General features: G+C 46.4%; 1 protein-coding gene and 1 long non-coding RNA gene across 2 annotated transcripts; both read left to right on the top strand.

The window, feature by feature from the left end:
- Nucleotides 1–23,777: 23,777 nt before the first annotated feature.
- On the top strand, nucleotides 23,778–30,038 carry BMP2 (bone morphogenetic protein 2). The gene is made up of 3 exons (XM_006136012.4): nucleotides 23,778–24,445; nucleotides 25,179–25,516; nucleotides 28,380–30,038. Exons 2-3 carry the CDS (start codon nucleotides 25,186–25,188, stop codon nucleotides 29,216–29,218), a joined length of 1,170 nt encoding a protein of 389 aa, XP_006136074.1. The 5' UTR covers nucleotides 23,778–24,445; nucleotides 25,179–25,185; the 3' UTR covers nucleotides 29,219–30,038.
- A 10,827-nt stretch (nucleotides 30,039–40,865) lies between these two features.
- Nucleotides 40,866–108,863, top strand: LOC142827698 (uncharacterized). Its single transcript, XR_012902413.1, has 4 exons — nucleotides 40,866–41,003; nucleotides 48,762–48,822; nucleotides 106,829–106,928; nucleotides 108,725–108,863. It is a non-coding gene; the product is annotated as an uncharacterized LOC142827698 (long non-coding RNA).
- Nucleotides 108,864–144,179: the final 35,316 nt, after the last annotated feature.

The following is a 144,179-nucleotide window of genomic DNA, read 5'->3' as shown; positions in this document are numbered from 1 at the left end:
CTGTCATGGGGGACGGCCACCGTGGTGGAGAGAGAAAGAGAGATGTTCAAATACATAATAGATTTTTCCATCAGCTCTGTCTTCTGTAATGCAGGAAATTGCAGCGATTCCACACGTTCTGAGGAAGAGCTCCCAGGTCTCGCATTTGTATTGGGTTTCTACATCAGTACAGATTTCCTGTCCTGCTTACGTGTCGGTGATGGCATTTACAGAAGCAGGCTAGAGCATTATCACATGCCTCTCTATAGCTCTGTCCACAGCACACATGTATACCTCTCTTTGGCTGCCTGATGGCCCAGAGAATGGCTTGACACATGGAGTTTGAGCTATGTGTCAAGGTTTTCCTGAATCACGGCTTCTTCTTATACATGTAAGGGTACGTCAACACTGCCCGGCTATTTCGAAATAAGCTATTCTGGAATAGTTATTCCAAAATATCTTATATGGAAATAGCACGTCTACACTGCAGAGAAGCCTCAAAATTAGTCCGAGGCAGGCTTCCCTAATGTAGATGTGCTATCTCGGTTTAAAGCCCCAGGAGGCACCGGGGAGGAATAACTTAGAATGGCCCTGGTGAGGGACTATTTCGAAAAAGCAGAAGTAGAGCATCTACACACGCCTTATTTTGAAATAGTTATTTTGGAATAGGCGTTATTCCTCATAGAAAGAGGTTTGCAGGTTTCAGAATAAGCCATCTGTTATTTTGAAATAACGGAATGGCTGTGTAGATGCTTGCATTGTTATTCTGAAATAATGGTGCAGTGTAGATGCACCTCAACATTCTTGTGGGATAACAACTTGCAAGTTTCACATTGACTTCACTAGGGATTTCCTGCGTTCCTACTCCACGGATAGATTTACTGTGTTAGTGAAGAGCAGAGTCACAAATCCAAGAGTCGTACTAGTTATGACATTCTGAGAGAATTGTAGGCCGACCCTCTGGAAACCACAGAGTGGCTAGTATCTGACTTTCTACCATGGCTTTTAAAGAGGTATAAAAAAAAATCTGTTTGGTGTACAGCATACCTGTGATAGTTCACAGTTCTCCTGTTCCTAGACAGCGTCACTGCTATTTTGGAGTTGAAGTTCATGGGCCAAATCCTCAGCTGGTATCGATTGGCACAGTTGCATTCAAATCAATGGAGCTCCGCTGATTTACACCCACCAGTGCTCCAGCCCCTGCATTATACTACAAGGAACGACAGTTCCATGAGGACAATGGTACAGGGGTTGACGAGGCTGGATCATGTTCACTACATCCACCAAAACAGCTGGAAAAGCTGATACGTAGCAACAGAAATCTCTAGTGCAACAATAATGGACTGTTTGTGGCGTGATGGCACCTGCTTACAAACGTGAAAAAAGGTAGGGCCGTGCTATAGCAATGGCAGGTCTTGTTACTTGAGATTCAGATCTTTACACCCAATGGCAAAACAATTAGACTCCCATAGGGGTTCTATTTACCCAACCAAATTGGGAGATAATAGAAAAGGAAAGGCAGTACTGGAGATAGCACCTCACATTCTTCTAGTTCAGGCTATCTGGGGTGAAGAAAGGGCTGATTATCCACTAGGTTACATTTTAACCATTCAATAGTCGGGAGGTTTGAGTGTGTGATGAAGGCATTGGAGTTGGACTCTGGAGACATGGTTCAGTTCTCAGCAGAGCAGTATCTTTCCTTGGGTAAGCCATTTAATCTCTCTGCGTCTCCGTTCCCATCCTCCGGTTCTCTCCCCTTTTGTTCCGTCTCTGTCTCTTACTGCGTGTTTCAGCAATGCTAGGACAGCAGTGGGGTCTGTCTGGTGAGCGAGACCCACTTGGGGCAACAGCAATACCAACCATGGTTTGTACCTTTCCCATGTTGCTTTCAGAGCAAGACTTTTTGTTCTACATTGGGCTGCCAGGGTACCTTCTTGTAGTCTTCTCTAACTCGTTATCCATTAGGCAAGATTGTGTTCACCAGTCCGTGCTCAGAGTTTGAGAGCCGGGCACAAGAGAGTGATAAAAAATGCCACTGATTTGTTTCGGTGTGCACGCACCTGGCCTGATCCAGGAACAATAAATACATACATAAATAGATAAATTCAATATTTATTTGTATTACCATAGAGTTATTGAAGAGATGATCACAACTTACTTATACTTTCAGTTCAGCCTCTCTTGGACCAAAGCTGGAACTTGATGACCTCTTAAGGCCCCTTCCAGTTCTAGTGTTCTATGATGCATTTTATGGAATCCAAAGTCTCCTAGTTTATTGCAAGGGAACCCAGATTATGCTCTTGGGGTGTTGGGAGAAAGGACCAAACTGACAGGATAATATTACCTGCCTTGGTAGAAGATTGCACACCCAAGGCCTGGTCTATTACTGCCTTATGCTGTAAGCATCAGCTGTCCTAGAACTTGGAGATGGTAAAGGCTGAGGTTGTGGACACCACAAGCGCAAACTTAGGCCAGATATCTGCTGCGGCTTCTATGAAGTTAGGCACTGCAACACTCCCTCCATGAGGGCCTAACTGGCAGCTCTCCACAAGCCACTGACTGGCCAATAATAAATAAACCAGGAACCTGGGTGAGCAGTGATGTCAACCTGTGGAACTCGTTGCCAGAGGATGTGATGAAGACCAGGACTTTAACAAGGTTCAAAAAAGAGCTAGATAGATTCATGGAAGTTAGGTCTATCAATGGCTATTTACCAGGATGGGTAGGAATGGTGTCCCTAGCCTCTGTTTGTCTGGAAATGGGTGATAAGAGAGGATTACCCATTGTGTTCCCTTTGTCTGGGGCATCTGGCATTGGCCACTGTCGGTAGACAGGATACTGAGCTAGATGGACCTTTGGTCTGACCCAACGGCTCTTATGTTCTTATGCAGTATGGCTACTTGCTTCTGTTCCAGGCCATCCTTTCCTGGGAACCTTAGACTCAGGCTCCTGGCCCCAGTTTTTCCCTGACTCAGCTACTTGCCTCCTGTCTGTAATCTAGTGCCAGACCCTGACTTCCTGGTCTCCTGTCCTGGCTGCTCCTGGACCCAAACTCTACTACATATCTCCTGACTGCAAATTGGTAATTGGCCAGCCCTGAGTTTCCTTAGTTTCTGGGTCACAAGGTTTAACAGGGTTAGGATTAGGGTTAGAGTTAGTGTGACAGAGGCTGCATTCTCGGCCCTTGGGAGAGAAGACCAGGGGTATGTCTACACTACCCTCCTAGTTCGAACTAGCGGGGGTAATGTAGGCATACCGCACTTGCAAATGAAGCCCGGGATTTGAATTTCCCGGGCTTCATTTGCATAAGCCGGGTGCCACCATTTTTAAATCCCTGCTCGTTCGAACCCCGTGCCGCGTGGCTACACGGGGCACGAACTAGGTAGTTCGAACTAGCGGGGTAGTGTAGACATACCCAAGGGGAAATACTTTATTGTGGTTCCTGGCTCATTGGCCTACAGGATCTGGTAGGTACAGTTGCCAGGTGTCAGAGAGGGGACTGATGGCAGGAACAGAAGAAAGAGCACTAACCTGCCAGTACAGAAGAAAACAAGGGATAGAAATTGTGAATTTTTGTTCTAGAAGCTATGTCATTCTGGCCAGAGTATTTGTGTCCATGTGCACTCACTTGCTATAAACCAGTGAATGCACTCCTGTCGACATAGTACTATCCACACTGGCAGGAAGATCGGTTCTCTGTATTGCTTAGGGGTGTGAATTTTTTACACCCTCTGAGCAATATAGTTATACTGATCTAATTTCCTAGTGTTGACCTGTCTTCTGAGTATGTTTCTCGGACCTGGTGAAGAGTTTGGTGTATATGGAAAAGCGTGTCTACCTTGCCAACAGACGTTGGCCCCGTAAAAGAGATTCCCTCGTTCACTTTGTCTCCACTCAGACCAATTGACATTTTGCATGTGTGGTCTTTAGCCAGAGGAGACTGATTGGTTATTTATTATTTTACACGCACGACAATAAATAACCACAGTGTAAGTCTAATCAGGGAAAGCATTTTAGAAATGTGAGATTTTTTTTCATCATTTTGAAAAACCTGGTCTCACTTTCCCCCTCCCTTTTTCAGCATGTGTGGGGTGGAGAGAGAGGTCAAAGGGGGGCAGACATGTACATAGCTTAAAAATAGCCTGCTTTCCACTCGCCACACTTGTCTACCCACTTGATCTCTGTGAGAAGTAGGGCCTTGGAGTAGTGTTTGAAAGAATGACCCAGCTACTTGGAAAAAAGCACAGGATTGAGCCCATAGGCCAGGGTATATCTTCAGCCTTAGGTCCATGGCTTTTTGAAAAGTCCTTCAAGCCAGTGTTTTCCCAAATTTTGTCCTCTGATTTACGTACAGCTTTTCAGAGTGCTTTTGTTGGTCATTTGGAACATTTTTAATTATCCCTAAAAGATCATAATCCGCTTCAAGGAAACAACCTGAAGAAGGAACATACGGATTAAAGCATCTATAGCTGTTGGAGTTCTGTGACATGGTACTTCCTGCTGTTTTAGTGGGGTAAAAGAGCATTTTAATAGCTCACAGACATTTACAAATGTGAGCTTTTTTTTTATACCTATATAGCACATGGCACTGTTTGCCAGCTGGCCTTGACTGATAGCAAATTGCCTGATCTACTGCATCATAAAGCTGCCTGATTCTAATGGGCTATTTAGCCTTTCCTGCTATTACCCCATTGTTTGTTTAAAATAGCAATATTAAAAATTCCTTTGTTGCTAGCAGGGATGATTAGGCGGCTGTTGTAAAGGTCTAGTTGGCAATCTCGAGGGGCGTCAAAATCTATTTACATCTCCTAACACAACCGGGATATTTTCTTTCCTAATTTACTGCTAACATGAAAGAGGTTCATTTACACCTGACAAGCCAGCAGCCTCTACATCCAAAAGCTACTTTAGAAAAGCTGAAAGGTGTGACCCAAAGCCCATTAAAGTCAAAGGGAGCCTTCCCTTGGCTTCAGTGGTCTTTGGATCAGGCTCCAAAACTAAATATTTCAGAAACTGAAACCTATATGTTCATCTCTCTGCTCTCTGTAAACTCTCTGCTCATCTGAGGAAGTGTGTTTTACCCATGAAAGCTCATGATACTGTATCTATATTTGTAAAAGTCTCAGAAGGGTAGCCGTGTTAGTCTGTAACTGAAAAAACTTAAAAAACATGGAGTGGTCCTGCAGCACATTAGAGACTAACCAAAAAAAAAAAAGTCTCTAAGGAGCTGCTGGACCATTTGTTGTTTTTTAAGTTTTTCTTATATATATATGTTTGTTAGTCTCTAAACCCTGGTCTACACTAGGGACTCCCCTTATTTCGAAATAACAAGTGGAGCGTCCACACTGCCAACCCCCCTATTTCGAAATAATGGGCTGGTTATTTTGAAATCTGTACCCCTGCTTTCCTTGCGGAATAACACTTATGCTCCACCGCTGCTATTTCAAAATAACTACTCCCCAGAGTCATTCAAAGTCATTTCTCCCCAGTACTTCCTGGGACTCTAAATCTGAGGTAGTGTATCCACACTAGGAAAGCCTGCCTCAGACTAATTTTGAGGCTTCCCTGTAGTGTGGGCACGCTATTTTGTAATTATTGTTTTGGGAGCTGTTATTTCAAAATAAGTTATTTTGAAATAATTTCCTTCTGGAGACATGCCGTAAGGTGCTACAGGACTACTCATTGTTTTTAAAGTTACAGCCTAACGTGGCTACCTCTCTGAGACTTGGAAACCTATATGGTTGGGACGGAAAACAAAGAATGGTATTTTCTACAACTGTTTGCGTTCCTGTGGCAATTTGTACATACCGTGTTACCAGCAGAGTGGATGGGCTAGACAGCTTTATACATTAGTACAATTTCCCACATGAGCTGTAGGTCTGAACATGTAAATAAAGTTTTCAGTTCTCGCCTTTTGTTCTCACTATGGGGACATTAACTCAAACAACAACTTTTTGTAGCTGGCCTTCTTTCACAGGCCTTCTGTGCAGTTCCTAAGGTTGACCACAATGTGTCGGGGGTGCGCTGTGGGTAAAAATCATACCCACACAGTGGACCAACACAAAGCTCATGTACAACTTAAGTCGTATTTTGAGGGTTTTTGTGCAACATACATGACACACACAAATTACACTGGCCCTCTGCCCAGGAGTGAATGTCACTGCTATCATTTACAGGTTTGTTAAAAGTGGGACATATATTTTGCTTAGAAATCTTCACCACAATCTGGTGCAGAAGAATTTTGTGCTTAGTAGCTTTCTGCTGAGAACGAAACTGCGTGTATGTCCCTGTGTTTGTAAGGCGTGATGGTGTATGGTACCAGGCACTAACATAGATGGTTTTACTGACATTCACTTAGCGGGGCTGCACTACTGTGAGTGATACGTTTCATCCTGACCTAGGGATAATGAACTCTTCATATTTCCACATCCCAACTTCTATTTGGTTTCTACCACATTGCGATAGGGTATATAAACCCCATCCTGCCACAGTCATTAAGGGTCAAGACAAAAACATGAAGAATGCCACAGAAAACTTTCCGCAAAAATTACAAGCCAAAAAAGACCCCCACCGGAACAAAATTTATTTTCATTGCTATCTTTTAATCTCACTGGGAAAGAAAAAATCCCCACCAACTGTTGCAATGAATTGCATTTGATTGGGCAACATGGAATTTCTACTTTCCATGAATATGATGACTGTGGCCTGGAAGCTCCAAACACTTATGCACGAGCGTCACATTTATGACCTCTATGGGACTCTTCTTGTCAGTAAACTTAAGCATGTGAGTGAGTGTTCGCAGGATCAGAATCTGTGGTTTGTATTCTGGATGGCTTGTTTGTAGATGAATTTGACTAGGAATTGTGGGGTATCAGGCTCATACCTGATGCAGGCTCCTGACATCTTTGGGGAAGGAGGGTGAAGAATAATATTTGGTGGGCTGTTTTGTTTTTGTTTTTAAAAGTGACTGTTGGAAATCGACTCAGAGGTTTGGAATGTTAACCCCAGTCCCCACGGAGACAGATCAGGGAGCAAAGAGTAGGTGAGAAGGTCAAAGATGCAAAATAAATGGAATTTATTCCATGGTTCCACAGCTTGTTTGTTTATTTAGTGTTTTGATTTATTTAAAATGAGTTTGTCCCATGGCCGAGGAAAGGAATGAATTCAATGTTTGTCATATCCACCCACCACACATGTGGGTATACTGAGTCTGTCGGTGTGAAAATGTATCTTTTATATATAAAAGGCAAATATCAAACACCCCCATAGTAACACTATTCGAACTGCACCATTAAAATTAGAAAAGTTGAAGGTACCAATCGGAATGTTAACTGAAATACACTGCACAGTCTGTGTGTTTTATGTGGTGTAATGTCTTAAGATCCTGATTCCTGAACAAACTTGAGGATATGCTTGACTTTAGGACTATTTTCTGTATGTGCTAAAATTAGTACCTGTAGAAAGGTAAATGGACAAGTCACTTTCTGCAAGAGTGGAAACTCAAGTAGTTAAATACTACAATCCACTCAAATACTCATTTAAGAAGGAATGCAGGTAACGTTTCTATCCTTCAGTGCAACAGGAACTGGTTAAAGTTGTTGTAGGAGGTGTAATATTTTTTGTTTCCTGACACCGTAACCCTGAAATTCCACAGTCATTATTTGCTTTTAATTTTCCAGAGGTTTTATATTTTAAGGGGAGAGGGAAGGGCATAAATGCTCTCTTGCAAAACTGATAGACGCCAAAGCCCATCTACTAAGTGGGTGATGCTACTGAACTTTTCAAAGTTATACTCTCTTTTAAGGCTTCAAAGGGGTAGCTGAGTTAGTCTGTAACTGGAAAAACAACGAATAGTCTTACAGCATCTTAGAGACTAACGAAATATATAGATGGTATGATGAGCTTTCATGGGCACAACCCACTTCTTCGGGTGAATGGAGTTATTAAAAGTCCAGTTTCTAAATAAATAGGATATGTGAAGAGAGAAGGAAAAAGAAGGAAAAAAAGAGAAAAAGGGGGAAAGAAATAGTCAGTTAGAGTGTCTGTGCTACATGAAGCTGATAGAGAAGATACTAAGTGTTCTTAAGTACCCAGTGTTTGGGTTTTTTTATGTCATTTGGCTGTGAAATTTAGCAAATCATCGAGTATTCATATCTCTGTTATAGGAATCAAACTTGTAAATGAAGTTAAGTTCTAAGGCTTCCCTGTGGCGTGGCTTGTAGAATTGTCTTGAAACACACAGTGACTTTGAGATCCATTAATGAGTTCCCCGGGCAAGTTAAAATGTCCCCAACGGGTTTCTGCGTGTTGCTTTTTTGGATATCTGATTTGTGCCCATTCATTCTTTCTCATAGAGACAGTCCAGTTTGGCCAATGAGCCTCTGATGTGGTGGTTTACATGGTTAGGTCCTGTGATGATATCGCCTGCCTAGATGTGTGGACAGAGTTGTCCCTGGGGATGATTGCAAGGGTTGGTTACTGGATGGGTATGATGTGGATGTGCTGCGTGGTTAATAGAAAGAATTTGTTTGAGGTTAGGGGCTTGTCTGTAGGCAAGGATTGGCCTGTCCCCCAAGGTCTGTGAGAGTGAGGGGTCGTTTTCCAAGATGGGTTGTAGATTTTTGATAAAGTACTGGAAGGGTTGAAGTTGGGGTCTGTAGACTATGACAAGTGAATGTGTCAGCTCTCCCTATTCTTTTGGCCTTGGATCTACAGTCTTCACAAGAGGAAGATTCCGGTGACAGCCTGGCTGCCAATTTTGGGGCAGTCCGTGCCAAACAGATCCCAGGAAAATGAAAAACCTGGTGGGCTGACTGCTCTTCACAGCTGCCAGAAGAAGAGGGAAAACTCAGAAGGAGGTTCTCATGGATTATCCATCTGAAGTGCTGAGGAAGATGGAGAGAAGAGCAAGGAAGACAAAAAGCAGAGGGATGCTGAGGAAGGACAGAGGAGAGAGCTGTAGAGGGAAGGAGAACACTTATGTCTATTTGTTGCTATGCTTGAGATTTAGCTGGTTTAACTGACAAAGACCTGGTGTGCCAGCAGCCCTTCACAGCCCTGAACGATGTCTGTTTGCTGCAGGAGCGTATTAGACTGTTACTCCAATATGGGGAAGACACATGCAGAGAAAATCAAACACTGGCCTGGTTAGCTCCTCATTATTGCTCTGATGAACCACGGCAGTGTTCTCTCAAGAGGTGGGGTTGGGCTTAGTCTATAATCCTAGTTTACCACGCTGAACTAGGCACATTAAAGACTTGAACCTGGATAGGGCTTCTTTTTAAATTGCCCATCTTCCAGGAGCATTTCTGCATTGCTCATCTTCCAAGCGATCCTGAATAGAAATAAAACAGTCAGGGTGGAACGAGGTGTACAGATAGTTCGGATTAGGAAGCCTAATCTGAACTATCTAGTCCGTGCCGCGTGTAGCCGCGCGGCACGGGGTTCGCACTAGCCGGCTTTTAAAAATGGCGGCGCCGGCTTTATGCTAATGAAGCCCAGGAAATTCAAATCCCGGGTTTCATTAGTAAGTTCGGTATGCATACATTACCCCCCTAGTTCGAACTAGGGGGGTAGTGTAGACATACCCTCAGAGGATGAAGGACTTGGAGCCAACAAATAACTCCAGACCAGGTAGACTACCTTGAAAATCTCCCACAATCATCTAGGCCAGCAGCACAGTAGCAGCCTATGTGTAGGAGATCTGCACGGATTCTTTCAAGGTATGTCTACGCTGCACGGCTATTTGGAAATAAGCTATTCCAGAATAATTATTCCAAAACAGCTCATTTCCAAATAGCACATCTACACGGCAGGGAAGCCTCAAAATTAGTCCAAGGCAGGCTTCCCTAATGTAGACGTACTATCTCAATTTAGAGCCCCAGGAGGCACAAGGGAGGAATAACTAACTTAGCATGGCTCTGATGAGGGGCTATTTCGAAATAGCAGAAGTGGAGCGTCTACACAAGCCTTATTTCGACCTGAGGAAGTGGGTCTGGCCCACGAAAGCTCATCACCTATTAAACCATCTTGTTAGTCTTTAAAGTGCTACATAGTTTTTCCTTTTGTTTCAGCAAGATCAGACTAACACGGCAACTTCTCTATTACTATTTCGGAACAGGCATTATTCCTCATGCAACCAGGTTTATGGATTTTGGAATAAGCCATCCTCTGCTGTAAGATGCTTATATTCCTGCTAGACCTTAAAAGCTACAATACTGTGATCAGCCACTCACCCAATGGTTAGAGCCATATTCTCAGAGGTATTTAGGAACCTAAAGAGGCAGAAAGGAACTGGCTGGGATTTTTCAGAGATGCCCATTTGCATCTTTAGATAACTTTGTTATCAAAAGTGCAACCACTCACTCCTTTTCAGCATTACAAAGAAGCTACAATAGGAAAAGTTGGCTCATATACTCTCTTTTGGAGCATAACTGTGGATGTTTTCTCCAACTCGGATTGTTTAGTGTAGGTGTAACCCACACCCAGCAGCCTAGTATCAGGAACATGGTCCAGGTTCCCTGGTTCCCAGTTCCTTGCCCTACCTTCTGGATGCTACTCTGTGACTGAGGCCCGATGCAGGAGGGAGAATCTGACAGTTAGGGTGTTTGCCTCAGCTTTGGGAGGGTGGCGTTCGTTTCCCTGCTGTGCCACAGGCTTCTTGTGTGACCTTGGTAGGCCCGGTATTTATTTCGGTGCCTAACTCCCATTGACTTAGTCTCTCTGTACCTCAGTTCCCCATCTGTGCCATGGGATAATAACCCTTCCCTACATCCCAGGAGGGCTGTGAGAATATATTTGTTAGACTCTAAGGGTGTGTCTAGACTACAGAGTTTTGTCGACAAAAGTGGACTTTTGTCGACAAAACTATACCTGCGTCTACACTACCGCTGAGTTCTGTTGACATAACGTCGACAGAACTCAGCAGTTTTGTCGACGCTGGTAAACCTCATTTTACGAGGCATAACGCCTTCTGTCGACAGAGTTCTGTCAACAGAAGGTGTTATTGCATGTAGGGTTGTGTCTAGACTACAGGGTTTTGTCGACAAAGCAGCTTGCTTTGTCGACAGAACTGAATGTAGTCTAGACACTCTTTGTCGACAGAAGCTTTGTTGACAGTATCTGTCGACAAAACCCTGTAGTCCAGACGTACCCTAAGGTGCCCCAGGACTGCTTGTGGTTGCTACATGATTGTGAAGGGCTTCAGTCCTACAGCAATGGGGGGTGCCATTTGAGTGCTGCTGTGTTACCCTCTTCCATTTCCAGGGTAGAGACCCCCCCCAGAAAGCCCAGGCAAGACCAGGGGCCCATCTATACAAACAGCAGATGCTCTAAGGCAGGCGTGGGGACCCTTTTTGAGTTGGGGGCTGCTGACCCACAGAAAAATCAGTCGGGCACTGCACAAAAGTGAGAAAACAAAAACAACCTCCCCCCAACCCTCATTGATGTGGCCCCGGATGGAGAACAAGATCCTCCCCACATTCCTCTCATGCACCAGAGCCTAGGCTAGTAGATTTTGTGTGCTCCAGGACTGTGGTGGGGCGATGGGGGGGAGGGGCTGGAGCACCAGCAGTGAGCTCCCCACTGTTGGAGAGGGGAGCCCTGAGCCTTGGGGGCCAGATCCAGGCAAGTTTGGGGTTCTGGCCCCTGAGCCGTAGGCTCCCCACCCCTGCCCTAAAGCCCCACTCCTATAACTGGCTCTGCATGGGCTGATCCTGGTACAGTCCCTACTGTTGTCAACAGGGCTCCGCACAGACCCCAAAGAGCACACACACTGATCTCCTTTCAGCAGCCAGGCCTCTCAAATGATCACTTAAAAGAGCCTTGTTAATTTGGGGTTTTTTTAACGAATGTGATGCGAGTTGACAAAGCAGGAGGCAGAGGAAGGATGTGCCGGGGCTAGGAGCTAGGCTTCCTGTGGGATTTTAGGCAAATCAGTTAGGGGCTAAATCTACAAAGGGACTTAATTGCTTCAATCCAACATGTAGGTGCTACTGACAGTGTTAGCTGCTCAGCTGCTGCCTTGCTCTGCGGGCCCCTAGGTGTCTGCGAGGAAAGTCCCCTCAGTGGCTTGCTCGTGTGTGTGATGTTGGGCATGTGCCAAATCACCTCAGTCCTGGGGCTGGGGCCAAGGTTCGTGCCTAAATCTTGGCAGGATTCTCTAATGACCCCCTGCCTATCTCAGGCCTTCCACAAAAGACAACCAGGGGGACCAGGATGGGAGTCAGGGGTGGGTGCCCATCCAGCCCAGGATGCAGCTGGGGCTCTCTCTTGGGGGTCAGACTCCTGCTCTCAGATCCCCACCATGCTGCCTGATTCACAGCAAGGACTTAAACGTACGTCTCCTACGTCCCAGGGGAGTGCCCCACCATGGGCGTTCCGGGGCGCTGTTGTACTGCGTAGGTACTGCCTGTGTCTGGGGGCCACGGGAGCTCGACAGGCTAGCTCAGTGGTCAGGGCCCTCACATGGGAGACCTCGGTTTGAGTCTCCGCCGTGGAGCTTTTTCTTTACACAGAGTGGAAAGCTTCCCCAGGAGATATGAAAAGAGACGGTGTCCGTGCTAGCCAAGAGTCTGGGGGTTGGGGCTGAAATGTGGAATTGAAGAGGCCAAAGTTCAAATCTCTGCTCTAAAGCAGACAGCACAGGGATTTGAAAGTCCCAGGTGAGGCCCTTGCCTCTGGGCTCCGGGCTAGACATGGCGCAGCTGGCTTAGTCCCCTAACACGGAGAAGATTAATCGGAGGTAGGTGCCTCGCTGCTTTTCAGCGGTGGGGCCTCTGCTGGCCACGTCCTACTGGCCAGCTTATGGACTCTCCCTATTGTGAATCCCGTCCCTGGGCCATGTCTCCCTCCGGCCCTCAGCGCTGCCTGGACCATGTCCCCCCAGCCCTCAGCACTGCCTGGACCATGTCCCCCCCGGCCCTCAGCACCGCCTGGACCATGTCCCCCCCGGCCCTCAGCACCGCCTGGACCATGTCTCCCTCCGGCCCTCAGCACTGCCTGGACCATGTCCCCCCCGGCCCTCAGCACTGCCTGGACCATGTCCCCCCCGGCCCTCAGCACCGCCTGGACCATGTCCCCCCCAGCCCTCAGCACTGCCTGGACCATGTCCCCCCCGGCCCTCAGCACCGCCTGGACCATGTCCCCCCGGCCCTCAGCGCTGCCTGGACCATGTCCCCCTGGCTCTGTACAGGCAGTCCCCGGGTTACATGGATCCGACTTACATCGGATCCCTACTTACAAACGGGGTGAGGCAACCCCGCACTAGCTGCTTCCCCCCAGCAGACCAGGGAGACGCGAAGCTAGCGCCCCCCCCCGTCCTCCCAGCAGACCAGGGAGACGCGAAGCTAGCGCCCCCCCCCCTGTCCTCCCAGCAGACCAGGGAGACTCGGAGCTAGCGCCCCCCCCCCCCCAGCAGACCAGGGAGACGCGAAGCTAGCGCCCCCCCCCAGCAGACCAGGGAGACGCGGAGCGGCTTTTCTCAGCAGACACCTCAGCTTGAGAATAAAGGACTGAGGGAAGTGAGGTGTGGGAGAATAAAACTGAGCTCTGGAGAAATGTTTGGCTAGAGTTTCCCCTACAATATGTACCAGTTCTGACTTACATACAGATTCAACTTAAGAACAAACCTACAGTCCCTATCTTGTACGTAACCCGGGGACTGCCTGTACTATAGCAATGTCCCCCAATCAGCTGTAGCTCAGCGGTTTCCAAACTTTTTTTTCTGATGACCCAGTTGAAGAAAATTGCTGATGCCCGCAACCCAGCATAATTTGACTAGGGCTCCATGGTGGGACTGAGGATGGAAGCTTTGAGGTGTAGGAGGGGGATCCGGCTTTTATAGGGGCAGGGTTGGGGCTTGCCTTTAGCGGCTTCGGTCAGCTGTGCAGCGGGGGGGCTCAGGCAGCTTCCTGCCTGTCCTGGCACCGCTTTCAGGTTTGCTTCTTACCACTTTGTTTCAGTTACTCTCCTGGTTCCCAGCTCTGCCTCATGCTGCCCCCAGAAGCAGCCAGCAGCAGGTTCTGAGCCAGTGGGTGTGCGGAGCTAGTGCTCGGGGCAGAGGCAGTGTGAGAAGCTCTGAGTGCTCCCCTATTACCTAGGGGCAGGGCCTGCTTCTGGCTGCTTCTGGGGTGCAGCACAGTCAGTGGTGCCAGGACAGGTGGGTAGCTACCTTAGCACCCCCCACTGGCCACCTGATCCCCCTGCAGCAACGGGACCCAGTGCCCCACATTCCACCCCCCAGTACCGGATCACGACTTGTCGTTTGCAAACCACTGCAGTAGGTGGAACTTTTCAAAGTCCCAGAGGGCCGAGTGATACAAGTCCCACTGAGAGGCAAAGGGACCCGTGCTCCTCCATCACTTAGTTTGAGCATCCCACCTTGTTCTCGTCTTATGGGAGCTGACAAAATAAAATTACCCACCAACAGTTGCGTGCAGAGCAACATAAAGATGATAGAATATGTAGGAAATAAGACAAACCACAGCTAAACCGTCTCTGAAAACCAGGCAGAGCTGGGAACCAGGAGAGTAACTGAAACAAAGTGGTAAGAAGCAAACCTGAAAACAGCTTTACTTCCAATGTAAAACAAATGCCAGGCATGAGTGTATGTGCACCGTACATGCCACAACACAGCCGCAAAACGGTGTTATTTTTTTCCCTGTGGTCCTGTCTAGTTCTAATAGGATATTTCTAGGCTAATAGGATATTTAAAAACTGGAATGATAATGAGCTGAGAATACATGACTCTGGACCAGAATATAAAATTGCAAGTGTTCATTATCCAGGGAGTATTAGCAAATAAGTGTGAGAGAACAAGAATGTCCGATGAGGCAATGGTTTTCATCTGACACTGAGCACAGAAAACCTTTTCATATGCTCTAAATCTGCAGCTACAATAAAGCCTCCAGAGAGCCAATCTGCTTAAACTGAACGTCATACTTGCCTTTATTTTGTTTTAATTGCAAAACGCTATCCAGTTTCGCCAATCAAATATGCGGCTTTTAAGGCAGGAGGCATAGCTCTATTTTTGCCTCCGTTTTATTTGACGTCAATATCTCTGCGGTGATGAAGTGATAAGCTACTGAAGTGGCATAGCTGTGACGCAGCCATCTCTTTTATGCAGGATCACGCCCACGCCTAATTTTTTAATGATTAAGATTTATATAATGGAAAATCCCTGCTTGTTCTTGATCTGGCTGTTTGAATCATCTGCCTCTCTGTAACAGGGTTGATCAAATGCCTGATGTTGCACCATAGCAATCAGTGGACATTTTGCCTTTGGCTAAAGTGACAGCAGGATACAGCTGAATAATAATGGGATAAAAAGTGAGTATTTGGCCTCCAAGTAATATCCATCTCCAGTATACTACTATCTGTTATCAGATCTCAAACCACTTTATAAAGGAGGTCAATATGATTATCCCTATTTTACAGACGTGGAAACTAAAGGACCAAGTGGTAAAGTGATTTGCTTCATGTCTTCTAACAGACCACTGGGAGTAGAAGGCAGGACTCCTAAATCCCAAGCTCATCTGCTATCCAGTGAGCCATACTGCCACCTATAACACATGATATTCATTAATTATTTAACAACTTGTTATGCCTAAAAAAATCAGCCAGGTCATGGCTCCGCTGTGCTAGGGGCTGTACAAATATACAACAGAGTCAACACACTTCTTTTTTTGCACATTTAAAAACTTGGTTAAAATTTATAATTTTGACATTGCAGAGGAAAACATATTGGGGAGGGGAGGAAAAGTTGATGAGAGGATGTTCATGGTTCCCCCTCCCCCTGCTGGCCATTTTGGTATGTGTGCATTTTGTTTTGTTTTCTCACCAGCACCTCCTAAGCATTCAATAGGTCTTAGTGTCAATGCTGCACAAATATGTCAGCTGATCGCTGTATTCTAGATCCTTTGCAGATGTAAGTCAATTGATAGCCATGGCACTTCCCTTGGATAGAGCAGTATGTGGCTCTGGAGACAGTGAGGCAATAAATCCATAGCACAAATATGGCCTTTAGTGTGATCAAGAGGTGACTGAATCTTGGGAAGTAGGGGGAGTGCTGCAATGTTCATTCCAATTGTTAATCAATTTGTGTTTGCTTTCCAGAACTGCGTGTTCAGTTGAATTTTGTGAGCACACATGGTTGCAGAAAACAAATGTCAAAGCCATGCATGTGAGTATTCCTGGAAACATAAGATTAGGACTGAAGACAGCAAGTTCTGGCCTTTACATCACTGAATATCTCAGTCTCTGAGGGTACGTCTACACTACAGCACTAATTCGAACTAACTTAGTTCGAATTAGTTAATTCGAACTAAGTTAATTCGAACTAACGCAGCTAGAACTAAAAACTAGTTCAAATTAGCATTTTGCTAATTCGAACTAGCATGTCCACATTAAGTGGACCCTGAACCAGGGTTAAGGATGGCCGGAAGCAGTGCCGGCAGGGCATCAGCGGAGGACTTAGAGCGTGGAGCTGCTGTCTCAGGCTAGCCGAGGGCTGTGCTTAAAGGGTCCCGACCCCCACCCCGGACAGACAGTTCTCAGGGTGCCCCGCTTGCAAAGCAGTCCTGGCTTGGATTGCCCGGAGTACCCACACTGGGCACATCACAGCACTCGGCCATCAGACCGGCTGCACTTGCCGCAGGCTGCCATCTAGGGAGAGGGGGCAATTGGGGGGCTGCAGGAGAGCTTCCACCCCCAGAAGCCCGCAGAGCCAGCCCAGTCCTCCCCATCGGGGGCTCGTACCCCATTCCTCCCTCACCTCCTTCCACTTACCCTTCCCTAGCCCCTCTTCTTGATGTACAAAATAAAGGACAATTGTGTTCAAAAATGAAATCTGTCTTTATTGAACAAAACTGGGGGAGACTGGGAAAAGGAGGTGGGAGAGGGGAAGAGAGAGGGTGGAAGATGGGAGGGCAACTAAAATGATCAGGGGTTTGGAACAGGTCCCATATGAAGAGAGGCTAAAGAGACTGGGACTGTTCAGCTTAGAAAAGAGGAGACTGAGGGGGGACAGGATAGAGGTCTCTAAAAGCAGGAGTTGGGTGGAGAGGGTGCATACAGAAAAGTTCTTCATTAGTTCCCATAAAGAAGGACTAGAGGACACCAAAGGAAAGGAATGGGTAGCAGGCTTCAGACTAGTAACAGAAAGTTGTTCTTCACAAAGCAAAGAGTCAACCTGTGGAACTCCTTTCTGCAGGAGGCTGTGAAGGCTAGAACTAGAATAGAGTTTAAAGGGAAGTGAGATCAAGTCATGGAGGTTGGGTCCATGGAGTGGTATTAGCCAGGGGGTAGGAGTGGTGTCCCTGCCCAAGGTTTGTGGAAGGCTGGAGAGGGATGGCACGAGACAAATGGCTTGGTCACTGTCGTCGGTCCATCCCCTCCAGGGTTCCTAGGGTTGGCCGCTGTCGGCAGACAGGCTACTGGGCTAGATGGACCTTTGGTCTGACCCAGTACGGCCATTGTAAGCTCAGGGCTCAGGGTCGGGGGTCTCAGTGGACCACCTTGATTTTCATACACACCTGCTCCTGGGTGGCCAGGCTGGCAGCTCTCCTACCCTAGCCGGCCACTTTCCTGTGCCTAGTGTGGAGGTCGTGGACGAGGTCCACGATGTCCGCACTAGCCCAGGCGGGTGCCCGCCTCTTGCGGTCCCAGGCAAGCTCCCGGGAGCCGCCAGCCTGGTCCCGGGAAGAGGGGGAGGGCTGGGAGGCATCGGGTGGGTGGCTCGATCCGTGCCAGGTTCAGGGTCTGCTGGCTGGGAGCTGGCAGGCTTGCACCTGGCACGGGCACTGTAGCCAGCCCGTGCCCCTTTAAGGGGTCCTGGGCCGGGAGGGGGGCAGACGAGTTTCCCTGGTGTTGGCCAGAGTGGCCATTAGGGAAACCTGGGGAGGGCTAGCCTCCCACTAGTTCGAATTAAGGGGCTACACAGCCCTTAATTCGAACTAGCTAGTTCGAACTAGGCTTAATCCTCGTGGAATGAGGATTACCTAGTTCGAACTAAGCGCTCCGTTAGTTCGAATTAAATTCGAACTAACGGAGCGCTAGTGTAGCGCCTATGAAAGTTAGTTCGAACTAACGTCCGTTAGTTCGAACTAACTTTGTCGTGTAGACATACCCTGAGTTACATTCTACTTTATTCAGTTTGCCATTTTGCAATACTCCACAATCACCAAACCATTTTCTCTAACGATGGCCTTTTCATGTGAAAGGTTTGTTTGCTCCATACAGAAGGCCTATGCTCGTTAAAGAGTTGTTCTTGTGTGTCTCACGGGTGCCTTTTGGTTACTTCCTTCTTGAAACATGCAGTTGAAAACAATACAAAGAACAGAGGTATCAACCCAGAAAAAAGAGAACCACGGATGGAGTCATACACAGTCACTCATTAATTGCGGCATGGTAGCCTGCTGTTGTGTTGATACACACTTTTTAATGTTGCATAGTCATAACCACCAGTATAGAGACGCAACACTGTAGAACACTCCTCACACAGTGCGACGACACTACAGTTTTGGCCAACTGCTCAGCTGGTACAATGAAGTTATGCCAGTTTGCACCAGCTGACGAGCTGAGCTACTGTAGATTTATTCATGTAGTTTAAAAACTGAATGAACCAGTGCTTTTTTTGTGACGGTACTGCCCGGTATACAGTACCGGCACCTCCAGTCAGAGCTTATCTGGAAAGAACGGAATGTACCGAGTGTACCGGCACTTCTGTATGCAAATGTCTGACAGTCGGCTGGGCTGCATGTCTTAAAGGGGCCGTGTCTCTTAAAAGAGCAATGTCGTCCCCACCCCGGCTTTTTTTTGGGGGGGAGGGAGGGTGTCAACAACTTTTCCCCTGGAGTACCGGCACCTATTTTTTTGAACAAAAAAAGCAGTGGAATGAACTATTAGCTCATCATATCGCCGGCATATTGGAAACTGTGAAACGCTATCCAGTTACCCCTGTACCGGCCCAGCCTTTGGGCAAGGTGAGCGAGGCAGTTGCCTTGGGCCCTGCACATTCAGAGTCCCCGCGCATTCAGGGCCCTGTGCTGACCAGCTCCCGGCCCTGCCCACCAAGACGCTCACTGGCTGCCCTGACTAGGAGCTGCGCAGCCGTGCAGCTCAGCCAAACACAGCCTGCTGCCTTGGGTCCCGTGAACTCTTTGGCTGGGCCTGCCGTTGTATTGATTGCAACTTCCGCTGGGCCCCTCATCTTTTCCTTTCCTGGTTCCTGGGGCTCCCATGCAGTGATCCATCCCTGCTCAAGGAAACTCGTAAGCACGGGCCTAATTTTAGGCAAGTGTGAAAGTCCCATTGATTTCCGATTCCCACTCCGATGTAGAAGTCATGTGATGGCATAAGGGGGACTAAGTAGTCAGGGCTAGATTTCATGTGGGAGCAATTGGGGGGGGGTAATAAGGAACTTCCCCTTCCACAGAACAAACAACTAGCAAGAGAGAGTCCCTGCTCCAAAGTCCCTTCAGGATCTGAAACAAAATACAGGACGATGTAGCACTTTAAAGACTAACAAGATGGTTTATAAGGTGATGAGCTTTCGTGGGCCAGACCCACTTCCTCAGATCAAATAGTGGAAGCAAATTGTCACAACCATATATACCAAAGGATACAATTAAAAAAAATGAACACATATGAAAAGGACAAATCACATTTCAGAACAGAAGAGGAATGGGGCAGGGGAGGGGAGGAGGTAAATGTCTAACCATCTTGTTAGTCTTTAAAGTGCTACATAGTCCTGTATTTTGTTTCAGCTACACCAGACTAACACGGCTACATTTCTATCACTATTCTTCAGGATCTGGGCTTTCCATTCTGAACATAAAAGAGGCAAAGGATGGAAGGGGAAACCTCTCTTCATTTACTCCAAAATATCCAAGGCTTTTATGGCCTTAACATCAGAAGGATCCGTGGGCCTATTTATATTTACAATCAGAATGGCAGCAAACCTCTTGATGTTAAATCAGATCAGAATTTATCCAGGCCTTTGGAAGAAATGTAGACGCATTTCTCCCTCAGACGGTTCCTCATCCTACTATAGTCACCATAGGTAGCATCCAGTACAACCCATGCTCCAGGCATAGAGATGAAATATTAAGGCAAGAAATGGCTTTTCCCTGGTGTGGTCCACTGCAGAATGAACTGGAAGGGCAATTAGCCACCAAAGTGCTCATTTAATGTCAGTGATGTGTAAACTCTATTGCCATTGTTAGTTTAGTGCTGATTTACACAACTGGAGTGCCCTGACGTCACACTGCTTGCACCTTAAATTCAGGCTAACGAGCTCCAGGAAGTCATAAAATTGAACCTGATCTGGGAGTTCCTAAGCTATCACCCTTTCTAAGGCTTGAATTTCAGCTTGGGCTATCACTCTTCTCCATAGGTGCAGGGTTTTGCACCTGGCTTCTCCATGCCCAGGGGCCGGCCCTGCTTCCCACCCACTGCCGGTTCTGCCACCCCCAGGGTCCCTCCCACCTGGCATCCCCGTGGGTTCTGCAGCTTGCCATTTCTGTGGTCCAGGCCACTGGCCCCAGAAAATCTGCTGCTGCTCAGCATCCCACTCCCAACCCAGGGCTCCGCAGCCACCTTTAGCTGTGGCTAGGTTGCCAACTCTCCTGGACCGGATACACTGGACACCATTTGTGGTAATAGCACCCAGGCTGTCCGTGAGAGTTGGCAATCCTCGGTGTGACCTCAGGCTGGAAAAGTGAGAGGTGTGAACAGGTGTGTGTGTGTGGGGGGTGCAGCTTAGCACCCCCACCTTAAAAATAGGTCCAGCACCACAGCTCCTCCCCACACCCACATCTCAGATTTGGCTTAAAGCCTTTCCAAAGCAACAAAACTAAAACAAAATAGGTCATTCTTTTGCCAGGGTAAGGGTGTCTCCGTGGGGAATTGCACCAGTGCGACGTCATTGAAATGATCACCTTAGATTATAGAGATGCAACTTTTCTACTAAACTGCAAAAAGAGCCAATCAAAATGGTGGAAATGACCAGGGAACTGTCTCCTGTTGCTTTAAATTCTCCACATGTTGCTTTACTCTGTCAGTACCATCAGCCCTTTGAAAAGGCCTTGCACCCCAGTGTGGTGCTCTGAGGAAGGAAAGTGACCAGGGATTCCAGGCCGTTCAAGTGAGAATCTGTGCTAGGATCTGGACAATTGATTCTTTGTGTCATCGTTTCTATTGCATTAGTGTCTACAGGCATCAACTCTGACCAGGGCCCTATGGTGCAAGGCACTGTATATATATAAAAAAAGGGACTGCAAGAAGGACAAAGAATGAGGGAAAGAAAGTTTTAATATCCCTATTCCACAGGGACCCGTGATGCAGAGGGATTAAGGCCCAGAAGATAGGAGCCTAAATTCTAGCCCACTGTCACACGAGGAGTTTGGGGCAGATACGGAAACTGAAGCCAGTGAGTTAACCATCTTCTTTCTGTTCATCCGAGACACATCACCCTTCCTGAATCCATCCACCTTGGCATCAGAGCCTGCTCCTTCATCCCTCTCATGCTCTAAACTCATCTCCGAAGAAAAGCTTCGGCAACCTGGAGGAGCTGAGGCTGCCAACTGCCACATCGAAGGCTTTGACACTGTCACACTCCAACACCTGCGATAGCATGGACTGGTGCCGGTCGCGAAGATGGGCAGGTAAGCTGCTAAGCCTACAGACTGGTGCCCTGCTTCTGCTGAGTGGGACACAGAAGAGAATTCAATGGTAAAGCCAGCCCCAAAAAGGGGTTTCAAATGGGGATTTGCACATCCAGAGAGCTCTGACACATTTCCACCACTGGAGGGCAGCCATATCTTAAAAACATCCAGGGACTCAGCAAAGCAGCGCTGAACTCCCAAGGAGGAGGGGGCTGAACCTAGAAAGTCAAATGCATTTAAAATGATGCTTCCCCAAGGATAAAAGGCATTTTCTCAGGAATCTGACACGTTTCTTTCAATTGGGGCAGCCCATGATGATTTCCAGCTCCCCATGCTACTTTTGGGCTGTGACATGGAAGGTGTGAGTGGCAAATGTTATAGCAGGGAGCTTCACATCCCTTCTGCCACTGCTTATCAAACTGGATGCTGGAGTTTAACAAAGAGGGGGTTATGTCACCCTGCGTCCCAAATCTCTGCTCATGCCTAAAGACGCAGTGTCATAAAAGTGGCCTTTCACACAGTGTCCTTTGAAGGAATAAAATAGTCAAGGTGCTTTTGGGAGAAAGAACAGATTTCTGGGGATGCTCCCCCTGCAAAAAAGAGCCACAATGAACTTGATAGAACCATATATGAGCTTAAAAGAACCCATATATTCTTGATTGTAAAGTCATGCCTCTGAGATCTTTTGAATATGAAAGGTTGTGTGGCTGAGAGATACCACAAGCAAGAGATATTAAGCTCCTTCATTTCTGGGGTGCAGATGGGTACTCAACCTAGTTTTTCTTGGTGGCGTGATAACAGCATTTAGTTTTCCTCTCCAAGAACTAAACACACCCACTGGAATCGAAACAGGTTTTTGTTTGTTTGTTTGTTTTTAAAAGAGAGAAATGAGTTTTTTGTGATCTGTGCAAAATTCAAACAATAGTTGAGGTTTGCTCTAGATTTGCCCAGGGCTATTATATTGCGTTGACCGTCCTAACGTTAGACAGAGTACACTTAGACACTGCAGGTTTAGATTAACCATTCTGTTGCTTTGTATAAGTCTTTGATCCATATCAGCTGCAATGGGCCTAAAACTATTTACACCCAGGACCTGGGTGTAATGTTGATGTCATTAATTGCAAATGCTTTGTGTGCCTCTGCTGAAAATCAGGTGTGTGGGGATTTTTAAAACTTTTTTTTCTACTGGCCTAGATTATTTGAAAACACTCCAATTCTTCCAAAACCTGCTTTGACCTTCACACCTTAGAAGTCAGCAAACACTGAAATCCCACAGCACGAAACTAATCCGATTTGTATAAGCAGCGCACGAGACTTATTTCACTCTTCTTTTACTGAGGGGTCATTGTTCAGTATCCATCTCTGACTTTCCTCTGCGTTTCCACGTGTAGGCGCAGACTCCAGCTAAAAAGTTCCTAAGTCCACAGTTTTAGCCCATGCCTGGTTTGATCCCAGGTCTCGTATTGTCTAAGGACGGCGAGACGACAAAAGTCCCAACAGGGCTCTAGCTCTTACGCCTCGGAAGAACCACAACAATCCTCGGGACTAGATTTTCTTATTACACGTGAAGCTAACACTAACAGCTACCGGCTGCCAGCCTGCTCCAACTGCTCCTGGAGCTTCCCCTCGTTGGCTCCTGATTTGCAAAAACCACGCTGCACATTGCATGTCGCCCATGGGCCTGACTAGCTCCCGTCCAGCCTGGCACGGCCCCAGGAGAGGCGATAGGAGACCGCGACAGGGGGACATGTCGATGGGAGGAGAAGCAGGTGGAGGGGGAAACCATGGATCATTCTTTTCCAGTGTGGGAACTGGGGACACCCCCCCTGGCCAAATTCACTACCCGGCTCCTGGATCGTCGCAGGTGATGGGAGTTGCCTGGGACACAGTCAACCTTCTGCCTCGGAGGGAAGGCACGTGGAGGGAGATGCGAGTGGCGCTGCTGTCCCTGCTTCCTCCCAGAGGTTCGGCCATCAAGCGAGGCGAGGGGGGAAGCAGGAGCCGCGCACACACTCCTCCGCGGCGGCGGCGTCGCCTTTAAAAGCAGCGAGCGCGGCTCGCGGCCGCTCTCCCGGCGGCGCGCTCGCTGATTGGCCAGGCGCCTCCAGCCCCCGGGGCCGTGACATCAGCAGCGCCACAAAAAGCCAAGGAGGCTTCCAAGGACCTCGAGCAAGTGGCACCAGAAGCGCGCGGGCCGGGCACCCCGCGGGAGGACGCAGCGGCCGGAGAAGGCAGCCCCCCCCCCTCCTCCCCCGTTGCAAAGCGCCTGCTGCTGCCGGGGCCGCAGGGAAGGAAGAGCCCGGGCGCTGCGGGACTAGCCTGGCTGCGGATGCTCGGGGCGTGTTTTTTCCACGGAGCGGCATAGAGCGCGCGCCCCCGCGCGGCGTGGCGAGGCCTCTCCCCCCAGGGATGTCTCCGCGGCGGGCGGCCGCCGCCGTCCGGGGAGCCGCGGCGGAGTGACAGCCCGGGAGGGATGCCGCAGCCAGGCGCCGCCCAGCGAGCCCCCCCTGCAAGGCACCGAGCCCCGGCGGGTCGCGGCCGGCCGGGTCCGCGCGGCATGAGTCCCCGGAGAAGCCATGGGCTGCGGCGGCGGGGCTAGAGCGCAGCCCGGGATCCGCGCAGCCGAGGGACTTGCCCTCTCGCTACTGAGCCTCGCCCGGAGAAGTAACTTCCCGAGCCCCGCACGCACCGGATACAAGCCCCCGCCCGGCTGGGCACCCCCTGGCTCTGCCCACTTCTATGTGGAGCCCGCGTCCATGGCCGGCCCCCAGCGCGCTGCTTAGGCGCTCGGCGGGCTCCTAAAGGTAAGAGCGCAGGGCGGCCGGGCGCACCTGTCCCGCGCCTCCCCTCCCCACGCGCCGTTCACACGGGCGGCTTCCTCCACTCCGCTTCGAACGCCGCGCGCATGGAACCTGTTCTGCGTGTGAACGCGCCACGGGATCCGCCCGGGGAGCGCGGGGAACCTCTTTCTAGAGGTGCGGTGCTGGCCGTCCTGGGAGCCCCCACCTCCTTTGTCTTGCACCCCCCCAACCACCCTAGGTGCTGGAAGTAGGGGTGCAGAGGGGTACTGCGGCACCCTGGCTTGGAGTGGCTGCCATTCTAGACGGGCTGTCCAGGTGGGTTCAACCGCCCCCAGCAAAAACTGCCCCAGCACCTCTGCCAGACACCCCCTGAAGCCAGCCAACACCTGGACAGCTGGGCATGGCACTCGGCTCCTACCTGGCCATGGAGCTGGCCAGCCCGGCTCCTGGCCGCTGACAAGCGGCCGTATCTCTGGCCACGCTATGGTCCGCTGCGGGCTAGGCTCTTCTGTGCAAGGGGGCTTTGGATCAGGCGTGCAATCCGGAGTCACTACGGGGGGAAGCGGCTCCAGGTGCAACAGAGCACGGGGTACAGCGGCTCGCTGCCAGATGAGGTTCCACGCCCCCTAGCCTCCCTCGGGGGGGGGGGGGGGAGCCGGATCGGGCCCCCCCCCCGCTCGGGATCGGGCCCCCGGGACGGGCTTGCCCTGATTTCCCACCCTCCCTGTCTGCGCAGGTTGACCATGGTGGCCGCCACCCGCTCCTTGCTGGCGCTGCTGCTCTACCAGGTGCTGCTGGGCGGCTCGGCCGGCCTCATCCCGGAGGTGGGCCGGCGGCGCTTCAGCGACTCGGGCCGCGCCGCCCCGCCGCCCTCGGAGGACCTGCTGAGCGAGTTCGAGCTGCGCCTGCTCAACATGTTCGGGCTGAAGCGGCGGCCGAGCCCCAGCAAGAGCGCCGTCATCCCGCCCTACATGCTGGACCTCTACCGCCTGCACGCGGGCCAGGCCGCCCTGGGCTCCCCGCTGGAGAGAGCCGCCAGCCGCGCCAACACGGTCCGCAGCTTCCACCACGAAGGTACGGCCGGGGGGCTGGCTCTGCGCTGCCCCCTGCAGGCTGCGCCCGCGGCTCTTGGGGAGCTCTCCCGGCGGGGTCCGCTTCCCCAGGAGGGGTCGGAGGATAGGTGGGCACGGGGGGAGTGTGTGAGAGCTGGCGTCGCTTCCTAGGGAGCCTAAGCGTGGGCTCCGTTGTTGTGGAGTAGTGGGTGTATGAACTAGTGTGGGGGCGAGCAGGGTGCGGGTGTGTACCATCAGCACTGGACCCAAAAGGGGGAGGAAGGATAGAAGCGGGGAGGGGGAAATCTTTCCAAATAGTTTGGAAACTTCTGTTTCATTTCTCTTGTGAGTTTCTCTGTCTTGTTTTACAAGCTGGGCATCAAAACAGGCTCCCTCCCCCCCCCCCCCCCCTCGAATGTCCCCAGGCATTTATTCTGAGCATCTCCTCCCTTTCTCTCTCCTCCTCACCTTCTTCATCCCATGTGGCATTTGCCCCTCTTGATTTTTACAGCTTGGGTTCCAATTAAGCATTCCCACCCAGGGCTTTCAAAGATAAAAGCTAAATACCAGAAAAGTCTCCTTAGTTTACAGTTGGTCTGGGTTAGTTTTGGGAAGGTTTCTAATCCCTGGGAGAGATCAATGCAACAATCAGTAGTATTGTTTGCACAATGACTTTCTTGTCTTGGATTTGAATCTAGGGCAGATTTAGTGTAGATCTAAAGGTAAGCCTTCAAAAACCAGGTTGATAAAAGCATTGCCACAGCTGGTCATTGGACTTCATGCGCACCTGAGCCTTCAGATAACATGGTCACCTCTTAATTAAGATGCTGAATGCACTTTAAAAGTAGATTAAAATGGGTACTCACAAGAGCTGGCGTGTCTGTGGCGTAAAGTAAAGCTATTGAGTTGTTCAAACTTTTAGTACCCATCATATTCTAGTTTTAAGTGTGCACATAAATCCATTTGTTGTGAGCTTTCCACGTTCTGTGAGTTTGAATCTAATGAACTACATCAGTACTATAAAGCTGGAACCCTACATATCAGTTAAAATGTAACTAGTTTTGGTAACTGACACATTTTGCTGCCTTTTTCGTGCTTGGTAAATGCATACAGAAATGATGATCTTGACCTTCTGGACATGATTTTTTTTTAAATTTATTTTTGCAGTTAATTGGTTTAGCAGTTATATGTCTAGGGACTAACTTAAATTTGCAGCTACTAACTGGGGTAGCTAATCTGATACAATAGACTTGTAGAGCGAGTAGTTTTCATGTTGCTCATCTGCTTGTCACAAATAAAAGTAATAACTTCTATCTATTAGTCTACAGTGGTGGTATGTTGTAGTCTCACTGTAAAATTAATGAAAACACAGACTCCACATGTTATAACATGGAGCTGTGATGAAAGAAATTTTATTAGGATTTAATTAAGTTGGTATACCAAGTGGCCTAGGATCAGTGGTTACACTGTTTGATGGGGCAGCTTTATGATAAGGAAAGATTCATGGTGAAATCTAACCTGTCACTGTGGTTTGTGCTTGTGTGTGAGAGAATTCTTCATAATGAATGGGAGAAAAATCCAGTGTATGGTTCATTCATGCTAAAACACTTTTGAATGAATGTAAAACTATACATGATGGAGGAAAGACTCTACAAATGTTGGAAAAATATTAGCACAGTTTTAGATCTGAAAATCAGTAGACTCTGCAATTTAAGCAATTGTGTAATAAATTTAAAGAAAATCTTAGCACTTGCCTCAACCATTGGTCAGTTCTAGCTACCTGGAAATCCTGTATGACTGATGACAAAAACAAGCGAGTCTATGTTTCCAGGTAGAGAATCATAATACAGCTGTATGTATTTATATATTTTGGGTGTGATTCAGAAACCCTTTTGAATAATGCTTACTCGTATAAGAAATTGAATTTAAGAATCAATTACTTGGTTAATCACTTGAGTGAGAATTACTCACCAGAGTAATGGTTTCATCTGATAATTCATTCACCTTATTTTCTAGCATATTTTACCACCAATATTCCAAAGCATGCTTTTGGAAAGGCTTATTTGGTAATACTCTTGTTCATAATTTATAGGGCTACAAATGGGGTTTGAAGCCACACACATTTTTAAAATAAAAAATAGACATTCATTTCAAGTATTCCAATATTTGTATTATTTGTGGATGGGGGAAAGAGGATACATTTTTAGAAAGCCATTTCTCATTTGTATTGTTTAAAATGAGCTCCATTTCATTGTCCTAGTCCTCCTCCTCCCCCCCCCCCCAAGTTTCAGCAGAAAAACAAACATGGAAATGCCATTTATGGAATTCGGAGTAAAAGTACCACTGTAGATATTGAGTTCATGCTCTCTAATTTGGACCCAAAAAGCCTATATATTAAAATTTGTAATTGTAAATAGTGCTGGACCAGAGAGGGTTAAGGGATTGACATAAGCCATATTTTTGGGGAACCCCCCTCCCCAAATGTAATCACTACCTTAAAACCTCAATCAGTTTTAATGATTCTGATTAGCACTGTAGTTAGTGGAGGTCTAAAGTTTTCTTGCAAATGTCCTTGAATTCCAAACTAATGTTTCACATTTCTTACCCATTATTATAACCACCTGGAATGCACAGTCTACGAGAATTGGATCAAAAGGCTTGACAATGAATGAAGTATTCTTAACTTTATGCTATACATGCTTGCATAAATAAACCGACACACCAGGGAAATGATGGGGGGAGATGGTAAAAGTTTCAAATCTCACATGTGGAGGTACACTGTGTTTAAAGTTTCCAGCAGAAAAGTAACTTGCGTTTTCACTGCTTGTCTGTTACTGATTGGTTTTTTTGTTTTGTTTTTTGTTTTCCCTCTTTGATGAAATTAGAAGCTTGGGAAGATCTGCCAGAAGCGAGTGGAAGAACAGCACGGCGTTTCTTCTTTAATTTAACTTCCGTCCCTAATGAGGAGTTTCTCACCTCCGCTGAACTTCAGATTTTTCGGGAGCAGGTGCAGGCAACCTTTGAGAACACTAGCAGCTACCATCACCGTATTAATATTTATGAAATTATAAAACCAGCCACTTCTAAGGATCCTGCAACAAGACTTTTGGACACCAGGTTGGTGCGTCAGAATGCAAGTAAATGGGAAAGCTTTGATGTAACACCAGCTGTAATGAGGTGGATTGCACATAGACAGCCTAATCATGGGTTTATAGTAGAGGTGGTTCACTTGGACAATGAGAGCAGTGTTTCTAAGAGGCACGTTAGGATTAGCAGGTCTTTGCATCAGGATGAAGACAGCTGGTCTCAGCTGAGGCCATTGTTAGTAACTTTTGGCCATGACGGCAAGGGACACCCTCTCCATAAAAGAGAGAAACGCCAAGCAAAGCACAAACAGCGCAAACGCCACAAATCCAGTTGCAAAAGACATCCATTATATGTGGACTTCAATGATGTGGGGTGGAATGACTGGATTGTTGCCCCTCCAGGATATGGTGCCTTTTACTGCCATGGGGAATGCCCTTTTCCACTGGCGGACCACCTAAACACAACAAACCATGCCATTGTTCAGACTTTGGTCAATTCCGTGAATTCCAAAATCCCTAAAGCTTGCTGCGTTCCGACAGAACTGAGTGCTATCTCTATGCTCTACCTTGATGAGAACGAAAAAGTTGTATTAAAGAACTATCAAGATATGGTTGTAGAGGGTTGTGGGTGCCGCTAACACAGCAAAATATATTAGACAAATACAAAAAAAAGCTGACACTTTAATATTTCCCAATGAAGACTTTATTTATGTAATTAAATGGAAAAAAATACACCTATTTTGAAAATATATTTATGTCCACAAAAAAGTTGGGAAAACAAATATTTTAATCAGAGAATTATTCCTTTAAAAGATTTTTAAATGTATTTTAGTTGTACATTTTATATGGGTTTAATCCCAGCACATGAAGTATAATGGTCAGATTCTTATTTTGTATTTATTTACTATTATAACCACTTTTTAGAAGAATAGATAATTTGTATTTATATGTAATCAAAAGAAAAAAATATAGGGTTTGTACATAATTTTCCCAAATTGTAGCTGTTTTAATTGTGTGTATTTAAATTGAAAAGAATACATGGAAGGTTACTATGGCAAAGTGCATAGTACATTTGCTTTCTGCTGTGCTACTGTTAAGGTCACAAGTTCAAGTCCAGAAAAAAGTGGATAATCCACTCTGCTGACTTTCAAGATTATTATATTGTACAATTCTCAGGAATGCTGCAGGGTGGGCTGTCCAATCCATGAGAACTGGCATCCTCTTTAGGTGGAACATTTGGATAAGAACCAAACATTGCTGATCTAGTATAAATACTGTGATTCCCAACTAATTTGCAGAGTGAATACAAGCAGGGCCAATAGAAATCTTTAGGAAAAAAGGCCGAACTCCTCTTAAACCTACAGAAAAGTGAATGTTTGTCATTCTTCTCCTTTACTAGTCTTCTCATTTAAATCCTTATCCTGGCCAAATATTAAATAATAAAATATGATTTCTTTATTTTTTGTGTGTGTGGCTATATATGCTAAAAAGGAGCAACACTTTTATTTCTACTGGCCCTTTTCTCTAAGAGTTGGGAATACAATTATTTTTTCTTCTCTCAAATGAGAGCTTATTTGTGTGGAATGCTATAGAAAAATAATCTCCAAACTTTGCCCTAAAGTACAGCAAACTATTATCTCTAGACTCTATCTACTTTTACCTGTTGGTTTTGCTGACTTGCAAAGTAGCTTTGTCTCCCTCTCCTCCCTCCCCCCAGGGTCTTGTTTTGAAAGCATTCCCCCACCAAATATTAAACCTCTTTTGGATAATAAATAGGGCTCTGGCATTTCATTCTGCAAAGTCCAATCTGCAAGAGTAAATGGTTGAATATCAAAGAAATTGTGTTTTCTGGGTTTCCTTCTTCAATTTTTTTTATGTATTTTTAAAAGGGCAACATCATGATTTGCAGTTAGTAATCAAGGCATTAATCACAGCTCTTACTTACACCAAGAGTCTTGTAACTGTTCAGTAACAGTTTGCAAGTAATTTGTAGATGGGATGAGGACACAGAAGCTGGGTTCCTTTTTGCATTGGAAAAGCTGCCAAGTAGGAGACTAAAAAGTACCTCAGGTTGGCTTCTTGGTGATGTACTGTAAATTGGACTGAATCCAAGTGCAGAATGAAATTAAATTTGCTTACAGGTGGTAAACTTGTTCCAACATTCAGAACTCTTAGTTCTAAAAAGCTGTAGAATTGGCCATAGAATAATGATTCTGTGATTTCCTCCAGGAACTAAAAGTTGCTTTGTTTGGATTTGAAAATGTAAATACACCAACCAAAACCTTTGCCAGAAGGTGGTACTTCTCTATCCAGGAACCCCTTGGCTCTGAACTGCCAGTCATTAACTTGCTTAATGTTTGGGGAAGTTTTGAGCTACTAATAAAAAACAGTATACTACATTGAATGTACTAATTGGGCTTGTTGGTCAAAAGATTCCCAACTAGATTATACCTTTAAGACCTTTTAAAGTATAATTCTTCTATCTCTGCCCCCAAATAAATCTGTAAATGCAACTGTTATTAGAGGTAACAGGAAAGAAAAATTAGTCATTACTGATTGGATTCTGCCCTTTTTTCTTTTGTGAGCCTAAAATGTTTGTTAGGCTCATCTGTGAACTTGTGGCAGGATAAGTTTTTGTGGGTTTTTTTTTTTTTTAATTGACAGACACTCACTCACTTTACTCTAGCAATATCATTTAAAGAGATCGTCCATTCTATAGCTTTGTTTATTTTGGAACACCTAACACTTATTTGTAATGGTGATTCAAGATTGTTGCCTGTGTTTTTGCTTGAGGGCCGGCCCCCTTGGTTTCTAAAGTATTTTGTGAAGATATGATTAGGCCATTTTAACAATGGCTTATTTTAACTTTCAGCTCCTTACTCCCTTAAACATACGCCCAGGGTGCGTCTAGACTGGCAAGATTTTGCGCAAAAGTGGCCGGTTTTGCGCAAAAACTTGCCAGCTGTCTACACTGGCTGCTTGAATTTGCGCAAGAGCACTGATTTTGTAATGTACAAAATCAGTGCTTCTTGCGCAAATACTTTCACGCTCCTGCTCGGGGGGGGAAAGCCCTCTTGTGCAAGAATACACAGTGTAGACAGGGAAGAACTGTTTTACGCAAAAAAGCCTCGATGGCTAAAATGACGATCGGGGCTTTCTTGCGCAAAAGCACATCTAGATTGGCACAGATGCTTTTGCGCAAAATCTAGCTGCGCTTTTGTGGAAATACTTTTAACGGAAAATTTTTTCCCGTTAAAAGTATTTCTGCAAAATCATGCCAGTCTAGACGCAGCCCCAGCATTTTGGTCTGTACTCTGGTATGTTGAACAGGTTCGTGGCCATTGGATCTGAAGGCTGTCAGTCACAGGAGCATGTGAACCTTACCAGATTGTCTGGGTGTTCACTAGTGAATCGTTGCAATGCCTAGTCTTCAGACACAGCAATCCTGGAGCCTTCTCCAACTCATGCTGCAGAAGCTGATTCTGAACTGCAGAGAAATTCAAGAGTCATGCCTTGGATTACACCACTTCTGTTAGCCTCATGGGTCGGGTCTGAAATCACTAGGAAAACTTCCATTGACTTCTACTAGGCTTTGAATTAGGCCCTGATTCAGACCCTAAATTCTTACATCTCCAGATTAAACGTCATGGCTCCTAACTCATTGTATACAACACTAATGTAAGAGGCTTGTGACTGTTTTACTTCTGCTCTAAGGCATCACAACACGTTGATGCTATTTTTTTTGTTTGTTTTTAATTGGATACAGCACTTGTCCATGCATGAGCAGTAGCTGGCTCGGGGCATGACACTACATTCCTTATAAATGCAAAACTCGCATTGAAGCCAATGGAAGATTTGCTTGACTAAGGACGTCCCCCTTTGTAAAATACACAGTGATATCCATGTGAAGCTGTAAGCCCGTTATGGCCCAGATCCTGCGAGAACTGCAGCTGCCTAACTTTATGCACATGAGTTGTTCTGTTGATTTCAAAGAGGCTGCTTGTGTGAGTCAAGTTAGGTGTGTCTGAGGAACTGGCTTTACAATATTTATATTTTTGAAAAGCGTGTAACCCCGTCAACCATCTCTCTAGGCTGAAAGTGCCATCAATCTGCATTGACAAGGATGATTTGGTCCCACCCACTGCTAAACTCTGGAAAATAGAGATCCAGTAGAGTTCCCACTGACAACTGCTAAATCAGTTTTCCTCCGTACTAAAATTATCACAATCCTTAGTGTGTTCTGTCTTTATAAGAAGATTCAGAAGTAGTCTTATTTTTTTTTTCTTAAGAAAAATCCAGACGATAGCAAAGCCATACCATTGCCCTTTCTGATTAGCCAGTGTTGGATGCAATTGTAAATGTTCATGAGGAAGCATATTGCTTGTTAACACACCTCTAATCTAGGCAGACAGGTGTTTGCAGTATTTGTACATTTCAAATAAGCATCTCTCCATCTATGGAGTTATCATCATCTCTGTCTAGCATCCTGATCCTCTCATGTGGCACTTTAATCCACTGGCTCTCCACCTATCCAGGCTCCTGGACCCCTTTCAGGTGTTTGCTTTGTCTTGCATACCTCAATGTTTCACCTCACTTAAAACTTACTTTGCTTACAAAATCAAACCTCATAATACAAAAAGGTGTCTCTGCACACTAGTAATGGCTCTCTCACTTTTTACCTTACAATTACAAAATTAAATATAAATATTGTACTTACGTATCCGTGTACACCACAGAGCAGTATAAACAAATCATTATCTGAATGAAATTTTAGTTTGTACTGACTTTGCTAGTGCTTTTTATGTAGCCTGTTAAGGAAAAACTAGGCAAATATCTAGATAAGTTCATATACCGCCCCCTGGAAGACCTCTGCCTACTCCCCAGGGATACACATATTCTTGGTTGAGTACCGCTGCCCTAGTGAACCTAAACATTTTGTATAAAATTCAGTCTGGTTCTGAGGTCAGCAACAGGTAAAAACATAATTTGGCAGGAGGATCCTCAGTTGATATAAATGGCTGTTTACAGTGAGGTCTTCACTGTAATGTTAAGCTTATGCCTACACAAAGTACTGTTTGTTTTCACTCCTCTTAAGCTTCTAGTGGACTTTCACTATTATGCAATCCATTTTTATGAGGCCTGGATATGAAAGCTACTTGCTTATTGTGTTCATGACCATGAAGTTGGACTTCATCTGGACTGCATTTACACTAGACCGGCTTTGCTACATCACTAGGGGTGAATAATTATTGAACTATTTTACTGTACAACTATTCCCAAATTGTTGATTTTTATTTGATTTCAGGAGGCAGCTAATTGCCATATGTGCAGCTTGATGTATAATGAAGATCAGGAAGCAAAATTTATGAAAAGCATTTGTATAGTAACTGCAGAGTTTCAAGAACTGTTTTATACTTCCTGACAGTGCAGGTCTGGCTTAATGGTTTGTTTTTATTGCTTAAGAGTGTAAACCTTTCTTCAGCTGATGTGTGGAAATTATATTCTCATCCTGCATTACGCATTTCTCATTGCTTATTACTCATTCACTGCTTTCCTTTCTGCCATCTGTACTCAGAGCTTTACTGTTTCAACGACATGCAAAATACGCCTGTCCTTTGTGCACAATAAGATACTTTTCCTTAGCACCCACCCACCTCTCAAAGAAAAGAAAAAAGCTTACTCTGTGTATATTTTTTCTCTGTTTTGGGTGGAGTCTGTCTTAGATTTTGGTTGCTAGATGGTTTCTGTAGCAACAAGCAGGGAGAAGCTCAAGTCTGAAAAGACATTTGTAAAAGATGCCATATCTTGTTTGAAGTATTATTTTATCTCATGATGTATATGGAATATGCCTTGTTTAAATATAAAGGCTACCTTTTGGTAGGACAGACTGCTGCTATAAGACCTTGATTTGTTGTGGTCTCCCACATAGAAGTGCATGAGAACCACAAGTCTTGTTCTCCATGGACTGAAGCTGCTTGAAATACCAATAAAAGCCAAAGGGTTTTACAGATGTATTTTTTTCAAAGAAGTAATAAATGGTCCTTACAGGCACAAATCACTTTGTTTGTTTTGTAGTTACACAGGGGGCAAAAAGGGACAAAATGCCGAAGGGTACAAGCCATTTGGAGTTCGTGTGTTGGAATTTTGGCTGTTTTTGACAAACAAAACCAGGTGTGATTTTTTTTTTTTAAAGACATACCCTGGGTTTTGATTACTGTATTTTAAGAACCTGATTTTAGTTGACTGTCTTTTTTTTTTTTTTTTTTTTTTTAAAGCACTCGTCTGTTTCCCTAAAATTCTAGAGGTTTAATAGAACTTAATTGTCACACATCTGTCATGTTTTCACTTAGGATGGGTCTACACAGCTAAACTTGAAATAAGCTATACAACATGAGCTATGCTAATTGTGTATCTTATTTCAAATTTGGGCATGGCTACATAGCACTTATTTTGAAACAGAGCACTCTTCCTCCATCTTCCCTTTGTAAAATCTTTGTAAAATGAGTTACAGGAGTTAGGGTTGCCAGGTGTCCAGTTTTGAACTGGACAGTCCAGTATTCTTTCTGTTCGGGGAAACAAATTGAGAAAGTAGAAGTATCTGGTATTTTCTAAATAAGATGTAATGTAGATTGTGATATAATGTCAAGTGTCTGGTATTTTTGTTAAAACCATCTGGCAACCCTAACAGGAGTTGGAGTAAGAAGTCCTTGAGCTGGATATTATTTCGACAATGTCAAAACAACTACTTGTGTGTAGATGTGCACTTTATTTTGAAATAACACTGCTGTGTAGACTTACCCTTAGGCTACATCTACACTGGCCACAATTTCCGGAAAAGCCATGCAAATCAGGTAAGTCAGGATAGGGAAATCCGCGGGGGATTTAAATATCCCCCGCGGATTTAAATAAACATGTCCGCCGCTTTTTTTCCGGCTTGGGGAAAAGCCGGGGAAAAAAGCGTCTAGACTGGCGCGATCCTCCGGAATAAAGCCCTTTTCCGGAGGATCTCTTATTCCTACTTCGAAGTAGGAATAAGAGATCCTCCGGAAAAGGGCTTTATTCCAGAGGATCGCGCCAGTCTAGACGCTTTTTTCCCCGGCTTTTCCCCAAGCCGGAAAAAAAGCGGCGGACATGTTTATTTAAATCCCCCGCGGATTTCCCTATCCTGACTTACCTGATTTGCATGGCTTTTCCGGAAATTGTGGCCAGTGTAGACGTAGCCTTAGTGTCTCAAGAGCATCTGGGGACTAAGTGTGATGGGAGAAATATTGTAGATTGGATCCTTCCCTCCCTTGTAGCGTTAACCCTTTGTTACTTGTATCTCTACTTTACCTGCAGCAACCACTGGTGGGTTTTGTCTATGCTGAAATCTAGTCAAACAGGTAGTGCAGTCTGTGTCTATTCCACACTGGTCAGCTGGATCCTAGAGCAGTAAGTAAACAGGTTGGTCCTGGTTCTGCAGCCAACTCGCTGCTCACTTTAGTAGGAATGTTGACTAATTAAGAATTCTGAGCAGGCCTATTACAAAACCTGTCTCCTTTCACGTATCATGTGCAACGCCAAGAGCCATCTTTGTAACTTGCTAGGAGTCTGAGGACCAAAGCTATTTTGCATATATATTTACATATTGCTCTGTATGTACCCAGCTGTGATAGGTGTCTGGACTTGTCTTGCCCTGGATGAACAGAGGTTAGAGAACTCCCGACAATTTATAGAAACAGAAAACCTGCAGTGCATCAATTTAGTCCTCAAACTGCATAGAGGGGAAGCCAGGGGCTCCACAGGCCCCATATTGAGTAGTCCTCCAATACAAGACATTAGCAGTTGGTGTAGAAACTGTATTTGATGTAGTGCCAATGTACTGGGTCAGGTCCCAAACTAGTGTAAATTGGCATCGTTCCCCTGACTCCATGCTGATTTTTGCTATACAATGAGCTTCTTACCCCTCTGTAACTTTTAACATGTGCATAGTGAGATTTTTTTTTTTGGGGGGGGGGGGGCGGTGGAGGAAGGGAACAAGGTAGTTGGAAATGCTTATAGCTTCTAACACCACTTCAGGTAGAAAGATCACCGCAGTAAACTGAGAAGCTTCCAAAAGTTCAGTTTCCCACAACAGTTGGACGATGCCAGTCTTACAATTTAATGAGGCCGTTAATCCCATTAGAGATTAAATTAAGAAGGTCTTTCTGGGAGATCACCAAGAACTCTCTGAACACTGTAATGCCGTTTGCATAGTAATTCTAAGGCCAGGGCCAGTTGACAGGTGATTCTTGAACGGCAGGATCTTGTTTCAATGCCCTTCATTAAACCAGAAAGCATTCAGCTCCAGCAGCCCTTAAAGAGAAAAACACAGAGGTTTAAAAATTATTATTGTGGAAGCAACCATGTAAATCAGCACTTGGAAATATTTGGCTGGGACCAGAGAGTGGGAAAATCAGCACAGAACCATTGAAACCTCCCTTTGAAGATCTGGTCTATGAGAACTTTGGAAGCCAGAAAGAGACTCATCTATAGTTAAAATAACTAGTGCCATAACACCAGTAGCGTGGCTGTGGCACAAACATTTTTTTTACGGTGCAGCCACCGGAGGGGCAAGTGTGCTATGGTGTAATGACTGTGTCACCGTAGGCTTCGAAAGCATCGCATGGCTGTGAGACGATGCAAATTGCTGTTTCCATATCAATAATAGCCATACAGGCCCGCTGAAGCTTAATTGCAAGGCCAAGCGGGGGCTGGGCAGCATATCTGGCTATGGCTGCACCAAGCATCCATGCTGAGCAAAATGCTTCTGCTCTTTACAGCCAGAAACAAAGCTTCATTTCATTATAACCTTGACTTTTGCATTTTTTCTCATGACTTATTGATAATTTCATATGAAACTTAATAGACCCAAGGAGTTACTGGCGTTTTAGGAATTAGGAAACAAGACAGGGTATGTATTATTTCTTATAAACATCAGCCCCATGGGTGGAAACATTTTAAAATAAACCATTCTATTTAAGGACTATTTGGATATCTTTTTCCTGCTTTTATTCTCCCCCACCCCCCTTCGTTTGCATGAAAAGACCCATTGGTTAAAAGCAGGGACTCCCTTGAAGAGCTCATCCACTCTTGCTCTCTTCTTCATCATGAGGAATTCTAACACTGCATCAGACATTAGCAAGCTAGTTTGCCAAACTGCTGCCATTGGTCCAGATCATAATTTATGCACGTACCTCTTATCCCAGAACTAGCTGTGTAAAGGGATCTCACTTGCAGTGACAATTGGGCCCAATAACTTCAGATGAGGAATAAGAAGGCACAGAAGGCTCCCTGATGAAGAGGGTCTGCCCTTATTGCTGCTGTTCGTTTCACAGATCATATAGGAATGACTAACTAGATTTTTTTGATACCGTATTCAATATACGAAGCAAGGGCAACTCACAATCGTATCATGAATCTTGCAGTAATTGGTGATTATATTAAAGCCCCTTGGGGTCAAATGATAAACATAAGACTCTCAGCTTTCATTTTTTTTATATACAAAAGCAACTTTCTAGTCTTCCTGACTGCAGAGATTAAAACTTGAAAATGTGACCCAAGTGTACCCTAGCGGCATGGAAAGCGGACTAAAAAAGGAAAAAAACCCTCCAACTGATTTAAATATAAAACATCTCTAGACTTAAAAATCACCTCATAACTTTTCAATGCTAAGGGTTGTCAATGGTGTACAGGGTAGATACTTTATATGAATCGGTTTATCCTGTTTTGAATGTTATTTTCCCTCAGATAGTCTGTGCTTATTTCTTGCAAGTGTTAATGTGTTAAAGTTCTGCTGGATAAGGCAATTTTTCAAGGCCTACTGAAATGAAAGTTTTCAGCTTTGAAAACAGGGCAGATCGCTTTTGCACCTGTTACTAAGTTACGCCCACTGAGGGTAGTTACGTGGCCCAAAAGGATGAGAAACGGTTTGTGCCCATTGAACTTTCTGCTTTTGAAAATAGGTTGTTCTCCTGACTGTGGACTGGCTGAGCTGCTGTCTCTGAAAGGCAGTTGTTTTGTCAGAGGAAACTCTACAGAAGCATAATATGTGGCTCTGGAGCGTCTCTGAGCCAGAGAGCCTAGTTGCTAGCCTGTGCATTAATAAAACACCTCAAAGCACTCAAGTAGGCTTATTTTTTTTGAAATAGTTCAACATGTATCAAAACGGAGAAACCAGCCCCCACCTAAAGTCTCTTCCTTCCTAAGCTTTAGCCCAGGGGTGGGGAACCTAAGGCCCGGGGGCCAGATACAACCCCTAGCTTGCATGATTTCGGCCCCCAAGGCTCAGGGTCCCTCCTCCAGCTTTGGGGAGCCTGTGCTGGTGCTCCAGTCCCTCCCCCCCCCCTGCTTCTCACTTGGGTGTGGCCCTCAGCTGATTTTTCTGCGGGTCGGTGGCCCCTGACCTGAAAAAGGTTCCCCACCCCTGCTTTAGTTACTGACCATCTTCAGCCAAGTCATTTATCTAGCAGCTGTGGAGGGCCCTCTCCAAGGTTCTTCCGTCTGAGGCTGGATTTCCAGCAGGAGCCTTCCTATTCCCTCTCCTGCTCTTTCAGTGCGCAAGCCTCTCCCACATGGCTCCCCCACCCCACCGTTACCCTGGTATCAGGGCTTTTTCAACCTCACTGCTAGCACAGGCACGCAGCCGGGCCCACTGCAGCCTCTGGCTTACTTTGAAGAAAACCTTCCAACCCATGGTCTCCCTTTTTCTGACAGAGCAGGCTTCCCTTTGGACACCCAGCATCCAGTCCCCCCGCCCCAACCACTCTCTTCCTATCTATCTCCTGATAAATGCCCCATAGTTCAGTCACTCAGAGAGGGTGGAGATCCCTGCGATCCCGTTAAAACTATTTTTTCCCCTCCCTCAGGCGGGGAGTGGGGCGGGGAGACTGAAACAGGAGGAGGCCAGCAGCCCGCGAAGCGTTCTGAGCACTGGACTAAACACGGTGCCAGGTGGGCGGTGGCTGCCACATTCGGACGCGCCCCGATCCAGTCGGTGCGCTCAGAGGCTGCTTAGCGAGTTTAGGTGCCAGCAGGAGTGCTGTGGATTCCAGCGGAGGCTAAAACGGGGACGTAAGAGCCTGAAGCTGAGACTTGGGAGCCTAAGTTTGAGGTTTAGGCACCTAAGCGCCTTTGCGGATTGGCAGCTCTTTGCCTTTGAGTGTCTTTATCCCTCCTCCAGCCCCATTCCCTAGCTACTTTATTCACTGCTCCATCCTGCCTCCTTGCAGGTAGCTCTGAGGTTCCTTATCTCCACTCATCTGCTCCTAGGGTTGCCAGGTGTCCGGGATTCACCCGGACAGCCCGGTATTTTTGCCTCATGTCCAGTAAAAAAATCCAGAGAATACTGGACACTTAAAATGTCCGGTATTTTCGGATTTTTTTCCCCCCTGCCAGGAGATGAAAATGCTGGGCACCTGGCAGCCCTACAAACACTCACAGCCCGGCCTTTCCCCCGAGCCTCCTCCTGGCTCCCAACAGCCCCCGACCCCAAACCCCATGCTGACCTGGTTCCGCAAGGCTGCTGAGCAAGGGGAAGCAATGCTTCCCCTGGGTCTTAGTGCTCAACTGCTCCCCTGTTCCTATCCCTGCACTCACTCTTAAAGGGGACATGCTATTTTATTTTAAGTTTTTTTGGCTCAACAACTTTGGTCCCCTCCTTTCCCCCCCCCCTTCAACAGAATTTTTTCCCAGTTTTTTTGGGGGGGTTGGGTGGGGGGAAGTTCAGTGTGTTTGTTTCAACCATCTGTCAACCCTATATGCTCCCTACCACATATCTGGCTCTATGAGTTGTCCTTTCCCTCCCTAACTTTTGATCAATGTTTATTGAACATGCTACAGGGGAGGGGGGGAGGAGAGGGGGCTGTAAGTTATTATTCAGTTGGGGAGGGGAGAGGGGGCTGTAAGTTATTATTCAGTTGGGGCGGAAGAGGGGGCTGTAAGTTATTATTCAGTTGGGGCGGAAGAGGGGGCTGTAAGTTATTATTCAGTTGGGGCGGAAGAGGGGGCTGTAAGTTGTTATTCAGTTGGGGCGGAAGAGGGGGCTGTAAGTTATTATTCAGTTGGGGGGAAGAGGGGGCTGTAAGTTATTATTCAGTTGGGGGGGGAAGAGGGGGCTGTAAGTTATTCAGTTTAGAGAGAACATTTCATTTGTAACAGTTACAACAGGAGCAATTTTTAAATTTGTGTTTATACAAACTGAAGGTAAGCAGTGACTGAGGCACAAGGAATCACAGGGACATTTAAGGAGACAGGCAGTCTGACCTGTGGCATAGCAGTGACCTGCCAGCTGAGCCTGATCTGGTAGCTTAAGTACCATTAGTCAGCACACCTGTGAAAGGGCCGGGGCTAACTCCAGTGAAAGAGCAGAGACCTCAGGCAGGAAGGAGACCTAGGAGAGCTGAGGTAAGGAGTCTGTCTGTCTCTTTAGGAAGAGGCTGGGAAAGCAGGCTAAAAAGGGTCATGGGGTAGCATTAGTTCCTGGAAAAGGGACCAGGCCAAGTGCAGGCCTGGCATTCTAGGGAAGAAGCATGAAGCAGGTGGGGACCAGAAACCTGGGAACCAGAGAGGAGGCTGTTAAACGCAGGTTGCTGAGAAACAGCACAGGGGGCTTGGTGGTAGGAAGTGGCCAGGAAAGCAGCAGGAGCAAGACCTAGCTGCATAACACAACGTTGCTAGGTCAGAACCTGGTGCAAGGTTTGGGCCTGGATTCCCTTGCTAGTCTCCATGAAGGAGTAGAGACGCTCCAACACAAGGACTATCCTGCCAGATGCTGCTGAGGACTGCCTAGAACAGGGATGGGAACCTGAAGGCCCGGGGGCCAGAGAGGACCCCTGCCTCACCTGGATCTGGGTCCTGAGGCTGAGGGCTCCCCCCTCCAACAGTGGGGAGGCCATGCTGGTGCTTTAGCCCTGCCCCACAACAGGGCTGGAGCACACAATCTAGCAGCCTGCAACCCCCCCAGGCTCTGGTGTGCAGGGGGAATGGGGGGAGTGTTTTTCTCCTTCTCAGTCAGGGGTTGTGGTGGTCTTGTGGCGTGTTTTTTTTTTTTCCACTTGTGTGCGGTACCTGACATTTTTCTGTGGGTTCTCGCTTGTGTATGGACCTTGACCCAAAAGAGGTGGGGACCCCGGCCTAGAAGATGGCTTGAGCGGTAGCCTGAGAGGGGTGATAGAAGCCCAAACAGCCCAGTAAGAGAGCCTTGTTGTCCATTCCTTTCCCTGGAAAGGATCCAGACTAGCTGTGACTTAGCTCCAGGGCCACTGCAGCACCAACGTGGCTGGGGAGAACACACCTGCAGTGCCGTGCTCTGACACCAGAGGGTGACTGCTACACAGTTCCTGCTGTGACTCCTGAAGGAGGCCTGAACCCCATAGGCTGTCAGCCAAGAGTTGCAGAACTGAGTGATTTGGAGGTGCCTCTTGTGTTGCCTAAAGTCAGAGCCTTCCCAGTGCCCGAGAGTGGGGGCTCAGCACATTCTGAACTTCAGGCCTCTCCTGCTGCATCCCCAAGAATGGCTGCAGGAGCTAGTTACCTTGAAATTTAGCCATGGATCTCTCTGTCTAGAAGAGGCAGTAGTTACCCTGGATACACGTGCATTAGCCCAAATTGCTTCAGCTCCATAAAGTTTAGAGAGCTTCACAGCAACAGTGAAATATGACCCAATTATATATAGGGATAGGCGTTCCTGCAGCTGATGATCTGTGCAAAATGCTTCTACTAATGCCTGGGAACCCTTCCCACAGCCACGTATTTAAGGGCTTGACTCTGCAAGGTGGCAGTACTGGCAGCTTTCACGCTGTGGTAACTAGTTTAGCTGTGGAAGAGACTTGGTCAGGATTAAGGGGGAAAGGAAAGATGGTTCCAGTGACTGAGCCGCTGGCCTGGGAATGTGGGGTCAGCCATAGACTCCCTGTGTGACCTTGGCAGGATAATTAGGCTGAGATTTCAAAGCTGTCTAAACAATTTGGACACCTGGTTCAGAGCCATTTTAATTAACTGGGAAGCTTTGGACAAGTCATAGCTTTAGTTGCTTTATGCCTCAGCTCCAAGTCTGTAAAACTGGGGAGTGGGGGGGGGATTCCCTATCTCAAAGGGACATTAAGAGGAAACATTAGTTAATGATTGTGAGGGGCCAAAGTGGCATAGGTGCTGATCACTTGAACCTCAGGTTAATGAGAATAAACTGTGTTCAGAATCTTGTATAACTAGCCCTATTTTAGGCCTAGGATAGATTATGTTCATGGCACACACTCAGAAGTTAAATACAAACAAATGTTCTTTATGAAAAGTTGCAGTGTAATACTACTTTCTTATTTAGCCCTGGTCTACACCTAAAATCTAGGTAAAACCAGACTTCTGGAACATAAAATAAAAAAGGTTGCAGAGGATTTTTTTTAATGTAAGGGCTGGCAGAAAGCCAGCTGCTGTAGAGAAGCACATGTTTTGGGCAGAGACATCCATTTGGTATGAAGTTATTAAAAGGGAAAATCTCTATCTTAGTATAGATAGAAAAGAAGTTGGTGATGTAGAGGTAGGAGCTAAACAGTCAAATGTAAGAGTCCCATGTAAAGCACACACGAAGGCAAGCCACTAAATATTGACAAATGTATGCATGCTTGTATACAAATGCTAGACATTTAAATCCTAAGAGATTAATGAGTGTACCTGGAATCAAATGAGGATGTTGATATAATATGTACTGTAAAATCCTGGTGGAATGAGGACAGTCAAGCAGATGTGGTAATACCAGGATATAAAATATGTTGGAATGACAGAGTAGTTTGTGCGGGTGGGGAGTGGCACTATATATGTTTTAAAAAAAGCAGAGTTAAGGTAAAAATCCTTTTATGACTCAAACAGAGTCTTTGGACAGAAATTCCATGTTGAATAAGAGTGTAGCAGTAGGCATAGACTTCTGACCAGGTCGGTGACAGTAACTGTGAAATGCTAAGGGTAGTTAGCAAAACTACAAAAGCAGAACACACAATAGAGAGATTTCAACTCTCCTCATACTGACTGGGTATGTGTCACCTCAGGGCATGATGCAGAGATAAAATTTCTAGACACCGTAAGTGACTGCTTCCTGAAGCTGCTAGTCTTAGACCTCGCAAAGGCAGAGGCAGCATGATGTAGTCCTAAATAGAGCACAGGAGCTGGTCTAAGCAGTAACTGGAACTGAATCACTCAGTGACCATAATGTAATTACATTTAGCATCTTTGTTGGGGGAGAGAGGAACATGAAACCTACCGCCAGCACATTTAATTTTAAAAAGGGATATTGCACAAGGAGGACCTTAAACAAAATTGGGAAAACTTGCAGCACCTTAGAGACTAACAAAAAATGTAGATGGTATCATGAGCTTTCGTGGGCACAACACCCTTCTTCAGAGGAGTGGAATTTAAGGGGTCCAAATAGCAGTGAAAGGGGATGGAGGCGGGAAAGGAGGAGAAAAAAAATGGAAAGAATAATTAGAGGGTTCTATCATGGAAATTCTAATTGACTTATTTTCCTATTTTTTCCTCATTTTCCCTCCCCATCCCCTCTCTATTTATTTGGAACTTGGGACCCCTTAAATTCCATTCATCTGAAGAAGTGGGTTGTGCCCACGAAAGCTCATGATACCATCTACATTTTTTTGTTAGTCTCTAAGGTGCTGCAAGACTTTTTTTTTTCTTTCAGTTTTTTTTTTCAGTTACAGACTAACACTGCTTCCTCTCTGAAACTTGTATATTGGAAAGAGCAGTCACAAGGGTAAAATGCCTGCAAGCAGTATGGAGATCACTTAAAACCACCATAACTGAGGCTCGGACTAAATGCGTTCCCCCAAATCAAAAAAGGTAGCTGGAGGACCAAAAGATTGCCTCCCTGGCTCTCTAGTGGAGTAATGCAGGCTACTGGAGGCAAAAAGGCATCCTTTATAATGTGGAAGCCCTAATGAGGAAAAACAGGGAGAAGCACATACTCTGGCAAGTAAAACAGAAGGCAGGCCAAGGAAGAGCATGAGAAGCAACTTGCTAAAGATGCTCAAACTAACAGTACATTTTTTAGAAGTACTTCTGAAGCAGGAAGCCTGCCGGAGAGGCAATGGGACTACTACACAATAAAGGTGTTAAAGGAACACTGATGGCTCACAAGGCCGTTGCAGGAAAGCTAAATGAATTCTCCACCATCCGTCCTTGCTGCAGAGGATGTGGGGGAAGTACCCACCTCAGAGCTGTTTTTTTTGTGGTGACAGATCTGAAGGGCTGTCTTGCATTGATGGGTCAGTAGAACAACCTGATAAGCTAAACAGTGGTAAGTCACCAGGAGGAGATGGGATTCACCTGAGAATTGGGAAGGAAGGAACTCAAATATGAAATTGGTTACATACCCCCCGCTAGGAGTTGTACAATCACAGAAGCCAGCCTCTGTAGCAGAGGATGGGAAGGTAGTTTACAACACCAGTTTTTTACAAAGGGCTATGGAGAAGATCCTGGCGATAGCAAGCCAGGGAGCCTAACAGCGGCACTGACCAAACTGGTAGAAACTAGAGTAAAGAACAGAATGATCAAATACATAGAGAAACATGATTTGCTGGGGAGGATTCAAGATGACTTTTGCAAAGGGAAGTCGTGCCTCACTGATCTATTAGAATGCTCAAGGGAGTCAGCAACTTTGAGGATGAGTCGGTGATAGTATATTTGGATTTTCAGAAACTCTTTAACAAGGTCGTGGTCATAGGGTCTTAAGGAAGCTTAGTAGCCATGGGATACAAGAGAAGATCTTCTCATTGATCAGTAATGGTTTGACCACTACTTCTTACCCTTTGCTACTTTTCAGTTTTAACAAGGGAAAGAAGTGAACAGTTGATCTAAAGATCTGTTTTGGCACCTGTTGAACATTCATTACTGATCTGGAAAAGGAAGCAAACAATGAACTGGCAAAGTCTGCAGATGATACAAAATCAAGAGAGTTAATCCAAAGCAGACTCGGAGGAATTACCCAATTTTGTGAGATGCTTTTGTGACTGGGCAACAAAATGGCAGGCAAAATTCAAAGCACAAAGTAATACACAGTGGAAAAATAATCCCAACTATACAAACTCAATGAAGGGATCTAAATTAGCTGTTGCCGCTCAAGAGAGATCTTGACATCATCATGGAATGGTATCTGAAAAAATTTTTTGGTACACCATTGTGGTAAAAAAGGCTAACAGTTTGTTGGCAACTTTTAGGAAAGGGATAGAAAGTAAGAGAGACTATCATGATGTTACTACATAAATCTATAGTACACCATATCTGGAATACTGTGTCCATTTCTGGTTATCCTATCTCAAAAGGCATATGAACTGAAAAAGGGAAGGGCAACAGAGACAATCCAGGATACGGAATGGCTTCTGTATAAGAAGAGACTAAAAAGATTAGGGCTGTTTAGCTTAGATGACTGTCTGTGTGGGATCTATAAATTATAGATGGCATGGGAAAAATGACTAAAGGAGTGTTGTCGATCCTTTTATAGAATACAAAAAAGTGAAATTAATAGGCATTAGGTTTCATACAAACAAGAGGAAGTAAGGTTTTTTTTTTAAAAAAAACAGCATGCAACTAACATGTGGAATTCATTGCCATGGGATTCTCTGGTGGCCAACAGGATAAGTTAATGAAGGACAGGTTCATTAATGGTGATTAGCTAGATCAAAATCAACCCCATGCATGGGGTGACCCTAACCCTTTGACTGCCAGAAGATGGGTTGGATCATTCCATAACTGGTCTGTGCACTCCTGATAAAGCTCTGGTATGGGCCACTGTAAGAGACAGAGTACTGGGCAAAATGAACCATGGTCTGACCCGGTGTGGCAGTTCTTCGGATATAGCTATGGTACAATGGGGCATGAAAAATTCATACTCCTGAGCTTCACAAATATACGGACATAATCCCTAGTGTAGGCACAGCTAGGTCAACAGAAGAATGCTTCTGTTAAGCCAGCTCGCGGTGTTTGGGGAGGTGGTGGTCCTAAAGTGATAGGAAAGCCCCTTCTGCTGTAGGCTCCATGTAGACTATAGGGTAATGTTGGCATCGCCACTATCCAATCTTGTAGTGTAATGCCCAGAACCCCAAAACAGAGACACAAAGCAGGCTGCTCCCTAAAACAGAGGCACGGTTGAGCTTATCTTACTCTTCAGCTGGCTGTTGATTGGCTGCTGCTGTCAGGCACTTTCCTACAAAGCTGGATAAACCCCTTAAAAGTGATAGTTTGCACTTCCAACCCAGTCCTCAATACACCAGGGCTGTGTCTAGACTGACAAGTTTTTCCACAAAAGCAGCTGCTTTTGTGGAAAAACTTGCCAGCTGTCTACACTGGCCGATTGAATTTCCGCAAGAACACTGACCTCCTACTGTCTGAAATCAGTGTTCTTGCGGAAATGCTATGCTGCTCCCGTTCGGGCAAAAGCCCTCTTGTGCAAATGCTTTTGTGCAAGAGGGCCAGTGTAGACATCGCGGTATTGTTTTGCGAAAATGGCGATCGGGACTTTCTTGTGCAAAACCGCGTCTAGATTGGCACGGACGCTTTTCTGCAAAAAGTGCTTTTGCGGAAAAGCGTCCATGCCAATCTAGATGCTCTTTTCCGCAAATGCTTTTAACGGAAAACTTTTCCGTTAAAAGCATTGGCGGAAAATCATGCCAGTCTAGACGTAGCCCAGGTCTTTAGATCAACTGTTACTCTTTGCTACGTTTTAGTTTTAACAAGGGAAAGAGGAGAAGAGTTTGGTCAGAGGGATTTTGCTTACCCATAGGCATAAGCCTGAATAGTGATGCTCAGTACACGACTGGGCTCACAGCGAGACACATACCACTGCAAAAATGCTCTGAACAAAATATTTATTAGCGGAAAATGCTCATTTAATTTAGATTTAATTTAAGTTCCATAATGTTCTACAATTTCTTACACTGAACATTAAACTTTTACAAGACAGCATGTCTACTTATTAACATGTCCATGTAGTGAGCTGTACTTCATAACAAGCCATACACCCTGTGCAACATAACTTCTGGCATGTCCTGTTGCCCAGGGTTACGTGCTCATGCAATGAAAGTCCCATAATGCACGTGGGCAAAGGGAAGGGTTAGAGGAGCCGAGGGAGCCTTAATGCCTGACTTCCCTGACTTTCTTGTGGGTTTTTAATTTACAATCTTAACATTCCATTAATAAGTGGTCCCCCCCCATTTCATTTCAAAGATTAAATACTGCTTCAGAACTGACTCTGTTATTCTCTTCAATTATATATCAGCTGGGAAGGAATGGCACCGATCCTACTGCCAAAGCTGGTAGTTCAGTGTCGAACAATCCTCAGTGTAGCACAGGGCTGGTACTCTGAACAGGACTTTGGTCAGAGAAGAGGGATGAAAGGCAGCATAGCCTATTAGCAAGAGCAGGGAATTGGAATGCAAAAGGCTGAGTTTGGGCAAGTCACTTTCCTGCGCTGTGCCTCAGTTTCCCCCCCCCCCCCCCCCCCCGCGTGTACAATGGGGAGAATGATACTGACCTCTTTGGTGTAAGGTTGGGAGATCTACAGATGAAAAGCATCTAACAACTGTCTGCCTCATTTCAACTTCCTGATGTCGATGGGTTTGATTGAGTTTTCACCCTTATTATTTATATGACAATCATACCTAGACTCTAGAGCATGGGTTCCCAAACTGGGGGCGTGAAGAAATTCCAGGGGGGACATGAGGTGACCCAGCCACACACACCCCCGTCACTCCCACCCCAAGTTTTGCTGCTGTTTTTTTGGGATGGGGGGGCGTGAGGGTTTCTCAAAAATCAGGCATGATGCCAAAAAGTTTGGGAACCACTGCTCTAGAGGGCCCACATAGGGCTTCACCATACAAACACAGTAAGAGGAGCAGTCCAGATCCTTAAATATATTTAGGCTTCTAACTTCTATTGAAATAAACAGTTTGGAGCTTAGGTATCTCAGAGGATCTAGACTCTGGCCCTTGCTCTAAAGAGCTTCCATCGTAGTCATGCTCCGAATAATCTCATTGACTTGGGTGGGATTACTTTAGAGTAAACTGCTTTTTAACCTGAGCAAGGTTGTCAAATATGGCCCCCAATTAATCCTTTGTGATACCCTTGTAGGTTTTACATGAATTAAGTCCATCCCTAATTTGTTTCCAGGGGACTAGAGATTTGTCTAGCGGATTCTTCCATCTCCATTGTCCAGTCTGCATTGGGAAAGGTAAGTTGAACTTCAGTGATCCTATCTTTTTCCATCCAACGTTTTACAGCATCATGTTCAAATCCCTGAGCCTTTCTTTATGCTTTCAACTGTTGCTCAGATATTATCTGTGAAAACTGAAACCCCTTGGCAATTTAAAATAAAGTTGGGACAGTGACTATCAAGATTTTTCTGATTGCTTTGGTTAAAATTTATTCCCCCAAAAGCAAAGATATTAAACATGTACATATGGTTATTCTGCAATATCTGCATAAAACTATTTTCCCTAGAGAAATGTCAGAGGAATTTCTATTAAATGGCCATTTAAGTATTTTCATCTGCATTCACACCTCTAAATTTGGTTGTTTGCTTCTGCCTGGTAAATATGTGGTTTACAAATCTGTGCAAACATATACTATAAAAGAATCCTGTCTAAATACTTTCAAATCCTTACAAAAAAGGATTAGGCTGACAAATATTTGCCTCCTAACTTTCCTGAAAAGATTTTATTCTTTTACTGGAAAACACAAATAAGCACCATCAAACTGACATTAAAATTCTGCAAAGATTTACACATGTGCTCAACTCTGCATATTGCAAGGAGTTCCACTAGGGAGTAGGCCTGGGAAAGACTTTTGTATCAGAACCAGAAACCATTCTGCCTCACTTTGTATCCGATTACAATCCCCAAATGCTGTCCAGGTTTATCAAAGTTTGTGACCCTTCTGCGTATTCCCTTTCCCCCTACTTGCTCACCTTGAGTTCTGGGGAGGGATTTATGGCCTTCATGTGAAAAACACTATGAAACTTGGCATTTCTGCATGGCTTCAACCCTAACAACTTAAACCCAAAGGGCAAATCCACAACCCTGGTTTCCCAAGTCAGAAGCAAAGAAAAAGTTCGCTGGAACCTGTGTGAATGTGAGCTAGCAACATTTGCAGTGTCTGACTGCATTCGCTGTATTCTGCATTCTGACTGCATCTACCCTCAGCAAAAATCATGAATCCTCCCCCTCAAAAAAAATTGATTGTTTTAAAATCTAATATTCAGCCAAGCACTTTGGATTCTTTTTATTGGCCTTCTGGTTTGAGTCTGAGGTTTGTTTTCATGCTTTTCTCTGCAGTCCTGAGGACTTGTAACTGACTTCTTAAAAGATGGAAGTAGAAATTCTCACATCATTACCTGACTCCAAGGGATGGGGGTTGAAGAAAAACACCCACTATCACAGGACTCATGATTTACACACACCCACAAAGTTGAGAAGATCATTCAAGGAGTCCTTTACAAAATATTCCTAATGTTGCTAAAACCAGTACAGCTTAACTAGTGTTAGCATGTAGCTGTTTGTGGAAAAATTCCAGTCTGTGGAAATCAGGGTGTCATCAGACCAGTGATTTCAGTGGGAATTAGACACTAATGTACTTTTGAACTTCCCACAAGATATCTCTACATCTTCAGGTACCTAGACACCTTTAAACATTTGATTATTAATCTCTGTGTTCCCCAACTGTAAAATAGGGATAACAGAAGTGCTACCTTGGGGAATGTTGTACAGAGAGCCATATAAGTACTATACATAGAAAGGGGGACGGTAGATGGCCAAGAGATGCATCATGACTTTCAATGCAGTGAAACTGGGAACTTGGCCTAAGCTCTAAGAGGCTTCCTGTTTTCTGAATCAACAGCCAAAAAAGGGCTTTGTGAAGCCAATGGCTGTCCCATGCAGGACGGGTGAATGTAGGGTTGAGGGAGGCAAGACCCTAGACCCGCCCCTCCTGCCAGAGGCCCCGCCCCTCATCACAGAGACAAGCCTCCAGCCCCCTACTGGAGTCTCCCTGGCACTGAAGCCCTGGAGCGTGGGCAGGGCCGTGTCTGCCAGTTTCGGAAGGCATTGCCTTGCCTCCTCTTACGCCTGCTGCCCAGGGGATGTCAGGTGAACAGTGAACCTCATGTTATTAAGTGCCACTTCCACAGAGCACCCCCTTTTTGCAAGGAGCGCTCCCAAGCCTATTGGAGTGAGTGGAGGGGCTCACACTGGCTTCTGTGGAGTTTGGATCAGGCCCATCACGTGCTGGGGGACTTATTTATTCACTCACAACTGGGTGAGCCCTGCTCTGATACGCAGCAGAAGTGCCCTGAAAGTCAGGCATGGGGGCATAGGTACCCAAACTGCTCTGCCCATAGAGACCCCTCTTCCCAAGTCCCTGCCTCCTCTCCTCTCTGCCCTTCCCTTCATCACTCACCATAAAAAGTAAGGGACCATGGATTCCCCCCGCCGGTGCTCTTTGCCTGTTACCTTGACAGTGCTGCTACAGAAGGTGAATGTTAACTCTTTCCTTGCCAGCTCCTGAAATGGGTTAATGCACCTCATCACAAAGCCCCACATTGGCTTTATGCAGGCACATCAGGTGTGGAAATAACACACCAGGGGTGATAAGACACTGGGTCTGCAGAGCCTCTGATACCCACAGCTCCTCCTTCATGGATGAGGCCGTCAGGGTAGTAGTTTTGGTCTGAATAGACCCCTGACAAAGCAACTTGCTGGTGCTTATTGCACTTATATAACAAAGATGGTAATTGAGCTCCTAATTGTGCTTATAAAGCTAGTGGCCCTGCCTATAAACTCAGGGTGAGGCTGCTCCACCATTAATACATAGTCATTAGCAAGAGGTACTGATATGTATTCACAATGGAACAAAACCTCATTAAGAGGAAATCTCATCTGTTGGGACAATCAGAAAAGCAATTAAGGCAGCATGACAGATTGAGATACAAGTGTTGTGGAGTACTTGTGTTCTTAATATTATATACTAAGTTTTGCGCTCCACTTAATTATTTGGGCATGTGTTTTGCATTTGTCTGAATATATTTGGTTACAAAAATATGGGCAGGAAATCAGCTGTGTTACACATATTACAGGGTCATTTATTCATTAAAAGCATGTAGCCAGTATCAGAAGGAATGATTTGTTGTCTCCTGTGATGTTTCTGTTGGGTATTTTTCCCCCTGAGTTTCAGACATGAAAGATTTCTAACAGGGGGCTTTAAAAGCTTCATCTGGAAAAAAGACTATAATGCTAACTTCTATCCTACTGCACATTACCAATCCATTGGCTCCAGAATGGCAAATGGCCACAATAGAAGATATGAAGAATATGTGGGGTTCTTACAAAAAAAAAAAGTGATGCCAGTGCCAATCAAGTGCCAGGGAGAAATCTTTAGCCCATGGGACCTTCAATACCAAAATACAGACATTTGCACCGATTACAATTCAAACATGCTGCTAGGGAATTCAGCTTGTGCTGGAATATGTGTTGAGTGTTTTTGTGTGCCTTAAACATTTGCTTCCGAGCCTGGTATTATTTCACAGGTGTATCATGTTAAAGTGAACAGGATTATTTTGTCAATTGCAGTTCAAGCTCATTATGGAATTATAGAGGCAGAAGAATGAATATAACCATGCATTTAATAGTAAATGACCTTGGGGTGGGAAGCAGTCAGGTGTGTTGCCCTAGGCTATGGGTCCCCCTCCCTCCCCCCCCACTCCAAATTAACATATATATCAAAGAAGGGAAGAATGAACAGGGGGAGGGGAAAAGACAGCAGGTAACCAAAGCCATCTCCCAAAGACACTGCAGGGAAATTTTCATGTCTCATACCAGGTGACTTTTGGGCTGTTGTTAGGTTTCTTCAGACCAAATATGGTGAAAACTAAACCAGTGAGGTTTTGAAGCTGCCAAACTCAGTTTTAGGACTATGAGTTTCTGTAGGAACAGCCAAAAGCTTCCCCTCTGAGCTGTGAAAGGGTTTCTCACAAATTTGGCTGTTTGCATTTCTCTGCTGGGATCCTCAAACTAGCAGAGTCCCACGCCCTTTCCAGTTTGCTTGGCCAAGTTTTTGAAAGTGACTAGCGATTTTTATCTGTCTTAGTATTTTGTTGCTCAGCCTGAGCCAGCTTCAATGGGCTGTTTTTTTCCTCCAGGGGGTAGGCACAGCACTTTCTGAAAATCTCATCACTGTACTTCAACACTGACCATATTAGTCAGATTGTCAGGGACCATTAGGGGTTTGGGATTTTTTTTCCACCTTTCTCTGCAGCATGTGAGAGTGGCTCACTCACCAGAATTATCTGGGTGTTTCGCAGCCATTTCAATGCCATTGCATGGCCTCTGACACCAGTGCCTTTTGGTCCCACCTGTTCTGTGCTTGTGGTACATAACAATTGAGTCTCCTGTAGGTCTAATTTCGGTGGTTGGGTTAAGCATGCAAGTGGTTGGTGGTGTTGGTAGCCTGTGATACACAGGCTGCCCAGACAGAAATATCTGATTTTTCTGGCCTTAAACTCTATGATTCTGACTAGAAGGACTTCAGGCCTCATCTAATTCCTATGTTCCTCAGGCCATGTCTTCACTATGCAGGAAGGTCGAAACAAGATATGCAGTGTTAAATGGAGTTAACTACATAGCTGGAGTCGATGTACCTTAATTTGAGTTGCTGTGTGGTCTCCACTGCAGGAGGCCAATGGGAGCCAACGCTCCTGTCAGCTTCCCTTATTCCTTGTGGCACCTTCTGAGATCCATTTAGGGGGTCTTTACTAGACCCACTAAACTGAGCTCCGGAGGATCGATTGCGACAGTATTGATCTTTCATTTAGTGAAGACATGGCCTCAGATTACTATCCCAGCTACCAATGTTAATTGTAGAGCAGGAAGAGCAGAATTCTGTACTGGGGCCAGGCGCCTAAATGGCTTCAGTTTGTGGTAGCCAAAAGAAGTCCATTAAACAGGATCATTATTTAGGAAATATAGATATTGATCTATAACAAAACTATTCAACATAAAGGGAGTATGGTACTACTGGCATTGCCTTCTTTTATTTTCTTTTAATGAGATTCCTTTCATTTGTTAATTTTATCACACAGTCGAGCAGTTTATTTGCTTGTCATAGTTGCCCCGCAACACAAATATGATCTGTGCTCTTTCATGGATCTAAAAGAAGAGCGCACCATGCTATGCAGGCATGTGGTGAGCAGTGCAACCACAGCTGAATGAGAGGAATAAAATATACTCGGTTGACATCAACAGCTCATCAAAGCACATTTTAAAAAATTGGCAGGAAATCACAGCATGTTGGGAGCCCTGAGACAAATATAGTGGAAATCACTTGAAAAAAATTGCATGCAGGAGTTTGCAGCCATCTTTGTGTTTTGTATAATTAGAATGGGTGGATCTGAAAAATAAAAATTCTTGGAATTGTGGATTTACAGCAAATGGATCCAACCCTTCACTTACCAATACAGACTTTTTAGCAGTAACCCCGCTCATCCGCTCTTTGTGTCGGGTGTACTAGAAGATTTACACGGTGTTGTTTGGATCTTTCACTCAATTGTTGTTTTTTTGGAAAATATCCATTCTTCATTTAAATCATTGCTGTGGGACCGGGCTGGGGATGAGGGGTTAGGGAGCGAGAACAACCCCAGCCCTCTCTTACTGAGTCAGCATGGGGCTAGGTGAGAAGTGCTTCTCCTTGGCTGCTGCATGTCCCCAGCTGCGGCAGGTCCAGGTTAGTCTATCCCTATACCTCCCCAATTAGAGGGAGGAATGCGGCAAACTGTGCACTTTCCCCTGGCTCCCTGTAGAAGGGAAAACAGCCAGCAATGTTCCCCTACAAATTGGGGAGAGCGTCAGACTTCCCATCCTCCCTAAAGGGCACCTGGGGGGTGGGAAGCTCAGGGCTGGGGCAGTTCTGAATGGGATGGAGGTGCCCCATGTCAGTCCCTTTCATCTATCTGATGAGTCCATTTCTTTTCTGCATGGTTTTGTGAGAAGCAATCCCATTCCGGGCACATCCCATTGTCCTGTTACAGCCGAACTGTTAGCTTGCTTTAAGTGATGATAACAAGGAAGCCATATATCGAATTTGGTGGCCCTAGTGTAATACTGACAGGCAAAGCCGAACCTGGGACTTCTGGAGATTAGTGCATGAAGCCAGTTGGTTCTCTGCTAAGGCTGTAGAAGAAATTCATTCTTCTCTCTAAGTGGGCTTAGTGTCACTATATAGGACACTGAGCCACGTGCAGGTGTGTGGGTTACCCTAGCTCTTAAACTTAAGAGGAGCTCTTGAACAAATATATAGAATATCTTCCTACCTTTGCATCCTCTCTGCTCTTTAAGGCAAAATGTATTAGGCTAGTGACAAGTTATTAGGACGTGGGGCAAGTATGTTGATCTTCCACTTCATAAAAGTTCATGTCTGGATACAAAACATTCTTAAAACGTGTTTGCTTTATATAAAACAGCAGCCCCCATTTTCATTTCCAGGTGGAGCCTGTGTGAAGGTTTCAAACGGTATTTCATTACAACTCATGTTCTTGCGTGCCAAATTTTAATCACCATGAGCTTTGAAATTAGGCATCTGTTATCTCTTGCATGGTGTTTACTTAATAAAACAAGATTTCAAAACATTAAAGAACAAAATCTTTACAAATATACTGCTGTTTACAGGGTGACCTTTACTTTCTCGGGTCTACCTAAGGCCACTTAGGTAGAATTATGCTTTGACATATAAATGTTTATCAGCTACCAGGAGTGATATCAGAGCTCTCAAGAAAAAGAAAACATCTGTAGGACCAGAACTATAGTAAAAATAAACCATCCTGAACTTTCTACAAGAGCTGCAGTTCTGATAGCATAAAATATTCCCCTGGCAGATTTTCTTAAAGTTTGACCGTGATATGTTACTGGCAGATGGTAACAGACAGCTCAAAAAAAAAAAATCTGGACCAGGATGTCTCAAAAGTTAGTGGATTAAAAAAAACAGATGCCAAAATCTTAACATTTGATGGTCTGGGGTCAAGCACCAAAACAAATATTTTAGGCTATGTCTACACTACAGCTGGATCAATGCTCAAGTGATTAATTCATCAGGGATTGATTTAGTGGGTCTAGTGAAGATCTGACAAATAAAACACGGCTCACTCTCCAGTTGATCCAAAACTTTACCTGGAATTAAAAAAACTAAGGTAAATTGATGGGAGGTACCCAACATGGTGTATTATGTCAACCTAAGCTACATTGACTCCAGCTATATTATTCACTTAGCTAGAGATTAACTTAGGTCAACTTACTGTGGTAGTGTAAATGTAGCCTCAGACACTTGAAGTGACCTGATCTGTAGAGATGCTGGCTATATAGTGGGTCCAGGGAAGCTTATCTTCTGACAAGAGAAGGATTAAGTCACGTAGGAGGAAAAGGTGCTAATGAGAATTGATCCTGTCAGAGCTGTCTGCGAAGAAGGCCAAGGGTAGTTAATATGGGGTTCCCCCAAGGTTCATGTAATTAACTTGTTCTAAAGTAGATTTGTCCATTTGTATACATAGAGGGCCAGGTCTTCTGGTGGGATATGCCACTATAGCTGCACTGAGGTTAGTGGAGCTATAGCAGATGTGGTCCATGCCCATTCAGAGATAGTCTACGCTCCGAGGGGAGATTGGTCTAAGTTACGCAGTGCATTGACAGGAGATGCTCTCCCATTGACTCCCCTTGTGCTTCTCATTAAAGGCACGTCTATACTTACCAGAAGATCGATCTCTTGGTGTTTGATTTAGTGGGTCTTGTATAGACCCCTAAATCGAATGCTGAGAGAGCGGCTTCCTCTAGTGTCCAGTGCTCTGCCTTTTGCAAGGAGTAAGAGAAGCCAACAGAAGTGTTTGCTCCCCTTAGCCTCCTGCTGCTTGGATGCCGCCAAGCTTGGCTTATGGTACACTGACTCCAGCTACGCATTTTGCATAGCTGGACTTGCGTACCTCACGCCGACCTTCCTGGTCTAGTGTAGACCAGGCCTGAGGTGGAGTAACAGAGTTGATGGGAGAGTGATTGGTGGTCCATTTATTTTGTCTAGTCTAGACTTGATAAATTGATGCTGCTGGATTGACTGCTGCCCTGTCAATCTGGCCAGCAGTGAAGACAAGCCCTCAGATGAAGCATAGTCATGGTATTCCTTAGTTCTCTTTCCTGTTTGCCTCTGGAGCTAGATTTAATGTATATTAAATGATGGTTAATCTTAGAGTCAGATCCCAAGCAGTGTATGGGACTGGCATTTAGAATACAGGTTGGACCTCTCTGGTCCAGCACCCTCGGGATTTTGGACCTCTCTGGTCCGGCACCCCAGTCCTGGATGAAGGGATTTGCCAGACCAGGGGAGGTCTCTTCCCTAATGGCCCGTGCTGCCCTGCTGCCTCTGGGCTAGGGTTCAAGCCCGGCCCTGCTATTGCCACAGCCCACTGGGGCTGGAGTTCCCTGGCCATGGAACTCCGTCTCCATTCTGGCCCCAGCGGCTGGGAAGCTCTGGACCTGGCCACGGAGCCAGGGATCTCCTGGGCTGGAGCTCCACAGCTGGGACCAGGGCCAGAGCTCCCTGGCTGCTGGGGCCAGAATGGGGCCAGACCTCCACAGCTGGGGCCTGAGCTCCCTGGCTGCTGCTCCCAAGATGGGCTGGAGCTCCTCACCAAGTCGCCTGCCTCCTCCCCATCCCCAAGGGACTCCTGGCTGAATCGCTGCCCTCTTCCCCCTCTGCCATGCTCCTGCCCCTCCACCAGATCTCCCTGTTCCTGGGCTCTGTAATTCAGGAACATCCGTGGTCCTACCATTTCACATGGATGTTGCTGGACCAGAGAGTCCCAATTGAGGGAGGTACAACCTATACCACTAGCCTGGTCCTCTCTCATTCTGTTCCTTGTGTATCATACCTCAGTGCCACGTGGGTAAGAAACATTCTTTTCCTAGCTTATGCAATGGAGAGTCAGGCTCTGTGTGTTTAGTTGTAAAGTGAGCACAAATGACCTGGAGTCACCGTGCCTCAGAAAACACGGAGTCCCATGGTGCTGTTATTTTTTTCTCGGTCACTTTCCAGAATTGCATGATAATACCTAAGCTCTGGGAGGACATAGTCAAAACACCAGTTGATGCGGTGGACATGAATTGCTAGATAATGCCAAGAGGCCTTCTGCATCCTAGACTATCTAATAGCCTGGAGCTTTTCAGAGTGTATGAGTGAGGCAACTTTGTTTATTATCCCATAGGCAAGGGCGAGACTAGCAAAAACTTTAAGTGATGTTGGGGTAGAGTCTAATATCGGCTGCGTAGATGGCTTCAGTAAAATTACTCCTAATTCATACTGGTACCAATTAGGTCATAATGAGGCCCAGTCTGTTTTATAAGCCTGTGCTCCTGAATTGTCTGTATTACATGTGGCTGATAACTCTATTAGGTACACTCAAGTCCAGAGGAATGCCACATATATAGGCAGGTATCGCCTAGTTTTAGGTGAGAACTGGGGATTCTGGGGAGAGGCTTACATGGATATTCTTGTCATGGTCAGATCACGATCCTCTATAGGCTGATGCTCAAACTTTTCATTGTGCTGTTTAGACATTGGACTTACTTCATTGGTCACCTCCTTGCAGATTAATGGACCTAATTTGGATCCAGAGCTCTTGAAGGGTACACTACTATACAGCTGGTGACCTACAGGACATTTTAGCCATTGTTGTCCCTAAATCATCAACATGATGACTCCTAAATGCCCCTTTCCTGCTGAAAGAGGATCTGTAAGACACAAGTAACTGTTTCTCTCTTTTGCGCTGAAACCGAATTGCCCGTCTGAAGCATTTGGTCACAGAAAAGTGAAGATCATTGATACTAAGAAGATCAATGAAAGATGCTAAGTTCATTGAAAGTCCGGTCAAAGTTACTGGTCTGCTATTAGAACTGACATCCAAGACCTATTACTACTAATGGTTAGCCATTGTAGTTTAACTGCTACATTTGAATAATAGCATGATTTTTTCCACGCAATCATTCTGTTAGCTCTTTCCAGTTTGCCTACCTGCCCAAATTGTCTATTGTTCCATGCTATCTTGTAAAGCATTGTCTGATAAAGACAGACAAACATGTTAATAATTCAGGGAAGGCATTGACCAGTCGATGATTAACTCCTTTTTAAATAGCAGAGTAACAAGAGAAATGGATGATCAGTTAGAATGTCAAATGTTTCCCTTGTTCTACTAATTTTAAAATAAACTGCCAGTGCCATCAATGATCAGACATATGTTTGGTCAAAAATAATAGATAGTATTACTAGTCTTTCCTCAGCTACGTTTTTTGGATGGGATTAGATTCCAGTGTAAATCAGTATTGTTTTATTGAGTATTTCCTATTCCTGTATGGATTACGCCAGCAGAGAATGTTCCTTTGTCTCGTCTTGCTTTGCTGTAGATAGTGGTTTGAAGAAAGGAAATCTTGGCTCCGTCATTCCAACAGGAGACCTTTGTAGTTTTTGCATGTAAAAAGGCAGAGGAATGAATCTGGGCAAATCTTATTCACAATTAAGCTTCCCTGTGACACAAGGCAAGTGGACTTCCAAAAGTGCACGGAATTAAGATTCCGTGCTTGCGAACAAGGCTTGTTTGATTCATGGGTCTTTGTTTTACTGGAGTGCCCGCCAAACCACGATTACATCAGGAAACCGGCTTTTCTATACATTTGTCTTCATCGCGTTATCCTAGAATCATTATTGCTGGAGGGATGATGGCTACCTCTAGTAAAAGGTATTTGATTTACTACGTGAGGTGTGTGACAGGAAGGGCAAACTACGCTTCTGTCTGCTGGCAAGGCCTTCTGTGGGCCAAGAGTTGGTTCGTCACAGTGAAGTGAAGCTGTCAAGCCACAATTGGGCTTTCTCAGAGTTTCTTGCCAGAGAGAAGCCATGTCACGTCCACTGGAGTAAGTCAGTGTCTGCCTGGTTGGCGGTGCTTTGGGAATATAATGGATCGATCTGTTTACTGGGTGCCTAGCCATCTCCCTCTACCTTTCCTATATATATAGCTATATTGGATCCCTCCAGTTCCCTTAGTGTGAGGGATACTGCATTTGCTTTGAACTGGCCTACTTGTCTTATGTAGAAAGTGGTGAACTTTCTGCCTCAGAAGCCGTCTGCTAGGGTCTAGGCCACTGAATGCCGCTTCGATGGTACTTCCTGGTAAGTCTAGAGTCTGATGGGCAAGAAGGAAGGGTTGTTTTTGAGGGGTGTTACTTCAGGATCTCAGTATTAGTCAATGGAATCACTCTTCAGGGCAAGTAGAGGCTTGAAGGCCCTAGGGTTGTAGCTTTGAAGAGCAAGAGACAGGATACAGCAACGTGTATTTTAATAAATATTGATCTTTCAGCAGCGAGAGGCTGGGGTGCAGTTTCACTGACAGAACATTCTAATTCCTGTCCCAGCATCTCCTGTCTTCCTTTTCAGCTATTTTGCCATGTGTTTTAGGCTCTGAACAAGACTGGCCTTGTATCCTATTCTTTTCATGTATTCATTTGGCTGCATAATCACGCTAACCTGACTTGTAGCACTCATGCTCCTGAGGAGGTCTCAAGCAAAGGCTGAAAACTAGGCTACATGGTACCAAAACTAGGCTTAAAACACTCAATTGGGGACCTAATTCCATTTGCATGTGATGCTCCAGAGAGAAAAGGCAAGATCATAAACTCACTAAGGCGACGTGGGAGATTGACACTGGGGTTCAATTCAGTGGGTCTAGTGAAGACCTGCTAATTCAAACTGAGAGGGCTCCCTCATCGGCACCTTGTGCTCCTCACAAGGAGTAAGGGAAGCCAATGGGAGGGTTTACTCCCATGAGCCTCTCGCTGTGTGGATGGTGATTTAAGATCCGTCGACTCCAGGCTACGCAATTAATATGCAATGCGTATCTTAAGTCGACCTTCTCCTTTAGTGTGAATATGCCCTAAGTCACCAAGTATCCCAGCCTTACTTCTATATTTCTCGTTTGCTGTTGAAATTCTCACCTTCCTATAGGCAGTATGTCAGCAGTCACAGGAACCTTTGAGTTGCACTAAAAGGTGAATGCCCTTGGCTTTATCTTTCTACACAGTCTGTATAGGAACCAGATTGTCAGCTGATGAAAATGGACATTGCTGCACCTCATTCTATGGAGTGACACCTGTTTATACCACCTGAGGACCTGGCCCCGGGGACACACAGAACACCCCATCTATCAGCAGATTTTTTCTTTGTGAGACAAGAGCCTTGTTCTGTGAGTGGATGGCCACTTCACCCAGCCTCTCAAATACTCCCCCAAAACTCCTTTTAAAAGAGCAAAGTGTAGCCTGTTCAAAGGAGAACAGAGAGGAAGTTTTTCCAACGGCTTAATGAAGCACTAATTAAGACTGACAGGGACCAGTTTCACTTCTGCTCTTTCCTGTCAGCACAGGATATTCATTAGAAATGAAACACCCCTCAATGCTGGTCATTGGAACAAAGCAATTTTCATGTCACAATGAGGTGCTCATTTAAAAAAGGGGGGGTATGTCTACACTACCCCGCTAGTTCGAACTAGCGGGGTAATGTATGCATACCGCACTTGCTAATGAAGCCCGGGATTTGAATTTCCCGGGCTTCATTAGCATAAGCGGGGAGCCGCCATTTTTAAATCCCCGCTGCTTCGAACCCCGTGTAGCGCGGCTACACGGGGCTCGAACTAGGTAGTTCGGACTAGGGTGCCTATTCCGAACTACCGGTACACCTCGTTTCACGAGGAGTACCGGTAGTTCGGAATAGGACCCTAGTCCGAACTACCTAGTTCGAGCCCCGTGTAGCCGCGCTACACGGGGTTCGAAGCAGCGGGGATTTAAAAATGGCGGCTCCCCGCTTATGCTAATGAAGCCCGGGAAATTCAAATCCCGGGCTTCATTAGCAAGTGCGGTATGCATACATTACCCCGCTAGTTCGAACTAGCGGGGTAGTGTAGACATACCCGGAGAGAGTGATAGAGGAGTACAAGGTTAAAACAAACCAGGTTAAAACAAACAAAAGGAAGTTTTTCTTCGTGCAGCACACAGTCAACCTGTGGAACTCCTTGCCAGAGGATGTTGTGAAGACCAGGACTTTAACAGGGTTCAAAAAAGTGCTAGATAAATTCATGGAGGTCCATCAATGGCTATTAGCCAGGATGAGTAGGAATGAGGTCCTTAGCCTCTGTTTGTCTGTACATGGGTGTCAGAAGAGGGATCACATGAGGATTACCTGTTGTGTTCCCTCCCTTTGGGGTACCTGGAATTGGCCACTGTTGGTAGATGGGGTACCGGGCTAGATGAACCTTTGGTCTGAATCAATATGGCCATTCTTATATAGGTGTGATGTGAATTCAAGTAACCTTTATTATTTGTTGCACAAAAGCAGCTAGAAATTCTAAGCACCATAAAAGTGCTCCAAGACCCAATACAAACATAGCAGGAGGTAGCTCCCTAGCCGTGGAGATCTTGTGTAATGGCCGCTCTAATCTTGGCCAACCTAACAGGGACTGAGATAAATCCTTTGGAACGTGAGTCTTTGGCAGAAGAGGCTAGAGGGGGAGTGGCAGCCCACGCCTCCGTGGGGCAATAGAAAGGAGCAGAAGTGAAGCATTACTCTCCCTGTTGTCCAGATGGGTGCTAAGGCCCAGGGAGATGAAGGCCCGTATTTTCAAAGGCATTGAAGTTCCATGGAAACCAATGAGAATTAGATGCCTACATACCTTTGAGCATCTGGGTTTAAGGTCCAAGAGCAGCATTTCCCCAGTGGGCACAGCAGTAGGTTGTGAGGTGAATGGGGCCACAGGTGGACACTTACTTCTCCCAGCCTGGTGTGGAGGAGCGACACTGGGGCGTGTGTTGCAGTGAGCCCACCCCACTCTTGACCTATAGGAGGGGCTCCTGTTCTGCAGCGCTAGGGTCTGGTTCTCTGCTCCGGCATTGCAACATGGCACGCAGGGGGACAGTGCCACTTGGGTTTGGCCTGGCCACGTGCCCGGTCACAGCCTCACGTACTCAAATGTGGCTTGGCCACCTCTCCATCACCAAGCCTCAATGGTTCGAACACCTGGAGCGTGAAACTGAGCCCAGCCCCACTGGAGAGGAACTGCCCCTGGAGGGTGAGTCTGTTCCCCATCAGCCTTCCCCCTACCTCTGGAACCTTCCCTGCTCTACTAGGCCGGGGTTAGGACTGAGAGGGAGGGTGTGCACCTCTAAGGGGGTGTCACGAAGGAAAAGACCAAGTGCAGTTAGTGGGTTACCTTAGGGGTTCCCAGACTTTGTACAGTCTTTTTTAGATTAGTCTGAGGCAAAACTGGGAACTGGATGCAGGTTTGCTTAATCCTACTCCAGGGCCTTGCATGTAAGACCAGCCATAAGCGTGCGTTCCATAGCAAGGAGCAGTTTCAGAACTGGTACAGTCGCTGGCGGGCTGGACCCGCCTGTGACACGCTAAAATGCTGTCTCCGTTCCCAGAGAAAAGGAGTGAAGGCAGCGCTAGATCAGGAAAGAGGTCTGAGAGCCAGAGGGAAAGCACGTCACAGGATGGCAGTGCCTTTTTTACATCCCTCCGGTTTTGATCCGAAACTGCAGCCGCCTTCTAAGGAAAGAAAAACTAAGCACGTGGGGGGAAATTCTGTCTATAAAGCAATGTAATCAGCCCGAACGTTGGCAAAAATGAGGTCATTTCTTGTTTATATTTTTACGTCTCATAAACTTTCCCTCCTCCTCGTGCCACTGTGACGTGAAGAGTATTTCCTGCGTAACAGGCAGCATTGTTTCTGCAGAACTTTTGGGAACAAAACCCCACCCCAAGTGGCAAGAAGAAATAATACTTGATTCCGATGGTGGTAGAGAAAGAGATGAGTTTATTGATAAGAGACCAAAAAGATCATTTTGATTTTAGTTTGGTCTGTTACAGGAATGACAAGAGAAATAATGGCTTCCATCAAAGGGTGATGTGTTTCAGCACTTTACATTTGCCCGGGCCAGCTTTTCAGGGACCGTCAGCCAATCTGGCTGTGTTCAGATCAGAGGGGCCATGTGTCTATGTAATATCAGCTGAGGCTAGTGGGAATTTTCTGTCCTACTCTCTTGTAAATTATCCCTCAAATCCACAAGTGAAAGAGGTTAGACGGAAAGGTGACTTCTTCACAAGCCTTTGTTTTTGTTAGCACAAATGCCGCTTGCTACTCTCATTAGCAAAACGTGTTGAGCCAAGTAGAATTAAACATTTGACTTCTGGTTCCCATAAAATAAAACATAGCTAGTGAAAACTAATTTTTACAGGGGAGGAAGTCGACAACTTTGCTGGCCTTCCTCTGTCCACAAGACAGAACTCCTCTTCTTCCCCCCCCAGCCTAGTTCATGAGCCTGTTTTGAATAATCAACCATGCAAAGGATCCGTTATCATATATATAGTAGCCCAATGTCTGTGAGTCTGTAATGCCGAAATGCTGGCTGTTCCCTCTGGGTAGCGTTGTTGCTGAAATGCTGGCTGTTCCCTCTGAGTGGCCCGTGCTGCATGGGGAGTGCAGGGCCCAAACGGCTGCTTGTGCAGCTTGCTCCCCCGCGGTGGCCCGGCTGAGCGGCGCAGAAATCAGCCGAGTGCCACGGTGGGAGGCGAAGGGGGGTGGGGCGGTGAGGTTCACAGCCAGGAGACGGGGCCTGGAGCCGCTGTCATGCAGCACGTCACGCCACTGCGTGACAGTGGCTCCAGGTCCCGTCCCCTGGCTGTGAACCTCACTGCCCCGCCCCCCTTCGCCCCCCTGATGCATCTTTAGGGGGTGGGGGAGATGCCCCGCCCCTCTTCGCCTCCCACCGTGGCGCTCGGCTGACTTCTGCGCTGCTCAGCTGGGCCGCCGCGTGGGCGCAAGCGACTGTTTGGGCTTCGCACCCGCCACGCAGATTGGGGAGTGTGGAGCCCAAACGGCCATTTGGGCTCCATGATCCCCTGAGTGAGAGGCAGGAAGCAAAGGAAAAGTGAAAGAGAGAGAGAGAGAGAGAGGCAGGAGGCAGAGGAGAGCTGAGAGAGCATGCAGGGGAGGCAGTAGGAGGAGGAGGGGAGAGAGATGGAGCGAGAGACCTTAGGCTCAGGAGAGAAGACCGACGTGGAGGAGAGACCTGAAAATCCTGTCTTATGACAGGCTAATTGGCTAGTACATAATAATGATTAATAAAAAGCTGCTTACAGGAATCGGAATCTAAAATCTTGATCTCAAAGGCACAATTACTTAAGTTCCTTTGGAAAAAGAAAAATCACTCCTGTGGTTCTGAGCCTTCTGCAATTCCATGCTTACTGACCCTTCATGACCAGATGTCTCTGTTCAGATACCACGATAAAAGTGCAAACCAAAAGTCCACAAATGAGCTCTTCCTTCTGCAATGCTGCTCCTGCTGTAAAGATGATGCATCTTTAGGGGGTGGGGGAGATGCACACATGGGCCTGTGCCCTGGCCAAATTGAGGGCCCCTACAAAAGCACTGGGTGTGCCAGGCCCAAATGTGCTTTGTGCACAGGGCTCCTATAAAATCTTAATCTGCCTCTGTACTGTGCTGCTGCCCTTGCATGGTCCTGTATGTTGGGAACTGATCGGAGTGTCCCTACAGCTCACAGAATAGTGGTAGAGATGTAGCCGTGTTAGTCTGGGGTAGCTGAAGCAAAATGCAGGACAATGTAGCACTTTAAAGACTAACAAGATGGTTTATTAGATGATGAGCTTTCGTGGGCCAGACCCACTTCCTCAGATCAAATAGTGGAAGAAAACAGTCACAACCATATATACCAAAGGATACAATTTAAAAAAATGAACACACATGAAAAGGACAAATCACATTACAGAACAGAAGGGGGATGTGGGGGAGGGGGGGGAAGGAAGGTGAATGCCAGTGAGTTAATGATATTAGAGGTGGGGAAGGGGAAATGTCTGTGAGTTAATAGTATTAGAGGTGATAATTGGGGAAGCTATCTTTGTAATGTGTAAGATAGTTGGGGTCTTTGTTAAGTCCGGTGCAGAGGGTGTCGAATTTTAGCATGAATGCCAGTTCAGAGGATTCCCTTTCAAGTGCAGATTTGAATGTCTTCTGAAGTAGGATGCAGGTTAGCAGGTCATTGAGACTGTGTCCTTTCTAGTTGAAATGACAAGAAACTGTTTTCTCTTTGTGATCTTGTCTGATATCTGTTTTGTGGGCATTAATCCTTTGGCGAAGTGTCTGAGATGTTTGTCCAATGTACATAGCAGACGGACACTTTCAGCACATGATAGCATAGATTATATTTCTGGATGCGCAGGAATATGTGTTCTTGATCTTATAACTCACTTGGTTAGGTCCAATAATGGTATCAGCAGAATGAATATGTGGACAAAGCTGGCAACGGGGTTTGTTGCAAAAAATCGGGGGCGTGGCCAATGTTCCTCTAATTTTTTCCATCCTGGTGTGGAATAAATTTTATGTGCACTGAGGCATGTGGGGGATGCACAACCAGTAGAAACACATGCTGCCGGTGATGGGCGCTCTGCTAATCAGCTGGGTGGCACCTGAATCTCTCCTGGGTGGCCACCCAAACACTCCGCTTACAGAGAACAATTGGGTGTGAGCCAGCCTTTGGGGGAGCGAGTGCCATAAACCAGAGAAACCTCTGGGTTACTCTATTTCACATTAAGATCTGTGGCTTTCCTTCCTGCCTATCACACTTTCCCCGCCCCTTGAGGGTGTCTCCTGCTGATGCAGCACAGGCCTCAGTAGAAGTGTAACTTTACTTACCGTATATAAAGCGTGTCGGAAGCTGCCCAGGCACTGTATGAACACACTTGTGATGAGAGAGGTGACAACGAAATGGGCCACTCAGTACCTCAGGCTGGTCACCAAGCCAGACCTGAAACCAAACCGCCGACTCCAAGATATCAAGGTAACATCCCTCTCTTCCCGGTACCTGTGGGAGGGGATTGAAAGAGCAAAACCTCTTGTGTAAATGCCAGGCTGGGGGAATGAAAGCTCTGGACAAACGTTCATCGTGGGCTCCTCTGAGCGCCCCAGAGATTAAATGGACCTACAGGCTTCCCTCCAACGGCAGACTTTAAAGTGGATCCCAGATCCTGTCTCCGCTTTGATTTTAAGGGCCTTCTGGGGGAGCACAGTGGCTTGCGTTCCAAGCTTTGTGTAAACTTGAGACCAGGCATTCTGATAGCAGAGGCCTGTCTCGTAACTCCAAGAGCAACAGCCGTTCACAGCCTCAGCAGAAGGGGCCAGACCTCCCGGGCCTGCCGTCAGTCGGGAGGGGGAAATCTGTGTCGGGATCCTTCTCACCAGGCTGGCTTCTCAGTGGGTTGAAATTTGCTTCACCCTCCACAGAAGCCTGGGGGGCCCATGCCCAAACCTGGCAGATCTTGGTAATCCATGGAGACCAGGTGCGTCTACATACAGCCTCTGTCCCTTTGCAGCAGCTCTAGTCTCCCACAGCCCCTATCCCTCCAGTCCTTTTGGCAAGCTACCAGAGTCTCTCCTAGCCACAGGAGCCTCTATTATTTCCCAGGAAAGAGAGAATACAGCCTGAGAGAAAAGCAAAGTACAGTCTGTGCTGTGTGGGGCCAGAGCAGGGGACATTCTGCATGTCCCCCTCAGAGGAGAAAGTAAGAGGCTGTGCCCTGGTACTATGGCAAGAACTGGCTCAGCTGCGGAAAAAGCCAGCAGGGAGCTATTGAAAGACCTAGCAAGGATCCAGGTTGAGAGAGGACAGTACCTGTAAGAAATGTAAGCTCCTTTCACCCCTGTCTCTTCCCCACCCCAGATAACTCCTCTCCCTTTCCTCAGTCCTTCCTGGGTCCTGCACCAAATCTGTTTACTCCTCGAGAGGCCAAACCGGACCACAGACCTGAACAGGATTTTAACAGTGATTTCAGGAGCAGTAACACCAGGCCCCTTCTGCAGACCATGCATGTAAGAGATTCCTCCAGGGGGTCTGGGAGAAGGTGCTGGAGAGAGTTGACCGCTGCTCTGTGGAACAGAGGGGAGCCACCTGCAAAAACATTAGAAATTCAAGGCAGGTGTAAAAGGCTTGTCTGAAGCAAGCAGGGTGGGTAGAACAGTGCATGGAGACCCGGGTTCAGTACTGGTTCCATCACCTACCCAGCCCACTGATCCTCACCAGGACAGTTCCTCTCCCAAGGCTGTTGGGGTATGTCTACACTACAGCACTAATTCGAACTAACTTAATTCGAATTAGTTAATTCGAACTAAGCTAATTCGAATTAGCGCAGCTAGACTTAAAAACTAGTTCGAATTAGCGTTTTGCTAATTCGAACTAGCATGTCCACATTAAGTGGACCCTGAACCAGGCTTAAGGATGGCTGGAAGCAGTGCCGGCAGGGCATCAGAGTAGGACTTAGAGTGTGGAGCTGCTGTCTCAGGCTAGCCGAGGGCTGTGCTTAAAGGAACCCGACCCCCACCCCGGACAGACAGTTCTCAGGGGTTCCCCGCTTGCAAAGCAGTCCTGGCTTGGAGTGCCCTGAGTGCCCACACTGGGCACATCACAGCACTCGGCCATCAGCCCGGCTGCACTTGCCGCAGGCTGCCATACCGAGGGGGGGGGCGTAGTCAATCGGGGGGCTGCAGGAGAGCTTCCACCCCCAGAAGCCCGCAGAGCCAGCCCAGTCCATCGGGGGCTCGTACCCCATTCCTCCCTCACCTCCTTCCACTTACCCTTCCCTAGCCCCCCTTCCTGATGTACAAAATAAAGGACACGTGTGTTCAAAAATAGAAACTCTCTTTATTGAACAAAACTCAGGGAGACTGGAAAAAGGAGGTGGGAGAGGGGAAGAGAGAGGGTGGGAGAGGGGAGGGCAACTAAAATGATCAGGGGTTTGGAACAGGTCCCTGAAGAGAGGCTAAAGAGGCTGGGACTTCTCAGCTTAGAAAAGAGGAGACTGAGGGGGGATAGAATAGAGGTCTATAAAAGTAGGAGTTGGGTGGAGAGGGTGCATACAGAAAAGTTCTTCATTAGTTCCCTTAAAGAAGGACTAGAGGACACCAAATGAAAGGAATGGGTAGCAGGCTTCAAACTAACAACAGAAAGTTGTTCTTCACAAAGCAAAGAGTCAACCTGTGGAACTCCTTGCTGCAGGAGGCTGTGAAGGCTAGAACTAGAAAAGAGTTTAAAGAGAAGTGAGATAAAGTCATGGAGGTTGGGTTCATAGAGTGGTATTAGCCAGGGGGTAGAAATGGTGTCCCTGGCCTCTGTTTGTGGAAGGCTGGAGATGGATGGCACAAGACAAATGGCTTGGTCATTGTCTTTGGTCCATCCCCTCCAGGGTCCCTAGTGTTGGCCACTGTCGGCAGACAGGCTACTGGGCTAGATGGACCTTTGGTCTGACCCAGTACGGCCATTCTAAGCTCAGGGCTCAGGGTCGGGGGTCTCACTGGACCATCCTGATTTTCATGCACACCTGCTCCTGGGTGGCCAGGCTGGCAGCTATCTTGCCCTAGACGGCCACTTTCCTGTGCCTAGTGCGGAGGTCATGGATGAGGTCCACGATGTCCGCACTAGACCAGGTGGGCGCCCGCCTCTTGTGGACCTGTGCAGGCTCCCGGGAGCTGCCAGCCTGGTCCCGGGAAGAGGCAGAGGGCTGGGTGGCATCGGGTGGGTGGCTCGAGCCGTGCCAGGTGCAGGGTCTGCTGGCTGGGTGCTGTCAGGCTTGCACCTGGCACGGGCACCGTAGCCAGCCCGTGCCCCTTTAAGGGGTCCAGGGCCGGGATGGGGGCAGAAGAGTTTCCCTGGTGGTGCCCAGAGTGGCCACCAGGGAAAGCTGGGGAGAGCTAGCTTCCCACTAGTTCGAATTAAGTGGCTACACAGCCCTTAATTCAAACTAGGCATTAGTCCTCGTAGAATGAGGTTTACCTAGTTCGAATTAAGCGCACCGCTAGTTCAAATTAAGTTCGAACTAGTGGTTTGCCTGTGTAGCGCCTATCAAAGTTAATTCGAACTAATGTCTGTTAGTTTGAATTAACTTTGTAGTGTAGACATTTTGTTTCCTTGTCTGTTTGGAGTGTAAGCATTGTGGGGCAGGGACTGTCTCTCTAGGTAGCTGATGAGGGGCATAGGATGAGCACCTGGAGAGAAATGCTTCTTTAGTCCCACTGCAGAGACACCCAGGAGTCTGGGCTTAGAAATTAGCTTGCTAATGAATGAAAGAAAACTGAGGCCTTTACAAAACTTCCTGTGAATACACATCAGAAGTGTCTTTTAACTGCCACTTTTGCCTGGAATGTAGAGATGGCAATGCCATAGCAGTGTGCCAGCCCATGGGAATGAAAAAGGGAAAGGTCTTAGGAATGGACCATTGTGAAACTGACCCATTGAATATTATTTGCCACGATGAATGTCATGCAAAAAGAAGACAACCCCTCCATAAGTGAGTGGGGGAAAAGTAAATTCTGTTTCCCTCCCCTCCCAATAAATGAAGACCAAGACTTTCAAAGGAGTCGAAGGGTGCATCCACCCGGCATCCTAGGGTTGAAATAACATACACAATTTGCTCTAGGCAAATTGCATACCTTATTTCAAATATATTTTGAAATTTGAAATTTGGCATGTCTACACAGCGCCAAATGTCAAAATAATGCTCTCTTTTGAGACATCCCTTAACCTTCATGGAACAAGAGTTACAGGGAAGCTGAAATAGCGTGCCCATCATTTCGAAAAATATTTTGAAATAATGGGCAGCTTGTTAAGACACAGGGTAGATATTTTGGGATACTTCCAGTGTCCCGAAATAGCCGCACAGTGTAGATGTACCCTAAGGGATGTCACTGGGGTTTGAGCGCTGATATGCCTTTGAAAATCTGAGCTTTTCTTTGTTGACACAGGCTCAAATACATGCTTACGTTTTCTTATCTTGACAGTGTTCCTTTAAAGTAGGGCTCATATGGGCAAATGCCCCTTTTTGTATAATTTGCACAAAGAAGCCTCTCTTTTTTTTTTGTGGGAAGTGGAGTATTTAAATCACTACACATATGACACCGTGAGCATCATTAATACTTTGTCCACTCTATATGCCACCAGCCCCGCAGTGAGTTCCATGCAGGAAGTGGGTGGGGAGCTGTCTGTTTGGAAGATCCCGGTTTAAAACATTATTGTCTAATCTATGCTCGTTTATGAGTCCCGGAGGAGTTTGCTAGAAAATAACTCTCTCTAAATGAAAGCTGACTTTTTGTTCTTTGTTGTGAATGGAAAACTAACATATCCTCATGACATTGTCAAATTATTGTGTCTCTCATTTCCATATATATTTGAAACGCAATGCAGTCAATAAACCTCAAGGTGACTCAGTTCTGTTCCCATTGAAGTTCATGGCAAAACTCCCACACATGCCATGGGGTAGGTAGGATCAATCGATCCCCCCCCCCACCTCCCAAGCATAAATAACCAGGCACTGGAGTGGCTCTGTGATCTTTCTGTCCACATCTTTCTGTTCAGAAAGCCTCTGAGGTTGGGCCCAGTATTAATCTCGTGCACAAGCTGGGAGCATCTTTTGGAATTTTTTTTCCTCTTGGAGAGTTTTGATCTTTCTCTTTGAAATGGAAGCAAATTCCCTGCAGCGTGCTCTGTGATCACTTGCTGGGTGTAGTCGCATGCTTTCACTTCTTGCTGTAGGTGAAATGGCTCATGTGCTCTGGTATTAACTCTCTGGTAGGCATTCCTGGGCTGAGTTAAGACACAGGTGCTTGCTGAATTGGTTTCTCTTCTGAGATTTTTTTGTTTTTTAACAGTACAGACAGCTCTCTTCCAATCAAGCCATGGCAAAGAATTAATTTATGGCACATGTTGACACTGCAAGCTAATTTATAAAGGAGTAGGTGCCATTAAAAGTGGTAACATTTTCTTTTGGAGTTAATAAATGATACAGAAGGATGCTGGATATTGGGAAGGAAAGTTCTGTTTGTTAGAGTAAGTGTTTGAAAATGTGTCTGGGTGAAGAGGATGGAGGTAGATCTAGGCACTGATCCAGGATGTAACCATATGCTGAACTTTTAAGTATGTGAGTAGGCCCATAGGCTTCCAGCTAATCACTTAAGCACATATTTAACTGTAAGCATGAGGCCAATCAGGTGCTTAAATTTAAGCACATGCTTAAGCACTTTGCTGGATTTGGGCTCTTGTTGGCAAGATTGAGAGAGCCACAGGGGACTGATAAGATGTCCTAATAAACTTCCAAAAACAAGTGCATCATCCTGCAAAGGCAGATATCTTCACAGGAAGATTCAGGTGTTCACCACGTGGTTTTCTTTGCAGGACTGGGGCCTATGGTATCAGGTTCTTGCAAAACTTTTCCTACCAGCAGCAATGACGGTGTTTGCTGTGACAGTGCCACCCTATAGCCTATATGCTTGCAGGATCTGGCCTCACAGCCCTATCTGCAACAGAAAAGCATGTTAATGAGCTATTTTTAAAAAAAAGTTTCAGCTAAACTGGCCAATATAGATGGTACATGAATTTTCCCCCCATCTTGAGCCTTTAACAAACATATCTGTTTAAAGCCCTCATGGCGTTCTAAGAGGTTTTTAAAATTTTATTTTCCAAAGTCATGTATCCTCTCTCTTAGTGAGAAGCAAACCTGATAGCTGAAGCTGTCTTTGAAATGTTTCCCTCACACAGCCAATTATATGGGGTAGGTAATGCCTCAGGCTCTCTTCTGTCCTTAGTTCTTCTTGACATAGCTTGGACTGTCATGCCATTAGAAGAAAAAATGCAGACACCATGCAACTCCTCTTTAGTGCGACTTTTTTGGGTTCAGAGTTTGGTGTCCGTCACTGGAACCGAGAGTGCATTTGCACACGTGTGATACACCCATACAAATGAGGAAAAGAGTAAAAGGCAAAGAAATGTCTTGAAGATGACACATTTTTGGCTTCCTTGTTTCCTTTCAATTCTTGGGAAATCTGAATGAATTTAAATCTAAATTTCAACAATTTTTTGTGCTCCCAAAATGCCAGTTTGTCTAACCCAAAAACTCTCTGTGGGAAAGGGTTGATTTTGTTAATTTCTGGACTTGAAAAAATGTTGGGAAAAATGTTTCAAAATGGTCCAAATGTCCTGTTTTGACACTTTGAAAATGGAATGTTTCTTTTTTTTTTAATTTGAAAGTTAAGCTAACTTATAGTAGAGGCTTTAAAAAAAATCTAAAATAGTAAGTGTTTTGTTTTGATTTAGGAATCAATATTAAAATGAAATGTTTTGATTGATCCCAAATCATTTCTCCTCTCTTCTTTACCATGTTTTAAATTTTTGTGTTTTTGCCTTTTTTACTCATTTTGAGTTGGAAAAAATGTCCAAAATCACAAGAATGTTCATGGAACGAGAGAACCTCTTTGCTCTATTGAACACAACCATTATGATGAGTATTATCTCAGCCAATAATCAAAACACTCTTGGTGAGTTGAGTAGCCGTCAGAGGCTGTGTTTTCACGTAGGCATTAGTGTTGCTGAAAATTTGCTAACGGGCGGGGGAGGGGGGGAATTTCAGAGGGGTCGCTGAGTTAGTCTGTAACAGGAAAAACTTAAAAAACAATGAATAGTCTAGTAGCACTTTAAAGACTAACAAAACTTGTAGATGGTATCATGAGCTTTTCTGGACACAACCCACTTCTTCAGATGAGCTAGCTTTGTTTGGAACACTAATTGCAGAGCTCAGAGGAGACTTAGAAACCATGCCCGTGGAGTTAAACAGAGCCTAACTAGACGATGCCTCTGGACATAAGTTCTGGGTTTTCCAACAGAACCCCATCTCTAGATCTCTCCAGCAGGTTGTGAACCTACGACAACAATCTATCACACAGCTTGACCTTGTGGTTAAGGAATGGGAGTGGGATGTCGGCGGGTCTGGTTTCAGGTCATAGCTCTGCCACGTGGCTGTTGTAAAATCTCCAAAAACTCACGTAATCTTTCTATGCCTCAGGTCTCCATATGTTAAATGGTGTTAGCAACACTTGTGTGTTTAGCCTGTATATTGCAGATTGTATATCACATATTAAGAGCTAGTTCTTGCCCCCAAAATAAACGAGACCTCGCACTCAGCTACAGCTTCTAAGCCCTACTGCCTTACATCTAATAATAATAAGAGCATTAGAAGACTCTGAATGCATGCCACTGTCTAGAAGTTTCTGTAGATTAGCTTTCCTAAATTAGCCTTCTTCTGCCATCTGTGTTTCTTCAGTAAACGGTTTTTTTACATTGACAATCACAAGGAAAAATCAACTTTTATTTCATTGGAATCTCCCTTGTGTACACACCCAGTGTTCCCTCTTACAAGATCATGTTGGAATACAAATTTGCTCAATGCTTATGCCTTAGTCTTTCCTTTTAAGCTGAATTTGGCAGGAGTTCAGCAACTTATTTGTGCTGCCTGGGATAATAAACCATCTTGTGACAAATAGCAAGGGTGCTGCAACTTTTATGTTATTTTTCAAAGCCTCAAATTTGAAAATAAGGCAAAAACCTCCCTACAATTATGAAGGCCTTAGCTGGTTAGGGGAATCCTATTTCTCTGCTCAGCATCTTAAAATAATGTACATAAAAGAACCTGTAGATATGTCACTTCCTTGTTCGGTAGACAGATTAAAGGATGACATTAGTAATTAATATGATACATATCTGGGAAAAAAAATCAAAAATGTTTAAGTGATTTAGGAACCTCTCTCATTAACTTTCCTAAATACTACAGATCAGAACTCTGACTGATACACCCAATGGGACTTTGTGCCCCAGTTGCTTAGGAGCTTTTGAAAATATTCCCCTTGATTTCTATAACATTCCTTATTCCGCTTCCACCCCTTGAGCAAAATGGTTGTGTTTTTTTTAATTTCTTTTCCATCTGGAAACATCATCTTTCCCTGCTATTTAAGCTTATGCCACTGCTGGGGAATTGGAGAATGGAGGGAAATCTGGTCATGGTGAAGGTCTAGTGCTATGCAGAACTTGGCTGGTATCACTTTGCTTGGGTCTTGGCAAAATGGTTGAGATTTTCCAAAACAGGAGCATCACGTCCTGAGTTTAGATCGAGGCACCTACTTAAATGACCCGAAGAGAGAGTGGCCAGCCCCCCAGCTCGTTTGAAAATGAGCTCACCGATTTAGGACTCCATTTTTAGTCCTCAGCTTTTGGCAAAAATGGAGCAAATGAAGCTGCGTGGGTTCTTCCGTCTGGCAGAGACCTGAAGGAAGTGATTGCGGTGCTTCCAAATGTCTTACCGCAGAGAAATCAAAGAGGGTGAAACCTTCAGGAGTCTTCTTGGTTGCTTTTCAACCATTCTCCATGACGTCCAGCCATTCGTTATCAGCAGGAGCCTTCAGCTGTGGTCTGGTGGCTGTATTCTATGATCTGTGAAAGTCAAACTGAGCAATCAAAGGGCAGAGAGGGTAAATTATGGGTATAATATGAAGATATCCCTGTGGCTTACCTCTCTTGGCCCTGGTCTACACTAAGGAGTTATTTTGAAATAACTGCCCTTATTTCAAAATAGTTAGTGAAGCGTCCATACTACCAAACCCATTGTTTTTCAAAATCTGTACTCCTGCTTTCCCTGGGGGAATAACCTTTATTTCAAACTAGAATCATAGAACACTAGAACTGGAAGGGACCTCGAGAGGTCATCGAGTCCAGTCCCCTGCCTTCATGGCAGGACCAAGCGCCCGTCTAGATCATCCCTGATAGATGTCTACTTAACCTGCTCTTAAATAACTCCCGAGATGGAGATTCCACAACCTCCCTGGCAATTTATTCCAGTGTTTAGCCACCCTGACAGTTGGGAAGTTTTTCCTTGTTGCAGTTTAAGCCCGTTGCTTCTTGTCCTAAAGTTATTTTGAAATTGTGGTAGTGTGGATGCTCCACTGTTCCTATTTCAAAATAGCTACTCCCCAAAGTAATTCAAAGTAATTACTTCCTGGAGCTCTACGTCGAGGTAGCACATCCTCAACAATGGAGCCTGCCATGGACTAATTTCGAGGCTCCCCACTAGTGGGGACACACTATTTTGATTTTGTTTTTTCGGGAGTTATTTCAAATCTAATTAGTTCTAAATAGTTTCCTTGTGTAGACATGTCCCTGAAACTTTGCTGTGGAAGCTAATGATGGCTTTAGGAACAGCATTCATAGAAGTAAAGTTTCTACCTAACATGTGATTTTAAATACATTGAGGGAAAGCGTAATGCACTATCCTCTCATTTTTAAATTGGCAGTGGCATGCTTGTGAGCTAGCCTTCTATGGCACTATGCAGAGGAGGCAAAAGGCTGTGGATGATTATTATATGATATTTAGTACATTCATGAGTGACTGCATAATAAACTTTTCTTATAATATCTTGTATGTTGCATCTTTCCTTTTTTCGGTGTTCATGGAAATGGAGATCTGCAAAAGAGAGTGTGTGTAAAGCGTGGCAAATTGTCTCAAAAAGTATATTCAGGGAGGAAGGAGGCTTTCAGATGCAGATGCAGAAACATGCTTAGCATCTTGACTTCTGTTCTTGCGTCATTGTATGAAGTGGAAAGACAATGACTAGAGCTTGTTTGATACGTGTCACAAAGGGAAGCATTGCAAATTGCATTGTAGTTCTTTGGGAGGAACCAGGAAAGAGGGCAGGATGTTAACAACATAAAAAAGAATAGCCATAAAACCCACACCTAATGTGAATTGTCTCAGAGGAAGTGCAGATATCTTTCATCAGGACATTTCAGATGCGGCTTTGCTTTGCTGGGAGCTTGGGAACGCTAATAGGTTTTTGGCATGCAGGAGTGAATGCTCCTGCTTTGAAACGCAGCTCATGGACTTTCCAAACATTGTTTTGATGGATGCTCACTAGCAACAGGGAGAAACTCCCAAGTTCATTCAACTTTCTAAGCATTAGACTCGTGTCTTAAATGTGGATTAATTTTGTTACACAATGGGCTAAATTCCATTCTGTCTCCAGGCTCTCCAAAGTCCAGGACAAGTAGCCTAGCCTTGAAAAACCTGAGAATAAATGTTAATGTGATAATTGTTCTTGTATAATTATTTGTCATTTTCAGAGAGAGTCAGATCCATATGTTAGAGTCATTTTGCCTTGTGCCAATAGGACTTGGGGAATAGATGCTTTAAAATGCAGACAAGCTGATCTTTCTGGGTTGTATGCTTCACTAACCATTTTAATTATTACCCAGAGCATCTGGATGCTGGACAGTTTCCATTCCATGCTCCATAAAGTGCTACTAACATTCACAATAAATCAGAAGTCAGAAAAACTGATTTTTCTGGTCTCCATCGTTTATTGAGGGGAGGGGAATGAATGGGGTTATTGACTGCGTGATTGATATGGAACCTTGCCGGTAGCTCATAACAAGGCTGTGTAGAGTGAGAAGATACTGTTGTACTGAAAACAGATTGGAGGTCCATCTGCAGTTGAATGATATCCAGCCACCAATGCCAGATGCTTCAGAGAGAGAGGGTTTCTCCATAGCCTCCTTAAACAGCCACTCTTATTTTGTGGGGAACTCGTTCTCAATCTCCAGTGGTATCCAGCTTACACCCGGAAGTATGAGGACTTGTTATTCTCCTAGGTAGAGCAGCTGCAATACTTTTAAGTGTGCTTGTCCTTCTTCAATCCTTACTAAGCACTAGGTCTCCACAGTACCTTGCAACAGTGAGTTCCACTAGTAATCTGTTGCACAAAATACAGGGTTGAACCTCTCTAGTCCAGCACTCTCTAGTCTTGCAACCTCCCTAGTCTGGCATGATTTTAGTTAGCCTGATACCCACTTAACATGACTGTGGCCAAGTTTCTCACGGTCTCATAAAGTGTGTTGACCGCCACCAATCCGGGCTCTGTGTTCTGTGCTATTATTTAGCTCTAATTTATCCCTAGATGTCTTCTAAGAGCCCAGTAAGCAATGGAAGCGTTGATAGCACTGCTAGACAATATTGACCTCTCGTGATCCAGCAAATTCTCTGGTTCAGCACCGGTCAGGTCCTGAGGGTGCCAGATTAGAGAGGTTCAATATGTAGTTTGTTTCTTTTAAATAAAGATTCCCTTGAGTTATCCCCCTTGCTTCTGTGTGAAGGGAAATGGCAAATACAAATACACGACTGCCCTTCTTTCTGCATTCATTTACTGCCTGGATTTTGTATATCACAGCACCTGGAAATAAGGTGGCAGTTCTCTTGGTTTCCCCCGCCCCACCCAGGAGCTGCAAGTTAATTGCTGATGACTCACAAGAGCAGATGTAGCACCCTGAACGCCACCTGGAATTAGACAAGGTGGGAGGTATGGTTTTAGGCTCGATAGCAGACAGGGATGGAGCAGTGGAGAGGAGGGGAGAAGGCTTAGGCTGAGGCTAGGGGCACATGCAGGGCTATTCTGGAATTGCTTTTTAGTTCAATAAAACCAGACCTCTGGCAGGACGGCGCTCACTGGGCAGTGAGCATGTGGCATTTGTTTGGAGTTGGGTGAGGATGACGCTGGGTTTTTTATTCCTTTTATTCTCGTCCCATCCAAACCCAATAGCCCCCAGTCTCATGATTCTCTTTCCACATGCAACCCGCCCCAGGCGCTGAAGAATTCTGACTGCCTCTTTCGACCTCTTCTTGCTCTGTCTTTTCTTGCGAAATGAGTGTGCAAGTAACACAGTGACAGGCTCTTCCCCCCACCCCCGAAACCATTCACAGGTGAGGTAGCAGCAGCTCCCATATCAATTCCGCATTCTAATGGTGTCTCTGTGTTGTTTAACATGTACTGCTGCCGGACCAGAGAGCAGTTGGAAAGGTGGGTGTGTGTATGGCAGTGCTAACGGATGTGTCTTTCTATATATAGTTCTGGGCTAGGAAACAACATAAAGGTGCCTGGAGAACACCTTGGTACAGATGCATTGACTTCGTTGTGACTGCATGGGCGCCATTCCATTCTAAAGTGCAGGCGTAAAGTTCCACATCTGCTAAAATACTTACCCAGACAGAGCTATATTATCTGTCGTGTTTTAAGAAACAAATGCACTCAGACAACGCCCAATATTTTCATGGTACCTTTCTCACATTTAGTAGCATGTTCTGATGTTGATTCCAGTGAAATCTCTTCCTAGATCTAATCCTGGGACAAAACTTCACCTCAGGTACGCTCTGATTTCCATTAGGGATGTAAAATCCCATTTAAAATGTTAACCGGTTAAACTGTGTGTTTAATCTGTTAACCCCCTGTCGTGGGACCATGGGTGGGGGGCTGCTGTGATTGGGTCAGGTGCTGGTTAACTGGTTACCCAGTAAGTATAATCGGTTACCTGTTTACATCCCTAATTTCCACAGTCTCCTGGAACTAGTCCTGTAATATTCACCAAATATTTGATTAGAGCAGAAATGCCTTTGCTGCTACTCAAATTCTGCTGGTGAATCTATTTCCAGTGACTCGGGTGTATCAGTGAGCTACATGGTTTGGAGATCAATGTGGTTCTTAATGAAATGCCAATCCCTTGCCCTCTCAGTAAGTGAACAGGTTAAAGAAAATAAAAGGTCTTGGTATAAAAATGTCCAGGTGCCTAAGTGATTTAGGCATCCAACTCCCACTGGCTTTCAATAAGCTGTAGTGTAAACTTTTCAAAGTGCCTGAACATTTGTATTCTGAACTTCACTGAAAGCCAATGGGACTCAAACCCCTAGGTGGCTCTGTCCTTTTTGCAAATGGAACGTATGTGCCTAGCCATTTCTGCTCTTCTGAAATTTTTATCCCAGCTGGAGGGTCAAACACCAAACCTGAAAGATGGTTTCCCTGAACTGCATTATCCTGTGCATCTTGTTCCAGCTGTGTGGTGCAAAGCATTGCTGCAGATTCCAGATTCTGGATGCATCTCTCTGCATACTTGCAGTCTGAAAGAATCCATAGCAGGTTTTTTTTTTTTTTTTTTTAAAGATTATAGGTGTCCTTCCAATTTTTCCACAAAGGGAAAAGGTGTAAAGAGAGTGTTTTGCTCCCTGTTTTCTCACACTTTTATACCTGCTTTTTTACAATGATGAAAATGTGGGTCCCACCCCCACACACACACTTCATGTTTCCCTGGAAAAGGAAAGCCTGGGCGAGAGAGAAGGGATTTTACGACAACTCCAAAATGAAAAATGTCAAAAATACTGAAAGGTTTTGGACAACCCCCTCCCAAACGCTGTCTCTATTTTTTCAAGGAATGAAACACTGCATCAAAAATACAAATTTTCAGAGTTTTTTTTTTCCCCCACCCATTTTAGACTAAAACTTTTTCATTGCAAAAATGTCAGCCAGTTCTGTATTTGACCTTCCAGCGGCAGCTCACGATTCAAGAAAATTAAGGATGAAGTCCAAGATGGTGGTTGCCTTCATCACCTATTCTGGTTGCTTCCATCAATCCTATGGTTTCACTGGATTAAGTCTCAACCAGCTGTCCTACATTAGAGTTACCATATATGAACTTTCAAAAAAGAGGTCACCTTTGAGAGGGTGTGTATCTGTATCATTATCTACCAACTCACGCTGTATTTATGTGTTATATTCTATATGCTATTAACATTCTCTCTAGGATTTAAGGATCCGCACCTCATTTTTTGCTCTAGTGCACCCACCTGGCCTGTGCCTGTGAGGAGGGTATTGCTGGTTAGTAGGATATGCATTGCAGGAGAAAATTTTTTTTTCCTGATCAAAGCTTTGCATGGGGAAGTTAATCTCCAGATCTGTCCTTTGCTGCTCAGGCCTTTATCATGGGCAACTGCGAAAGCCAAATCTTAGTGTGGCTCACTAGGTCTCAGCTTGATGACCTGGGCTCCTCAGGAAGTTACAACACACGCTTTATTAACCACTATAAATCTCTCTCCAAGGCAGCTATTGTGTACGTGATAGTATCTTCACAATGCAAAAGATGCTCATGAAATGTTGTTCGTTACCTAGGGACTGGTATTCGGTGTCATTCTCACCCACAGCCAGAGGACAGTGTGGGGAGAGATGCTGCCTGAGGCTGGAGGAGGCAGCTCCGTCTCCAGATCCTTCGTCTCTCAGCCGAGGCTGCCAAAACAGAGGCCACTAGCTACCAATTTTGGTGTTGGTTTTTATGAGGCTTCTGTTTGCCCACTGGGAACTGGACCGAAGCCACCAACTCATTTTGTGTAGATACTGGACAGCCGCCATCAAATATAAACATGTGGTTACTACTAGCTTGCTAGCCACAAAATGACCTTGGTTCAGAGGTGAAATTGGAGCTCTATTTTAGCTTTCTCCATTATAAATTAGGCACCCTGTACTTTCTAGTACCTTCCTCCCCACCAGACTCCTCCAGCCTCTATCCACACAGCTCTGAGAGAGGCAATTTCCACCCCAAAGTCAGGGGAAGTCTGCTCCTCCACCAGAACCATATAAGAAGACTATCCAGAATCACCATAGTAACCAGCGGTACCCCTCCAACACGAGTTTGGAAGGCATAGACACCTTCATATTGCTGGATCTTTAACTTTCCGTTAGATAATGGGGGTCGGGAAGGAACTTTCCTCATGGACAGATGATCTCATAGCTGCCTGTAACGGGCTGAGACGCACCGGCATGGCATCTCATGCTGGTCACCTTGGGAATTAGCATAGTCCTCAGCAGGGCACCCCCTTCTGGCCAGTGTTCCACTCGTCTCTGCTGCACGCTCTGTCCACGGTCTCGCTCTGGACCGCTGTTGCTCCCCCAAAGCCTAGCCCTTCTGCCTCAGGGGCAAGCCACAGTCTGTACTGGCCACTGTACTTGGTGGCAAGGTCCAGTGTAAGTAGGAATGGGAGGGACCCGGGCAAGTCCACTATTCTGGGTCCCATCCCAGGGACCTTCTGGCAGCAGCTTTGGCCTTCTCTCCTTTACTCCCTTTTACTGCCTCCTGTTCCCTGGGCCAGTGTCCCTGGCACCTCCTTGGCCCTTGTGTCAAGGCCGGCAGCCTGTCAGGTATCACTCTAGAGTCTCTGTCTCTAGCTCCCCTGAGATTGACCCATATGGCGCTTTCTTTCCAAAGTGCTTCTCAGGGAACCAGTCCTGCACCCTCCCTAGTCAGGACCCAACTGCTCAATGTTCTACTGAGCAGCTCCTTATAAATAGGGTTCCTCCAGCAAGCTGTCTCTTCATTGGCTTCTTAAAAGCCTCTCCCTGATTGGCTTGGGCTCTGTGCAGGCTCCCTGTAGATTGCTCCACTATGCAACCCATTGCAGCTTTTCTTGAACCTGTCTCTCAAGCATTCAGTACTGACAATTGTCAGAGGCAGGTTAATTGATTAGAAAGGCCACTGGTCTGATGTAGTGTGATAATTCCTGTGAATTCTGTTTTGAAAGAGAAAATAAATGAATCAGTTTCCCCAGTCCTCTCCTCTCTGGTGAGAATGTGCACCTGTGTGCAGGGATGATCACAGGTTTAGGGTGGGGAACTTTGTATGAGTTTCCTTATTTAGCAGCATATCACTGCTCTGGACTGGTATGTTACCTGCCCTCTACCCTCTAGCTGTGAGGTGAAGGTTCCTGCTGAGATGAAACAGATGAGATTTCAATGGACTGAGGTTGGTGGATGATAGCTTTTTGGTGACAAAAGCCCGAAGCCGGTTTCGAAACTGAATTTGCTACGAAGCTACAAGGGGAAAATTGAGTCTAATGTTCAGCATTGTGCTAATGGGTTTTGACTGAGGGTGAATTTAGCAAGCCACCAGTTGCGCTTTGATGTTAATTCTTTTAACTATCATAAGAGCCGCTTCACAAGGCAGTGACGGCAGGTCACGGTTACTGGCATCATTAGGGAAGGTTAGAAATGAGCGTGTAGGCTTATAGCGCATTGTCCAAGTCCTCTCTGAAACGGGACATCTGTGTGATGCTTGAGCAAGTGATTCAGTGAAATTAGCACCTACATTAATGAGCGCCAGGCGCACGGCTTGGTTTGTACTTTGCAAAGAGATGATAGTGGTGCCTTTCGACAGCTAATCTGCCTGCCTTAAATATGACTTTGCAAAATGTGGGCCTTTCCTCGTGGAGATAGGAAAGTCAGCACACCACCATGACCATTCAGGAATTTGCTGATCCCAATGTGGATTCCATTGGCCAGCTCCTCACAAGGTCTAATTTGGCTCCAACAGACTTTCTCCAATTTGTGTCTGTTGACGCTCCCACCCTGGTGTGTGAGGCTGGCATGAGGGTGGGCTGAACGCTTTCTGGCCAGTGCTTCCTCACTGGTGGAAGGCAGACCAGACAGGTAGCAGAAGTTCCTACAGAGAGGTTCCTAACGAGACATTGCAGCAGGCAAACCGCAGCCTTCCACCTGCCTCTGTTGGTTCCAGACTCTCCTTCACTTCAGGGGTTGTGACGAAGAAGCCTCCCATGCTTAGTCCTTACCACCAGGGCCGGCCTACAACATTTTGGCACCTGAGTCAGGGAGCTCAAATGACGCCTCCACCCCCCTCTCACTTGGGCTAAAACTTTGAAAGATCTCAATTCTGCCTTCTTCCTGTTCTACTCCTCTCGTGGGACTGCTCTGCTACCTACCCCAAGAAAGGAGAACTAACAACTTAAAATGCCTTGTTCACCAGCAGCAGACATAATTTTCTACACTCTGGGTCCTAGTGGTGCCCCCCCCATCCCACACTCACACAGTCTGACACCTGAGGTGGCCGCCTCAGTTCGCCTCATGGTAAGGCCAGCCCTGCTTACCACAGAAAAAGTTCAAATGGTGGAGACCACCACAGTGCTTCACCATAACCATCCATATCAGGAGCCCGTTATTGCAATGTAGTCTGTTTCTGACCACTTCTCCAGTCTTCAGGTAGGAAAGAAGGTCCATTTATGACGAGGGTTTTTTTTTTGTTTTTGTTTGTTTTCTTTCTGGCTATGTCTAGACTGCAAGCCTCTTTCGAAAGAGGCTCTTTCGAAAGATACTTTCGAAAAAGCCTCTTTCGAAAGAGAGCGTCTAGACTGCACGTTGAACTTTCGAAAAAGCGGCTTGCTTTTTCGAAAGAAAGCATCCAGTGAGTCTGGATGCTCTCTTTCGAAGAAGCCCTATTTACATTGAAGAACGCCTTCTTTCGAAAGAGGAACTTTCGAAAGAAGGCGTTCTTCCTCGTGAAATGAGGTTTACCGCCATCGAAAGAAAAGCCGCGTTCTTTCGATTTAATTTCGAAAGAACTCGGCTGCAGTCTAGACGCAGGTGAGGTTTTTTCGAAAAAAGGCTACTTTTTTCGAAAAAACCCCTGAGTCTGGACACAGCCTCTGGGACCACACCATACATCTTCTCCACAATCTGCACCCCCTTGCCAGACACACTCTGAGGTGTTGGTTGACCTGTGAGGGGGCCGGTGTGTGCATTTCCGTGGAACCATCTGGCTACAGAGCCTGTTCCAAAGCAAAATGAAGTCAGTAGAAGCTTTTCCATTGACTTTAGTGGGATTGACATCAAGCTAATAGATCTCAAGGGGATATTCAAATTTTCAACTTGGATGCCAGTTCGAGTGGCAGGGAAGGATAACCGTCCCTTTTGTGGATAGGGAACTCAAATAGAGGGTTTAAATGACTTCCCAAGATCACATAGGAAGTTGGTGGCGGTCAGTGTTTCCTGTAAGAATAGCGCTTGGACAGCCACCCAGGAGAGAGTCAAATGCTGCCCAGCTGATTAGCAGAGTGCCCACAATCAACAGTGTGTGTTTCTATTTGTGGTGCTCATCCTCATATGCCTCTGTGCACACAACAAAATTTATTCCACACATGGGTGGAAAAAAATTAGAGGGAACACTGGCGGCAGTGCCAAAAATAGAACACAGATGCTGACTCCCAGTCCTAGGCTGCAGCCACAAGATCCTAAACACAATCAAAATGCAAAAGTATGTTGCAACATGACACATCACACAGCAATACAGTAGTGGGGCTCTCTGCCCAGCAAGAAAGTGTCACATTGTACCGTGTAGCACTATACACATGAAAAACCATATACGATAGTCACCAAGTATGTACCGCAGAGCTATGCAAGCCATCCACATGAATACACCGTCCTCCGTCTTTCATACCTAAAGAGACAGTGGGGCTAGATTCATTGCTTGCTCGAATGGGAGTCACTCCATTGCAGTCAATGCAATTCCATCCATTTATCTCAGCTGGAGAGCTGGACCAGAGACACAGTAACAACACAGTTGTTATATCCATAACACAGTTGTTATACCCGTATCAGCCTTCTAGATGGGATTATCTTGGCTATTCTTTGATGTTTTCTGGGCATGTTCACTTGTAAGACCTCCAGTTGCATGTAAATAGTAGCGCTGTCTGGGAAGTGTCCATTGTACACCAAAGAGTAATTAAATGAAAACCATTGCTGGGGGGGGGGGGGGGGGGGGGGGTTGTGAGTGTAATTTTTCAGGTTTTTGTCAAAAGCCATTTTTCCCCTTTAGGTTTCAGCTTCTTTGATGAAAACTGAAAAATAATAAATGTCAGTGGAAATTTTCCCATCAACAATTCTATTGAGTTAAAGAACCATTTTCCATCCGGGAAGCAGAAAGAGGTGGAGGCGGATGGACAATTTTCAGATGGCCCTCATAAATACCTTAGAGTGATCACAAGGACTTGAATAATGGTCTGTTGAGATGTAGCAGTCACAGACACACACCTGGAAATCTGAAAAAAGAGCAAAACCCCAAGGTTAAGTAGTAGCAGTTGAAGTAATCACAGAGTGAGCAGTGTTTGAAATCTTCTGTTTCTGAGAAGACTGGCAGAAACCAGCTTGCCAAATTTTTAGGTAAAATAATAACAGGACCTTCTGTTTATGTAATACTTTTCATGCAGCAATGTCAAAAGGGTCTCATTGTCTCCATTTTACAGAAGGGGAAACAAAGGCCCTGTGAGATAAATCAACCGGCCTACATTTTGTACCTAGGAATAGAAACTAGATCTTTGGAACCCGAATCTCATACTGGGACATGCCAAGATAATGAATTTGACATGAGTGGTATATTTGAAAATAAAAGGAATCTGTTACACCCTAAGAGTTGTCAGTGGAGGGGAATTGACAATGTCCAAGAATAATGTCTCAGAAGGGCAGCTGTATTAGTGTGCAACTTTAAAAACAATGATCAATCCTGTGGCACCTTAGAAACTAACAAGTCTACAGGCAGTCCCCGGGTTACGTACAAGATAGGAACTGTAGGTTTGTTCTTAAGTTGAATTTGTATGTAAGTCGGAACTGGTACGTATTGTACCCCAGGTGTCCCCGATTCAGCCACTGCTGAAACTGACCAGTGGCTGACTACAGGAAGCCCGAGGCAGAGCTGCGTTGCCCCGGCTTCCTGGAATCAGCCGCTGATCAGTTTCAGCAGCAGCTGACTTGGGGACACCTGAGATAGAGCAGCTGGGGTGCTGCCAGGTTGGTCCCCGTAGTGCCGAGGTGCGGCGCTGCGGGGACCAACCCGGCAGCGCCCCAGCTGCTCTGTCCCAGGCATCCAGATTCAGCTGCTGTGGAACTGACCAGCAGCGGCTGAATTGGACACGCCTGGGACAGAGCAGCTGGAGTGCTGCTGGGTTGGTCTGGTAGCGCCGACCCTTGGCGTGGCGGGACCAACCCGGCAGCCCCCCAGCTGCTCTACCCCAGGCATCCTGATTCAGCTGCTGCTGAAACTGACCAGCGGTGAGAAAAGCCTGGATTTCTGGGAGGGGCGCACTAGCTGCGCCCCCCCACCCCCCAGCAGACCAGGCTTTTCTTGCCGTGGAGGACGGGGGCGGCGGGACTACGGCGCGTCTCGGCAGTCCTGCCACCCGCGTCCTCCGTGGCTTTGCTCCGCGTCTCCCTGGTCTGCTGGGGGGCCCCCCCCCAGCAGACCAGGGAGACACGGAGCGGCTTTTCTCGCTGCGTAGGACGCGGGCGGCGGAACTGCCGCGGCGCTTCTCGGCGGTCTGCGGGGGGGGGGCAGCTAGTTCGGGGTTCCCTCACCCCATTCTTAAGTCGGGATCCGATGTAATTCGGATCCACGTAACCCGGGGACTGCCTGTATTATATTATGAGCTTTCGTGAGTAAACCCCACTTCCTCAGATGAGTTGGAGTGGATATTACAGGATCCAGAGTAAATATAACAGCAAGAGCAGTTACCTGACTCACTAAATTGAACGCAGAGGGTGCCCTGCCGATGTACTCCTCTTTTTGAGAGGAGTAAATGAAGCTGATGGAAGCATTTGCTCCCATTGGCTGGGACACCTTATTCAAAGCTTGGTGGTAAGCCAACTCCAGCTATGTATTCTAAGTAGCTGGAGTTGTGTACCTTAAGCCGAGCTGCTGGGTCTTGTGTATACCTGAACCTATATCTTCTCTTTTTCCAAACTAAACAAACCCAGTTCTTTCAGTCTTCCCTCATTGGACATGTTTTCTAGACTATTCATCATTTTGTTGCTCTTCTCTGGACCTTCTCCAGTTTCTTCACATCTTTCCTGCAATGTGGCTCTTAGAACTGGACAACGATACTCCAGTTAAAGCCTAACGAGCACAGAGCAGAGCGGAAGAATTACTTCTTGTGTCTTGATCTCTCGCTCCTGTTAATGTATCCCAGAATGATGTTTGCTTTGTTTTTCCCAAGTGTCAGACTGTTGACTCATATTTAGCTCGTGGTCCACTATTATCCCTGGAGTCCTGGCCTGACTCACAAGACCAGTGTCTCATGGTGGGACCTGGACTAAGTCATTTGGGTTCTCTTCTCCTTCCCTCCCTTCTTTAGTCTTATCCATTGAGAACTCTTTTAGGCCAACAATCTCTCACTGGCTGTTTGCACTATGCCTAGCACAGTGGAGCTATCATCTCATTGGACACCTCTAGAGTCTGCTTTTACGCCAATACAATTTTTTTTTCACTTCAGTTTTAATCAGGATGAGATCTAATATTCTTTTACCTGTTGCTTTATAGGTCATACATCACTGTGGTATCTGAATTCTGCACTCCCTACTACAATTTCCTTTGGGTGTTGGGTTTGAGTGAAAGACAGCTAATGCCAACGGGCTTTGTATCAGAATCATGAAGCCCTACTCGCTTCCCATGACGCTGCCGTACAAAAATATATTGTGCCCTAACTCACCTAAAAACAAGCTCTGAGTCGCTGCTGTAGTTTCCACGCTTTTTAGCAGTCCTTTCACTGAACTGAAGCCAAACTTCACCTCGCAAATGATATGTGAAACCTGGCAAATTCTTTGTTCATTTAGATTTCACCGGGAACACTTCCTGCAGCACCAGTCGTTGATATTAAAAGCTCTTTTCTGCTGACCGAATACTAAGGCCTTGCACATCAAGAGCCCCTTTGATATGAAACCTCATAGTGCTTTAAAACATGAGTGAATTACACCCCATCCCACACCCATGTTACAGATGGAGAGGCAGATCTTGCAAATGCTGGCGTGGGCTGAGCAAAACCAGCTATTTCTATCCTGTGGAAAATTCTTAATATCAACTCTTACTTTTTGAGTGGAAAAAAGAAACCACCTTTCAATTCAGAAACATCAGAATGTTTTGGTTTGACTCTACATGGGAGATATAGCTTGCAAGGATCTATTTTGTCCCTATCGTCTGGGCTACCTGGCTGGACTACTTTCCCATGATGCGATGCAGTGCAGTGACAAGACTTCTATATTATACTACTTGGCTTGCTCCGAGGGGAGATGGTGAACAAGGAGACCGGTCCATACAAGAGATTGGGGGCATGACACACTGAGGCCAGGTCAACACTACAAGGTGATGTTGAAATAAGGTACTTAGCTCCAGCTGTGTGTCTAGTGTAGCTGGAGTTGACGTACCTTAGTTAGAATTATTGTGGCATCCCTACTGTGGAGGGTTGATGGGAGAAACTCTCCCGTTGACTCTCCTTACTCTACTTGATTCGGTGGAGTACCGAACTCGATGGGAGCGTGATCAGCGGCCAATTTAGGGTCTCCTTACTAAAAGGCCATCACACCGATCCACTGGTAAGTGTAGAGAAGTCCCTACACTTTATCACCCATGAGTCACTGCAGCAGTTTAGGCAGATGCAATTGTATATTGTGTTGGCTCAAAACAAAAATGGTTCATTTCCATTTTTTCTGATTGGCCAAATTTTGACAAACATTGAGATTTTTTTACCTTTGGGAAATTTTCAAATGCACAGAAACTTCGTTTTCCATGGAAGAATCATTTTAATGCAAAATTCCCAATGCTACTTTGTGATTCAGAAGTATCCTGAAATAGCTATCCCATGTCTTCACAGTAAGTCCGTTATTTCAAAATATAACGAGCTCAGTATTCCAACATCCCTGTAAACCTCATTCCATGAGAAGTAAAGAATGTTTCAGAATAGAGGGTTATTTTAAAATTTGATGCTGTGTAGACAGCACCAAATCACTAAATAAGTTATTTCAAAATAAGATACACTATTTGTGTAGCTCAAATTGCATATCTTATTTTGAGCTCTGGTGCAGTGTAGTCGCACCCTTACAAAGAAAAGCAAATCAATTGTTCAGTTTTGATTTTAGCCCGTTATTTGGGGCTCGCTATTCTGACGTTCCGGTAAACTTCATTCCAGGAGGATTAAGGGACTTTTCCAAAGAGCAATTTATTTCGACAATTGGCACGGTGTATACCGTGCCAAATGATGAAATAAGCTATTTTGAAATAGCATCAAAATAAGATACACAATTTGTGTAGCTCAAATTGCATATCTTATTTGGAGTTACAGTCCTGTGTAGACGCACCCTCACATACCTAGGGATACAGGAATTACCAGAGTGGATCAGAGCTAAAGTATGTCTATTCTAGTAGCCAATACTTGATGCTTCAGAGAAAAGTGTAAGATTTCCAATTTGAATGCTTGAGGTGGTTATTATTTTTCTGCTGACTGCCACAGGATCAGAGGGGTGAGGTAATATCTTTTATTGGACAAACTTCTGTTGGTGGGCGAGACGAGAGACAGAAGTTGGTCCAATAAAAGATATTACCTCACCTGACTTGTCTCTTAATATCCTGGGGACTGACATGGCTCCAACTACACTGCATGCAGGATCTGATGACATTTTTTCCCCTGATACTTCATCAAAGGACAAGGTTTGAAGGCTCACACATACATCTCTTCCTGGGGCACCAATTTCCCTTCACATCTCTCATTAGTTTTTCCTGCTGTGCAAATCGAGGGTAAGAAACCTGGAGAATTTAATGGAAGCATTAGTAGACCAGAAAGCCCAGTGGAGGTTCTCTGGTTTGGCCAGTTAGCCAAACACCAAACATCCCCATGAGATAAGCCTCTGCTTTCCTCTCTCTTGCTCATCCCACTCACACGTTTTGTGGTTATCCTTTGATGTGAGTCATCATTTTATCTATACAAAGCGAAGCTTTAAAATGCCTTAAGTGAGGTATTTTTCCAGTACTTTAGCTCTAATTAGTCATTAAGGCACCGAGATCAAAGGGTGGGAAGAGAAGCACAAAGTTGGTACATTCCTATGGTCCTATTGAGGCCAATTTCCTCCCACCTCATCCTCCCCTAAATACACATATTTTATGAATTTTCAATACAATACCCAAGAGAGAAGAGCTTGGCGCAAAGATGGTAAGCTTTATTTTCTTGCAGAAATAAGTGGTTGTTGGGTATCTTTATGAAGAATGCAGAATCAGTAGAAGCTTTGTTACTGTTTGACACCTCCAGATGTCAAAGTGTTCTAATATGCAAAGCACACACCTGCACAGTAAGACATGGCACTCCCTGCTAGACTTTGCAGCTTAATCAGACAAGACAGGCAAAGAGATAGCAAGCCACATTAGCTTCATGGAAGAGAGGGGGAACTTGGGGACAGAAAGAGTAAGGATAAATGCTTACACGTATCTAAATGACTTAAGGGCCTGTCGTCTATTTTCAAAAGTGATTTAGGAGCGTAAATCTCATTGAAAGTCAATGGGACATAGGCTCCAAGAGGCCTAAATTACTTCTGAAAACAGGACTGAGGCTAGTCATTTTGAAAATTTTACCCCATTGGTATGTAGTTGGGGCTCTTCCCTGGGCCCTTAGCCTCCCTCCCATTCATCCACAGCAACCTCCCACCCAAGTTTAATGGGGCTTCAAACCCAGGCTACCTCACCTTGCTGGGGATACGGCTTAAAGCAGCGGTGCTCAACCTTACTACCTAGGAGAGCCCCATAAATCTGAGCACAGCCTTGTGTGGGCCACACAGATTTTGCATATCCGACTATGTTGTAAAATCACCTATGCTGAGTCATATTTGCATGTTCAGCTTGTTTCCTATGTATTTCGGGAGGTTGTTTCCACACACAGTACTGTCTATGTACACATGTGTGGGAACTAAAGTGGTGTAACCATGACGACACAGCGCCAATGAATCAGCCATTGAAGCAGGCCGGGGGCCTTGTGAAATGCTCTGATGGGCTGTGTATGGCCCATAGGCTGGGCATCCCTCAGGTAGGATTCTGCTGTCATTCAAACCTCCCACATCGCAGAGAGAGGATAGAGGCAAAATCACTTGGGTGCGGATAGTCCTCCACTGCCTTCCCACAATTCCCCCCCTGCATGCCCGGCAGAAGAGACCAGTTCTGCTTCAATTTGCTTGTGAAGAACCACAGAGTGGCTCAGTGCACGGCAGCGCCTGGGGTAGGGACTCCTGAAATCCTAGCGAGTCGTGACACATGAGGTTGAGTGCAGCACGATGCAGTAACTCGGGTGTACTCGGGCCCACCTATGGGGGGGTGGGCGGGTGACAACAGGATGCAAAGAGGCCTGGAGATCCCAGCCACTGCCACAGCTACTGCAGCAGTGGCTGGGGCCCCCGGGGCCTTTAAATTGCCACAAAACCTCCAGAGTGCTCTGGGTGGCTCTGAGAGCTGGAGGGTGTGCCGCAACCCAGGCGGTGCTGAGGGCTGGCTGCTCCACCCTCCCCCCCCCCCCCACTTGAGACCCTGCCCCTTCTGGGAGCACAGAGCCCCCTCCTTCCCCACACACTTTGCCCAGAGGCCTGTGGAGGCTGTCCTATCCCCTGGGTGTACTCAGGCTGGGCTGGCCCATTCGGGTCCAAGTGTTGATCAGCAATGTAGACACACCCTAAAGTCCTTGCCAAGGTCACAAAAGGAGTCTGTCTCCAAGCAAGGAAGGGAGCCCACAGTTCTCTTGGGTCCCCATCCAGTGCCTTAACCAGAAAACCAAGCTTCCTCTTAAGATTTCTGTAACCTCCTATAAATTCTGCAGCGTATAAAGATTTGGGACGGGACCAAGGAGCTGCGGAACAATTTGGCAGAGGCCCATTCAGCCTCTGAGAGAGAAGAACATGTGGAAGGGAAAAGGGTATGTCAGTTCATGCTAAATTCAGTAGAGCACAAGCCTTGATTTGTCCACGCTTCGATGCGAGCGTTAGACTCCAGCTGCTGCTGAGAAAAGAACGGCAGCTTTTGTGTTGCCTGAGTGTCCCTAGCTACTGGGAAGAAATCAGGCCCCAAGCAGACAGAGGAGCGTCTGCTAAAATGCGGCAGAGTGTCATGTTTTGTTGCACCGGGGAAAACACAGAGATGAACATTGAAATGTTGCGACCATCTAATAAGAAGCAGGAGGAAGCATCGGCAGGAGAGCATGAGGTGGGGTCAGTGTGCCCTGGAGAAAGGCAAGCCAAAGGAAAGATGTCTCTGCAACTTTAAGGAGTTACAGGGCAAACGAGGGCACACAGGCAACAAAGTGTCTGTAAAATTAGTGGAGAATGATAGTTGTCCTAGAAACTGAGAGAATGGAACAATAGTATTTTCAGCAAGAGCTTTTTGCAGAATATTGGAGGTTTCCTTTGAAAAAAAAAAAAGATTTACTTTTTTGTGTGGGAGGCCCAAGATTTGGAAGTGTGGGCTTCTGGCCAGCTTTTCATTCTGACCTAGATTTTAGATCTCATTTTTTCCCTTACCTTCTACTTAGCTGGCTACTGTAGCTCACAGACCTGGCTATAATCTGTGTCACATTTGTGTTTCACATTAGTGTTCCTTTCTATTTTTGTGGGTATTTGAGGAGAGAGATTTAAATATTTACATTGCATTAACTGTACATTTTTTTAAAATAATGATCCCACACAATCAGCTGGAGTACTTTATAAACTAATAAAAACATTGTCTTTGAAAACGGCAAAGCACTGAAAGGTGACTTTAAAAAGTCAAGCACTCATCTTCTCCCAGTGGAAAGTGTCTTGTTTTGCACCACTGGCGAAACTTTTTGTGCACAAGTCCGGTCTTTGAAGTCTAGCTCATGTTATTATCAGCATTAGAGTAACATCAAGAAGCCGCAGGCAGGATCTGGAATCCATCGTGCGGTGTGATGCTGAGTAAGACACAGGCCTTGTCTAGAAGAATCTACATTCCAAAGAGGCAAAAACACTGAAAAGGATAAAATGAGATTTATTATCCACATTTTTCAGTGTCCTCATTTTTCAGTGTGAACCTAATGGGTCTACTCTGATTTACACCAGTTGAGGATCTGAGCGTTCATCTTCTGCCATCCTTCTTTTGGCACTCACCATTAACTCTTTCTCTCCCAACAAAGGAAAACCAATCTCGTACTTTCAGGACCGCTGCTGATCAGAATGCTGGCTGTTTGCAGCCCTTTTGTGCAGGTGTACCTGACGACCCCAGGGGCAAAGCAATCCTATGACGAGAGAGGTTGAACTTTGGGTGGTCAGAACTGTCCAGAGTTTTTAAAAAACCAAGGTTGTGAGGATGGTCCTACTGGTTTGCTTTGCTTTGACATTTCCTCCTCTCACCCATCCGTGTTGGCACTGGCAGATTTAAAGTTGATCCTTGGTAGAATTTTGGATACTCTGTAAAAAGATGTAGCTACTTGTTCAACATCAGAATCCAACAACACTGAAACCCACAAATCCAGGCTGCTGCTATTCCCCTTCTTCCTTTCCCCTAAATGAAAGTTCTTAAGAATAATAATAATAATAAATAAATAATAATTATTAATAATAATTAATAAGGCAGACTCCTTTGTTACTCACTAGAGGTAAAATTTATCTGTCTGCCTGTCTGCCACTTAAATAGTAGACCTTGTTTTGAAGGTTTATGGGGCTGTGTGCTGGCCCTCTCCACAAGCAGGGATTTTAGCCTGGTTGAATATACAACCTCAACGAGTACTGACAAATTATAAACTTGACTGATCTCAGCAGCAAGTTGTTCTTGAAAGCCCAGCTCTGTTTTCACAATAACTTCCTACTGTGCTGACTGGGGCCTGTGGGGGAGGAGGCCCAGTGGGGTGATGTGGGGCACCCCACTTAGCAATTAAGTAATTAAGTGGGGGGGGGGGCAGTGCACCTCCTGAGTACAACAACGAGTCACCTGTGACTTCACAAACAAAGACCGAAGCACCAAACCCCATTTGGAGGCACCAAACCATTGCATGTTGCTAATCTCAGTCCTTCTAGTTTACATTAGAAGTCCTTTGTAAACCTCCACACAGAAGCTACTAGCCTCAGTTAAGATAAACCAGAGTCAGGACTGTCACTGTTTTCTATCCTTGCTTGTCTACCCTTCACCCACTTCAGCTGGATTCCTCAGGTAGCCTGAGGAGGAGAGAGGTCCTGTGGGACCGTGTTGTCCCTATTGATTGTGGGTGGTTTAAAAACTCCCCCACTCTGTGCTTTAACACCTCTGTGACTCCCTTACGCTGTCGTGGTGAGGAAATAAAAGGGGAAATCCTAGAATCATAGAAGTGTAGGACTGGAAGGGACCATGAGAGATCACTGAGGCCAGTGCTGCTGCGCCTCATTTGCATGAGGTGCCCAATCCAATATGGGTGCTCAGAGGCTGCTGAGAAAAACAAGCAGCTGCAGCAGGGGCTACTATTATTGCTTCCTTATAACTGTTAGCAAAGTGTCTAGGATAGTCCCCTAGTATGTGGGAGAGCAGCGATACAAGTTCCCCCCTCTACTAGCTGAGGAAATGGGATTTGAATAGGGATCAGCCACCTCTCCAGTGAATGCCCTAACATCTGCGGTATACAGAGAGCAATGTTCCCTCTGATTTTTCCATTAATGTGCAGAATAAATTTTATGTGCACAGAGGCATGTGCAGATGTGCACCACCAACGGAAACACTAGCTGACGGCGGTGGGCGGAATTTGAATCTCTCCTGGGTTACCAAGTGCATAGCTTACAGGCCACGCTGACAGTTACAGGGAACACTGGCAGTCACTCCTCCATTCTCTAGTCCAATTAACATGGAACAACTTCAATAGGAGGGATGGTGGGAGCTCTGCACAGACTATTCTGAAGTCCAGTGAGTAGGGTACTCATCTGTGACATGGCAGAATCCTGGTGAAGTCCCTGCTCCTCATCAGGTGGGAGGCAGGAGGGATCATCCCAGATGAGCGCACTAGCTGCTGGACTAATAGTTATGAGACATTCCCTCCCACCCCATCCCGAACTATTTTGTATAGAGTTAGGCAGCTTATGAGCACAACTCCTCATGCACAGGGTTCAGTTGAGTAAGGTAGAGAAGTGCTGATCTTCCTCTGCTTTCTGAGTCCCTTCTCCTTGCCCAGTGCCGAGGGGGCTCTCCAAAGTGGTGGTGTGGGGGGAATACTGGAGAGCAAACTCACCTCACAGCAGCAGTTCCTGTCCCATAGGGTTGGGCCCAGCTCCCCCTTCTGGGTCTTGCCTCCTGGGCCTTGGGGCCACTGTGCCAGTCAGGTTTGCCATCCCTCCATCATCGCCACGCACCAAGGTGCAGGGCCACTCCCTCAAATTTGGCCCAACTGCCCCTCCGTCATGACAGCCAGCGGACTGGGCCAAACCCGAGTGGTTCTGTGGCACCACGCAGCAGGTCGGAATGCCCAGAGTGGGGCCTGGCCCAGTGGGACAGGAGCAGGGCCGCCTTTAGGCCGATTCGACCGATTCCCCCGAATCGGGCCCTGCGCCTAAGAGGGCCCTGTGCTGGCTGCTCCCCTCCCACAGCTCTGTGGCCTGCCGGGCGCGCTGCGGGAGGGGGCATTGGCCCCGGAGAAGGAGTGCAGTGGCTTCCCTGGATTTAAAGGGGCTGTGACTCGTGTGTGTGTGTGTGTGTGTGTGTGTGTGTGTGTGTGTGTGTGTGTGGTGGGTGTTCTTTGTTGTTGGGTTTTTTGGTTTGCTCACCAAAAAATCCTGGCCGCCAGGGCCCCGTCGAAACTGTTCAAATTGGGCTCCGCCCTTCCTAAAGCAGGAGCCACCACTGTGAGGAGAATGCTGGATGGGCTGGCTCTCCACGCCCCCCATCTCTTCCCCGGCCTGCCCTCCAGGCCAGGCTGGGATTAGGGTTGCAGCGCCAGGGTGGAGGGTGCCGTTGCAGGTGGTTGGCGCCTGCTCAGCAGTTTAGTATGGCCCCTGACTCCACCCCTAGCTGTAAACCTCCTCTAACCGTGAAGCCGAGTTTCCTCGCTGGAGGAGGGAAGAGGCGATGGGATCTGGTGAGAAGTAGAATGCAAAGCTCCTGCAGACCTGAGCATCAGGACCAAAACTTGGGGAGAGGGGGTTTGGCACTGGGGGAGGAGGGATATGAAGCAAACGTTACAATCCCTTCCATCTTGGTTAGCATATGGACTCCCACTAGACATGTCTCCTTTAGGTATGCTGTAGGGCAGAGGTGGGGAACCTAACGCCTGAGGGCTGGATGCGTCCCCGGCTTGCCTGGATCCAGTGTCTGAGGCTCAGGGCTCCTTCCCCAGCATTCCTTCCTTCCTGTGTGTGCTCCAGCTGCCCCCCCCCCCCAACTCCCACACTGGGCTGGAGCACACACATTCTGCTAGCCTGGGCCCCACGAGGCTCTGGTGTGTGAGGGGAAAATGGAGAGTGTCTTTCTCCTCAGTCAGGGACCACATCAGTAAGGATTTGTGGGGTTTTTCCCCTTTCACTTGTTTGTGGCCCCCGCTGGGTTTTTCTGTGGGTCAGCAGCCCCTGGCCCCAAAAAAGTTCCCCGCCCCATTGTAGGGTGAAGACAAATCCATATGTTCTTCCTATGAGACGATCCAGAAAGCCTGCTTTCAGACGGTTTCATCCTTCAGTAGTTTTGTTAACCTCTCCTGGCAAGAAAAAGGGGAGGTAACCAAGTGGTATTTTCAAAGACTCGAAAACCTAGACAGCCCTTCTATCGTGTGGGCGTACCGTGGACTTCGACGCATGGCTCTGCACTTCATCTGCGACTTGAAAAAACAACTTTGTGGGATACTAATTCTGTCCTTGGTTTCTTTCTTGTAGCGAATACTTCCAGCTGGGCCTTCAATTTGTGCCAGATGGATGACGGTTTTATGATGTGATATTGTGAGGAAGTCTGGGCTGAATACAGGCTGGGCTGGGGTTAATGGAGCTGCGCCATTAATGCGATGGTAGAGAACTTGTTTGGGAAACCTGAGTTATTTATTCTGAGCCTCAGTGGGAAGTTATCCTCTGTGTAAACTAAGGTTGAGTTTACCAGAGCGGATAAAGATTGTCGAGCTCTGTCTGATCCAGCGGCGTGAAGGGAGGAGCATGAAGATATTCCAAGGACTCAGCCCTCAGTATTCTAGTTGTTTCCAGAGCCCTTAAACCCGCTCTCATTCGTATGGTGAATAGGTTGTTGAGGGAAAAACACAATTGATTGTTTTGCTCAGCACCACACATACACCTCCCAAGAGCCCAGCCCCTCCTGTCTCATGAACAACATAGGCAAAGGAAGGATTATCGTACTAGTTTGAGAGAGGTCTTAGGCACAGACAGGCGCGTCAACAGGAGGGCAAAGGGGCAGCTGTCCCAAGCCCCACAAATCACTGCTGGAGCACTGTGCCACACGCTCCAGGTGGGTCAAAGGGCTGGGAGGAGGGGGCATGCCATGCTCTGGGTGGTGCTGAGGGCTGGCTGCCTTTGGCTCCACCCCTTCCACCTGAGGCCCCACCCCTTCTGGGAACACAGAGCTGCTCCCCTCCACCTTGCCCAGGGGTCTGAGGAGACTATCAGCTCCCCTGGGCACAGAGACATTGCCCAAGCTGAAAAAATGCCAGGTAGGTTCGGGAATTGAACCAGTCTAGTGAGTTAATCCAGACCAGTGCATTGATCACAAGGCCCTCTTGCTTCTTTCTGACTATCTGAAACTGAAAAAGCTTCAAGAAGCATAGCCCACGTTTCTGTCACCTTCATTTAGTGAATTTGTCTCAATGTCGTTACATTCCATGTGGCTATGTTGATGTTCAAAGTCTCAAAGGGGTAGAGCTGTGTTAGTCTAACTTTAAAAACTAGTTTATATATATATATAAAATCAAGAGCTTTTGTGGGCAAGACCCACTTCCTCAGATGAGCTTGAGTGGAGGAAAAAAAGGGGGAACCCCCCACAATTTATAACAGAAAATGTAGGGAGAAGGGGGAAAAAAAGTACCTGTCAATTGTAGTGATGGTGCTAACGAGGCTGAGTGGACTGGAAGTATCCCATACTTAGCTTTTGATGTCAATTGGGTGTTGAATGTAAGGAAAGCTGGCTTTATAATTGGCCATCCAGTTCAAGTCTTTGTTCAAGCCATGGGAAACGTCAAATTTGCATATGAAGGTCAATTCCATGCTCTCTCTTTGCTCTCTCTTTGTTGAAGTTACACCAGTAGTATGCTTGCCGGGTCTGCCCTGGTGGGATACAGATGGCATGGTCATTATTAATCTGACCTGTGAACAATCCATAATGGACATGGTTGACTTGTTCATCATCTGGCTTGTCTTGGGCAAATTTCTAAGCTGACAAGTCCGTTCCTCTCTAGGTAGCCCCCTTTTAGTTGCCTCTTACAACACGCAAGAGAAGCAGGATCTAGTCTGTCCCCGGACCCACAGAGGTAGCACAAAGTCTATATTATAGACAATATGAAAGATGGCACATGATTTTTCTGCCTACCGGGGTTTTCAGTTGATAAAATGAGCTATATGCAGAGAAGTAGGACACTAATACTTGTATAGTATTGTAATGTACAATATTCCCAGTAATCATTAGGCAATATTTTGGTCGCCTTAATGGCACCTCAGGAGATGTACCATTGAATGTGGCCCTGAGACACAAATTGTCACCACCTTCTCCCTCTACATTGGCAAAAGAGTATGCTCAGAAGTGAAGCTCTGTTTTCTTATTTCATGTTGGGTTCACATTAAGAGGCCAGGTACTTGACTGAATCTGTGTCTTGTCATCTGCTATTTTAGAGGCCTTATAAAGACACTTTAGAAGAATGATCTATTTAGTTTATCTAAGATAGGGTTAAGGGGTGACCACTGAACCAGGCAAAGGAGGAACAATGGAAGCCAATGACTGACAGTTGAAGTAAGACAACTTCAAACTGGAAATACTTTGAATATTTTGTCTTCGCTATCAGGAAGATTTATGATTTTTATTTTGGGTTGGTAGGTTTTTTAAAGCAGGAGATGACTAACATGCGATAAGTATCTTTTTGTAGAATCCTGAACTGAGACAATGCCCTGTGGTGTTTACTAGGTTAGGTCAGTACTATAACATCTGCCTATGGTTGATCTTGCCTAGCTTACCTCACAGGAAAGCTATAGTGCTTCTTCTCTAATTTTTGTATCACTAATCTTGTAACCTGAATAGGTAGAGCCCTGTGCAGATACAAAATTTGTATCTGTATCCACAAAAATGAGCCACAGATATCTGCACTGACATTCATGGATGCAGATACCTGAGGATAAAAAGCAGATATCCGCAAATTTGAAGGGTTCTAGATAAAGCATGTGTATTGCATCCGCATCCATATCTGCAAAAATGAGCTGTGGGTATCTGCACCCATATTTGCAGAAGCGGGTCCCCGTGGATATAAAGAGGATATCAGTAGATTTGCAGGGCTCTATGAATAGGTTCCAACATTACCTATAATTTTCATCAGTTCCAATACTGTTTCCTCTAGTGATGTGACAAAATCTACAAAGTTACCTGCTTTTTGGAGATCCCTGTAGCAATGTCATTGTTAACTTGGGAGAGAGAGTTACACTCACAGCAGCAAAACAATAAAAGCGCCAACTTTGTCATATTTTCATTGAATTTAATCTCCACATTTGACAGAATAACTCTTCAGAGGACAGTTACATTGTCTGTGCAATTTGTTTTCATAAAAAATGTAGTAACGTTTGCAGGGGAAACATTTAAAAATGTTCTCTTTTTGAAATGCTGCTTTTTTCTTCCTCATGTGTCTTCTAAATAAACACTTATAGGGCCTACAAGCTCCACATTTACACTTATACACACACACACTCTGTGATGACATCTTGGACTTATGCCACTTCACAAATTTAAACATCTCAGAGGCGTTTACAGAGTCTGGTTCCTCACTGTATGAATGTGGTTTGATGGCCATGCAACTTTACCGAAGTCAACAAAGTTACCCTAGTGTAAACCTGGAGTAATACTGTAGTGAATGAGGCCTTTCACGAATTAAACACGTGAAGAGACGTAACAAAATTGTATCACACCATGATTAGCCAACAGAAATATCAAGTTCTATCAGATGCCCCTCATTTCTAATGCCGCCAGCCTGCCTGCCTGCCATACCAGCTGAGCTGTGCTTGTGTCCATGGTAAGCCAGGCTGGGTGTCAACCCTTTTATAGTTCCATGCAGTCAGGTCTTTGGATCTTTGCACCTGTCTAAAGCCCCACTGAAAGCAAAAGCAAAACCCTGTCTGGAGCATTGACAAAGTTGTTGGATTTGGGTCCCCGCTCCTCTTCAGTTACAACAGTGAAATGCTACATCAGAAGTGGATCACTCTTAATAGTTAATTTTTAAAGCCATGTTAGTGGTGCCTGTCCCAAAATGGAGATGTGAACACAGTGCCGGTTGTGGCAGCCTCATGCAATGTGGTCCGAAATCCACAGACTTGGGTTGACTCTTTCCTTGGGCTGGTGCCCACACACAGTTAAGATCTTGGCCGAGCCAAAGTGCCTGACTTAGTGTGGGAGCTGAGGTCTGTTGCAATAAATTACATAGGAGCAGGAAGGAAGAGTGAAAATCAGTGGTTTCAGCTACCTAGTGGTTCATTTTTTGTTCTTGTTTTTCAGTTAGCAATCTGTAAAAATTATTGCAAAACTAGACTCCTCTCTCCAGAGTCAATAATAATCCCTGTGCCAGGTGGTGTAATAATTCCTCTCCCCTCCTCCCCCCCAAAAAGGGCAAACCTTGGAGGGAATTAGATTGGTTTAGGAAGTAGACTCCGAAGTTCCAAGTTAGTGCAGCTGGTTCCTCACTGCTAAAGGTCAGCTAAGTGAAGGGCTAATATTACAGTTCCATAATAGCACTGGAAGGCTATAATTTTTATTCCATTTGAATTTTAAAATGAGAAAAAGTATTTCTTTGGCTTGGTAAATTCCATGAAACCTTCCCACCTCTGTTTCCATTTTAACATAAAAATAGAAACCGTCTAGCTCATCTCTTGTTTCCAAGTTGGCAAGGAGAAGTTCGTGTGTTGGTTGGTAGTACTAGAGTTTATTAAAAGACAGCTTAGCCTAGTTTGACTTTATTTCATTACATTTGATTCTACGCTGTTAAATACTCAATGCCAGATCTTCAACTGGTGAAAATTGGCATTGGTGTAGGAGAACAAGAACGGAAGCCATTATCGGGGTCAATTTTTAAGTCAACGGTTGAACATTCACAAAGGCCCGTTCCTAACATATTTAGATAGGCAACACTCTTGTTGTTTCTGGGAGTTTTGCATCAGTAAGGATTTCTTATTGAGCAGAATTAGCACTTTCTCCTAATTCTTCCCAGCAGCATAGCATGAGAATATTAGCTTTCATTTAAGAAGCAATAAGAATGATTATTTTCCCCAGAGAATTATTAAAAAGAATCCTCAGCCTCTTCTGGCCTTCAAGCAAACCCTTTGAACTTTGCTGCAGTTAATCGGTAATCGGCTAATGTGGAAGGCTACGGTAAGGGCAGAGCTGGTCCATTCTGACCTCTCTTTGCTTGGATTCTCAGCAGGCCTGGATACTTACGGTGACTCTGGAAAAGTGGGGATAACAGGAAGAAATATTTCTGCTTCCCAGGCTGGTTCTCAGAGCAGAATAATCAGGTTTTCTTTAAGGAGATGATTGCAAACATGACGACTGCAAAGCCCCTACTGCCATGGTGTTCAACCTTGTTTCATTTGCAGACCCCTAAAATATTTCAAATGGAGGTGTGGAGCCCTTTGGAAATCTTAGTCTGTGGACTGCCAGGGGCTGTGGACCACAAGTTGAAAATCACGGCTGTATAGCAGGTTGATAATGTCCCAAGAAAAAACGTGTATTTCAATAAACTGAGCAAACACGTAGGGTTCAGTCCTGGATACCTTATACAGGTAAAATGTATACCCCCTTCTCTCTCTCTTTCTCTATCTTACCAAAAAAAAAAAAAGTTTCAAGGTTTCCTTCTGTGTTTTGTTTGTTTGTTTGTTTTTTTAACCTTACTGCATCAGGCAGCAAATTTTTGAAACATGGAACATATATTTAATCCAAATTTTTAATCCTGACCAAAAAGGATGAAATGTTCCTGAACATTTTCATAAAAATGTCCTATTTTTCAATCCGTTCAAATCAAAAGGTGTGTCTGCCTGTTTATAAGGACCCTGTGTGGCCTCATGAACTGAGTATGAATCTATGCAATCCCTAAAGGCTACAATGATTACCATACAATATGGGTCTGGTCCCTAGCCCATTCTTAGAGGGATTATCGGATTGGTGGTGACCTGTAGGGATTTGTACAGGTCCAAGCACCTCTTGTTCATGACGTCCTTTGCCCCAGAAGTGTACTGACCTCCCACACAACTGGTTGTAGAGGGGTGTGAAGGAACCCAGATGCTATCCAGTGAAGTGAAAAAATTCTATTGAGAAAAAAAAAGCTGCAGGAAAAGGAAAAGTTGTTGAAGGGGAAAAAAGGGACCAGGGACAAAATGCAGTTGTGGTCCCATTTTAGATGTCTAGTATTTTTTAAATTTCTTTACCGGATGGAAGGCGCCAATACTGGGCTGTCTGGTTCAATACTGGGCACCTGGCAACCCTAGCCATAAAGCACCTAATAGCCATGCACAGATAGAATCCTAGAATACTAAGACTGGAAGGGACCTCGAGAGGTCATCGAGTACAGCCCCCTGCTCTCACGGCAGGACCAAATACTGGCTAGACCATCCCTGATAGACATTTATCTAACCTGCTCTTAAATATCTCCAGAGACGGAGATTCCACAACCTCCCTGGGCAATTTATTCCAGTGTTTGACCACCCTGACAGTTAGGAACTTTTTCCTAATGTCCAACCTAAACCTCCCTTGCTGCAGTTTAAGCCCATTGCTTCTTGTTCTATCCCCAGAGGCCAAGATGAACAAGTTTTCTCCCTCCTCCTTATGACACCCTTTTCGATACCTGAAAACTGCCATCATGTCCCCCCTCAATCTTCTCTTTTCTAAACTAAACAAACCCAATTCCTTCAGCCTTCCTTCATAGGTAATGTTCTCTAGACCTTTAATCATTCTTGTTGCTCTTCTCTGGACCCTCTCCAATTTCTCCACATCCTTCTTGAAACGCGGTGCCCAGAACTGGACACAATCCTCCAACTGAGGCCTAACCAGCGCAGAGTAGAGCAGAAGAATGACTTCTCGTGTCTTGCTCACAACACACCTGTTAATGCATCCCAGAATCATGTTTGCTTTTTTTGCAACAGCATCACATTGCTGACTCATATTCAGCTTGTGGTCCAGTATAACCTCTAGATCCCTTTCTGCCATACTCCTTCCTAGACAGTCGCTTCCCATTCTGTATGTGTGAAACTGATCGTTCCTACCTAAGTGGAACACTTTGCATTTGTCTTTATTGTGGTAGTGTTAGAACATATAAGAAACAGGAAATATTTGAAACGTGGCCCCCCAGGAACACCTCAGAAGCACACAGCTTACTAGTACTTATTCAAATTCTTTTGCTAAGTATATCCCAGGTTTGACCACTTTTGCTGAAGCCCTTAGATAGTGACTCACAAAGGAGTGACATAGACCTGGGACAGGTAACAGCAGTTTGCGAGAGAAGGAAATGACAAGCCAATGCCATTTGACTAGCCTATTTCACATTGGACTGATGCTATTAGTCCAGTGAGGTTAAGGGCTATCCTGGCTCAGGATCAGGGATGGGGCACTTACCAGCTCTTATGCAAACAGGATGTGTGCAAATGCGGAGCGTTCGTGTGCCCAAACAGCAGAAATGGTGACCTAAGATAACACTGACTACAGATGTCAAGCCAGTGCTGCCCTTCTCCAGCCAGGAGGTCCGGTTCTATTGCTACAAGAATGCCAGAGGAAGTAACCAGATTCTGGTTGTTTCCTGTGAAAGCAGGGGAATCAAGGAAGTGCAGAAAATTCAGCCCTATAACAGCATTCTTTCATGGGAAACAGAGAATTTTCCATAGATCAACCATGGAAACTTGGGCTTGGAGGGTTGGGAAGGAATACCCATACGCAGGCTGTATGAGATGTAAGTGCGGGTGACCCAGCTGGGTAAGAACTTCCCGCAGATATCTACAAGACTATTGTGTTGAATTCAAGAAAGCATAAATAGCAGATAATTTGCCACAAGAGCTCAGGCTTCCATGAGACCTAGATGGATGAATGATACAGATCTAGGCTAAGCATTGTATTCTAACCGCATCCCGTGGTCTTTAAAACCCATATAAAATTCTGATTGGATTCAAATGACACTTCATGATGCAGATTTCGTCTGCGGGAGTAAGAGAGTGGCAAAGTTTCTATATTAAAACACTGGATTGTGGCTAGATCCCAAATTATAACTAACACATTATGACACACCGTGTAATTTTCAGATGTGCTCAGCATTGACCTATCTCTGCTCCTATTGACGTCAGTTGACTTCAATGGAGACAGAATTAATTCAGTGCTGAACATTTGGAAAATCTCACCCACAGTTTTTTGTTTTTATAATATTAAGGGAATTGTTGCAACAGCAAGATTCTTTGCTTTATTATTATTTTACAAAGGCACAATTACAACTGTTACAAACGGAGGAAGGTGAAGTACTTGCTCTAACTTTGCATAAGAACATAATATAAGAATGGCCATACTGGGTCAGACCAAAGGTCCATCCAGCTCAATATCCTTTCTGCTGACAGTGGCCAGTGCCAGATGCCCCAGAGGGAGTGAACACATCAGGTAATCATCACGTGATCCCCCTCCTGTCATCCATTTCCAGACAAACAGAGGCAAGGGACACCTTTCCTACCCAACCTGGCTAATAGCCAGGGCTCGACAAATAATACAATCTATTCGCCACGGGCGAGTAGATTGTAACCCAGAAGAGCCGGGTTCGGGTGATCTGCACATGCGCAGAACGATCTGCACATGCGCAGATCGCCAGACAGCGCAGCTGGCGAGTGGGACTCACCGCAGTTCGGCGAGCCCTGCTAATAGTCATTTATGGACCTAACCTCCATGAATTTATCTAGCTCTTTTTTGAACCCTATTAAAGTCCTAGTCTTTGCAATATCCTTTGGCAAGGAGTTCCCCAGGTTGACTGTGCACTGCATGAAGAAAAACTTCCTTTTGTTTGTTTTAAATCTGCTACATACTATTTTCATCTGGTGACCTCTAGTTTCCTACATTATAGGAACAAGTAAATAACTTTTCCTTATTCACTTTTTCCACACCGGTCATGATTTTATAGACCTCTATCACATCCCTACTTATTCTCCTCTTTTTTAAGATGAAAAGTCCAAATGTTTAATCTCTTTTCATATGGGACATGTTCCAAACCCCTAATCATTTTTGTTGCCCTTCTCTGAACCTTTTTCAATACCAATATATCTTTTCAAGATGAGGCAACCACATCTGTACACAGTATTCACAACGTGGGAGTACCATAGTTTTATATAGAGGCAATAAAATTTTCTCTGTCTTATTCTCTAACCCTTTTTTAAACATTCCTAACATTCTGTTTGCTTTTTTGACTGACGCTGCACACCGAGTAGATGTTTTCAGAGAACTATCTACAATGACTCCAAGATCTCTCTCTTGAGTAATTGTAGCTAAATTAGTCCCCATCATATTATATGTATAGTTGGGATTATTTTTTCCAATATGCATTATTTCACATTTATCAACATAAAATTTCATTTGCCATTTTGTTGCCCAATCACATAGTTTTGGTGAGATCTTTTTGAAGCTCTTCATAGTCTACTTTGGTCTTAACTATCTTGAGTAGTTTAATATTGTCTGCAAATTTTGCCACCTTTAATTCAGATATATTAAGTACAAGTTGTGGAAGGTCATGAGTAGACTGCATTAAAGAAAAACTCAATATTGGAAAGCTGAGTGAATGAAATGAGGCATTAGAATCATAGAAAACTAGAACCGGAAGGGAGGTCATCGAAAGGTCATCAAGTCCAGTCTTCTGCCCTCATGGCAGGACCAAGCACCATCTAGGTGTGTGTCGAACCTGCTCTTAAATATCTCCAGTGATGCAGTTTTCACAACTTCCGTAGGCAACTTATTCCAGTGTTTAACCACTCCGACAGGAAGTTTTTCCTAATGTCCAACCTAAACCTCCCTTGCTGCAGTTTAAGCCCATTGCTTCTTGTCCTGTCATCAGGGGTTAAGGCGAACAATTTTTCTCCCTCCTCCTTGTAACACCCTTTTGGTGCTTGAAAGTTATCATCATGTCCCCTTCTAATCGTCTCTTTTCCTAATTAAACAAACCCAATTCTTTCAGTCTTCCCTCACAGGCCATATTTTTATTTTGTTGCTTTTCTCCGGACCCTCTCCAATTTCTCCACATCTTTCCTGAAATGTGGTGCGCAGAACTGGACACTATTCCATTTGAGGCCTAATCAGAATAGAGTGGAGCAGAAGAATGACTTCTTGTGTCTTGCTTATGTACTCCTGTGAATTTATCCCAGAATGATGGGGGGGAGGGGTTTTTGGTAACCATGGCTGGCTAGGGGAGTGTGCAGGGAAGGAGGGAGGAGTATGGAGGCCTGTTGCTGTGCTCTCCTGGCTTTGTACATTGACAGCTCTATGACTCGGGGAGAGCACACGTGGGCAGGCTGCTACATCCTTCTGATTGACCCACCCCAGCACACTAGTCTCACTGCAGCCTCATGGTGTCAGAGGTGCAAGTGGGCTTCAAATGGGAAATCTAATTCACTTTGGGTCCCTCTCTTCCATGCTCAGAAATGAAGGCCTGGTCTGTGCTACCATCGATCTAAGTGACGCAACTTCTACTAGGTGAATAACGGTGCTGAAGTCGACGTCCTTCGATCTACTTCCCGCAGTAAGTTCCCTGCAGTGAGTCGATAGCAGATGCTCTCCCATCATCTCCGCTTACACTTCTTCTGGAGGAGTAGCGGAGTCGACGGGAGAGCTCTCAGCGGTCGATTATCGACTCGATTAATCGACCTCCGCTGGATCGATTGCTGCCCATTGATCAGTGGGGAGAGAAGAACAAATAATAGTGAGATGTAATCAGCCGCTGACTGACACATTCAGCACCATGGAATTGAACGCAGGACACACGAGACAAATGTTCCCAACAGCAAATGCCCCAGTTCACCCATAAAACAGTGGCAAGGGAGGGGAGAAAAGAGCACATGTCAATAAATACCCACATTCAGAAAAATCCAGCATCCAAGCTATGATTCTGGGTGCTGAGCATTGCTGTTCTTATTCTCTTTAATTTAAAACAACCCCCCCCCCCCCAACCTTCTACCATGGAAGTAGGCAGCCTGATAGTTGTTTTATTTTCTTTAGAGTGGACCTTGTGTTGCAAATGGCAGGAAGCCACGAACCACAAAAATAAAATAATTCTAACCTTAGTGCTAAGTAAGGAAAACAAAGATGGCACAGCAATTAGCAGCATTATATATGTTAGTACTAAGTAACAACAGATGTTCCTGCTTCAACCCGTTGCATTCCTCGCGATCCTTTGGAAACCAAGGCTTTTGACATTGCTATACATTACGCTGATCTTGTGTTTGTGAAGATGGCAAAGCCTGTTGGGTTGGTGAAAGCAATATTGGCCAGATCTTACCTGCATATACCTCACTGCCCTGCATACTTTGGCTGCCTTAACAGGCCAGCGTGTGCTATAAAAGCCTGCTCTGCGAAGACATGCGCGAGCCATGAGTCATTAGCAAGCATGCAAAGCTAATTGGCAAAATACTCATAAAAGATTTTGAAGGTGGGTTAATTACAATTCATTACACTGTAAACTGCCCCCAGGCTATTGTTAAAAAGGCAGGAGTTTCAAGGTCCAGTATTTTATGATTCATTTTGCCATGTTGTGAAAAACAGACTCGATATCAAACTACATTCATTATAGGGCAGACCGCAAAATCTTTATGGGCTTTCCCAACATTCCACCCCGGTTATATGAATTCATATGGACTGCACATTTTTAACCACTGGCAAGAAGTCATGAAATAAAATTTATGATATTTTCTTAACTTATGCTCAGCGCAGCCTTAAAACCGGCAAGACCTAATTGCTTTTTTCCCTCCCTGTTTTAGTTTGTGGTAGTGGATAATATAGGAAATAAGTAGTAATCCCTCTAAACGCGAAAGGTTTGATTGCCCAGTGTGGCCAGAGGGCGGGATAGAGATGCAGCTCTGAGATAACTGATAATGGAATGGTAATATAAGGCTTGTAATAACCCAGGTAACATGTCTAACACACTAGTACAGCTCGCTTATATTTCTAGATCGGGATGGGAAACATTTTTTGGGGGCATGGGGGACACTGACCCACAGACAAATCAACCCCCCCAGAGCAACCTTACTGGCCTGGCCCCCAGGTGAGAAGCAAACAAAACAAGACCAAAAGACACACTCACCTCACTCACAGAGGGCGCCGAGGCGCCACTCACATTCCAGTACCACAAGGGGGCACCGAAGCTCGGGGCTTCCCCCGGCAGCGTGACGATGCCCCTGAGCCTCGCTGCAGAGCAGACCAATGCCAGCCAGACGACAGATCTGTAGGTTCTCCATGCCTGTTCAAGATAGACAGTCTTGTAGCTGAGCATGAGACTGGGCCTTGGGAAAGTTGCGTTTCATCCCTGGCTTTGCCACACAGCTCCTCCGGCATGCAAATCAATTCAAACAGGACTCGGGACAGTTGGAGTACACAGCGTTAGAACATCGACATCTCGCACCCCCTTGCTTCCAAGTGTGTTGCCATGTGGACAAGCCCTTCGGTATCCCGACTGTTTTACTGGCGTGAGTAAATTTATACGTGAGCTCAAGCATCTGCAGCACTAGGCCCTTTAGCTTGTGATACAGGCCGTCCTCGCTATAGGTCTAAGATACGTTCCAAAAAACTTGAACTCAGCGAAACAACTTAAAGCGGGGAATTTTTTTCATGAGGCTGACGGACTTTTTTGGTTTTTGCGCGACTTAAGGGCGGGTAATGGGAGGACTTATAACACCTTGGTTCCTACAAGCATCAGCGATTTTAGTGCGGAACGGATATATACCTGGGCGACTTATAGCAGGCATGCCCTGTATTTAAGTTCCCTATGGGATAATAATGCCACCTTTCAGCATCTTCCCCCTTTAGACTGTACATTCTTTGGAGGCAGGGGCTGTCTTTAACTATGTACAGAACGTAGCGCAGTGTGTGATTTAGCTGTGATCCCTCTAAATTCTATCGTACAACATCATGAATGATGATAATTTAATTCAATCAAAATTTGAAAGGCAAATTCTTCATTATGTGGGGGAAGAAGGATCTATTTAGGAAATGGACCATCGGTGAAGGCAGAGCTGAGGGAGGCCCCGACCCCATCATGGGGGGGGAGGCAGGACAACTTGCTGTGCATGTGTCCCCCCCCCCCCCACCATGGGGAGGGGAGATGGGTGGGTGGGCACGCACACCCCAGCCTCCTTGGACTATGGGGAAGGCAGACAGCGTGTGGCCCGAACCTTCCTGGCCCCAGAGCATGGGGAGAGAGGAGGATGTGCAGCCTGGCCTTGAAGCATGGGGAGGATGGGTTCTGGGGACAGCAACACTCTGCCCCCAAAACGCCAACGGGGAGGCGTTCTAGGTGTGGAATGTGGGCGGGGTCAAGCTGGAGGTTTAGGAAGGCGATGCCTTTCCCTGCTTAGCATACCGGCCGCTCGTGCTTTAGGAGAAAACACAAAGTTTGGATCTTGAGTCAGATTCAAGTTTGAGGCGTATGTGGTAGAGATGGCCAGGAAATGAATTTTTTCCCCTGAGAAAAATAGAAATGATTTTTTTAAAAAATGGTTTTAAATGTTTATCCTCCCAAGTGCTTTTGTGAGGATGGCCGTATAAAATTTAGCCATATTTACCCCCAAAATGTATCTGAAGTTTGGAGGAGGGGGAAGTTATTGAAAAACCTCAAAATAAAACCATTATCCATTTTCAGAGGGGGGTTTTAAAATGAAAATCCCAAACTTTGGGCAAAAATTGGTTGTTTTTTTTTTGGTTTAGCTGGAAAGCTGTCATTTTGGGTAAGAATTAGGATTTGAAACCATTGAGAGATCTGTGAGCGCTCAGGACCTCTGATAATCAGGTCACTTATTTAAGCTGCTTATGTTAGACACGTGTGTGTGTGTGTGTGTGTGTGTGTGTTGCTGCCATCTAGACTAGAGACATCACAAGAAATGATTTTGTCATCGTATTTCAGTTATACCCATGCCATTCTTGGCTAGAACTAACAGCAAGCAAATGTAAAACTTCAGGAAAAAATCCTAACCAAACATTTCAGAACCTTCACAAATATTTGGTGTTAGAAACCGGAAGAGGTTCGCAGCTGGCAGGTAGTGGTGTTTGTTCAAAGCCTTTTTTGCCCTTCCCATAGTTATTAATCTAAACAGGGTTGTTTGTCTTGAAAATAGACATTTTCATCACCTCTCTTTAGAGTCATGGCTGCATCAGGCACGTGAAGCTGCAGACTTGAGATAGGAGAGTTATCCAAAAGGTATGAATCTCTGGTGTTTAAGATGTTGGGATGTAACCGGTTAACTGGTTAACTAGTAAGCTTCACCCTTACGGGTGACATGGGGGGGGAGGATGCTCCATCCTGGCTGCACCACAGGGGGAGACAGTCGATAGGCTGGTGACCGTTCCAGGACTGGGGAAGCTGGCAGTGGGGGGCGGGAGGGGAGATATGATCTACCCTGGTCCAGCAAAATCCCTCATCTGGGACCGATCAGGTCTTGAGGGTGCTAGACCAGGGAGGTCCAACCTATAGTAGCTGTATGCTGGGGGCTGTATCAGGTAAGTCCCTTGCATGGAAGTCCAAGGACCCGGAGTCTTCCACTTTCCCATTAAATAACTGTGTGACCCCGACAACTGCTCCCTGGTTTTCAGAGATGCTGATCCTCTATAAGCCCTCTTGACTTTTCCTTCCCATGCTGTTGTTGTGGACTATTGTGCTGCCTTCCACTCCAGAGGCTGCTGCATCTCACTGGGGGGGGGGGGAGGGGGGCAAATATACGGTAGAGAATGGGGAAACTATATGAAAATACGGAGGGTGAAATCCTGACCCCATTGAAATCCATTGCAAAACTCCCATTGCCTGCAATGGACAAGGATTCCCCGCCGTTTGTAGAGTTCACTGCTATGTAACTGGAACAGCGTGTACGTCCTGCTGTTAAAATCACCAGTGCTGATTTTCTTTAGTCTAAGCCTAAGGATGTAGAGGCGGGTAAGTGACTAATTGTGTAGTCGATACAGTTTGTATCAGCTACACGGTTAGTCGATAAGGGAAGGCGCTCAGTCCCGGCTGGTGCCAGTCCAGGAGTTACCCCTGCTGTGGCTGTGCAGATTAAATGTAGTAGGAGCTGGATGTGCAGGCCGCCTGGCTCCTCTTACATTTAAACTTCAGAGGTGCAGCGGGGGTAGGTCCGGACCTGATGCAAGCTGGGACAGAGCCAGGACCGCTGCAGCTCTGCATTTTCAATGGAGTAAAAGCCAGGCAGCTCTTACGACATCTAAAATGCAGAGCCGCAGCAGCCCTGGATTCGCACTGCGTCCAGCAGCCCCTGTCCGCAGCCAGCCCTGACCAGAGGCTGCAGCAGCAACATCCTCAATTTGCGGTGGCCAGAGATGGCCACAGATGGGAGCTGCTTCTGCAACCTCTTCTTACCCCCCTTTTCCCCCCACTGATGCATCTGAAAGGGGAGACAGGTGGCACCACAGAGATGGTGCTGGGGGGAACTGGCTTTTAAGCACCCCAGCACTGATTCCTGTCCCCCCTCCCCACTGCTGCCTCTGATACAGAGGCAGCAAGACAGGGAGAATGCGATTAGTCAAGTAGTCAACTCAACTCCCTGATTAGCTTAGGCTTATTGAGTAGTTGACTGCTTGACCTACTCGCTTATATCCCTATCTAAACCAGTGTTCTCTAACATGCCTGCTCCCTTCCACAGACACTTGTTTTCACAGTGAGGTCAGAGGGACCATCCATCTTGCCAGCAATGACTGTCACGCTCTACTAAGTAAAAACTCTGGATCAAAATCCCCTGCCCTTTTCTAGCACAGTTTTCCTTCTTTTCTAGGGTAGTTCTGAACTAGTAAGAAAAATACAGAATTTTTCCCTCGAGGAGCCAACTCCTGCAATGTGAACTCACTCAAAACTCCGACAGCAGTACTACGGTGTGAAGTAATACGGTATAAACTAGAATCCTAGCTCTCTGGTCTTACGCCAGGCTCATCACTGTGGAATTCCAAGAATCTCCTTGACAAAGGTTGGATTAATTTCAGTGTTCACTCAAGGCACGTCTACACCGCAGGGCTAAAGTTGGAATAGGCTACGGAACTTCAGCTACGTCAATTGCGTAGCTGAAGTCGAAATAGTTGAATTCAGCTTTTGGCGCTGTCTACACTGCAGGAAGTGAAAGGAAGAGCACTTTTCCTCTGACTTCTTTCCCCCTCATGAAATGAGGGTTACCATGAGTTGGAGTCAAAAGTCCTCCAGCGTGCCATTATTTTGAAATAAAGGCTTGTCGTGTAGACGTGCTCTTTGTTACTTTGGAGTAACGTCAGTTATTCAGAAATAATGCTGCTGTGCAGACGTACCTTGAGACACTAAACTGGGATTTGGGATATCTGCATCAATTGAACTCTAAGCACACTACTAAGGAGGTGAATATCATCACCCCTATTTTAAAGAAGGGGGAAACTGGAGCTCAGAAGACGAGTCATTTGCCCGGGATTACTCAGTGGGCCACTGGCAGACCCAGGCCCAGAAGGCAGGTCCCTTAAATCCTAGTCCACTCCTGTATCCACTAGGCTACACTACACCATGCCATGCTTCTCTGCTGCAGACACTCTGTAGTAAACACCCTGTGCCTCAGTTTCCCATTTGCAAACTGGGGATGGCTTTATGTGCCTGAGTCATCTAGATTTGTAGCCACCTCAGGGCAGGAACGATACCTTACACTGCTTTTATGTAGTGTCCTGATCTCAGTTAGCCCCTCTAGGGTCTCCTGGGATGCTAATAATACTAACCAAAGACCCTGGATTACAAACTGAATGCCAAGTACTGTACCGGTTGTTCTCATTCTCTCTGGAATTTTGGCACCCAATCCCATCACAGTATTGTTTAGAAATACAGGGCCAAATCTTGAAGTCCTTTCTTGGGCAAAACTCCCATCCAAGTCCATAGAAATTAAACGACCCATTACAATCACTGGGGATTTTGCCTCAGGATCTGCCCCGTGTAGACGCAAGGAAAGGGTGAAGTCTGGTCAGCGCTGGATTTGCAGCTGTAATCAAAGCTGGAGTTAAACTGAAAGGAGCAAATGGGAGGGGGAAACAAGAACAGTTGCCTCAAAGTCTTGAAGTGGCAGAAATTCATTTTACTTTCCCCGGTGACTGTGGTTTGCCAGGCTCAAGATCAAAGCCATGACCGGATGCAGAACTCTAATCAGTCTGTTCCAACCCAGCATTAGCCCTCCTGTGAGACTGGTGTCTAGACTGGCAGCGGGGACTCGTGCCAGGTTTGGCGAATGCTGGGGCAGGGGGCTTAACTCTTATCCGTGGCAAGAACACAGCAGCCAAGGGAGCAATCGGGCGTTAGCCTGGTGGAGGTCGGAGAAGGAAGTAGAACTGGACAGAAGAATGCTGCCCGGGGCAGAGAGAACCCATCACACCTCCGGTTATGCAGCGTGATGACTGGGCCCAGAAATCCCAGATAAGCGGAGCAGGGGGAGGCGCAAGTAATATCAAAGCCTTATCAGTGCAGATGAGCGGGCTTGATTTTTCTTCCAGCCCTTTCATGTGGAAATGAGGCCGAGTGCATGTTTCAAATGCCTCCCCCGGGATGAGCAGCGTCAGGATGTGGCGAGGAGCGGGGGACCTGTGCAGAGGCATGCATAGAAAGAGACGCCACGCGGAGGGTCACCAGGCCTGAAGGAGAGAGGGGAGCCTTTCTGTGTGCAAAAGGAGTCTCCTTTTCGGAGACGTGAGATCTTCTTTTGTGGAGGACTTGGCACAGCCTTGGCTTGGCAGCCTGAGTAAGGGCTCTGCCATTCGGCTCCGTGTTAGCTCAAGCTAAGGAGCTGTGTAAAAAAGGCAGGGCGGCCCAATGGCTAGGTACAAGCCAAGCGCGTGGGAGCGATGGGTGCAAATCTGCGAGCTACCCTCCACCAAGCCTGTCTGGGCCTCTGGTCCCCCTCTGTGAAAAGGGGGTGACCGCACGGCCCTGCTGCCTGGGCCCTCTCGGAGGAGCAGCGAGGATTGTGAGGTGCTCAGATGTTGCAGTGATGGGGGCCACGGAAGGGGCTAAGGCTGCATCTACACTCATCCGGGAGGGGTCCTTTCTAGCGTGGTACGTGCGCACACGGGCTGGCCTTAAGAACCCTCAGGGAGCAGCGTGTTCCTGAAATGGGCAGGCTCCCCAAGTACAGGGCCCAAGAGAGGCGGCCAGCTTGTTGTGCTACCAGGGCTGCGCTTCTGGTTTTAGCATTTACCTCAGTAAGAGCTAGTGTGACAAGGCCTGTCAATGGGGGGCGGGGGCAAAGGGCACAGTTGCTGAGGGGTCTGGAGATTCAAAGGGTGCCTTGGGGTGCCAGCAGTCTAAAAAGGAAAAGACCGACAGAAGTAGTAGGTTGTCCCCATGTGATAGACGAGGAGCAGAGGCACAGAGAAATGTTCTAATTTTTCCATCCGTGTGTGGGTTAAATTTTGTTCAACGCACCACGGCACGTGAAGATGTGCACCCGCCGGTAGAAACACACCCTGCCGGCTGTGGGCGCTCTGCTAATCAGCTGGATGGCATTGGAATGTCTCCTAGGTGGCTGCCCAAGTGCTCAGGGAACACTTGTGCAGAAATATCAAGTGACTTGGACAAGCTAGAGCATGGTCTTCTCCGTCCGGTCGGGAGCCATAAACGTGAGCCCTTCCGTGTCTCTCGATGATTAACAATACCACCTTGCTTGTCTATGGCACGTTGCATCAGTAGAGCTCAAGACGCTTTACCCAAGAGGTCGCCTCTCTTGCCGTTTCACAGATGTGGTGCCAAGGCACACACCGGGGACCAGCAGGCTGGTGGTAAAGCTAGGAATGGAGCCCCGGTCCAATGCTCTACCCACTGGACCACACTGCCACTGGTTGTCATGCTCTTCTTGCTATTCTGCCTTACAGCGTCACATCACACCATTGTCACGTTCCAATATGTATTTGTTCATTTCATTTTGTCATGCCTCCATTGTCCGGTGCACCTTCCTGGCTACACCGGACAGCGTGGGAACCTTTGTGGAAACACACATGTGTTCTAGCATCAGAGCCTTTCCTACTATTGTCCAGTGGCACGGGAATATTTTTAAGTGTTGGGGGGGGAGGTACTGAAAGCCAGCCCCATTATTTCTGTCTACCCCTCACCCCAGCTGAAGCCAGGACTCGCAGTGCTGTAACTAGCTGATTTTGCACCTGAGGTAAGAATGTAAAATTGCGCCCCCTCAGCTATGTGCCGGTGGCAAGTGCCTCACTCGCCAGGCCCTTGTTATGGCCCTGGCCAGGAGCAAAGCCACAGCGCAGAGGGCTGTCTGCCAGGACCCCGGACGCAAGATGGCGGCTGGAAGCCTGGGATGCCTTCGCACCCCCACAGCTCTTGTCCCCGAGCCTCTGCAAACACAAGTACAGCAGTTACCCTTCAACTTTTCCTCTGCGTTAGCTAACCAAGGGCCAGCGTCTCGCCACACAACTCATGCTGAGTAGCTCTTTATTCAGACAGGGCCTGGCATGTCACAGCAGGCCTGTCTGGCAATGCAATCTAGGGTTGTGATTGGGTAACCCATAACAACCACGTGCTTCCACCATTTTCAGACACTAGCCTGAGGAGGGCACGGTGTGAGGTGATGCCCCTATGCATGGGAGCAAAATCGGGAAATACTGTACGCTTTCATCCTGGCTCCCCAACGACTCTCTCCCTGTGTGTACGTGTTTGTATACAACCACTGCTAATGTGCACTCTTATTTCTGCTCCAAACAGTGCTATGCAGATTAGGGTTAGAATGGGACCAGTAGTCTGCCAAGGTATGTATGCACCGGAGCTATTCTTGGGGCACGTCACGTGCATGCATAAACATGTAGATGTCTCCGCTTGAAGGCCAAGTCCCACCCTGGAATACCATTCCATGACTTCACTTGACAAGGGACTTTGCAATGGCCTGTCCGTGGGCTATGGGGAATTCTTGAGAGGCGCTGGGTAAATTCCGCATAAGCTTTATGGCAAGTGCTGGTTTCCTGGAATGTGAAGCAATCTATTTATGCCAGGGATGGGGAACCTAAGGCCTGGGGGCCGGATGTATCCCGGCACCTGGGGCTTAAGGTCCCCCCCCACTGCACTGTGGGGGTGAGCACACAGAATCTACTAGCCCCCTGAGGCTCTGGTGTGGGAGGGGAATGTGGGGAGTGTTTTTCTCCTTCTCAGTGGCCACGTCAGTGAGAAGGTTTTTTGTTGTTTTTTTGGTTCTTGTGTGTGGCCCCCGAATGACTTTTCTGTGGGCCAATGGCCTCACCCAAGAAGGCCCCCCCCACCCCTGATTTCTGCAGTCCCCAGCACTGGCATCTCCGAGCAGTCCCCAAGGATTTAAAAAAAGAAATAATTTTCTCTCTTCTCAGACGGTAGGAGAAGGCACAATGTTTTGGGTGTGAGCGGCCCTGTGTGTGAGAGAGACTGGGCACATCAGGGAGCGTGGGATGAACGGAGGGAAAGCTGACTCAAGGAAATGAATTTGCCTTTGTCGGAGGGAGCTGAGTTTTGTCACCATTCTTATCTCACCTGGGAGCCAGGGTCACAGCCGGAGCTGCCCTGCACGACCGGTCTGTCTCCTTCTCTGGCCCCTCCCAGAGGCTGGACAATTTCAGTGCAATTGAGGTGTAATGGGGAATCGTGACCACACAGAAATGACACCTCAAAGAGCTCATGTGAGTCTGCTTCAGCAAAACTAACGAGGAGTCCTGTGGTAGCTTAATGACTAATGTTGATTTGAGCATCAGCTTTCGTGGGCTGGAACCTGCAGGGCCAGTTGCATTGAGGCCAGAGACCTTGTGCTGGATTCTGAATTTGGATAGAGAAACAGGGCAGACTTTTGCGTTGCTAAGCAGGTGGGCAGGCACACTTAAAAAAAATTTGGAACTTCTGCATAGCTTTATAGATCTTAAGGCAAGAAGGGATCACCCTAGTCATCTACAGATTGAACTTCTCTAGTCTGGCACTGTTTGGTCGGGCAACATCCGTGGTCCGGCATGATTTTAGTTAGCCGGATGTCCACTTATCATGGGTGTGACCAAGTTCCTCATGGGCCAACACATTTTCTTTACTGCCACCAGTCCAGGTTCTCCATGTTCTGTGCAGATATTTAGCTCTACTTTACCCCTAAATATCTTCTAAGAGCCCAGGAAGCAGTGGAAGTGTTGGTAAGTCTGCTAGACAATATTGACCTCCGGTGGTTTGGCAAATTCTCTGGTTTGGCACCGGTTGGGTCCCGAGGATGCTGGACAAGAGGTTCAACTTGTAGTTTGATCTGTATATCATAGGTCACAGGACTCCCTCCAAAAGATTCTTATCAGAGCTAGAGCATGCCTTTCAGCAGAATGTCTAGTCGTGATGGAGAATCCTCTGCAACCCCTGGTAAATTGTTCAAATGGTTAATTATTAGAGCCCTGCAAATCTGTGGATATCCGCTTTATATCCACGGGTCTTTGCATCCACAGACATGGATGTGCATATCCGTGGCTCATTTTTGCAGATGTGGATACAATTTTTGTATCCATGCTGGGCTCTATTATTTATTCTCCCTGTTTTTAGGGTTTCTGACTTCATCTCCAGACATAATGATTTGCAACGATCGAGACTAGAGTCCACTATGGCACGTTCACCATTGTGTCCATGAGGAAGGAGCTGTTGCAGATGGGAATGGATGATTTTTGCCAACACAACTAGCAAGGTGCCCGCTACCAATGAGGAGTCCAAAACAACTTGGAGGCTGCGGATCGATTTAACAATCCTGGACAACCCCCCTTTACAGAGATAGAAAGGAAGCCAGCTCTCCTAAGTGATTCTTGGTTTCAACTTTGGGTAGCTGTGCTTCACGCAGGCACTGACAATGTTTATGGTTGGGAATGTGGTCTAGTTGTTAGAGCAATTAAGTGGGGTGCAACATTCTATTCTCAGCTCAGTAGCTGACTCACTCGTATGACCTTGGGCATGTCACTTGACCTCTTTGGCCCAGATCCACAAAGATATTTAGGTGCCTAACTCCCTAAATACCTGTGAGGATCTAGGCCTTTGTGCTTTCATGTACCCCTCAGGAACAGGAGAGATCATAACCCTTCCTCCCACACAGGGCGGTGAGCGGATGAATTCATTAATGTTTGAAATACAGTTTGAGATTCTTGGATGAAAGATGCCCTGTGTGTCAGGCACCTGCTGCTCTTAAATAATTGTCTGCCCTCTGTTGTCTGAACCCATTCATGCAATGGTGAAAATGTAAATTTGTAAAATCTTACAAAAATGCTTAAAAGTAAAATCCATATTATCCATCAAAATAATATACAGAAAAATACCTGCTTTTGACAAGCCTAACAGCAAGTGACCTATTCATGATGGGGTAGGGGGAGGGAGAATGATATAATGTTCCTCTCTCTATTGATATAAATGTCCCACCATGTTACAGTCTTGAATCTATTTAATTTTCCTAGAAATGCCTTTTTTGACTCATCAGAACGAAATAATCTTTTACGTACACATACAAGTAACCATGCAGTTATAAAACCACTGGTATTCTATCAATGGCTTAGTCGGGAAAACTGAGGCACGGAGAGACTGAATTGCTCAGCACCACACGGTAAGGGAGGAGCCAAGAATACTCAGGATTTCTGACTCCCAGGCTCCTGTTTTAGGCTGTGTCTATACAATAGGCCTTACATCATTCGAAGGTCTTTGGTGTAGCTGCTCAACGCTGGTGGAAGAGAACTCTCTTGCTGGCATAATTAGCCCCATCCCCCGCAGTGAGCACCAGTAGCAATGCTGGCTGGAGAACCGGCCACTGGCCCTTAATGAGAGGTTCGACGGTACGGACTGGGGAAAGGTTACATTAGTGCTACCTGTGATTGTATCATCTTTGGTGGTGATTTACCCTGGGCTTGGGGAGAACAAGGCACAGCCAGTGCCAACCCCAACCCCGTCCAGTTGTGTGTCCAGATCTCTGCAGAGGGGCTGTGGCAAAAGGAGAGGAAGGTGAATGTTCAGGGTGTTCCCCCCCGCCCACCTTGGCCAGCTGAGTTTTTGATCCCTTTGCTTGCACAGGCTGTGCAGCTAATCTGACCACCAGCGATGATCACACACCTCAGCTGCATAATTCAGAAGAGTATTTATTCTCCAGCTGCCTTTAACCCTTTATCTAAACTACAGCGTAAAGAGATCAAGGAACTGAGAAGAAAGCTACCTTCTGCTCTTGTTGACAGGAGAGAATGGGGCAGCCTAAATTATACACAGTGCTGCCTGCCTGCTGGTCCGCACTCCTCTCCCCTGGATTACACAAAGCTGCAGGGAAACATTTTAACCTGCCTGGTCACTCAAGCCTGGATTTAAAAGCAGCCATTCTTCCACAGAGGAATTTCACTAACCAGTTCCAGAGAGACATTTCAGTTCTGCAGACGTTCTATAGATTTGACGCCATTACTCTGGGCCTAAACAAAGACATTAACTAGATGGTTCATTACAAAGCCAACTTCTCCTGCCTTTAACATCTGCATTGCTACACCAAAAAATATAGGACACATCCAGCTCACTTAATTAGCTTCATTCACATGGGTCCTGCAACTAACAGTACTACTTCTGCTGTTATATATATCTCTGGCTGTGTCTAGACTACATGCCTCTGTCGGCAGAGGCATGTAGATTAGACAGATCGGCAGAGGGAAATGAAGCCGCGATTAAAATAATCGCGGCTTCATTTAAATTTAAATGGCTGCCCCGCTCTGCCGATCAGCTGTTTGTCGGCAGATCGGGGCAGTCTGGACGCGCCGCGTCGACAAAAAAGCCTTTCTTGATCGGCACAGGTATGCCTCGTGAAACCAGGTTTACCTGTGCCGATCAAGAAAGGCTTCTTTGTCGGCGCGGCGCGTCCAAACTGCCCCGATCTGCCGACAAACAGCTGATCGGCAGAGCGGGGCAGCCATTTAAATTTAAATGAAGCCGCGATTATTTTAATCGCGGCTTCATTTCCCTCTGCCGATCTGTCTAATCTACATGCCTCCGTCGACGGAGGCATGTAGTTTAGACGTACCCTCTTGGTTTCTGTTAGTTCCACTCCATTTCGTCTGATGAAGTGGGTTGTGCCCACGAAAGCTCATACTCTATATATTTTGGTTAGTCTTTCCAGGTGCCTCAGGACTGCTCGTTGTTTTTAGAGAGGGCCACGGAAACAAGAGGAGGCATTGTTTAGCTGATTGGAAGGCACATTTGCCTTCCAGCTGGTAAAATGGAGGGCCCAGGGCGCATGCTGTCTTTCCGGGAGGAGAAGGAAATCTGTTCTATGTAAAGTAATTTAAAAGCTTTACTGAAGAAGCCACTCTTACAATATGCAAATGCACACACAAACCCGCACACACAAAACCTTGCTCCCCATTCTTCTCAGTGTGTATGAGCCTTCTCTCCTTCACAGCTGTCTAAGCCGCCTTATTATGAGTCTATAAATGGGGACATAGGAGACAACTCCAGTGAACAAAGTGCATTGATCCCACTGGCCAATATGGTTTCATTGTTTCCTTGTACTGCTCTCTGTCTGTATCCAGCTGTTATCTCTTGTCTTCAGCTGTAAGCGCTGCCTTTTATTTCTATGTTTTATACAGCACCAAATGCACTATGGGTCTGGGTTGTGCTTGGAACGGGTGCCATAGGAAGAGAGTTTAGAAAGACTGTGACTTTTCAGCTTAGAAAAGAAGCGATTGAAAGGGGGGTAGGATAGAGGTCTATAAAATCATGACTTGTGTGGAGAAAGTGAATAATGATGTTATTTACTTGTTCCCATAACATAAGAACTAGGGGTCACCAAATGAAATCAATTGGTAGCAGATTTTAAACAAGCAAAAGGATTTTCTTCATGCAGCTCCCAGACAACCTGTGGAACTCCTTGCCAGAGTTTGTTGTGAAGGGCAGGACTTTAACAGGGTTCACAAGAGTACTAAATAAATTCATGGAGGATAGGTTCATCAACATTTATTAGCCAGAATGGGTAGGAATGGTGCCCCTAGCCTCTGTTTGTCAGATGCTGGAAATGGGTGATGGGAGAGGGATCACTTGATGATTCCCTGTTCTGTTCACTCCCTCTGGGGCATCTGGTATTGGCCACTGTCGGCAGACAGGCTACCGGGCTAGATGGACCTTTAATCTGACCCAGTATAGCCGTTCTTATGGTGTTATGTTCTTAAGGCTCCTACAGTCCTACAAATACAAATAATAAATCCAATGGAGTTTATAGGGCTGTATGCATAAGAATTACCTACCTGCTGGCTCGGACTCTAGTTTTCTTACCATTTGATCCCCTCAGTGGCCCAATTCCTAGTGAGTCTCACGATGGCATAGTGTGAGAGAGATGTTTTCTTCATGTATGTCTGGGATGGCTGCGTTAATTGCCCTGCCATGATGAAGGTGATATGGAACAAGAGCCAATAAAACCTTTTATAGCCACATTCATTCCTGCCATGTATTTACATTTTACAACAGCAGGCATTTTTTATCTGAGAGATGTAAACCTCTGTCCTAATTGTAGTGGCAAACGCACCACTTACCCTGGCTGATTGCATAATTTGCCTAGAGGACGAAGAGGTAATTACACTATAATTACATATAATAAATAGAGAAAATGATTTGAGAAGGAAAAATTATCGCTACCTCAACCACATAAGACAGAAGCTTTTTTCTAATTAAGCTATTTTATTAAACAAAATGTTTCCAAGGTGGATCCTCTTTGAAAATCTACGTTATCGCCCATGTAATGCAATTGGCTTTACGAGTAAGACATTGCTTCTGAACTAACAGATGGTATCTGTTAGAACACACACAGGGTGCGCCTACGTTGCACCCAGAGCTCAAAATAAGCTACACGATTTGAGCTACACAACTTGCATAGCTTATTTAGAGGTAATTTTGGAATAGCTTATTTCGAAAATTGGCACTGTCTACACAGCACTTATTTTGAAATAAATCACTATTCCGAAATGTCCCTTACTCCTCATAGAATGGTTTACAGGGACATTGGAATAGCGAGCCCGTTATATTTCAAAATAATGGGCTTGCTCAAAAGATGCGGAATAGCTATTTCGGAATGCAAATAGCGCTGCAGTGTAGACGTAGCCAAAGTGTGCACCCCCTGGTCTCAATCCAGCCAGACGCTGCGTGCCTAACGCTCCTATTCACTTCAGTAGAAGTGAAGGACTCTTGATCCCTGCGAGGAATCTCAACACCAGCACTCTTCGATTTCCCTCCGCTCTGGCATCAATTTAGGTGCTTTTGTTTTTCTAATGAAGGCAGGAAACATTGGTATCGCTGGCCGTGTTTTGATACTGGCAGTGACTGCACAACGAAGGCAGAGAACATGAAAACCTGTCCAGGGAGCTGAAACTAGGTTTGTTGAACTGAGGTAATCGGAGACAGCTGACCTCTCACATTGGATTGACCGTAGGTAGCTTTACTCAGTCTCAGATTTATATATCGGCCCAAGATGGAGTTGCTACTTGTCTTCTCTGCTGTATCCCGCTGTGGGTATAGGTGGGGGGGGGGAGCTTCCCAGGGGGAGGACCAGTTGTTATCTAGCCCCTTCCCTCAGGGGCAAACTACCATCTGACATGGCCACTCATCATTGGCATAGGGGTGGGGACTTGCTGCCTTTGCCTTCCCTGGCCACCTCCCTGCAGTTCTAGTGCCCTCAGGCTCCATTGCTGGGCCTCAGCCTGGGAACTACTTAGGTCTGAGCTCCAGGGCCGGCCCTACCATGAGGTGAACCGAGGCGGCCGCCTCAGGTGCCAGCCTGGGGGCGGGAGAGGCGCCACTAGGACCCAGAGTGTAGAAAATTGCGTCTGCTGCTGGTGCATATGTATTCTCTCTGCTCTAGATGCACAGAGATGGTGGAGTGTTGTGCTGGAGCTAGGAGGGCACAAAAGACCTTTCAAAGTTTTGGCCCAAGCGAGAGGGCAAGGGGGCGCCATTTGAGCTCCCTGCCTCAGGTGCCAAAATGTTGTGGGCCGGCCCTACTGAGCTCCCTTAGCTCACCCTGCCTGTCCACAGCACTGCTCTGTCCGTGGTACCCTGGCTAGCAGGCAGCTAGGTTCTTCCGGCCCCCGAGACTTAGCATGGCTCCCCAAGGGTCAGGGCCTCCCCCAGCATTGGGGAACCCACACTGGCACTCCAGCCCCTCTGCTACTTCCCCACAGTCCCCGGCCCCCGACTGATTTTTCTGAGACTCAGTGGCCCCCGTCCCAAAAAAGATTCCCTATCCCTGCTGTACCACTAGCCAGTCTGCAACCCTCACCCCTGCCAGGCTGCTAAGTAATCATTGTAAATATAACTAAGCCATCGCGTGAATTGGAACGATGTTGAATCTAGTAGCGGCTTTTAGGGAGAGCCCCGCTGCAAACGCCGTGCTTGGTTTTGTTCACAATTCTGATTATTATTGTTGTGACTGTTGTGTATTAATAACAACAAACACTTACTCCTAGACCACAAACTCTTTTTTATGAAGGAAGCACCATCAGTCCCTTTTTAGAGGTGGGGAAATGAACACAGGGCAGATCGTGTCAGCCAAAGTTAGCTACAAAACTGGGATTAAGACCAGGTTCTGTTCCGATCTCCTGCAGGGCCCTCATCGCTGCTGTGTCTAAATGCCTTCCAAAAGTGATTTCTGTGCCCCTAAACCAGAGCCTGATCCCTGGTGACTCCACACTGCTGCTTCCCGTGCTACATTGCTCTGCAGTTGCTGCGGTCGTGGGTTCTAGTCCCATCGTGCCACCCGGATGGCATTTCTAATGCTGCATTGCTGACCTAGTTATGGGTGCAGATTGTAAATTATGAGGGGCTTGGGAGAAACCAATAACGGTAGGGACCCCTGACTACACTGTTATCTGTTCAGGCCTGCAGAAGTGTGTGTGTATGGGGGGGGAACTGCCCTGGGGCCCGGTGATTCTAAAGGGCCCAGAGCTCCTGGCCACCCCTACTACAGCAGTAGTGATGCCGGGAGCCCCAACCCTTTCAATCAATGCCGGAGCACCTACGGAGTGCTCCATTTGGCTTTAAGTATGGGGGAGGAGCACGCTGTACTCTAGGCAGTGCTGAGGGCTGTGTCTGTGTGTGGGGGGGGGAGAGTGGGGGCTGGTGTGGTGTGGTCGCTGCCCTGCCCCTTCTGCCTGAGGCTTGGAGCCACCCTCACCCCTCACCTTGCCCAGGGACTTGGCGTGGCTGTTAGCTCCCTTCTATCTGGTACAGAATTGGCAACATGTAGTCAATAAACCAGGAAAAAATGAAGCAGCAGGGAACAGAAGTACAGGTTGAACCTGTCGAGTGCAGCACCCTCGGGACCTGACCGGTTCCAGAGAATTTGCTGGACCACAGGAGGTCAATATCATTTGTGAGTATTACCAACACTTCCACTGCTTATTGAGCTATTTGAGGACATTTAGGGGTAAACTGGAGCTAAATAACAGCACAGAACACTGACAGCCAGGACTGGTGGCTGTCAAGAAACTTTATGTGACCGCGGGAAACTTGGCCACACCTATGAAAAGTGGATACTTGGCTAACTAAAATCATGCCGGACGACACATGTTTCCGGACTAGAGAGGTTCAACCTGGATGACTGCTTTTTAAATTGAGCGTGATCCATTCTGTCACCGTGCCAAGCTTTCTAAATATTTTGCCATTGAAATAAACGGCCAGAAAAAGAACTCCCGTGCCAGAGCAGCATGCTGGCGAAACCCTGAAAGCTGTTGCAATCAGAAGACTTTTCAGTACCAGCCGACCAATGTGTTTAGCTTCACAACTCCCTGCTGTGAGGTAGAGGAGCACTACAACTGAGGCGCACCGTAAGGATGACTCACCTCTCAACAAGTCTGCGTGTGCACCACAGGCCAGATCCACAGCTGGTAGAAAGGAGTCCAGTCTCAGTGGCGTTGAGAACCTGACGTAGGCCCATTAACTTCAAGGAGACGACTTGCTGTGCTTCAGTTTAGATCTCTGCCTATCTGAATCAGAGGCTACATGGGCACAGATCCATGGACTTCAATGGAGCGACTGCAATTACACCAGCGGTGGAACTTGCCCAAAGCTCCTGGCAAGTATTTGGAAATCAGGCGTTGGGTGAGAACATTCCTGTGCACAGGTGCATTTCTCGCAGGCGCACAACCTTTGTGTCTTTTGAACATGCAAAGAGGCTACTGGGGTTTTTAATGGGCCTGGTTCACTTGCCAGAGGCCAGGCAGGAATTTGTGGCAAAGCTAGACATAAAATCCAGACCTTTTGCCCAGTTAGGTGCGTGTCTTCTCTTTGCCGTGGGAGTATTCTTCCTCCAGGCATATGTACCTGTTGCTTTCTCACTCATTCCTACGGGGAAAAAGTGCTGGCAAAAACTTAACCCTTAACCAACATGCTCCAGGGAAAAACTTTAGAACTGTTTGCAATTTCTGCCCCCCCCCCTTAGAATCTTTGCCAGCTTGCCACCAAATCCTCCCCAGGCGTCAGCCAGCAGGTTCTAGGAATGCCCACGGAGCTATGCTGATTTACCCCAGCTGACACGCTAGCCCAAAGCGCAGGGTCAGATTTTTCCACAGGCAGTTAGTTCAAGATGTCGCCCGCTCGTTCCACTTCCCCACCCAGAAAGCAAAGGCAAGACGAGGCAATGATAACCTTGTTGGAGTCCACCTAGCCCACACAGGGGAAAGCTATTTCTAGCGAGCCATGGAAACCCCAAGCCTTGCGAGACCATCCCTTTAATCTTACATCTCGCGTATGGCGTTTAATTTGAGAAAACAACCCGAAAATAGCATGAAAGGAAACAGAGGGTTTGAACAGCTCTGTGTTTTGGAGAGAGTGCGTCGGGAAAACACTATATTTGAAAGCTGACCTTTTTTACCATGAGGTTACAGAAACTATAGAGCCCTCGCTAGCCTTCTGAGAGCGCAGGTTTGTAATTTGGAACTGGGCAATGGAGTATAAACAACACCATCGCTTTATATTAGGAGGCAGAGAGGAGTCAGCACTTAATGACTCAGCGTTCCAGGCTGGTTTGGAACTAGTTGGAGTAGATGACACATAGTGGTGGCCATCGCTTGCCCCTTGCTCCCAGTGCCAGATGTCTCACTAGGTTAGTCCCGCTAGGGCAAGGGTGGGTAAACTTATTGACCCTCCGAGCCGCACACAATATATCCCAATTACCAGCAGTAAAATATACATGGGTGTGTGTGCACATGTGGCTGGCAGGAAGAGAGAGGGTCTTCTAGGCCATGTCTACGCTACGGATAAGATCGAAGCAGCTGCTGTCGATTTTCTGGGGTTCGAAGTAGGAAGACACACTAATTTGAACTGAGAGGGGCACTCCGGTCGATGCCGGTAGTCCTGCTTCCACAAGGAGTAAGAGAAGTCGAAGGGAGAGTGTGCTCCCTTTGTCTTCCTGCAGTGTGGACGGCGCCAAAATTCGAGTTAAGATACTTCGACTTCAGCTACGCATTAACGTAGCTCAAAGTTGTGTAGCTTAATTCGAACTTATCCCCTAGTGTAGACCAGGCCCTACAATAGTAACAGACCTTGCTGAGAGGGGGCCCAAAATGCAGAGGGGAGGTTCTCAACGGGGCCTAAAGAATTTGAGAGCACAGGGTTGTCTGCAGGTGTGCTCCTAGAGCTCTCAGTTACCTTTGAAATTCTCCCCTGATATTAATAGTTCAACCAATAGCCCCAAGACAGCACCTTAGCACTCTGCCTTCCGCCCCAGGGCAGAGAGGAAAGCAAATGTTCAGGCCAACCTGTAGAAGTCTTCTGTAGGGGAAAGGGAGTTATTGATTGCAAGTCCTTTGGGCCAGGGACTTTTTGTCTGCAACTCAGGCCAAGATTCTCAAAAGTACTTAGGTGCCTACCTCCTGAGTTTCAGGAGAATCCCTCCGCGCCCCTTCCTGAAGGTCTGCAAGGCTCCCTGTCTTCAGCCATTGCAAGCCCTGCTCTGTTGTGATTCCCAGCCATCTCACTGTGCAAGAGGAAACATGAGACCCAAAGGCCATGCACTGAAGCCAGCCATGGCAGGGGGTGCATTTGACTCCCAATATCAGGTCGGTGAGGGGGGATTCCCTCAATAGAAGAACTAGAGGACACCAAATGAAATTAATGGGTAGCAGGTTTAAAATGAATAAAAGAAAGTTCTTCTGCACACAGCATGTAGTCAACCTGTGGAACTCTTTGCCAGAGGAGGCTGTGAAGGCTAGGACAGTAATAGAGTTTAAAGAGAAGCTAGATAATTTCATGGAGGTCAGGTCCATAAAAGGCTGTTAGCCAGGGGATAAAATGGTGTCCTTGGCCTCTGTTTGTTAGAGGCTGGAGAGGGATGGCAGGAGACAAATTGCACCTGGTGCTGGCCACTGTCAGCAGACAGGATACTGGTCTAGATGGACCTTTGGTCTGACCCAGTACGGCCGTTCTTATGATTGGGAACATAGTTTTAAAATCACAGAAGAGATGCGAGTGTGTTTTGGAGGGAGGCGTGTGCACGGGCAGTGAATGGCATGGCTTCTCCCTTGATGCTGCTGCCCACTACCAGCCCGGCCCATAGAGCTCCCCAAAGGGCAATTTATAGAACAGGACTGCAGAGCTATCTGCCTTAAATGAGGCATTTCAGTAGGGGTAGAAACCACTGTATTTTTCACTAGCTCTTTAGATGCCACACCCCTGAAGGCTGCTCTGCCTAAACTGCACATCCCCAGTCAACCCAGCTTACTGCATTCTCCTTTGTCACTGGAGGAGTCCACAATGTGCAAGGCCAACCATAAGACTCATTGAGGCTAAGTGCCTACACCAAGGATTTGTGTGGGGGACGTTAACCTGGGGTGAATCTGACCAATGGGTGGTAAAATACAGTGGCAAGTTCCTCAAATGGCGAGTATGGGCCTAGCTTCATTGGTGCCACATTTCTTAAGTCAGCTGAGGGTCTGGTGCAGTATTATCGTCCTCCGGGGTTAATGGTGCTCCCTCGCTGAACAGACAACTGATGTGCTGGCTGTCTAGAACGTCATGCCTAATAAAAGCGCACACAATATATCCCAGTTACCATCAGTAAAATATACGTGGGTATTAGTTGCAACTTTCTTTACCTGGCCGACGAATCATGTAGGCAAAGGAAGGCATTGCCTTCCCAAAACTGCCCATGCTCACACCACCCAGCTCTCCAGCTGCATAGGGGGGCTGGAGCCCCAGCATTGCTGCCTGGCCCTATGGCTGTCCAGGAAGGATCGGGCTGTGGTGCGAAGCCAGGCTGGCCAGGAAGGGTGGGGCCTCGCCACCCGCTGGGATGGATGTGGCTAAGGGGCTTGAGGATGTTCACGGGTTTGGGGCAGCAACTTTTGGGGTAGGTGCTGGGCTGCTGCCATGTGGCTATGTGGGGGAGGTTGTGGAAGGGACACAAGGGCGCCATTTTGGGAGGGCGAGGGTGGGGCAGCAGCTGTGCATGCCAGGTCGCTACTTGATTTTCTTCCCATTCCCCTGACTATCAGGGAGTGAGGGGAAACTACACGGCTTGTGGTGGTAGAATTGTCATTCGTGCTTAAATTCAACACTACACTCACATTTGAATAAAGACGCTAATTATCTTACCCATTACAAAGATAGCTTCCTCAATTATCACCCTAATATCATTAGCTCACAGACATTTACCTCCCCTCCTTCCCCCTCTTCCATCCCCCTTCTGTTCTGAAATTTGATTTGTCCTTTTCATATGTGTTCATTTTTTTAAATTGTATCCTTTGGTATATACGGTTGTGACAATTTTCTTCCACTATTTGATCTGAGGAAGTGGGTCTGGCCCACGAAAGCTCATCACCTATTAAACCATCTTGTTAGTCTTTGAAGTGCTACACAGTCCTGTTTTTTGTTACACGGCTTGTAGGCATTCCTCTCACTCTTGACTGGTGAGGGCAGGGACAGAGAAGTAATTCACAAAATCTGCGAACTGTTCCCTCGCTCCCTGGTAGTCAGGGCAATGGGAAGAAAAGCCAGAAGTCACCTGGCACACATGGCTGCTGCCCCCCTGCCCTCCCAAAATGGCACCACGGAAGGGGTGGAGCCTGAGGTGGAAGGGGCGGGGCTGGAGCTTGTCTTCCCCAACTGGGTGTTCACTCACCATCCATGTTTCTTTACTTTCTTAAACTTAACCTTTATAATGAGATTCTTTTTAAAAAAAATAACATGGCACAGATGGCAATACATGGCTTGCGGAGTATGAAGAGCATAAATCCAATGGGACTTAATCCAAAAGCCCTTTGGGGGTCAATGGAATTCTTTCCATTGACTTTGGTGGGATCTGGATCAGGCCCCTGATGTATCCGTTGAACACTGAGGCGGTAAAACATTCGGCATGTCTTGCTCCTGGCAATCCGGGGCCATTGTGCTGCGCAGCTGTATGCAGGGTTTTCACTTTAGAGTAGTTTTCGCTCCAAATGACACTTCTCAATCCCTACCCTCACTCTGTTATCAGCCGCACAAACGTTCAAGCCAGAAACCACACAGCTGATGGTTTGTTTTCGGCTTTGGGGACATCCTTATCTAAATCCAGTTGCCGCTCAAAACGAGACAAAGTCAACAGAGGTAATTGAACTGAAGTGCTGTGCGACTCTTGGTTGGCTATGTCAGCAGACAAGTTAATCACTAAGCAAACGCCGCCGTGTACCAAGAAGAGCTGGGTTAAACAGGCTCAGCTCTGATGCTGGTTTAGATGCTACTGACACACAGCGCTGATGGGCCACATCATGGAGGTGATTGGGGAAGGAATGAAAACAATGCCAGAGAGAAGGGAATGTGCTAACACCCAGCGCTGTATCTTTCCCAGCACTGGGAACTGCCATGAGAGCACTTTAGCATTCACAGATGGTCATATTCAGGGTTTCCTATAAGCTGTGCACTTGTGCGGCTGCTCCGGAGAAATACATGCACGGTCCAATCAATTAGCAGAGGTTGGTGCACATGCCTCAGTGCAATAAAAAAAAAATTCTGCATATGAATGTAAAAAGTCCACATACAGATGGAAAAGATTAGCAGGAACATTGCTCACACCTGGTCACGACTGCATGCACGATTGCTTACACACTAGCAGCAGCATCAGTAGATGACCCCCATCCTGATGCACTAACAAGACCTTGTAGCTACAGCAAGGAGATAATCCTACGTTCTTGGAAGACATATTAGATAGAGTCACAATTCTGGGGGGATTTGTGCCTTCAGGTAGGGAACTTCCAAACTCTAAAGCTCTGAATTAATTCCAGCAGGGGGCATCCTACATTGTCCCACCGACAGCGCTACAGCATCCCCTACTGCCTCCAATGGCTAACTCTTTCTAAGGAGAATGGGGTGGGGGATGTTGAATAAATTTCTACCGTTGTGGTTATAGTCAGAGCTCTGGTCCCCATCGAGATGGGCACTGCACAAACACCTCGCTCGCACACACCAGATTTATGACACAACTTCATCAGTGCATGAAGTGGGCGGCCAGGGCACGGGCTCCGTAGAAGCTGTGACAGAAGGTGACAGATGCATTAGCTCTAAGAGGTGCTGGGTGAGTGAGGGGTCTGTTTATTGTTGCCTAAACCTACCCATGCCGAGGCTCTGTTGTGCAGGTATGTTTCACCCCTGTAAAATGTGCACTTATGCCTATTGCCGTAGAGCACAGTGCAGTTCTGAGTATTTGGGCCATGGCTGTTGTCTGATGGCACGTACACACTGGCTGGCTTAAGGCCTAAGTGTTCCAGTTGATTCCTGTGGCTCATTTTGCAAATACAAAAGTGTTGGGGCGAGAGGAAGAGGAGGGTGCAAACTGCACCTCCAAAAAGGGAAACTGAAGCCTCCAAACTTCTGAAAATGCCCCTCATATCTTATGTCTGCAGACACAGCACAGTTTTCTTTGTGGCTGTTTGGATACTACCGGATGAGCTAAAGGATCAGGTTTCTTGTGTGGCACTAGCAGATGTATGATATTCTTTATATGGTCTAGTCCAGTGGTTCCCACCTGGGGTCTGAGGACCCCTGGGGGTCTGCAAGGGTATTGCAGAGGGTCCATGGGGGAGAAAAAAGGATAAATAAAAATGATCATAGAAAATAAGTTTTAAATAAATTGCAAAGTTACAATCAATTATTATTTTAAATTAAATATTGTCCAATAATGTTATTAATTGCTGTCTGAAAATCTATGTTGTGGCGTCTGTGTGTGATTGTGACGGTTAGATGCATACAAACGTTAGCCATACATTCCACATGGATCTGGGGCTGAAATCAGGCTCGTTGAAGAGAAAGGAGACTGATGAGCAGAGTGAAGCATCCACAAGTGGAATGTCTAATGAAACAGACGTAAGGAAACGAAAAGTGAGAGAATACTCCGTCGACTAAAAGAATTGTGGCTAGAATTGGCTTTGATGGGGGTCTGCGAATGGTTTCGGGGGTGATTGGGGTTCCGCAAATGGTTTGGGGAGGTGGTTGGGGGTCTGCACTAGTGAAAAGGTTGGGAACCACTGGTCTAGTCCATGGGTTTTCACACTTTTGGGTGGCAGCTTTTAAGGGTGGCGGCTTGCAAGGGTAAGCCACTAGCTGGCCGCGGGCCACTTTGTTTACCTAGGCATCCACCAGTACGGCTGTTTGCAGCTCCGAGTGGCTGTGGTTTGCCATTCCTGGCCAATGGGAGCTGCAGGAAGTGGTGGCCCCACCCATGCTGCATCCCCCAGCTCCCACTAGCTACAAATGGTGTCTCATGGCCACTGGGACCTGCAAGTGGCTCTACCTGTGGATGCAAACAAAGCATCTCATAGCAAGCTAGCAGCTTACCCTCACAAACCGCCACCCAGAGTCTGAAACCTCCTGGTCCAGTCAGTAGAATGGGACAAAAAGGCGCACGTCATTAGCATGGGTTACCTACTCTCCTGAGCTGCGCACGCCGATCCTAAACCCTACATAAAGTGTCACATGTAATGATGCCTTTGCTTGGGGCGTCTGTAGAGACTGCGCCAGGAGCTCTGGATCTAAAAACAGGGGTCTGCAAATGCATGTTCGCTCCTGGAGGAGATATTTACCTCAGTCGATGCAGGCTCATGTGTCTCTTCAGGTGTCTGGTTTGATCTCCACAAGAGCAGAGCTCCACCACTTCGCTGTGCTGTTTTGTTCCCATGCTGTGGCAGACCACTTTAGCAGACGTAGTGATTGGCTGTTTTGTCGAAGGGAGAGAAAGATGTGTAGCCTTACGAGGGCATGCTACACGGCCAGGTTCCTACCACAGAAATTTGCTATCTAATGTATGGGTTTTAGGCTACAATAATAATATTCCGCTCTGTATTTCAGTCCTCCGAGTAAGTTCTGAATTGGCAAAGGCTCACTTCCCAGCTTCCCCTAGGATGCTGGGTTAGTTAGGTACAGATCGTTATTGATTATCTGAGCGGGATGTGTAAACAGTATGAGCTGAGTCCAGCAACAGAGAGCCTTTATGGGCGGGGGGGGGGGGAAGGAGGGAATCAAACCCCAATATGAATGGGTCAGTGAATAGTCATCCCAAAAGGTCAAAGGCAGCAAACCAATAAAAAAACCCCACAAAAACCCTCGTCTTTGTGTTTAGAAAACATTTGATTTTTGAGCATGATTCTAAAGAACACCCATTCACCCTCCCACAAAATACACTTTTTCATATAATCATGGGAAAACATAGTAAGGGTATGTCTACACTACAGTGTTATTTTGAAATAACGTGTCTATACACAGAATGCATTTCAAAAAAGCGTTTTGCTATTTTGAAATAGTGTGTCCACGTTGACAGGATGCTGAATCTCATTTAAGTCCATCCGGAACTGGTTCTGGCAGGGCATTAGGTCAGGAGTGACCTTGTGTGGTTGCTGCCTGAGGCTATCTGAGACCTGTGCTTAAAGGGACCCCCCCGGACAGTTGGTTCTCAGGTTTCCCTGCTTGCTTGCCTACCTCGCTGAGGGACAGCAAAGCATTTTTTTCTCTGTGTGCTCTGGTTGCCCTCACTCAGGATACCACAGCACTTTGCAGCATGGAGCCGGAGCCGCCCCTGGGCACTCTGGTGCTTCTCTTGGACGCGTTGCTGCGAGCCTGGCAGCATGTTCTGCAGGCAGTAACAGTCTCCCTGGTGTGCCCCACAGGGAGCTTGTGCCTCATTCCTCCCTCACGTCCTTCCACTTACCTCCTCCCTAACCCCCCTTCCTACGGTACAATAAAAGACACGTGTTCATTACAACAAAGCCTCTTTATTGAACAAAACTGGGGTGCGGGGGAATGAAACTGAGATGAGACTGGAAAGAAGGTGGGAGGGGGAAACCTTGGAGGAGGGAGCTGGCAGGGGGAGGCAAGGGGAGGAAGGGGGAGGAGACGTTCAGGGTTGGGGGGTCTCGCTGGCCCAACTGTCTCCCAGAACTGTGGGTGCAGGGGCCTTGGCATCCCTGGGGGTGTGGAGAGGGTGGGAAGGAAGAAGCGGGAGGGGGAGAAGGAGTGGGAGGAGGAGAGGTAGCTGGGGAGGCAGCAGGGGCTGGAGCAGCAGGAGGCAGCAAGTTCTGCCCCAGGGTTGATGACCACCTAGGGGGCACAGACCGTCCTGCCCCCCAAGATGTGGTCCACAGCATCAAAATAGGGGACAGGGTCTGGGTCTGCCCCTGGTTGGGAGCTGCCCCCTGTGGCCCTGGCATACGCCTGCCTCAGCTCCTTGATTTTCATGCGAACCTGCTCCTGGGCTTGCATGTGGCCTTTGGTGGCCAGGCTGGCAGCCATCCGACTGTAGACGGTTGCGTTCCTCTATTTAGTGCAGAGATCATGGACATTGGAGGCCTCCCCCCAACCTGAATAAGGTCCATGATCTCCACACTGGACCAGGCAGGTGCCCGTCTTTTCTGGCCCCTGGCAGGCTCCTGGGAGCTGGCAGACTGGTCCTGGAGAGCAGTGGAGGGCTGGCTGGCACTGGCTGCCTGGCTCATGCTGAGGCCACTGGGTCGGGGCAGCGACTGCTGGCTCTGGGCTGGCAGGCTTGGAGCTGGCACAGGCAGTGTGGTCACAGTCTACCCCTTTAAGGGCTCTGGAGAGTGGAGGAGAGAGAGGAGTTTTCTTGATTGTGCCCAGAGTGGCCAGCAGGGCACCCTCGGAAGGGCTGGAGGCCCCCTATTTCGAAATAAGCATCTACACAACGCTTATTTCGAAATAGCAATTTTGAAATTGGTGCTATTCCTCATGGAATGAGGTTTACCAATTTCGAAATAAGCCCTCTGCTATTTCGATTTAATTTCGAAACAGCGGTTTGGCTGTGTAGACGCTGGTAAAGTTATTTCGAAAGAACTTTGCTGTGTAGACATACCGTAAGAAAGTTTTGACTCCGTGGTTTTGTTTTTTCCAGTGACTCCCTTCCAGGTTCAGGTACACATCACAGGTACATCATCTGGGTGAATGTCAAGCTAACATACTTAAGCATGCCTTGTAATTTTGCCACATAGATTTTCAAGTAGCAGCTTGTTGGAAGTGCGGTGGGGTGGGGGTTGAATTGATGTGTGTTTTGCCAACACACCTGCACCAGCCTTGGGTTATCCTGTACAGTGTGTGCACTAATGAAGTATAACCCGTAGAGGCTGGCAACAGATTCCCTGAAGACTATAACAGGCAGGCTGTGTATGCCCCTGATTTCTATTTAAAAAAACACACCCTCTGCTGTAGGTAAGTGCTTAGCGTGAAAATTGAGCTGTGTTTAATTAGGCAGAACCTTTAAGCAGGTAAGTAACAAATGACAATTTAATTATAATACTCAGGTCTACCCACTTCCTTTTTCTAACACAAAAAAGAAATAAGGAGGTTACTGCCGCTCCAGCGTTCAGCTAGTTTGACTTGTGACGATGAGGGATGCAGCTGCAGCTTAATCTGAATCGATTTTCAAATATGCTTGATCGGTGCTGCATTTTCAGGTCAAAATGTGCATCGCCGCCAAAGTTTGTATTGTAAGATCTGGAGCGAAGGAAGGATGAGTCCCGGGAGAGTAAAAGAGCTTTCTGGGCCTTGCTGCGGAGGGGAGAAAGAAAAGGGTTAGCAGAGGTTTTGTCGGGTGCTAGCACTGACTTGCGGAATACGCAGCTTTGGAGTTAACGCGCCCAGGCCAAATGTTATGTTGAGTAGCAGCTGCAGAACCCACAGATCTCAATAAGTAACTAAGGGCAGAAGAGAACCCATAGCGCATAGTCGGGAACGTGGCTGCTATTTAATTAAAGCAGCTGCCTCTCGCTCAAAGCTTTTAATCTGAAAATGACAGAACAGTAAATAATTTCTGGGAGGATCAAAAGAGAGAAAAATGAACTGCCCAGCCAAAAAAAGGAGAAGGAGAACTGTCAGTGACTTGAAATACCTATGCTTTCTTCACTGCTACCTGAAATCCAAGTAAAGAGCTTTCACATTCTCCTCCAGCGACCTGTTTATGTCTAAATCTACTAGCATAGTCATGCGTGCCCGGAAAACATCATAACTCACATGAGGTTATGAATCCTTATATTCTATAGACTTTCATATCTGCCGTGACAATTCCAAGCTGCTGCCAGGGTCAGCCAGCCAGATGGCACTGGTGGAAAATGAGTAGATTGATCACTTCTATTGGCAGGACACAAAAGCCAGTAGTATTGTTCACATCCAAGTGGATATATATGAGCCAAAAGTACATATAACTGGCTGACCTGCATACCATCTAAATCAGTGTTTCTTAAATTTTTTAAGACTGAAGAACACCAAACAGTATTTTTTTTATGGGGAACACCAACGATTTTTTGTTGAGCCAAAAAAAAAAAAATTGGGGGGGAGGGTAAAGGGTCAGGGGAAAGTTATTAAGAAAAAAAAAAAAGCCCGCCCCTTTAAGTGTGGCCATTTTTAATTCTGTTGTTCTCTGCAGCACACCTCCGACTGCCTCATAGAATACAGTTTAAGAAACACTGATCTAAATGTAAGAGAGCTGCCAGTGGGTTTGAAAAAGAGGATGGAGTTGTAGTTCTTACTAGTGTGTTGCCTTGTTCTGGGATCTTGGGTAGGCCACTCAGGATATGTCTACACTGTACATTAAGCCCAGGTTCTGATTCAGGTTTGAACCCAAGCTCCCCTTCTATCTACACACAAATAAGTCTGACGGGGGCCAGCCAGCACTCAGGGCCCAGCTCCCAGGACTCTGTTGCGGGACAGGGTGGAAATTCAGAGCCCCGGTTCTGATGTGACTCAGGTCCAAGCCCTATCATTTTGCAATGTGGATACAGGCCAAGCCACAGACCCGACCCAGAAGGGTTGCAAATTGCAGTGCAGGCTATGAGCCTGGCAGTGAGACTCAGGTAATTTTAAAGCCAGGTTTGCAACATAGGGTGTGTCTAGACTACAGGGTTTTGTCGACAAAAGTGGACTTTTGTCGACAAAACTATACCTGCATCCACACTGCCTTTGAGTTATGTCAACATAATGTTGACAAAACTCAGCAGTTTTGTCGATGTATGTAAACCTCATTCTACGAGGAATAACGCCTTTTATTGACAGAGTTCTGTCGATAGAAGGCATTATTGCATCTACACTGTCCTTTGCATCCACACTGTTATGTTGACAAAGCGGCTTGCTTTGTCGACAGAACTGGCTGCAGTCTAGACGCTCTTTGTCGACAGAAGCTTTGTCGACAGTGTCTGTTGACAAAACCCTGTAGTCTAGACATACCCGTAGTGTGGACTCTCAAGCACAGGCTTGGAAACACGGAGCTCTCCAGCCCAGATCTGGTGTTAGTGTGCAGTGAAGACATAACCTTAGCCTCTTTTCGAGCCATTTTATCCAGCAACATCATGATCTCCTGCCTCACATTCAAAGTTGTAAAGCTCCAGTGATTTCTGGCCCTAAGGTGCTTTGAGATCCTCTTAGAAATGTGCATTGTATCAGCAGGAAAGGTAAGTAGGTGATACAAAAGACCTTCATACTGGAGACTGTGATGTCTTCAGTATTTCAGTCTAAGGGTGTGTCTAAACTACAGGGTTTTGTTGACAAAAGTGGACTTTTGTCAACAAAACTATACCTGCGTCCACACTGCCTTTGAGTTATGTCGACATAACGTCGACAAAACTCAGCAGTTTTGTTGACGTATGTAAACCTCATTCTACGAGGAATAACGCCTTTTGTTGACAGAGTTCTGTCGATAGAAGGCATTATTGCATCTACACTGTCCTTTGCGTCCACACTGTTATGTCGACAATGCGGCTTCCTTTGTTGACAGAACTGGCAGTAGTCTAGATGCTCTTTGTCGACAGAAGCTTTGTCGACAGTATCTGTTGACAAAACTTCTGTCGACAAAAGCCTGTAGTCTAGACGTACCCTAAGTGAAAAATCCAGGTCAGCTGTGACTGGTGCCTCCATAAGGCATGCCCGTAATTGTGAAGGAGAGATGAATACTTGTAAGTAGGGTGTATGAATGAGGCATACATGAGTGCACATAAGGGGTGAGTGAGAATTGCTTCCTGGCAAATCTGCAGGCCATTGGGTCGGGCTGCACGTAGATAGACTTAATTTGAACCATGATCTTATTTTTTTCAAAACTTTGTTTTGCTAGGACTGACTTTGAAAATATTTCAGGCTGTCCACCCCCTTAGAAAAGTGACAACCCTTCCCTACCATGCCACCTTTTTTCTTCTGTGCGGCTGCTGGCAGTGGCGGTGCCTTCAGAGCTGGGCTCCTGGCTAGCAGCTGCTGCTCTCTGGCCGCCCAGCTCTGAAGGGCTCGGGCTGTCAGCCCTATGCACAGCTGACAATCGGAGCCCCAGCACGCATGGGACTGAGAACTGGAGCCCCGGCATGTGTGATAATACTCACAACCCCCTATTCTTTTGAGAGTTGGCTCAACAGGCGCTTCGAGTGGAACGAGACAACGGGGTATGTTCGTAGCTGGTGTAAATGGGTGGAGCTCCCCAGCACCATGCAAGCATTGCTAATTTACACCAGCTGGGGTTCTGGCCCAACATGCTTAGTCCCTTTGAGGGGAGAGTATTTTTCAGCCAGAAGGAGGGGGAACCAATTCCTGTCAAATGATAATTGTCCCTCCTTCCCCCGGAATGTCCACCCAGCCATAGAACCAGGCCTAGCTAGGCGACTCTGCTCTGGGGCACAGCTAGCCTGAAAGCAGGGATGGAAGAGCCATGATCCAGAGGGCTGACAGGCTAGCCGGGACCCTGGGCAATGAGAGTGGCTCTGCATGGGCAGAAGGGGCAAGGCTGGGGCAGCTAGCACCCACGCTCCACCTCCTGCCAGCCCTCCGAGCCACCCAGTGCACATGGCATGGGGCTCTGGAGCGTGTTGTGCGATGCTTCAGCGATGATTTCAAAGGCCTGGAACTCCGGCCACCACCCTTTAGAATTGCCATGCCTCAGGGCAATTGCCCCCTTTCCCCTCTCCCTATCGGCAGGCCTGGCCATGATGAGTTGTTATCCCCCTTCCCTTCAAAAAGGGTGGTACAGATTGGAGGGGCAAGAGTTTAGTGGTTTAGCTTAACAGAAGCTCTGAACTAGGCACAAGTTCTCTCTGGCGTTTGGGGCAGCATTGACACCCTGAAGCCAGTACTTTCCAGGGCCTTGTCTCCTGCTGGGCAGAAGGACACCACCAAGAAGGGTTAAAACACCAAAGCAAAAGAAGCAAGAAAATGAAAGCAGGACTGGAAGGAAGCTCCCAATGGTTTCATACAGGCCCGCCCATGCTGATGTGACCCAAAATGGGATCTTTCATTTGATCCCCAGATGCTTTTTTTCAACATATTCAGCTCAGTCTGCATTGCATTATGGGAGATGTAGTCTTCCCTTGATGCCCAGTTAATTGGAGACAGTAAGGGCTTGAACTACAACTCCTATTAGGCACTATGCTTGGTACCAGAAGTTTAACATTGATCCAACACAAAATGGAATGAAACACACACGTTGCAGGAATGTTTTGACGGTTTTGATTAAAAAAAAGTCAACAGATGTCAACAATTCCAAACTGAAATATTTGGGAATCAATATATTTTTTAAATCAACTTTTCATCCTGTTTTTTTGTTTTGTTTTTTAAAGATTAAAAACAAATGCTGAAAGGATGGAATTTCCCACAGCAGAGCAATTCTCAGGCCTGGGGGGTGCTCTTGGACAGTTCACCTCATCACTCCTCTGGATCAATTTCCACTTCTGTAACATGGTGTTAATAACACTTGCCCCTTCAAAAAGGGCTTGAAAGCTATGGATGGAAATTTCTATACAGAGAGCTAGTTTTTTTCTCAAGCTACCAGCCAAATATTTTTGCTGTGAAGCAAAACTGTGTTTCAATATTAATACCATTTCAATATCTGCTTTATCCTGCTGCCAATGCACCTGTCTGCTTCCCTTATGCATGAGAGCACCTGGGGACTAAGGTGTTAACTATGTCTCCTATCTCTAGCCAGGTATCTGGTCAGCCAATAGTAATGCAGGTAGGGATTTCAAACTGGGACAAAGGAATTTTTAACTTTTCCCTCCTTTGTCTGAGTCAGAGCGGCTTCTTCCACATAACAGGGAAATGGGAAGGCCTGTCTGTCTCCCAAGAATGGATTTCTTATATGTGTGTGTAAGGCAAAGTCTAGATAACCCATCAGGTTTTATTGTTTTCTGGTTTGGGAATGTGGAATTGATGTCTGAGCTTTTCAAAGTGTATTTTTTCTTTTGTACTTAAAGTCCTGAGCCCAGGGGGTTCCCCTGAGAATCTAGATTAATTGGTGGCTCTTTTCTATCTAGGCACTATGCTTGCAATGGTAATTTTGTTTTGATGATAAAAGTTTCCTTCATTTTTTTAAATTAAAAAACCCCCCCAAAACTGGTCAGCCTCATCCTTAATGGGTGATGCTTACTTGTTAAGGTTAATCAGCAGGGGCTAGAGTAGCTCCCCACCTACCGAGGGTAGGGGGCTGCTTGTAGACAGGGACTGAAGGGAGGTTCCAAAGAGGATGGAGAGAGGCTGTTCTCAGTAGTGACAGATGGCAGAACAAGAAGCAATGGTCTCAAGTTGTGGTGGGAGAGGTCCAGATTGGATATTAGGAAAAACTGTTTCACTAGGAGGGTAGTGAAGCATTGGAATGGGTTACCTAGGGAAGTAGTGGAGTCTCCATCCCTAGAGGTGTTTAAGTCTCGGCTTGACAAAGCCCTGGCCGGGTTGATTTAGATGGGATTGGTCCTGCCTAGAGCGGAGGGCTGGACTTGACGACCTTCTGAGGTCTCTTCCAGTTCTATGATTCTATGATAAGGGGATGGTTTGATGAGATAACATGATCTTGGTAACTAATTGACCATTCATTACCAGTTGGAAATAGGTCAATGGAGGGATGATAGGAGTTGCTATAGGGAACTTTCTGGGTGTCTGGCTGGTGAGTCTTGCCCACATGCTCAGGGTTTAGCTGATCGCCATATTTGGGGTCAGGAAGGAATTTTCCTCCAGGGTAGATTGGCAGAGGCCCTGGAGGTTTTTCGCCTTCCTCTGTAGCATTGGGCACAGATCACAGCTGAAGGACTCTCTGCATGTTGGGGCCTTCAAAGTATTTGAAGGCTTCAATATCTGAGACATAGGTGAGAGGATTATTCTAAGAGGGGTGGGCGAGATTCTGTGGCCTGCACTGTGCAGGGGGTCAGACTAGATGATCATAATGGTCCCTTCTGACCTTAAAGTCTACAAGTCTATGAGTCTATGAGACTGCTTCAGCCGGGCCTCTGTCCACAACAGGCCGTCCATCCCCCTTTAAATGTTTAATCGGTTAAACAATATGTAGTTAACCAATTAAATGGGATTTTACATCCCTAAATGAGACCCCCCCAAAAAATGCAATTCGAACCCTTTCAGTCCTTTTCGTGCATGAGGGCAGGGCCACATTATGACTTTTGTGGGCCCCTTCCTCCATAAAAAAAATATTAAAAATTATTTTTGATATAACTTTAAATACCTCAACATTTTATTTTTTTTCTGTTTTAGGCAAAATGTAATAGATTTTCGTGGGCCCGAAAAGTTTCATTTTTTTTCTGATGTGAGAAGAAAATTAAAACATTTTCTTTGGCCCTAAAAGTTCATTTTTTTTCTTCCGATTTTAAAAGAAATTAAAACATTTTCATGGGCCCCTAAAAGTATCGTGGGCCCTAGGCACTGAGCCGACTGTGCCTAATGGATAAGTCGGCCGTGCACGAGGGCAGTGAGGACTGGAGACTAAATGTTAACTATGGTGCCCAGACATCTGGTCACTCTTCCTGCTTAGGAAGGAAGGGGTTGTAACTATAATTCACTCGCCTGGTGCACCCTTGTTATGCACTGTGGGGCAAAGTGGCCTTACTGTCAATGAGAACCCAAAATATCAAGTGTCCATTTATTTTGGGTGCCTGGGTTTCTGGAGCTCTGACTATTTCAGGATTGCTGAACATGCGCATCAGCTGGAATTATGGATGCTCAAGGACTTTGTGAAAACTACAAAGGCCCGAGAGGTCCCCCAAATGGGGCTCTCTGGACAGTAGCCACATTTGTATTTACAGCAGCTTGATTTTGCGCAAAATGCATTATTGTTAATGTAGGGAGCTGAACACAGGCACGGCTCAGGGAAGAGTGGATGCAGTTTGAAAATGACTTCTTTAGTGAGGAAACCACATAATATAGTCAAGATGTCAGAGGCCGGCCATAGTGCATGTGACTCAAGCTGTGAATAGCTCACCTTTAACTTTAGAGTCATAATTAGATTACAGAGCTTTTATTATGGTTTTAAATCCTTCCTTTATAAATTGCTGCCCAGCTGGGGCACTTAAAGCCAGCTTTATCACACCGTGAGAAGCTCATCGCATATAATTTTACCCCTCCGATGCTGGATTAACTTTTAAGGATCCCTGAAGTCAGAAGTCAGTCACCTTTGCCCTCCTAATGGAATGGATTCGCACCATCAGGATATGGCCTCAAAGAGCCGTACCTACAATAAACTATATTTATTGGAGAGATGGTGGGGGAAAGGGCAGGAAGGTTGCTTGCTTATTTATTCGACTGCATGATTTAGATACTAGGGAAGTTGGTGCAGCCTACAGTATTCGTGAGCCGTTGTTTCCGCTCAGCCTTACAATCTGTGGCGGTAAAATAGGTAGGCTGAGCAGAAAGCTGAAACCCGAGCCTGCCAGGCCGCATACTAGAACTAGCGTTTTGCATGAGAGAGGACACCGTGCAGTGCCGAACGTAGAATTTTTCTTTTCCAGGATCGCCTTCTCCCTGTGCCGACCCAGGTCCTCAGCTGGCCTAAATCAGGACTGATGACTTACCCACGATGGCGATTTGGCCCAATTGTCTCCACCCAAAGCCCTGAATGGTGGTCACTTTCTTTCTCGCAGGACAGCGCTTTCTGGATACTTTCCCTGCGCCAGTCAGATGAGTCGCTGTAGAGCGGGGTTGGGGAACCTTTTTTGGGTTGGGGCCCGCTGACCCGCTGATGGGGGGCTGCACACAAGTGAGAAGTCAAACCAGAAAAAAACAACCAAGCCCTCTCTGAGGTAGCCCCCACCAAGAAGGAGAAAGACGCTCCCCACATTCCCCTCACACACCGGAGCCTGACGGGGCTAGGCTAGTAGATTGTGTGTGCTCCAGTCCCTCACTAGGCTACTAGGCCCGGCTCCTCAATGCTAGGAGGGGAGCCCGAAGCCTCGAGGGCCAGGGTTCCCCACCCCTGCTATACAGGAAGTTGTTAATAATACTTGTATCGATATATCACCCAGCCCCAGTCATGGGCCAGCACAGAACAGAAAGCCAGTGTCTGGGGTTTACAGCCTGAGTAATGTTCTTCCTTTCCTCTGGGCTAAGCGGGTCGCTCCTGGAGTGGACGCAGGCCCACGGGACAAAGTCTGGGAACGGATAGGGTTGCCAGGTGTCCAGTTTTGAACCCGACAGTCCAGGATTTCCGCTTTCTGTTCGGGAAACACATTGAGACACTAGAAATGTCCGGGATTTTCTAAATCAGATGGAATGTAGATTGTGATGTCATGTCAAGTGTGTCCGGTATTTTTGCTGAGACCATTGGGCAACCCTAGGAACGGAGGTGGATCCCAGGGGAGTCGACAGCCTCATTGGGCCTGTAGGCCGGGTCTGGGAGGGCGGCTCCATGCTCCTGGAAGGGGCGGGGCTTCAGGAAAAAGGGGTGGGGTCAGGAGCAGCTGTCCCACCATGCTGCCAGGACTGTGGCATGCCACCTGCCCTCAGCACTGCCTAGGGTGCACTCTGCCATACCCCTGCCTCCCTAGGCAGCCCTAAGAGCTGCCCAGAGCATGCTGCATGTCACGCCAGGGGTGATTTAAAGGGCTGGGGCTCCGGGTGCCATTTTGAAATGCCAGGCTCCAGGGCAACTGCCCCCTTGCCTTTCCCCTCTGTCAGTGGGCCTGATGGGTATGAAGAGAGGTTAAAACGACTGGGACTTTTCAATTTAGAAAAGCGGAGACTGAGGGGGGATCTGATAGAGGTCTATAAAATCATGAGTGGTGTGGAAAGGGCAGATAAAGAAAAGTTATTCATTAGTTCCCTAAATAGAAGAACTTGAGGACACCAAACGAAGTTAATGGGTAGCAGATTTAAAACTAATAAAAGAAAGTTCTTCTTCACACAGCGCATAGTGAACCTGTGGAACTCCTTGCCAGAGGAAGCTGTGAGGGCTAGGACTATAACAGAGTTTAAAGAGAAACTAGATAATTTCATGTAAGTTAGGTCCATAAAAGGCTATTAGCCAAGGGATAGAAATGGTGTCCCTGGCCTCTGTTTGTCAGAGGCTGGAGAAGGATGGCAGGAGAC

The sequence above is a fragment of the Pelodiscus sinensis genome, chromosome 3, assembly GCF_049634645.1.
Source record: "Pelodiscus sinensis isolate JC-2024 chromosome 3, ASM4963464v1, whole genome shotgun sequence".
Taxonomy (NCBI): Eukaryota; Metazoa; Chordata; order Testudines; family Trionychidae; genus Pelodiscus; species Pelodiscus sinensis.
Note: the sequence above shows the minus strand (reverse complement) of the source record. Positions and strands in the feature narration are given on the sequence as shown.

Bases quoted from the DNA above. Each gene is read 5' to 3' on its own strand.
- BMP2 (XM_006136012.4), top strand. From the start codon at position 25,186: ATGGTGGCCGCCACCCGCTCCTTGCTGGCGCTGCTGCTCTACCAGGTG. The intron at 25,517-28,379 runs GTACGGCCGGGG...TGATGAAATTAG, and splicing joins CCGCAGCTTCCACCACGAAG to AAGCTTGGGAAGATCTGCCA.